The 144,179-nt window shown below is 48.9% G+C and overlaps 1 protein-coding gene across 4 annotated transcripts; it reads right to left on the reverse strand.

Annotated features, from left to right (window-relative positions):
• Positions 1-23,724: 23,724 nt before the first annotated feature.
• Positions 23,725-105,083, reverse strand: ephb3b (eph receptor B3b). Of its 4 annotated transcripts, none has more exons than XM_078410922.1 (15): positions 104,998-105,083; positions 97,781-98,453; positions 70,430-70,585; positions 59,887-60,222; positions 52,147-52,271; positions 50,143-50,305; positions 47,751-47,859; positions 47,016-47,080; positions 46,296-46,418; positions 45,933-46,180; positions 42,474-42,689; positions 41,382-41,531; positions 40,209-40,402; positions 29,378-29,533; positions 23,725-26,364 (listed from the first exon to the last, which is right to left on the reverse strand). In XM_078410922.1, exons 1-15 carry the CDS (start codon positions 105,052-105,054, stop codon positions 26,256-26,258), a joined length of 2,880 nt encoding a protein of 959 aa, XP_078267048.1. In that variant the 5' UTR covers positions 105,055-105,083; the 3' UTR covers positions 23,725-26,255. The 4 variants fall into 4 exon arrangements, with proteins under 4 accessions (XP_078267048.1, XP_078267047.1, XP_078267046.1 ...); XM_078410921.1 differs by having other exon boundaries at positions 46,284-46,418; XM_078410920.1 differs by lacking the exon at positions 29,378-29,533 and having other exon boundaries at positions 104,998-105,058.
• Positions 105,084-144,179: the final 39,096 nt, after the last annotated feature.

The raw sequence follows: 144,179 nt of genomic DNA on the forward strand, positions 1-144,179 counted from the left end.
GATCAAAGTTAGTCCGAGGGTCACCAATGAGGTAGATGGTAGTTCAGCACTGCTCTCTGGTTGTGGTAGGACGGTTCAGTTGCCTGTTAACAGCCGGGAAGAAACTGTCCCTGAATCTGGAGGTGTGCGTTTTCACACTTCTGTACCTCTTGCCCGATGGGAGAGGGGAGAAGAGGGAGTGGCCGGGGTGAGACTGGTCCTTGATTGTGCTGCTGGCCTGTGCATCATGTGCAGACTTTGAAATGTCGTTTTTGTTGCCAAGGTTCAGGATTAACCAGTGCAGATCATGAGATCTTGATCATGTTCTCGGTACATCATGAACCTAAACTTTCCTGGCCTTAGGCAAATGACCTTGAATGAATTCAGAAACCCCGGCCCAACCTAACGTCAACATCGATGATCAAAAAGTGCTGGAGAAACTCAGCAAGTAAGACAGTTTCTATGGATGGAATGGACGGACAATGCTTTGTGTCATAAGATCATAAGATCACAAGTGATAGGAGAAGAATTAGGCCACTCGGCCCATCAAGTCCACTCCGCCATTCAATCATGGCTGATCTATCTCTCCCTCCTAACCCCATTCTCCTGCCTTCTCCCCATAACCCTTGACACCCGCACTAATCAAGAATCTGTCTATCTCTGCCTTAAAAATATCCACTGAATTGGCCTCCACAGCCATCTGTGGCAAAGAATTCCACAGATTCACCACAGAATTCCACAGATTCACTGTTGGAATCACAAGGAGCCTGAAAACTGAAACCCCTTGTGTAGACTGATGAAATGTCATCTGTCCATTCTCGCCACAGATGCTGCCTGACCTGCTGAGTGCCTCCAGCACTTGATTTTATGCTCAAGTTTCTCGTGTCAACATCGTGACACCAGAATTACTGAGTTGTTGCAAAACAAAGAGAGCTAGTGATCCCTGTAAATAAAATTCAGCACATGAGTTCATAACAGCATAGAACACTATTCAGTGGAGCATTTCAATTCAACAGTGTTTACACTGGGATACACTACAGCATTGCTTGGATAGAGTGGATGTTTCCACTATAGACAATAGACAATAGACAATAGGTGCAGGAGTAGGCCATTCGGCCCTTCGAGCCAGCACCGCCAATCAATGTGATCATGGCTGATCATTCTCAATCAGTACCCCGTTCCTGCCTTCTCCCCATAACCCCTGACTCCGCTATCCGTAAGAGCTCTATCTAGCTCTCAGAGAATTGTCCTCCACTGCCTTCTGAGGCAGAGAATTCCACAGATTCACAACTCTCTGACTGAAAAAGTTTTTCCTCATCTCAGTTCTAAATGCCCTACCCCTTATTCTTAAACTGTGGCCCCTGGTTCTGGACTCCCCCAACATTGGGAACATGTTTCCTGTCTCTAATGTGAACAATCCCTTAATAATCTTATATGTTTCAATAAGATCCCCTCTCATCCTTCTAAATTCCAGCATATACAAGCCCAGTCACTAGTGGGAGAGTCTAGAACCAGAGGTCACAGCCTCAGAATTAAAGGACGTTCTTTTAGGAAGGAGATGAGGAGACATTTCTTGAGTCAGAGGGTGGTGCATCTGTGGAATTCTTTGCCACAAACGGCTGTGGAGGCTGTCGGTGAATATATTTAAGGCAGAGATGGATAGATTCTTGATTAATACGGGTGTCAGAGGTTTGGGGGGAGAAGGCAGCAGAATGAGGTTAGGAGGGAGAGATAGATCAGCCATGATTGAATGGCGGAGAAGACCCGATGGGCCGAATGGCTTAATTCTACTCCTTTCACATGTGAACTTGTGAAACGTCTCCCATCCTTTTTCTCCAGAGATGCTGTCTGACCCGTTGAGTTACTCCAGCACTTTGTGTCTATCTTTGAGTTATTCCGGCATTTTGTGTCTATCTTCGAATGGTTCCAGCATATTGCATAAGATACATCTCATAGAAACATAGAAACATAGAAAATAGGTGCAGGAGTAGGCCATTCGGCCCTTCGAGCCTGCACCGCCATTCAATATGATCATGGCTGATCATCCAGCTCAGTAACCTGTACCTGCCTTCTCTCCATACCCCCTGATCCCTTTAGCCACAAGGGCCACATCTAACTCCCTCTTAAATATAGCCAATGAACTGGCCTCAACTACCTTCTGTGGCAGAGAATTCCACAGACTCACCACTCTCTGTGTGAAGAAATGTTTTCTCATCTTGGTCCTAAAAGACTTCCCCCTTATCCTTAAGCGGTGACCCCTGGTTCAGGACTCCCCCAACATCGGGAACAATCTTCCCGCATCTAGCCTCTCCAACCCCTTAAGAATTTTATATGTTTCTATAAGATCCCCCCTCAGTCTTCTAAATTCCAGCGAGTACAAGCCTAGTCTATCCAGTCTTTCTTCATATATCTTTGAGATATTCCAAACCAGCATTTTATGTGTCCCTTCGGAATGAACCAGAATCTGCAGCTCCTTCCTATGCATTTATAAACTAAATGGCCATTAGCATCAGAATCCTAATGCATGTACTAAAGAGCACAAATCTCCCGAATAAATGTCAGAATTTAAGAAAATGAACACTGTTCCCGCCGGGCTTTATTCTTTGCCTTGGAGACTTGATATGATGTTGTTTGTAAACCTCTGTTTCCAGCTCTCAAATGCCAGAGCTTGTCATGATAATTGCACAGTAATCCACAATTATTAGTTCTGCGCCTGGAGTTCTTTGGAGAACACTTTACAGAAATGCTGAAAATGAAATAACATCCGCATAAAAAGATTGTAAAAGGCCCGAATGCAATCAGATTATTTATCTCCCTTTCTACATCCAAGAACTTCATGAAGTTCCAGTAATAGTAAAACAAAAAAAAAGTACATTTAATGGGAATTAAAACACAATGAGAAATTTAAGGTAGATACAAAATGCTAGAGTAACTCAGCGGGTCAGGCAGCATCTCTGGAGAACTTGGATAGGTGACGTTTCACAGAGTGCTGGAGTAACTCAGCGGGTCAGGCAGCATCTGTGGAGAACTTGGATAGGTGACGTTTCACAGAGTGCTGGAGTAACTCAGCGAGTCAGGCAGCATCTGTGGAGAACTTGGATAGGTGACGTTTCACAGAGTGCTGGAGTAACTCAGCGGGTCAGGCAGCATCTGTGGAGAACATGGATAGGTGACGTTTCACAGAGTGCTGGAATAACTCAGGGGGTCAGGCAGCATCTGTGGTGAACATGGATAGGTGACGTTTCACAGAGTGCTGGAGTAACTCAGCGGGTCAGGCAGCATCTTGGGAGAGAAGGAACGGATTATAGACAATAGACAATAGGTGCAGGAGTAGGCCATTCAACCCTTCGAGCCAGCACCGCCATTCAATGTGATCATGGCTGATCACTCTCAATCAGTACCCCGTTCCTGCCTTCTCCCCATACCCCCTCACTCCGCCATCCTTAAGAGCTCTATCCAGCTCTCTCTTGAAAGCATCCAACGAACTGGCCTCCACTGCCTTCTGAGGCAGAGAATTCCACACCTTCACCACTCTCTGACTGAAAAAGTTCTTCCTCATCTCCGTTCTAAATGGCGTTCTAAATAATTCTATTAGGAGGCAGAGATCAGCCATGATTGAATGGCGTAGAAGACTCGATGGGCCGAATGGCCTAATTCTACTCCTATAACACGTGAAGTTGTAAAGATGAGAAACGTCACCCATCCTTTATCTCCAGAGATGCTGCCTGAACCATTGAGTTACTCCAGCACATTGTGACTATCTTTGATTTATTCCAGCAATTTGCGTCTATCTTTGGAGATATTCCAGCCTTTTATGTCTCCCTTCGGAATGAACCCTCATCTGTGGTTCCTTCCTGTGCATTTGTAAACTCTGCTGCCTGACCCGCTGAGTTACTCCGGCATTTTGTGTCTACCTTCGATTTTATCCAGCATCTGCGGGTTTTTTTGTTACATGATGAGAAATTTTCTTTGTAAATACAACTACACCATTGCTTCCCCAATATTAAGTCTGTTAATAGTTTACGGTTAAAATCCCCAGTTGCTGTTCATGTAGGAACTAGGGTTGCCAACTGTTCTGTATTAGCCGGGACATCCCGTATTTTGGGCTTAGTTGGTTTGTCCCGTACGGGACCGCCTTTGTAGGCCCGGACACTGTAGGCCCCTGTAGGGGGCCCCTGTAGGCCCGGACACTGTAGGCCCGGGGGCCCCTGTAGGCCCGGACACTGTAGGCCCGGGGGCCCCTGTAGGCCTGGACACTGTAGGCCCGGAGCCCGCTGTAGGCCCGGACACTGTAGGCCTGGGGGCCGCTGTAGGCCCGGACAGTGTAGTCTAACAGAGTGTGTTTGGGGAGAGGGGCCGAGTGTGTTCTGCTGACGGAGGTTGTATAGCAACCCGCCTCCCGGCCCGGGCGGCTGCCATTGGTGGAGCGGGAGCACGTGGCCGCTGGCTGGGTGAGATCATGTGGGGCGTGAGGCGGTGACTTCACCTTGTCCTGTATTTGGGAGTGAGATAGTTTGCAACCCTAGTTGGAACCCTTCTTCAGACTGAAAGATAGAGGTGGGAAATTGGAGGCGATATGAGGGCCAGCGACAGACAACATCAGGAAGGTTGGAGTCCATCAGGGCCCCCATTGTTGGATGGGGAAGATGTGCTTGCAAAAGGGAATCATGGTTTCAGGATACAGCATGGAAACAGGCCCTTCGGCCCATCAAGTGCGCGTCAACTAGCGATCACCCATTCACACTAGTTCTTTCCAACACATGAGGGACAATTTACGAATGTCAATTAACCTACAAAACCTGCACGTCTTTGAGATGTGGGAGAAATCCTGAGCACCCGGAGAAAACCCACTCAGGTCACGGGGAGAACGTGCAAACTCCGTACAGGCAGCACCCGTGGTCAGGATCGAGCCCCATGCAATATGAGCCGCCTTTCCCAGATGCCCAGCGTGCCGTTCCGTGACTCGGAGAGGCGCGTTTTGTTCAGGCTGCTCCTGCACACTCTCCACTTCCTCGCTCTCGTCTTCCGTCCGGACACGCCCTGGCGGTCCGTGTTACCACCTGACGGCGGGAGCGGTCCCCAGTGGAGGTCTCTCTATAAGGGGGTCCTCCCGCTTTACATCGGGGACCTGGGGGGTTGAATGTATTGTTGACAGAGATGGCGGGATTTTAATGTGATAATTGTTTAATTTGTAAACTGCCGATACAGGTGGCTTTTGTTTGATCACATTTTGCTTAGTATGTTTGTATGGTTTTCTTTGGAATAAAACTTTTATATATTAAAAAAAAAAAAAAAGTGGTCAGGATCGAACCCGGATCTCTGGCCCTGTGAGGCAGCAACTCTACTGCTGGGCCACCCTATGTTCGAGTCGCAGTGATCATTTGCAAAACACAAAGTGCTGGAGGAACTCAGCGGGTCAGGCTGCATCTGTGGAGGGAATGTACAGATAACACACATGGTGTCAGGACCCTTCTTCAGACTGAAGAATTGCCCTCTGCCCATTCTGAAGGGTTCTGAAGAATTGGTCTGAAGAAGAGTCCCGACCCAAGTCATCCATCCATCCCCTCCACAGACTTTAGAAGGGCTAAACATCCAAGGACGTACACACCACTGGAGATAAATGGGTCTACTGTGGATAGGGTGAGCAGTTTTAAATACTTGGGAGTCCGCATCACAGAGGATCTGACATGGGCAACGCACATTGCCGCACTGGTGGGTAAGGCAAAGCAGCGCCTTTACCACCTTACAGCTGAGGAAATTCAGTGTCTCTGAGGATCCTTCATTGCTTCCACTCTGGGGCTGTAGAGAGCATCCTGTCCGGCAACATCACAGTCTGGTTTGGGAACAGCTCTGCCCAGGACAGGAAGGCTCTGCGGAGAGTATTGCGTTCGGCAGAACGCACCATGGGAACTACACTTGTCCCCCTGCAGGACCTATACATCAGGAGGTGCAGATCCAGAGCCAGCAACATTATGGGGGACCCCTGCCACCCCAGTAACGGACTGTTCCAGCTGCTACGGTCAGGCAAACGCCTCCGCTGTCACGCTGTGAAAACGGACAGGATGAGACGGATTTTCTTCCCACAGGCCATCAGGACTGTCAACTTTTATAACTCCAGAGACTACATTTTGTCTACACTATAGTAACTTTATTAACTTTATTTATATGCTGTAACTGTAATTCTTTTTTGTGCACAATCCGCAGGCGTTGCCACTTTCATTTCACTGCACATCGTGTATGTGTATGTGACTAATAAACTTGATTTGACCTGAGATGCTGCCCAGCCCGCTGAGTTCCTCCAGCACTTTGTGTTTTGATCGGTCATGTCACCAATTTGGCTTTTAAAGAACAAGACCAACTTTCTGTGCACCATTTCCTCAACACATTTCACAGAGTGTTTCTCATTAAAGATTTTTTTTGCATCAATTAAACATGGGTCCCATAAGATTTCTCCCCTCTGACTTTGTACCTTGGGACATAAAACAAATAGCTGGCTATTCTTCTAACTTTCACATAAAACTAGATTATTTCCAGGGCAGGCGTTAGGATCAAATTTTTTTTTTTAATGCAGCTCTTTTTAAAGGAAAAGCAGACTTTGTAAATCGTAATGAACAGCCTTGTTTTCACGCACTAAAGCCCCACGCAGATGGCATTAATAAACAATTTCCTTATGGGTTTACCTGTAAATGTCGGCACTGGACTTTATCCCAGGGCCCCCTTGGATACAGGCCCAGGATGGAGCGCAGTAAATCGCAAACAAGCTGGCGACGTAATTGGTGATTAAACTGGAACAACAACGTCTTTAAATCCGTGGCATGGTGGATGGGGGGGGGGGGGGGGGGGGGGGGGTCTACGATGGAGGTTCTCCGAGATGAATCGCAGCGAGAATGTGTCCCTATAACCACTCTGTTGGGGATCAAAAAGAAAGAGGCACCTGGAGACTGTTAGCATTTTTATTCCTCTTCCTTTACTGGCCCAAAATGTAATTTCAATGATACATTCGGTTTGTCAGTCAGTCAGTCGTGCACCAAGCTCGGAACTGACTGAGTACCGGGAACACGAGCAGAGACGTTTAATTAAAGTGCAAGAATTGATTATTGTTGAGCTACTCCAGACAGAGTAAAGTCAGCAGCACAGCACTGGGGGTTGGTAAACATCTTGGATTCTTCCCCAGTTCCCACCGCACGATCATCTTTCACTGCTTTGCACTTGGTAGGTTTAATTCTAAATAATCTATATACTAAAACTCTCGTTTGGTATCTTGTTTGTGACTGAATGTCAGCCAAATCGGTACACGATATCCCGACAACTTTAGGCCCACCTTACTCACCATTGTCACTTTAGTGATAATGCAAGTAGTTTTATTGAAATTGGTGTTATATTTTTAAAGTTATTCACATTTTAAAGTTTAAAAGGAGGGGAGGGGGAGGGGGCAGGGAGGAGGGAGGGAAGGGGGGAGTGGGGGAGAAGGGAGAGGGCAGGGGGGGGTTGAGGAGAGAGGGGGAGGACAGGGTGCTGCACCAATGCAGGAGAGGTTTGGGCCTGTGAACAAGGCTGTTCACTTGGTCTAGTTATTATTAAATTTTAAAAAATCACATTTCACTGTTTTTCAACTTGGAAAATTATACCTACTGATTCAAAAATCATACTTCACTGTTTTACACATTGTTTGTTTAATTTACAATTATATCTAAGTGAGAAACAGTGAAAAATGATTTTTGAATTAATAGATATGTATGTGGATGATCAGCCATGATCACAATGAATAGCGGTGCTGGCTCGAAGGGCCGAATGGCCTCCTCCTGCACCTATTTCCTATGTTTATATAATTTTAAATTGATTAAACTATTAAGTCCAAAATCGTGTTCCAATGCTTTTTTCACTCAGTTTATTTAATTTTAAATTAAATCTATTAATTCAGAAATCACATTTCACTGTTTGTCACGTAGATCTAATTTTAAATTAAATAAACAAGGTGTAAAGCAGTGAAATATGATTTTTGAATTAATAGATAGAATTTTAAATTAAATAAACTATTAATTTAGAATTCTTGTTCCACTGTTTTTCGCTGAGAAATAATGAAACATGAAAGCTAATACGAATTTTGAAGAAATAGAAATTATTTAGAATTAAATTAACTATTTATTCCAAATTCATATGTCACTATTTTTACTCTAATTTAATTCTAAAATGTTTCTATTAATGCAAAAATCATCATTCACTGTTTTTCACTTCAGTTTATATAATTCTAAATTATTTTTATTAATTTAAAATCATATTTCACTCTTTTTTCAGTTTATTTCATTCTACATTATTTCTCTTAATTCAAAATTGTATTTCACTGTTTTTAGAAACATAGAAACCTGGAAAATAGGTGCAGGAGTAGGCCATTCGGCCCTTCGAGCCAGCACCGCCATTCAATATGATCATGGCTGATCATCCAGAATCAGTACCCCGTTCCTGCTTTCTCCCCATACCCCTTGATTCCGTTAGCCCTAAGAGCTAAATCTAACCCTCTCTTGAAAACATCCAGTGAATTGGCCTCCACTGCCTTCTGTGGCAAAGAATTCCACAGATTCACAACTCTCTGGGTGAAAACATTTTTCCTCATCTCAGTCCTCAATGGCCTTACCCCTTATTCTTAAACTGTGACCCCCTGGTTCTGGACTCCCCCAACATGGGGAACATTTTTTCCTACATCTAGCCTGTCCAATCCCCTAAGAAATTTTATATGTTTCTTTAAGATCCCCTCTCATCCTTCTAAATTCCAGTGAATATCAGTCGAGTTGATCCATTCTTTCATCGTACGTCAGTCCTGCCAACCCAGGAATTAACCTGGTGAACCTACGCTGCACTGCCTCAATAGCAATTATGTCATTTCACCTGGTTTATTTAATTCTAAATTATTTCTATTAATTCAGTGAATTTTAAATTGATTTTTCATGTGAGCTTTGTTTTTATTTTCTCCATCTTCTGAGAATGAATACTGCTACTTTGCCAAGAATCAAGATTATTTCATTATCATATGTACCGGCAAAGGAATAATAAAGTTCTTACTTGCTGCAGTTATTGAGGCCCCTGTTAATGCAATAACACACAAATGTATAATAATCAGAAATACGATAAATTAATAACAGAAGGTAGACACAAAATGCAGGAGTAACTCAGCGGGACAGGCAGCATCTCTGGAGAGAAGGAACGGGTGACGATTCGGGTCGAGACCCTTCTTCCAGGTGACAACTTGTCTTCATCGGCGAGACCAAGCGCAGGCTCGGCGATCGTTTCGCTCAACACATCCGCTCAGTCCGCCTAAACCTACCTGATCTCCCGATGGCTCAGCACTTCAACTCCCACCTCCCATTCCCAATCCGACCTTTCTGTCCTGGGCCTCCTCCATTGTCAGAATGAGGCTCAGCACAAATTGGAGGAACAGCACCTCATATTTCGCTCGGGCAGCTTACACCCCAGCGGTATGAACATTGACTTCTCCAACTTCCAAATTGCCCTTGCTTTCCCTCTCTCTCCATCGCCTCCCCCTTCCCAGTTCGCTCACCAGTCTTACTGTCTCCGACTACATCCTATCTTTGTCCCGCCCACTCTCCTGACATCAGTCTGAAGAAGGGTCTCGACCCGAAACGTCACCCGTTCCTTCTCTCCAGAGATGCTGCCTGATCCGCTGAGTTACTCCAGCATTTTGTGTCTATCGTCGATTTAAACCAGCATCTGCAAATTAATAACAGTAATCTCGGTAACCATTATAGTGCGAAACTGAAGTCAGTATTGCAATCAAAGACGCAGTCCACAGAAGATCACAGTTGCTGAGGTTAGTGCTGTGCTATTGTCTATTGTCTATAAATCCCTCTAAACCTTTTACATAGAAACATAGAAAATTGGTGCAGGAGGAGGCCATTTGGCCCTTCGAGCCAGCACCGCCATTCATTGTGATCATGGCTGATCATCCACAATCAGTAACCCGTGCCTGCCTTCCCCCCATACCCCTTGATTCCGCTAGCCCCTAGAGCTCTATCTAACTCTCTTTTAAATTCATCCAGTGAATCGGCCTCCACTGCCCTCTGTGGCAGAGAATTCCACAAATTCACAACTCTCTGGGTGAAAACGTTTCCCCTTTATTCTCAGACTATGTGGCCCCTGGTTCTGGACTCCCCCAAAATTTTGAACATTTTCTATCCATGTACCTGTCCAAGTGCCTTCCCATTTTCTTTAGGGCGGCACGGTGGCGCAGCGGTAGAGTTGCTGCCTCACAGCGCCAGAGATCCGGATTCGATCCTGACTACGGGTGCTGTCTGTATCGAGTTTGTACATTCTCCCCGTGACCGTGTGGGTTTTCTCCGGGTGTTCTGGTTTCCTCCCACATTTCAAAGGAGCGGCACGGTGGCGCAGAGGTAGAGTTGCTGCTTTACAGCGAATGCTGCGTCAGAGACCCGGGTTCCATCCCGACTACGGGTGCTGTCTGCACGGAGTTTGTACGTTCTTCCCGTGACCTGCGTGGGTTTTCTCCGAGATCTTCGGTTTCCTCCCACACTCCAAACACGTGCAGGTTTGTAGGTTGATTGGCTTGGTAAATGCTGAGTTACTCCAGCACTCTGTGAAACGTCACCCATCCATGTTCTCCACAGATGCTGCCTGACCCGTTGAGTTACTCCAGCTCTCTGTGAAACGTCACCCATCCATGTTCTCCACAGATGCTGCCTGACCCGCTGAGTTACTCCAGCACTCCATGTCCCTTTGTGTAAAGCAGCATCTGTTGTTCCTTTTTCCTACATTCCAAGAATTTCTTGCTCTGTTTAGTTTAGTGATACAGCGCGGAAATAGGCCCTTCGGCCCACCGAGTCCAGCGATCCCCCACACATTAACACCATCCTACACACACTAGGGACAATTTACATTTACACCAAGCCAATTAACCGACAAACCTGCACGTCTTTGGAGTGTGGGAGGAAACCGAAGGTCTCGGAAGTCACGGGGAGAACGTACAAACTCCGTACAGACAGCACCCGCAGTCGGGATCGAACCCGGGTCTCTGGGGCTGTGAGGCAGCAGCTCTACCGCTGTACCACCGTGCCGTCCTCTGTTGCAGGTACACATGAAGATTTTAAACACCCTCGACTCACGTCTTGTGATCAAAGCCATTTCAAGCAGTTTGTACGTTCTTCTTGTGACAGCGTGGGTTTTCTCCGGGTGCTCCGGTTTCCTCCCACACTCCAAAGACCTACAGGTTTGTAGGTGAATTGGCTTCAGTAAAGCATTGTACATTGTCCCTAGTGTGTGTGAGATAGTGCTAGTGTACTGGTTGGTCGCTGGTCAGTGTGGACCCGGTGGGCCGAAGGGCCTGTTTCCACACTGCGTCCCTAAAGTCTCAAACATTGGAGGTATTTGAAGAAGAGAAAACCCTGCCAGGAGCAGTTTTGTTTTTAAAAATGCTCAGTAAATGTCTACAATAAACAATTCCCAAGATGTGAGCCATTTCATTCTGACTTAGCACTGAAATACCATTAACAAAGGCATTCCATTGAGAGCATACTGCCAAGTGTAAAAACAAAGCTGATCATAACATCTACACTGGAATGTCCAAACGCATACTGCTCGGGCTCTGTGTCTCATCAAAGAGCCTGTCAAGATTGCCTGGACCATCTCCAGGATCTGCTGAGATAACAATGTGCTGCAGGACGTTTCCAGGGAAACCGTGGTTAGTGGCGGTCGTGGGCGGTGGTGTTGGTGGAGGGGGGGGGGGATGGACGGTGGGTTCGTGGTGGTGATGGTGGAGGGGGGGGGGATGGACGGTGGGTTCGTGGTGGTGATGGTGGAGGGGATGGATGGACGGTGGGTTCGTGGTGGTGATGGTGGAGGGGATGGATGGACGGTGGGTTCGTGGTGGTGATGGTGGAGGGGATGGATGGACGGTGGGTTCGTGGTGGTGATGGTGGAGGGGATGGATGGACGGTGGGTTCGTGGTGGTGATGGTGGAGGGGATGGATGGACGGTGGGTTCGTGGTGGTGATGGTGGAGGGGGGGGATGGACGGTGGGTTCGTGGTGGTGATGGTGGAGGGGCGGATGGACGGAGGGTTTGCAGTGGTCCTGGGCGGTGGTGTTGGTGGAGGATGGGGATGGACGTTGGGTTTGCGGTGGTGTTACTGGAGGGGGCGGATGGACGGTGGGTTCGTGGTGGTGTTGGAGGAGGGTGCGGATGGACGGTGGGTTCGTGGTGGTGATGGTGGAGGTGCGGATGGATGGTGGGTTCGTGGTGGCCGTGGGCGATGGCGATGGTGGAGGGGGGGATGGATGGTGGGTTCGTGGTGGTGTTGGAGGAGGGGGGGATGGATGGTGGGTTCGTGGTGGTGATGGTGGAGGTGCGGATGGATGGTGGGTTCGTGGTGGCCGTGGGCGATGGCGATGGCGATGGTGGAGGGGGGGATGGATGGTGGGTTCGTGGTGGTGTTGGTGGAGGGTGGGGATGGACGGTGGGTTCGTGGTGGTGATGGTGGAGGGTGCGGATGGACGGTGGGTTCGTGGTGGTCCTGGGCGGTGGTGTTGGTGGAGGATGGGGATGGACGTTGGGTTTGCGGTGGTGTTACTGGAGGGGGCGGGTGGACGGTGGGTTCGTGGTGGTGATGGTGGAGGGTGCGGATGGACGGTGGGTTCGTGGTGGCCGTGGGCGGTGGCATTGGTGGAGGGGTGGATGGACCAAGGGTTTGCAGGATGGTGAACCTGTGGAATACTGAGCCACAGACAGCTGTGGAGGCCAAGTCAGTGGATATGTTTAAAGCGGGGATTGACAAGTTCCTAATTAGTACGGGTCATAAGGTCATAAGTGTCAGGAGTAGAATTAGGCCATTCTGCCCATCAAGTCTACTCCGCCATTCAATCATGGCTGATCTATCTCTCCCTCCTAACCCCATTCTCCTGCCTTCTCCCCATAACCCCTGACACCCGCACTAATCAAGAATCTATCTATCTCTGCCTTAAATATATCCACTGACTTGGCCTCCACAGCCTTCTGTGGCAATGAGTTCCACAGATTCACCACCATCTGACTAAAGAAATTTCTCCTCATCTCCTTCCTAATATAAATTCCTTTAATTCTGAGGCTGTGCCCTCTGGTCCTAGACTCTCCCACTAGTGGAAACATCCTCTCCACATCCACTCTATCCAGGCCGCTCACTATTCTGTACGTTTCAATGAGGTCCCCCCTCATCCTTCCAAACTCCAGCGAGTACAGGCCCAGTGCTGACAAACGCTCATCGTAGGTTAACCCACTCATTCCTGGGATCGTTCTTGTAAACCTCCTCTGGACCCTCTCCAGAGCCAGCACATCCTTCCTCAGATATGGGGCCCAAAGGTGTCAGGGGTTACGGGGAGAAGGCAGGAGAATGGGGTTAGGAGGGAGAGATAGATCGGCCATGATCGAATGGCAGAGCAGACTCCATGGCCTAATTCTGCTCCTATGACAAATTAACTCACAATTGGAAAAGTTTACGTGGAGAATTAAGCATCCAAATTTGGGAATAAAATTCTGTGAAAACAGCAGGAGATTGGGTTTTACAAAAGAAAACTAAAATGAAACATTAATTTGTCTTTCAAGATTCAGGCAGGTCTTTCCAACAATGGATGAACACGAAGCTGAAAGGAAAGCAAGAGCTCGGCCTCACCAACAATAGCGTTGAATAATTAGCTTGGAGGAATATATGTGGACAACCTGCCCATGATTTACGAGCAGAATCTGCACAAAGGCACATCAGTGCAAAGGAAATGTCCTTCTATGACTGTGGACGGGTAAACGTGTCCATTTATAGCGTGCACGCACCCTGCACACAGGCATTAGGTCGACGTTACAATTATTTGTCAAGGGTGATATTAATTAAACGCATCGACTCCATCTACACTTCACACTGTCTGCGAAATGCAGCCAACATAAGCAAAGCCTCCAAAGCCCAGCAGGTTTGTAGCTTAATTGGTTTGGTATAAAATGTAATGATGTCCCCAGTACTGAGAGTGTGTAGGGGTTGCCAACTATCTCACTCCCAAATAAGGGACAGAAGGTGACGTCACCAACCCCGCGCCCCACGTGACCTCACCCAGCCAGCCCAGCACGGTGGCACAGTGGTAGAGTTGCTGCCTTACAGCGAATGCAGCGCCGGAGGCTCAGGTTCGATCCCGACTACGGGCGCCGTCTGTACGGAATTTGTACCTTCTCCCCGTGACCTGCGTGGGTTTTCTCCGAGATCTTCGGTTTCCTCCCACAATCCAAAGACGCACAGGTATGTAGGCTAATTGACTGGGTAATATGTAAAAATTGTCCCTAGTGTGTGTAGGATAGTGTTAGTGTGCGGGGATCGCTGGGCGGTGCGGACCCGGTGGGCCGAAGGGCCTGTTTCCGCGCTGTGTCTCTAAATCTAAATCATGTGCTCCCGTTCCACCAATGCCGACCGCCCAGGCTAGGAGGAGGGTTGCCAAGCAATCTCCATTAGACAGCACCTGGGCCTCCAGACCTACAGTGTCCGGGCCTACAGCGTCCGGGCCTATAGGGTCCGGGCCTACAGCATCCGGGCCTACAGCATCCAGGCGTACAGCGTCCGGGCCTACACTGTCCGGGCCTACAGCATCCGGGCGTACAGCGTCTAGGCCTACAGTGTCCGGTCCTACAGCATCTGGGCCTACAACGGGACAAGGCCGGTCCCATATGGGACAAACCAATTTAGCCCAAAATACGGGATGTCCCGGCTAATACGGGACAGTTAGCAACCCTAAGTATGTGTAAGATAGTGTTAGTATGCGGGGATCGCTGGTCAGTTTGGACTCGGTGGGCCGAAGGGGCCTGTTTTTCCACGCTGCATCTCTAAACTAAATTAGTGTGAACGGGCGATCGTTGGCCTAAACTAAAACGGTGCATAAATGATCCCCAAACTCAAAACATTCACAAGCAATCAATTCCATCTACACTTCACGCTGCCTCGGAAAAGCAGCCGACATAATCAAAGACTTGTCCCTGTCCCACCCCGGTCATTCCTTCTTCTCCCCGCTCCCGTCCAGCAGAATGTACAGAAGCTTGAAAGCGCGCACCACCAGACTCAGGAACAGCTTCATCCCCTCTGTTATCAGGCTTCTGAACGGCCCTTCCATAAGCTAGGGCACTGTCCGATTCACCTCTACCCCCTTACGAACATTGGACTTTGTCTGTGGAACTGATGCGCTACGATGCTGAGAACTATATTCTGCACTCTGTATCTTCCCCTTTGCTCCACCTGTTGTTCTTGAGTTTGGCTGGATTGTGTTTATGTATGGTATTATCCGATTTGGCTGGACCGCATGCAAAACAGAGCTTACCACTGTTCCTCGGTACACGTGACAACAACAAACCTGATCCTAAACCATATAAAAACCTACCATTGAAGTTGGCAGCATCCAATACATTATGATTTGTGACATCTTTACAATAATTAGTAGCCATACAGTTGTCAGTATTTTATCTTACAACTGTGAAGGATGCTGGTATTTCAAAGGTGTTTTATTGTCAAATGTAGCTGAACGGAACAATCAAATTCTTACCTAAAGCTGCATCACGGGTTTGTATACACAATGCTCAATTGATAATATGACAAGCAAAGACTAAAACAAATGTTCAATTTTTAAAAAACGGATACACTTCAAAGCACGAAACAAAGCCGAGAATCCCTCGTCCAACTCAGGAACTTGGTAGTTTGGAGTTCAGTTGAAGTTTGTCGTGTTCAATAACTTAATGGCCTATCACTGTTTCATCTTGATTCACAGATGCTGCCTGACCCGCTGAGTTACTCCAGCACTCTGTGAAACGTCACCCATCCATGTTCTCCACAGATGCTGCCTGACCCGCTGAGTTACTCCAGCACTCTGTGAAACGTCACCTATCCATGTTCTCCACAGATGCTGCCTGACCCGCTGAGTTACTCCAGCACTCCGTGTTATTCTGTGTATTGACCAGCATCTGCAGTTCTTTATTTCTGCTTATCATATCTGATTCCTTTCTCCAGTTTAACCACGGGGTGTGGCTTCTACATACCCTTCTTCCAGCTCAGTGGGTTTCTACTGGCGGTCACGGTGGCGCAGCGGTAGAGTTGCTGCCTTACAGCGCTTGCAGCGCCGGAGACCAAGGTTCGATCCCCTCTACGGGCGCCGTCTGCACGGAGTTTGTACGTTCTCCCCGTGACCTGCGTGCGTTTTCTCCGAGATCTTCGGTTTCCTCCCACACTCCAAAGGCGTGCAGGTTTGTAGGTTAATTGGCTTGGTATGAATGTAAAAATTGTTCCTAGTGTGTGTAGGATAGTGTTAGTGTGCGGGGATCGCTGGTCGGCGCGGACCCGGTGGGCCGAAGGGCCTGTTTCCGCGCCCTATCTCTAAACGACTGCTGTTTTTAGCAAGTCCCACCAATGATATTGTTGTGAGCCAGGCCACTGATCCTAATTTGGCCTGAAAACCCTTCCTGGGAATATTTTGTACCGGCTCTCTCTGCAAGTCCACAGCAAGCCTGGCAATTTGGACCTTGTTTCAAAAACCATAACAATTCACTAAGACCCTTGATAATCATATACATCTTTGTTTGAAGGCCACATGTATAGAGTTACCAGTCTCTGTAGCCAAGATTCAACCACTCCTCTCGTAGAGAAGGTTGACACAGAAATATCTTTTCATGGGATGCCAGGAAAGCATCAGTTTGAGTTTGTGCTGTTTTCCCACAGCGTACACACACAGTTATAAAATGGGCGATCTTTCTTCGGATTCATGTTCAAATAACAATGCATACACAGTTCGTTGCATCTCGTAATGACCACAGTATAAATCACAGTATCTTTCCCAGTGTTAAATAACAATACGTGGAAGGCTCTGTGCATCTTGCATTGAGTCATAAAGAGTTCAGAACGGAAACAGACCCATCAGCCCTCCAAGTGCTCACTGCACCCATTTCTACACTAGTTTAGTTTAGTTTATAGATGCAGCGCGGAAACAGGCCCTTTCGGCCCACCGTGTCCGCGCCGACCAGCGATCCCCGCACGCTAACACTACCCTACACACACCAGGGACAATTTGTACATTTATACCAAAGCCAATTAACCTACAAACCTGCACGTCTTTGGAGTGTGGGAGGGAACCGAAGATCTCGGAGAAAACCCACGCGGGTCACGGGGAGAACGTACAAACTCCATAAAGACAGCACCCGTGGTCGGGATGGAACCCGGGTCTGTGGCGCTGTGAGGCAGCAACTCTACCGCTGCGCCATCGTGCCCAATCCTACCCGAACCCAACCCTAAGAATAAGGGGTAGGCCATTTAGATCGGAGATGAGGAAAATCTTTTTCAGTCAGAGAGTTGTGAATCTGTGGAATTCTCTGCCTCAGAAGGCAGTGGAGGCCAATTATCTGAATGCATTCAAGAGAGAGCTAGATAGAGCTCTTAAGGATAGCGGAGTCAGGGGTTATGGGGAGAAGGCAGGAACGGGGTATCATATCATATCTATACAGCCGGAAACAGGCCTATTCGGCCCTCCAAGTCCGTGCCGCCCAGCGATCCCCGTACATTAACACTATCCTACACCCACTAGGGCCAATTTTTTTTTTTTTACATTTACCCAGCCAATTAACCTACATACCTGTACGTCTTTGGAGTGTGGGAGGAAACCGAAGATCTCGGAGAAAACCCACGCAGGTCACGGGGAGAACGTACAAACTCCTTACAGTGCAGCACCCGTAGTCAGGATCGAACCTGAGTCTCCGGCGCTGCATTCGCTGTAAAGCAGCAACTCTACCGCTGCGCTACCGTGCCGCCCTGATTGTGAATGATCAGCCATGATCACATTGAATGGCGGTGCTGGCTCGAATGGCCGAATGGCCTCCTCCCATACCTATTGTCTATTGTCTATTGTCTATTAATAATAATAATAATGCATTACATTTATATAGCGCTTTTCAAACACTCAAAGACGCTTTACAGGGATTACTAGAACATAGAGAAGTAAATAAATAGGTAAATAAGTAAACGAACAGAGAAAGGAGACAGAAGGTGAGGTGACCTTCAGTGGTTGAAGGCAGTGCTGAACAGGTGAGACTTCAGTGATGTTTTGAATGTGGTGAGTGTGGAGGAGTCTCTGACGGTTTAGGGTAGTGAGTTCCATAGGGTGGGAGCAGCGATGGAGAAAGCCCTGTCCCCCCAGGATCTGAGTTTGGTCCGGATGGGGGGGGACAGGAGGTTGGCAGCAGCAGAGCGGAGGGTGGAGGTGGAAGTGTATCTGTGGAGGAGGTCAGTCAGGTAGGATGGGGCCAGGTTATGGAGGGCTTTGTAAGTCATGAGGAGGATTTTGTACTGGATTCTCTGGGGGATGGGGAGCCAGTGGAGCTTGTAAAGGACGGGGGTGATATGGTCACGGATTGGGGAGTGTGTGAGTAGACGGGCAGCGGAGTTTTGAATGTATTGAAGTTTATTGATGATTTTTGAGGGTGAGCCATAGAGGAGGCTGTTGCAGTAGTCCAGACGGGAGGTGATGAAGGCGTGGATGAGGGTTTCTGCAGCTGTGGAGGAGAGGGATGGACGGAGACGGGCAATGTTTTTGAGGTGGAAGAAGGCTGTCTTGGTGATGTGTTTGATGTGTTTGTCGAAGGAGAGGGTTTGATCAAAGATGATTCCAAGATTCCGGATCTATTGTCTATTGTCTCCACCCTCCCATTGAGTCTTCCTATTTTCTGCCACTTATCTGTGCACCAGGGGGCAAGTTACCTACTAGCCCCTTTAACCTACTGGCATTTTGAAGATCATTGAATCATTGAAAGATACTGCATGGAAACAGGCCCTTCGGCCCACCGTGTCCACGCCGATCATCCATCACCTGTTCACACACCAGTTCCACGTTGTCCCACTTTCTCAACACGCCCTACACACTAGGTGGCAATTTACAGAGGGGCCGATTAACCTACAAACCCGCACGTGGGAGGAAACCGGAGCACCCGGAGGAAACCCAGGCGGTCACGGGGAGAACGTGCAAACTCCACGCAGACAGCACCCGAGGTCAGGATGGAACTGGCGCCGTGAGTCAGTGACTCTACCCGCTTGCTCTGAGGTACATAGGTTGGAGGTGCTCTGCTCTCGTTGCATGGTTAGGCCAAGACTCAAAAGTGTTGTCATGTGTCGTGTGCAATGCCATGGCTTCTGAGTCCTATTGCCTGAATGGTGGCTGATTAGGAGAAGGGGAGATGCAACGAGACCTGGGTGTCGTGGTAGACCAGTCATTGAAAGTAGGCATGCAGGTGCAGCAGGCAGTGAAGAAAGCGAATGGTATGTTGGCATTCATAGTGAGGGGATTTGAGTATAGGAGCAGGGAGGTTCTGCTGCAGTTGTACAGGGCATTGGTGAGACCACACCTGGAGTATTGCGCACAGTTTTGGTCTCCTATTCTGAGGAAAGACATTCTTGCCATAGAGGGAGTACAGAGAAGGTTCACCAGATTGATCCCTGGGATGGCAGGACTTTCATATGAAGAAAGACTGGATAGACTCGGCTTGTACTCACTGGAATTTAGAAGATTGAGGGGGGATCTTATAGAAACTTACAAAATTCTTAAGGGGTTGAACAGGCTAGATGCAGGACGATTGTTCCCGATGTTGGGGAAGTCCAGAACAAGGGGTCACAGTTTAAGGATAAGGGGGAAGTCTTTTAGGACCGAGATGAGAACGTTTTTCTTCACACAGAGAGTGGTGAATCTGTGGAATTCTCTGCCACAGAAGGTAGTTGAGGCCAGTTCATTGGCTATATTTAAGAGGGAGTTAGATGTGGCCCTTGTGGCTAAAGGGATCAGGGGGTATGGAGAGAAGGCAGGTACGGGATACTGAGTTGGATGATCAGCCATGATCATATTGAATGGCGGTGCAGGCTCGAAGGGCCGAATGGCCTACTCCTGCAACTATTTTCTATGTTTCTATGTTTCTATCCCTCCGCTAGAAATTAAGACTTTGGAGATACAGCGTGGAAACAGGCCCTTCGGCCCACCGAGTCCGTGCCGACCAGCGATCACCTCGTACACTAACACTATCCTACACACACTAGGGACTATCTACAATTTTATATTACTGAAGCCAATTAACCCACAAACCTGCAAGTCTTCGGAATGTGGGAGGAAACCGGAGCACCCGGAGAAAACCCATGCGCTTAATGATAGCGGAGTCAGGTGGTATGGGGAGAAGGCAGGAACGGGGTACTGATCGTGGATGATCAGCAATGATCACGGTGAATGGCGGTGCTGGCTCGAAGGGCCGAATGGCCTACTCCTGCACCTATTGTCTACTGTCCATTGTTACGGGGGAGAACGTACAAACTCCACGCAGAGAGACGATCGGGCACGGGTCAGTGGCGTGGTGAGGCAGCAACTCAACCTCTGTGCCACCGTGGTACAGCCACCCTTGTCAGTGATAAACCCTGAACGTCAACTGACCATTTAATGAGCCGTTTAAAAATCCAACTCCGTAACAAGGATTTAATAATAAAGATCAATACCGAAGTGAAAAAGAAACCGGTTTCTATAGAAGTGCCCCTGAGCCATGAAACTGAAATATGTCCCAGAGTATTAAACCATAAAAACATTTATGGAGTACAGCTGCGTCGGAATTTCCATGAGCGTAAGAATATTAACTATCCACACTTCACTCAAGATCTTCACAGGGTCAGGACTCTAAATTCAACATGGAACATTCCAGAGTATTAAATTCAGTTTCTTGTCAACAAGAATGAAAAGGCCTTTTTCTTATTCGGACACAGAGCAGGGCTGATCTAAATGCTCAAATATTTTGGTGTGACTTCAGGCAATTCCAAGACAAGGCATGGCGGGACCGTCGCAGGTTGAAAGACTGGAGCGACTAGGCTTGTATACACTGGAATTTAGAAGGATGAGAGGGGATCTGATTGAAACATATAAGATTATTAAGGGGTTGGACACGTTAGAGGCAGGAAACATGTTCCCGATGTTGGGGGAGTCCAGAACAAGGGGCCACAGTTTAAGAATAAGGGGGAGGCCATTTAGAACGGAGATGAGGAAAAACCTTTTCACTCAGAGAGTTGTGAATCTGGAATTCTCTGCCTCACAAGGCAGTGGAGGCCAATTCTCTGGATGCTTTCAAGAGAGAGCTAGATGGAACTCTTAAGGATAGCGGAGTCAGGGGGTATGGGGAGAAGGCAGGAACGGGGTACTGATTGAGAATGATCAGCCATGATCACATTGAATGGCGGTGCTGGCTCGAAGGGCCGAATGGCGTACTCCTGCACCTATTGTTTATTGTCTACAAGGCTGTGTGCACACTTTAGCCAAGGTGCAGGACGATTAGTGACCTATCAGAACTCTGTTCCATCTAGTGGTTGCCAACTGTCCCGTATTAGCCGGGACATCCCATACTTTGGGCTAAATTGGCCTGTCCCGTACGGGACCGCCCTTGTCCCATATTAGGCCCGTGGGCCGGGGGGCTGGTTGCTACGCAACCTCCGTTAGGCGAACACACTCCGTTAGCCTAACTCTGTCATCCTCACCTCTCCACCTGGTTTTCTTCTCCTTTTGTTCGTTGCCCACTTTGCCCGCACGACTGGTTCTTTCTATCCATCTCATCGTACCTATCGCCAGCCTCTTGTCCTAACCCTTCCCCCACCTGATTCTTTCTCCCTGTCACCCCCTCCCCATCCTGTTCCAACCACAAACCCTTCAGACACGGTGGTGAATCTGTGGAATTCTTTGCCACAGACGGCTGTGGAGGCCAAGCCAGTGGGTATTTTTAAGGCAGAGATTGATAGATTCTTGATCAGTGCGGGTGTCAGGGGGTTACGGTGAGAAGGCAGGAGAATGGGGTGAGGAGGGAGAGATAGATCAGACGTGATAGAATGGCGGAGTAGACTTGATGGGCCGAATGGCCTAATTCTATTCCTTTCTCTTATGACGTTTTGACCTACAGGCCACTGGCTCGACAATTTCCCCGCTCCCTGGTTCCATCAGCCCACCACTCCCTCCCCCATCTCCATCCACCTGTCATCTGTCATCCTCTCACCCGCCAACCAGTGGTAGAGCCACTGTCTCACAGCACCAGAGTCCCGGGTTCAATCCTGACCACGGGTGCTGTCTGTGTGTGTGTGTCTGTGTGTGTGTGTGTGTGTGTGTGTGTGTGTGTGTGTGCGTGCGTGTGTGCGCGCGTCTGTGTGTGTGTGTGTGTGTGCGTGCCTGTGTGTGTGCGCGTGTCTGTGTGTGTGTGTGTCTATGTGTGTGTCTGTGTGTCTGTCTGTGTGTGTGTGTGTGTGTCTGTGTGTGTGTGTCTCTGTGTGTGTGTGTGTGTGTGTGTGGAGTTTGTGCCTTCTGCCCGTGACCACGTGGGTTCCCTCCGGGTGCTCCGGTTTCCTCCCACATCCCAAATTTGTGCGGGTTTGTAGGTTAATCGGCCCCTCTGTAAATTGCCCCCTAGTGTGTAGGGAGTGGATGAGAAAGTGGGATCACATAGAGCTGGTGTGTGAACGCATGATGGTCGGTGTGGACTCGCTGGGCTGAAGGGTGGCGTCTCAGGTCGAGACCCTTCTTCAGAAGAAGGTCTGAAGAAGGGTCTCGACCCCGAAACATCACCCATTCCTTCTCTCCAGAGATGCTGCCTGACCCGCTGAGTTACACCAGCACTTTGTGTCTATCTGAAGATTTGTTCTTAGTTTTCAGACTTGGATACATGTTTACTGCTACTCTGCTCCTTGTCATACGATTCTGACATTTTGAAAGATATTCCCCTTTCAGAAATATCCTTATTCAGCAGATTTGTCTATCAGCTGTCAGTATTAAAACACCAATGGTGGGTAGCTAGTTGCCCACTATCCAGTAGATGAATATGAAACACAAATTTTGTTGGGAGACTTTGTTTTTCATCAGGAAAGAAGTTTGCTTGTCATTTTACAGTATTACATTACTACCTTAGGTCAGAATGGCATGTTTTTATATGTGTATTTAAAATACTCCACATTGCCACACTCTACTGTAGGTTGAAACGTTTCCAACTAAATATTCACTCACACAAAACATAATATTAGATAGAAAATAGGTGCTGGAGGAGGCCATTCGGCCCCTCGAGCCAGCACCGCCATTCAATATGATCATGGCTGATCATCCAAAATCAGTACCCCGTTCAATAGACAATAGGTGCAGGAGGAGGCCATTCGGCCCTTCGAGCCAGCACCACCATTCAATGTGATCATGGCTGATCATTCTCAATCAGTACCCCGTTCCTGCCTTCTCCCCATACCCCCTGACTCCGCTATCCTTAAGAGCTCTATCTAGCTCTCTCTTGAATGCATTCAGAGAATTGGCCTCCACTGCCTTCTGAGGCAGAGAATTCCACAGATTCACAACTCTCTGACTGAAAAAGTTTTTCCTCATCTCAGTTCTAAATGGCCTACCCCTTATTCTTAAACTGTGCATTAGGCCCCTTGTGGCGGAGAATTCCACAGACTCACAACTCTCTAGGTGAAAAAGATTTTCCTCACCTCAGTCCTAGATGGCCTAACCCCTTATTCATAAACGGTGTGATCCCCCTGGTTCTGGACTCCCCCCAACATCGGGGAACATTTTCCCTGCATCTAGCCTGTCCAATCCCTTGTGAAATGTGTTCGATCGCCCGCCGTAAGTGCTGGCCGTGGCCACCGGAGATTGATGCAGAAAACAAAAGAACCAAGAACAAAATAAATACCATAAACCTCTTAAATAATTTAATTGCAAAAGTGTTTTTTTAAAAATATTTCTACAAATGCAGGATTGCATGATTTTTCACCATTAAATACATCTCAATATTTTAAAAAGTTTGCAAAATACTATACAAGTATGTTTCCAAATTGACCGGAAAACAGCCATGGATCTTTCTACAAAAAGATGAGCCACCCACCACAAGGCTGTTACTGAAGTACTAAGGGGGAAAGATTACTTGTGGGAAGGAATGGCGGCCAATGGTTATTAAATCTCACGCCAGATTCACAGCAATGATAACTGAATGTTTCACCTTGTTCACGAATGTCCCACCGACATCATGAATTACTATGAAGAACCTATCACGACATCATTATTTTTTACAACATAGTGTTATTATACAGTACAAGTTGGGAGGAGAGGGTGACGCAAGGAACTGCACAAAATAAACGCAAATGTGCTGGAGTGCCTCGACGGGTCAGGCGGCATCTTTAGTGTGGAGAGACACAGTGTGGAAACAGGCCCTTTGGATCACCGCGAGTCCGCGCCGACCAGCGATCCCCGTGCCCTAGTTCTCTCCCACGCACCAGGGGCAACTTTACAGAAGCCAATTAACCTACGAACCCGCACGACCTTCGGAGTGCGGGAGGAAACCGGAGCGCCCGGAGTAAAACTCGGCCGCAGGGAGAACGTACAAACTCCGTATGGACAGCACCCGTAGTCAGTATTGAACCTGGGTCTCTGGCGCTGTGAGGCAGCAACTCTACCGCTGCACCACACAGCCTCTCTGGCGGGCAGGGATAGACGACCTTTCGTGTCGGGGCACTTCCTCAAAAGACGTTCGCCGGTCATTTTCCAATTTTACTTCCCGGCCCAAAACGCCACCTCTCCCCATCCCCCACCTGAGATGCTGCCCGGCCCGCTGAGTTACACCAGCACTTTGTGCGTTTCTTCTTGTGATTTAGGGTCTACTTTTGTGATTTTCAGGATCTGAGAACATTCAAACGTAAGTGTTGCATTCCCCACATTTCTGCTTTATCTAAATGTACAATGCAGGCAGGTCCCGACAAGAGGGACACAATATACAGTCTGTATTTACTGTTCAAAGCCCACACGTTAACAAGGGAGAATATCTGATTGCATGTACAAATGTACAACCTCCTTCGACAGAGATGTCTTGCAGGTGAACGCAGGATGAGTTACTGCAATATGAACTAAATTAAAAAATGCTTATTGCCTTTCCATGTTTTTCTTGTTTTTGTTTCACCGTTTGGGCACTCTTGTCATTTACAAAGGTTTTCATCTGTCTTTAGAAAAAATAAAGTTTCCTGTCTTTTGGCAATGACAACAACATTTAACAGCACTTGATTAAACAGATGGCCACGAAGGTTTTTCATTTTTCCAGTCATGTGCAGTCTCTCGTCCTTTCCGTGGCAGCTCTCACGGATCTAAGTCCTCAATCATTTTGGTGTCTCCGTGTCCACTTTACACCGTTCAACAAAACCTCTGCTCCACTCTTCCCCCTCACAGGTTGTCCACTTTCACACACTTGGATGGAAGTGAAGTGAACCGCAACCATGGGAGTTCGGAAGAAAGGTTCCATCCTGTGCGCTACATTTCCGAATCGGTCAAACTCCCTTTCTTTGTTCGGCTGTCGTCTCGCCCCCATGTTGTTGTGGTGTTTGTCTTTTTGCCCAGGTGTTCTCGACCGGAGCTTGCAAGGGCTGTTTCTTGGCACGGTTTATCCTCCGCTTGCCTCTCTGCCCAGCACATCCAGTTAAGCTGCTTACTTAAGAGTAACCATTAATTAACGGAGCACCTGGGAGAACCAAGTGAAATGGTATCTGCATAATAGCCAGGCGTGTGCACTTTCGTTTCCTCGTAAGGTGTTATTATCTTGATGCCAGTATTCGATGTCCAAGTGCCACACAAGTTGTGAAGGTAGGTCGGTCATGTCCGACCTAAAGGTGCAAGCACACCTTGAAGGCATTCATAGTTCGTGATTCCAATCTGGCTTTATTGCAAAATCGAGAATTAGGGATAAACTCGGGATGTCGCTACAGCGTTGTCACACAGGTACACACAGCATTGTTCAATCTCGTTATTATTATCCTCTCACAAGTGGCGCTTCGAAGGAAAGCAAAACGCAAGCCGAATAGCAAATCGTCGATTCAATATTCCATGTGGTGTCTTCACACGCCAACTTAAATAATACATCTTCAATATGAAGACTTAACGGGCGATATACTTGCAACGCTAAAATCGCCCTTCATCAAAGTCACACGTTTGGTGCAACAGGAGCAAGATTCCACGGAACAAACCAACTGCCCCCAAAAATAAAACATGATAACTATTTTCAGACTGAGTTCCTCTTTGCAACCCTTGCAGACAGTTTTTTCGATTCATGCTAATATTAATCCTTACTCCGAGAGTCGACTGGAAGCAATAGTTTGTTTGAGGTGCTCCACGCGGGGACAATTGAGGAACCAGGCACTGCACACTATTATTCTATTTGACTTCAAACATAATCAGTTCCAGAGTTCTTCTGCTGTCAGACCTGCACTGGGAGGGTCTGGTTCATCTGTAGCCTCATGTCCTGAATGCTGCCCAATATCTTCTTCTGGTGGCCAGCCAAGGTCACTCCTATCCTCAGCAGGTCCCTGTAACAGAAAGGACATGTTAGCAACAGGGTTGACGTACAACGATATCTGGGTGTCCTAGTGCATCAGTCACTGAAAGGAAGCGTGCAGGTACAGCAGGCAGTGAAGAAAGCCAATGGAATGTTGGCCTTCATAACAAGAGGAGTTGAGTATAGGAGCAAAGAGGTCCTTCTGCAGTTGTACAGGGCCCTAGTGAGACCGCACATTTTCCCACCTCCTCCCCGTAAACCCTCGACACCCGTTCAAGCATTTACTTTGGCAAGACTTTCTGGATCCGTTCCAACACGAGACAAAAAAAACCCCCACCCACATACAAAGAAAGAATAATTCATTGCTGATGTCCTCAAAGATGTTCCTTTTGTGTCTCCAAAGCCATTTGTAAAGTACGCTGTTCAAAGCTTGCGAGGAATGTAAAAGCAACATTTTACCAGAGGCCCCTAGTGCATGAAATTGCTGACTTTGGTTTACTAAAACCACATTGGTTTGTTGTGCCAAGCAGCTCCATTATTCAAAATTACTCTCTCTCTCTCTGCACATAAAAGAAAGACGTTAAGTGTTATTGGTCTTAATGAAAAGAGTATGTCCGGGACTGCACTCCGAAGCCTTTAACGCATCACATCCAACTAAGGTCATAGGAGTAGAATTAGGCCGTTCGGCCCATCAAGTCTACTCCACCATTCAATCGTGGCTGAGACAGTTTAAGACTAAGGGGTAGGCCATTTGGAACGGAGATGAGGAAAAAAAGTTTTCAGTCAGAGAGTTGTGAACCTGTGGAATTCACTGCCTCAGAAGGCAGTGGAGGCCAATTCTCTGATTGCTTTCAAGAGAGAGTTAGATAGAGCTCTTAAGGATAGCGGAGTCAGGGGGTATGGGGAGAAGGCAGGAACGGGGTACTGATTGAGAATGATCAGCCATGATCACATTGAATGGCGGTGCTGGATCGAAGGGCCGAATGGCCTACTTCTGCACCTATTGTCTATTGACCTATCTCTTCCTCTTAACCCCATTCTCCTGCCTTCGCCCCCAAACCTCTGACACCTGTGTCATTATCAGTTGGTTTTAGCATAAAAAATCATCGCTATTAAACCTGTTATATATTTATAGTATAGCATAGTATTAGTTTATTATATTAATGTGTACCAGGACACAGTGAAAAACTTTAGTTTTATGTGCTATGCAGGCAAATTCGTACCATACCCGAGTACGTCAGTTAGCGCAAGAGAGAAAATAAACAAGATGTTGAATGTGGCGATCCAGCCATAGACAAAGTACAGATTTTTTTTTAAAGTGCAAGGGTCACAATGATGTGGATTGGAATATCAGAAATTCGCCCTGAGCAGATGAAGTCTGATAACAGTGATAACAACTGATTTAACATGTCACGAGTCTACTGGGACCTCTGGTTATCTGAGCAAATCACTGCGTAGTATAAGAAAATAACTGCAGATGCTGGTACAAATCGAAGGTATTTATTCACAAAACGCTGGAGTAACTCAGTAGGTCAGGCAGCATCTCGGGAGAGAAGGAATGGGCGACGTTTCGGGTCTTCAGACTGAAGAAGGGTCTCGACCCGAAACGTCGCCCATTCCTTCTCTCCCGAGATGCTGCCTGACCCGCTGAGTTACTCCAGCATTTTGTGAGCAAATCGCTGCAATCGTTCCCAATATCAATCGCCTACTAATTCATCCAAACCGATGACAGCCCCAGGATCGATTTCCCACTGACTGGCTAGCGCGCAACAAAAGTCTTTTCACTGTACCGAGGTACACGTGACAATAAACTAAACTCAACTAAAAACACAAGTTGGTGGAGTAGCTCGACGGGTCAGGCCGAGCGAGGACAGGCAACGTTTCTGGTCGGGGCCTTTCTTCAGACTCCTTGTTAACATTCTAGCTCCACGACGTTAACTGTGGGGTACAGGGGTGAAAGCAGTGATACTGATCAGATCACAAGTCTGGAGCCAGTGGCTTACACTTATAGACAATAGGTGCAGGAGGAGGCCATTCGGCCCTGCGAGCCAGCACCGCCATTCAATGTGATCATGGCTGATCATTCTCAATCAGTACCCCGTTCCTGCCTTCGCCCCATACCCCCTGACTCCGCTATCCTTAAGAGCTCTATCCAGCTCTCTCTTGAATACATTCAGAGAATTGGCCTCCACTGCCTTCTGAGGCAGAGAATTCCACAGAAAGTTTTTCCTCATCTCAGTTCTAAATGGCCTACCCCTTTTTCTTAAACTGTGGCCCCTTGTTCTGGACTCCACCAACATTGGGAACATGTTTTCTGCCTCTAACGTGTCCAACCCCTTAATAATTATTATACGTTTCGATAAGATCCCCTCTCATCCTTCTAAATTCCAGTGTATACAAGCCTAGTCGCTCCAGTCTTTCAACATATGACAGTCCCGCCATTCCGGGAATTAACCTAGTGAACCTACGCTGCACGCCCTCAATAGCAAGAATTTGGAATGGGGTCAGGGATGGGGGCTACAGTTCTGGATAAAGCAAGTCAGGGCGGACTCTAGTTGTACAGGTGCTGCCTCGGCATCAGCCCACAACTCGCTGGAATTTAAAGAAGATTGAGGGAGGATCTTATAGAAACTTACAAAATTCTTAAGGGGTTGGACAGGCTAGATGCAGGAAGATTGTTCCCGATGTTGGGGAAGTCCAGAACAAGGGGTCACAGTTTAAGGATAAGGGGGAAGTCTTTTAGGACCGAGATGAGAACGTTTTTCTTCACACAGAGAGTGGTGAATCTGTGGAATTCTCTGCCACAGAGGGTAGTTGAGGCCAGTTCATTGGCTATATTTAAGAGAGAGTTAGATGTGGCCCTTGTGGCTAAAGGGATCAGGGGGTATGGAGAGAAGGCAGGTACGGGATACTGAGTTGGATGATCAGCCATGATCATATTGAATGGCGGTGCAGGCTCGAAGGGCCGAATGGCCTACTCCTGCACCTTGTTTCTATGTTTCTATGTTTCTATGCCAGCCAGAGGGACGGGTGTTCATACTTACTCTGCCGTTATCTGAGTAACCAGATCGAAGGACGTGAACCCAGCATTAATAAAATTCTCCTTGTACCGACCCATTTTAATTGCATCTAGCCAGTCTCCCACTGTGGAGAACGTGGTGTAGTCAGGCATAATGCGGTCCAATAGTGGCTGGGAAGGGCTGTGGAGAAGATAAGACAAAATCAGTCCACATTTTTAAGCCCTGCTTACATCAGTATCCAGAGTGAGTCTGGGACAAGCCACTTCAGGTACTGGGGGAGGTGAACGATCAGAGATGGCCCCTTCATTCCACCTGACCCGAGCTCACCTGCACTGCTCTGAGAAGTGGTGCCGATGGAGGGAGGGACTGCCGACTGACGTTCCCTATCTGTCTCCTGCATTGCTATATAACCGTGAAGTGGGTGTGCCAGTGTGTGTGGTCTACCGGGTCTTCACAGTGATCACGGTGTGTTTACAACTCAACCAGGGACTTCACACTGACCACGATGTGGAACGTAGAACAGTACATAGAAACAATATGATGTGAACCATTCGTCAGAACATAGAACACAGAACAGTACAGCACAGGAACAGGCCCCTCGGCCCACCATGTTCGCAAGTCAGGGGAGCAGAATTGGGCCATTCGGCCCATCAAGTCCACTCCGCCATTCAATCATGGCTGATCGATCTCTTCCTCTCAACCCCATTCTCCTGCCTTCCTCCCGTAACCCCTCACACCCGTACCGATCAAGAATCCGTCAATCTCCTCTTTAAAAACGCCCATTAGACAGGCAATAGGTGCAGGAGTAGGCCATTCGGCCCTTTGAGCCAGCACCGCCATTGACTTCACAGCCGTCTGTGGCAATGAATTCCACAGATTCCACCATCCTCTGACTAAAGAAATTCCTCCTCACCTCCTTTCTAAAGGTACATCTGTGCCGAACCTGATGCCAAGACCAACTCTGCCTGCACACGATCCGTAGAGCGCCATTCCCTGCGTATCCATGTACTGATCCAAAAGTCTCTGAAACGCCAGTATGGTATCTGCCTCCACCCCCACCCCTGGCAGTACGTTCCAGGCCCCCACCGCCCTCTGTGTAAAAAACCCAGCACACAACTCCAGGTGCGGTCTCAGCCACGCCTCCAACAAAACATTTTTATTCTCCAAAGGTAGACACAAAATGCTGGAGTAACTCAGCGGGTCGGGCAGCGTCTCTGGAGAGAAGGAATGGGTGACGTTTCGTGTCGAGACCCTTCTTCAGACTCGGCCCTTCGGGGTCTCGACCCGAAACGCCGCCCATTCCTTCTCTCCCGAGGTGCTGCCTGACCCGCTGAGTTACTCCAGCTTTTTGTGCCCACCTTCGATTTGAACCAACATCTGCAGTTTTTTCCCCGACACATCTTTAATCTTCATCTCCAGTTCCAGTGTGAGGAAGTCCAATCTGCCATTTGGTTTACGAGGGGATGCTATGCCTACATGTTCAATCCTGTAGGAGCAGCACCTTCAGTGGCCAACCGCCCACCCGCACACATCTCCCACCTGTCGTTCCTGCTGCCTCTTGCCATGTGAGTAATCTCAGGTTTCCGCACATTTCTCTCTGCCATCCCGACCCGCCCGCTTCACCTTTCCATGTCCCCGTGCAGATGCCTGCCATCCACCTTCCCAGCCCACGTTCCCAAACGTATCCGTGACCGAACCGACGGAGGGAGAAGAAAACGAGTGTTGTGTTGTGTTGGGAGATTTCAGCCTCGACACCTTTGCGTTTATGTTCTAACATGCAAGCAGGGAGTAGAGTTTCTGCCTTTGGCTGGCTGTGTGTGCATTATGGCTCAGCTACTTACAGTGGTAGAGTTACACAGCACGGAAACAGGCCCTTAGACAATAGACAATAGATAATAGGTGCAGGAGGAGGCCATTCGGTCCTTCGAGCCAGCACCGCCATTCAATGTGATCATGGCTGATCATTCTCAATCAGTACCCCGTTCCTGCCTTCTCCCCGTACCCCCTGACTCCACTATCCTTAAGAGCTCTATCTAGCTCTCTCTTGAATGCATTCAGAGAATTGGCCTCCACTGCCTTCTGAGGCAGAGAATTCCACAGATTCACAACTCTCTGACTGAAAAAGTTTTTCCTCATCTCAGTTCTAAATGGCCTACCCCTTATTCTTAAACTGTGGCCCCTGGTTCTGGACTCCCCCAACATTGGGAACATGTTTCCTGCCTCTAACGTGTCCAACCCCTTAATAATCTTATACGTTTCGATAAGATCTCCTCTCATCCTTCTAAATTCCTGTGTATACAAGCCTAGTCGCTCCAGTCTTTCAACATATGACAGTCCCGCCATTCCGGGAATTAACCTAGTAAACCTACGCTGCACGCCCTCAATAGCAAGAATATCCTTCCTCAAATTTGGAGACCAAAACTGCACACAGTACTCCAGGTGCGGTCTCACTAGGGCCCTGTACAACTGCAGAAGGACCTCTTTGCTCCTATACTCAACTCCTCTTGTTATGAAGGCCAACATTCCATTGGCTTTCTTCACTGCCTGCTGTACCTGCATGCTTCCTTTCAGTGACTGCTGCACTAGGACACCCAGATCTTGTTGTATGTCCCCTGTTCCTAACTTGACACCATTCAGATAATAGAATGGCCCAGCTGGTCAATGCCGACCACGGTGCTCCATCAAAGCCCGCATGTGACCCACATCCCTCATCAACCTTTCCCATCCAACTACCTGCCCAAGTATCTTTTTGATGATGTTCTAGTGCCTGCCTCAACTACCTCCTCTGGGACTGAGTCTAGGCTAGAGACAACTTCATACGATTCGTAAAATAAATAAATTTTGGTCATTACCATGGTGAGTTACTCAAACTTCAGTTCAGGTTCTCGATTAGTATGGGTGTCAAGGGGAGAAGGCAGGAGAATGGGGTTGAGAGGGAATGATAGATCAGCCATGATTGAATGGTGGGGTAGAATCGATGGGCCGAACGGCCACATCTGGTCCTTTCACTTATGAACTCTTTTTAAAAATTGTTATTAATGCTTTGGTTGTTCAGTTTTACCGCAAGACAGTTCAGATTTCTTGACTCTTTGTGCAATTAAGTGTAGAAGGAACGAAGTGCAGGAAAAAAACCCTGCAGATGCTGGTATAAATCGAAGGTAGATAAAAAATGCCGGAGGAACTCAGCGGGTCAGGCAGCATCTCTGGAGAGAAGGAATGGGCGACGTTTCGGGTCGAGACCCTTCTTCAGACTGGTAGGAGCAATGTACTTAAAATCACATTCATAAGTGATGGGAGCAGAATTAGGCCACTCGGCCCATCAAGTCTACTCCGCCATTCAATCACGGCTGATCTGTCTCTCCCTCCTAGCCGCATTCTCCTGCCTTCTCCCCATAACCCCTGACACCCGTGCAAATCAAATATCTCGTAACAATATCCACTGACTTGGCCTCCACAGCCGTCTGTGGCAAAGAATTCCACAGATTCACCGCCCTCTGACTAAAGAAATTCCTCCTCATCTCCTTCCCAAAGGAACGTCTTTTAATTCTGTTAATTCTTAAGTTACGTTAAAACAAGAATTGGTTTTGCCTGCACGGGAAGAGTTAGGATACACAAATTCAGTGGCAAAGAAGAGAGTTCATTCATTAACGTAACTAGAGCAGTTATGCATGAAATTAAACTAGATCACGTTGCTGACATATGTGGCACACACTGACAAATGTGGAAGATTAAATTGAATAATTCAATCGAATACATTTTATTAGCCAAGTATGTATACATACAAGGAATTTGCCTTGGGTGCTTTGCTCACAAGTAACAACACGACATACAGTAAACAATTAACAATAGAACATAAAAAGAATGAGGAATAAAACATTGAACATAAAAGATTCCCAAAGCTAAGAGTTTCAGTTGAACCGAATGAGACAATTGGTGGAGAGGACATGAGGAGTGGATTGAATGCACAGCTTTGTCGAAGACTGTACAAAGGGTAGTTTGTCACGGGCTTGCAGTGTGCATTATGAGAGTGAAAGTTGCCAAAATGTTCCAACCCAAGGAATCTACAGGAGATATTCAAAGATAACGTTAGAAGGATGAGAGGAGATCTTATCTTTAGAAGGATGAGAGGAGATCTTATCGGAACGTATAAGATTATTAAGGGGTTGGACACGTTAGAGGCAGGAAACAATGTTGGGGGAGTCCAGAACCAGGGGCCGCAGTTTAAGAATAAGGGGTAGGCCATTTAGAACTGAGATGAGGAAAAACTCTTTCAGTCAGAGAGTTGTGAATCTGTGGAATTCTCTGCCTCAGAAGGCAGTGGAGGCCAATTCTCTGAATGCATTCAAGAGAGAGCTGGATAGAGCTCTTAAGGATAGCGGAGTCAGGGGGTATGGGGAGAAGGCAGGAACGGGGTACTGATTGAGAATGATCAGCCATGATCACGTTGAATGGCGGTGCTGGCTCGAAGGGCCGAATGGCCTCCTCCTGCACCTATTGTCTATTGAAACCGGAGCACCCGGAGAAAACCCACGCAGGTCACGGGGAGAACGTGCAGGATGGAACCCGGGTCTCTGGCGCTGTGAGACAGCAGCTCTACCCGCTGTGCCACCACCGTCTTCTGTTAAAAGGCTGAACTCACCAATAACCGAGCTACAAACATAATGAGACAATGTGTATTTATGCGGCTTTTAAAATGAAGGGAGGAGAGGTAACGCGACGGAATCTCTTGACCGACCACCCTTTGCTTCATGAAAACCGCCTGCCACAAAGACCAAGGTTAAAATTAGTCTGCGGAGGAAGGAACTGCAGACGCTGGTTTAAATCGACGATAGACACAAAATGTTGGAGTAACTCAGCGGGACAGGCAGCATCTCTGGAGAGAAGGAATGGGTGATGTTTCGGGTGGAGACCCTTCTTCAGCCTGATGTCAGGGGAGAGGGAGATACAGAGATAAGGAAGTGTAAGGTGTGAAAACAGGACAAAGGGGATGGAGATCGAGGAAAATGTGGAATAGATCATTGTTAGTTGGGAGAAGGTAGCAACAAAGCAAACAGAGACAAAATGTAGTCGGAGACAGTCAGACTGGTGGGAGAACTGGGAAGGGGGAGGGAGAGGGAAAGCAAAAGTTAGAGAGGTCAATGTTCATACCGCTGGGGTGCAAGCTGCCCGAGCGAAATATGAGGTGCTGTTCCTCCAATTTGCGCTGGGCCTCACTCTGACAATGGAGGAGGCCCAGGACAGAGAGGTCAGTGTGGGAGTGGGAGGGGGGAGTTAAAAGTGTTGAGCAACCGGGAGATCGGGGAGGTTTAGGCGGACTGAGCGGAGGCATTCAGCGAAACGATCGTCGAGTTAAAATGAGTCTCTTCTCTGACCATGCAACTCATGGTACAACGTGAGATTAAAAAGCGACAAAGCAAAAATGTGAGCATGCCCTATTGTACGTTTGGGAAAGCAGCCCAGGTCACGAGCAGCTGAACACTCAGAGCCAGGCCAGGGGTATGGAACAAATCAAGGATATAGCAGATGTGTCATTATGTAAAAAATCATGAGGATTTGTTTCTCAGCACCTCTCCGCAGAGTCGAGAGGCATTTTCTCATGGGCAACGACGTTTCTGCCTTGGTTAAAGGAACAAACAAAAAGGCCCCATCTCTCCAGAGAACTAATCCTCTTAAGTTGCCATTTCATTTTCTCCGCGTTAATCCCTTAAAGTGAGAGAGTATTCCCTGCCCGACATTTCACGACACAAGCTGTAGCTGACAATGGTCAAACACACCATGTGTTTCAGCTAATCCCACCTCCACTCGTCTTTGTATCAATGTTAGGGGTTGCCAACTATCTCACTCCCAAATGCAGGACAAGGTGATGTCACCGCCCCGCGCTCCACGTGACCTCACCCAGCCAGCGGCCACGTGCTCCCGCTCCACCAATGGCGGCCGCCCGGGCCGGGAGGCGGGTTACTATGCGACTGCGCCAGGCCTCCGGGCCTACACTGTCCGGGCCTAGTGTCTGGGCCTACACTGTCCGGGCCTACACTGTCCGGGCCTACAGTGTCCGGGCCTACAGTGTCCGGGCCTACTGTCCGGGCCTACAGTGCCCGGGCCTACAGTGTCCGGGCCTACAGTTCCGGGTCTACATTGTCCGGGCCTACCATATCCGGGCCTACAGTGTCTGGTCCTACTGTCCGGGCCTACACTGTCCGGGCCTACAGTGTCCGGTCCTACACTGTTCGGGCCTATAGTGGCCCCCAGGCCTACGGCGCCTCCCGGGCCTAGTACGGGACAAGGGCGGTCCCGTACGGGACAAACCAATTTAGCCCAATATACGGGATGTCCCAGCTCATACGAGACAGTTGGCAACCCTAATCCAACGTCTCCCTATAGCTAAACCCCTCTCATCTTGCACGCAATACTCCAAATGAGGCCGAACCAAAGACCTACAAAGCTGCATCATGGCTTCCTGACTCTTGTACCCAATGCCCCGACCGATGAAGGCAAGCAGACCGTATAAATCAAACTTGATATAACTATCCTGCTTGCCCATGAGCATGGAGGAGGGGGAGGGGGGAAAGCAAATGTTTCTGATCTTTCAAAGATGAAAGGAGAAAGGTTTAATAGGAACTGTGGGTTCACTTTTTCACAGAGAGTGATGGGTGTACGGAACGAGCTGCCGGAGGAGGTGGTTGAGGCTGGTACTATAACCACATTTAATAGACATTTAATAGACAGGTACATGGACAGGAAAGGTTTAGAGGGATATTGGCCAAACGTGGACTAATGTAGGTGGAACATTTTGGTCGGCAAGGGCAGGTTGGGTCGAGGGGCCTGTTTCGCTGCAGGATTACTCGTTGAGTTTATGCTATATAAGAAAATAACTGCAGATGCTGGTACAAATCAAAGGTATTTATTCACAAAATGCTGGAGTAACTCAGCAGGTCAGGCAGCATCTCAGGAGAGAAGGAATGGGTGACGTTTCGGGTCGAGACCCTTCTTCAGACTGATCTGGTCTGAAGAAGACTGGTCTGAAGAAGGGTCTGCCATTCCTTCTCTCCTGAGATGCTGCCTGACCCGCTGAGTTACTCCAGCATTTTGTGAATAAATACCTTGGTTGAGTTTATGTTGTTTGAGTTTAGTTTAGTTCAGAGATACACCGCGAGAACAGGTTTCCGTGCTGTGTTTATAAAACAAGCCAGACAGTGGAATTAATTCCCCCAAATTTAGTCGGATTTCATAGCTATTCCAGCGTGTAAGTTTAATTTAGGTTTTGACATGTGATTTGGTTCAAATTGGCAGACGCGTTCAGTTGGAAGTTGCATCCCTGTTAATATCACTTCAAGGAGGCAGAATCTAATCATGCCTTCAGAATGAGCTTTGTTACATTAATTTAAAACATGCCATCCAAACTTTCTGATAGTTGCGTAGGAAGGAACTGCAGACGCTGGTTCACACCAAGGATAGACACAAATGTTGAAAGACTGGAGCGACTAGGCTTGTATACACTGGAATTTAGGAGGATGAGAGGAGATCTTATCGAAACGTATAAGATTATTAAGGAGTTGGACACGTTAGAGGCAGGAAACATGTTCCCAATGTTGGGGGAGTCCAGAACAAGGGACCACAGTTTAAGAATAAGGGGTAGGCCATTTAGAACTGAGATGAGGAAAAACTTTTTCAGTCAGAGAGTTGTGAATCTGTGGAATTCTCTGCCTCAGAAGGCAGTGGAGGCCAATTCTCTGAATACATTCAAGAGAGAGCTAGATAGAGCTCTTAAGGATAGCGGAGTCAGGGGGTATGGGGAGAAGGCAGGAACGGGGTACTGATTGAGAATGATCAGCCATGATCACATTGAATGGCGGTGCTGGCTCGAAGGGCCGAATGGCCTCCTCCTGCACCTATTGTCTATTGTCTGTTGTCAATGTGATCATGGCTGATCATTCTCAATCAGTACCCCGTTCCTGCCTTCTCCCCATACCCCCCTGACTCTGCTATCCTTAAGAGCTCTATCTAGCTCTCTCTTGAATGCATTCAGAAAGGAACTGCAGATGCTAGTTTACACCGAAGATAATGGCACAAAATGCTGGAGTAACTCAGCGGGACAGGCAGTGTCTCGGGAGAGAGGGAATGGGTGACGTTTCGGGTCTGAAGAAAGGTCTCGACCCGAAGCGTCACCCATTCCTTCTCTCCAGCGATGCTGCCTGGCCCGCTGAGTTACTCCAGCATTCTGTGTCATTCGGACAGTTCATTGTTTAATTCCCCGAGGCAGTTTTTGAAAAGAAATTGTATCCTTGCCAATCTATCCAGCACACCTTGTTTGCGTTCCTCTCCCATCGGTCAGTAAGGCTTCTTATCTATCTTCATCAACTGGTGGCCTATTGATCTTTGCTTCAAGACAAAAAGATCAGGATATTATGGCTTCCTGCCTATTATTCCTCAGGGAAAGGGAGATGTATAGGCAGAATGAAAAGCATTCTGAACTAACATAAGTGTCTCTCCATATCCGCCAGAGATCGCATTGTCTCTGCTGGTCCCACAGGTTGTCCTCTGTGACTGACGTCTCCCCAGAGCTCAGGAGATAACCCAGGTCACGACCTGTGCAGCCTCACTGATCCAACAACAGGTCGCCCAAGATCAAGATAGCAAAGGCAGACACACAACGCTGGAGTAACTCAGCGGGACAGGCAGCGTCTCTGGAGAACATGGATGGGGTGCCGTTTTGGGTTTGGGATCCTTCTTCAGACTGTAAGGGGAAAGGAAGAAATCTGAAAGAGAGGAAGGGAAGGACAAAGCCTGGCAGGTAATAGGATGATAGACACATAAAGCTGGAGTGACTCAGTGGGACAGGCAGCGTCTCTGGAGAAGGAATGTTCAGTTTACAGATACAAGCCCTTTCGGCCCACCGGGTCCGCGCCGACCAGCGATCCCCGCACACTAACACTATCCTACACACACTCGGGATGATTTTTACATTTACCCAGCCAATTAACCTACAATTCTGCACCTCTTTGGAGTGTGGGAGGAAACCGAAGATCTCGGAGAAAACCCACGCAGGTCACGGGGAGAACGTACAAACTCCGTACAGACAGGCACCTGTAGTCGGGATGGAACCCGGGTCTCCGACGCTGTGAGGCAGCAGCTCGGAAACAGGCCTTTCAGCCCAACTTGCCCGTGCCGACCAACACGCCCCACCTGCCAGCTTTTGACCCATATCCCTCTACATCTATCCTATCCATGTACCTGTCACCTGTGGCGGCACGGTGGCGCAGTGGTAGAGTTGCTGCCTTACAGCGAATGCAGCGCCGGAGACTCGGGTTCGATCCCGACTACAGGTGCTGTGCTGTCTGTACGGAGTTTGTACGTTCTCCCCGTGACCTGCCTGGGTTTTCTCCGAGATCTTCGGTTTTCTCCCGCACTCCAAAGACGTACAGGTTTGTAAGTTAATTGACTGGGCAAATGTAAAAATTGTCCCTAGTGGGTGTAGGATAGTGTTAGTGTGCGGGGATCGCTGGGCGGCGCGGACCCGGTGGGCCGAAGGACCTGTTTCTGCGCTGTGTCTCTAAATCTAAAACAAAATCTAAATGTTTTTTAAATGTTGTGACAGTACCTCCTCAGGCAGCTCGTTCCATACACCCACCGGCCTTTTGTGTGAAAACGTTGCCACTCAAGTTCCTATTAAATCTTTAATCTGAAGAAGGGTCTCGACCCAAAACGTCATCCATTCCTTCTCTCCAGAGATGCTGCCTGTCCCTCTGAGTTACTCCGGCTTTTAGTGTCTATTTCCTTATCAATCTTTCCCCTCTCACCTTAAACATGTGTCCTCAGGCTCTTGATTCCCCTATCCTGGGTAAAAGACTCTGTGCATTAACCCTACCTATTCCTCTCATGAGCTTATAAACTTCTATAAGATCACCCCTCAGGCTCCTGCACTCCATGGAATAAAGTCCTAGTCTGCCCAACCTCTCCCTGTAGCTCTGGCCCTCGAGTCCTGGCAACATCCTCGTCATCCTTCTCTGCACTCTTTTCCAATTTTCGGTCTGAAGAAGGATTCCTGCCTGAAACGTCACCTATTCTTTCTCTCCAGAGATGCTGCCTGTCCCGCTGAGTTACTCCAGCACTCTATGAAACGTCACCTATCCATGTTCTCCACAGATGCTGCCTGACCCGCTGAGTTACTCCAGCACTCTGTGAAATGTCACCTATCCATGTTCTCCACAGATGCTGGCTGACCTGCTGAGTTACTCCAGCATTTTGTGCCTATCTTCGGTATAAACCAGCATCTGCAGTTCCTTCCAACACATTTGATCAAATTAAGTTCCTCCCAATGGCATATTTACCATGAATAAACAATGATTATGCTGTCATAGTCATAGAGTGATACAGTATGGAAGCAGGCCCTTCGGCCCAACCTGCCCACACCGGCCAACAATGTCCCAGCTACCCTAGTCCCACCTGCTTGCGCTTGGTCCATAAACCTCCAAACCTGTCCTATCCGTGTAACTGCCCAACTGTTTCTTAAACGATGGGATAGTCGAACAAGGGAATTGAAAGATGGAAAATTTGAATTTGCATGGTATGGTCTTGGAACATAGAACATAGAGCAGTACATGACAGGAACAGGCCCTTCGGCCCACAATGTCCATGCTGAACATGATGCCAAGTTAGACTGATCTCCTTCACTAGCAGGTGATCCATGTCCCTCCATATCCATGTGCCTGTGTTAAAGCCTCTGCTGTATCTGCCTCCACCTCCACCTCCACCTCCACCCCTGGCAGTGCGCTCCAGGCACACGCCTCTCTCTGTGTGAAGGAACTTGCCACTTACTGTCTTTGAAACAGTATTTCCACCTAGTGAGATGACGTACCCAGGGTTTGCCATGGAGACGATCTTCAGGCTGGCTGCATTGCGGATGAGTTTGTCCAGGGTGTTCACAATCAGGGCAAACTTGGGCCTGTTGTTGCGGTCTTTCACCCAGCAGTCCAACATCAACTGATGAAGGGCAGTCGGACAGTCCATGGGCGGGGGCAGACGGTAGTCTTGTTCCACAGCATTGATCACCTGCAAGGTAACGCACAGCGTTCACAGCCCATCACACCTTAGTTCGGTTTAGTTTAGAGATACAGCACGGAATCAGGCCCTTCGGCCCACCAAGTCCGCGCTGAACTGCGATCCCCGCACATTAACACTATCCCACACACACTAGGAACAATTTTACATTCATACCAAGCCAATTAACCTACAAATCTGCACGTCTTTGGAGTGTGGGAGGGTACCGAAGAACTCGGAGAAAACCCACGCAGGTCACGGGGAGAACGTGCAAACTCCGTACAGACAGCACAGGAATGATGTGCTGGCTCTGGAGAGGGTCCAGAGGACAGTTACGTGAAGGATCCCAGGACTGAGTAGGTTAACATACGACAGGCGTTTGACAGCACTGGGCCTGTACTCGGTGGAGTGCAGAAGAATGAGTGGGGGACACAGAGTGCTGGAGTAACTCAGCGGGTCAGGCAGCATCTGTGGAGAACATGGATAGGTGACGTTTCACAGAGTGCTGGAGTAACTCAGCAGGTCAGGCAGCATCGTGGGGAACATGGATAGGTGACGTTTCACAGAGTGTTGGACAGTGAACTTACTGAACAGTGAGCGGCCTGGATAGAATGAACGTGGGGAGGATGTTTTCACTAGTGGGAGAGTCTAGGACAAGAGGGCATAGCCTCAGAATGAGAGAACGTTCCTTTGGGATAGAGATGATGAGGAATTTCTTTAGTCAGAGGGTGGTGAATCTGTGGAAATATTTGCCACTGTGGAGGCCAAGACAGTGGATATTTTTACGGCAGAGATAGATAGATTCTTGATTAGTGCGGGTGTCAGGGGTTATGGGGAGAAGGCAGGAGAATGGGGTTGAGAGGGAGAGATAGATCAGCCATGATTGAATGGCGGTGTAGACTTGATGGGCTGAAGGGCCTAATTCTGCTCCTAACGCCGATGAGGGTATAAATGTACAGCACACAATGTTTCCGCGAGCTCGAGTACTCACATCTTGATTGGACATGTCCCAGTAGGGTCTCTCTCCGTACGACATCACCTCCCACATGACGATCCCATAGCTCCACACGTCGCTGGCTGAGGTGAACTTGCGGTAGGCGATGGCTTCCGGGGCTGTCCATCTGATTGGGATTTTGCCGCCCTGGTAGGAGTAGGAAGCCCAGTTTACACTCCTTGAGTTTTGAACACATTAATAACCAGCCTGACACTACGTTACGTAAATGGCCAAGCCAGCAGCTGGTCATTTGTCACAGAGCTACAAATCACTAGACCCTCCTACACCTTGAATCTAGGGTTGCCAACTGTCCCGTATTAGCCGGGACATCCTGTATTTTGGGCTAAATTGGTTTGTCCCGTACGGGACTGCCCGTGTTCCGTATTAGGCCCCGGGGGGGCACTGTAGGTCCTGACCGTGTAGGCCCGGACACTGTAGGCCCGGACACTGTAGGCCCCGCCTAACGGAGGTTGCATAGCAACCCAACTCCCGGCCCGGGCGGCCGCCGTTGGCGGAGCGGGAGCACGTGGCCGCTGGCTGGGTGAAATCACCTTGTTCCTTATTTGGCAGTGAGATAGTTGGCAGCCCCTACTTGCATCTCTCCTACAACCTAGCAATAGATGACAGGCATAGTGTGTAGGATGGAACTGCAGATGCTGGTTTACACAGAAGATACTGGAGTAACTCAGCGGGTCAGGCAGCATCTCTGGAGAACATGGATAGGTGACGTTTCACAGAGTGCTGGAGTAACTCAGCGGGTCAGGCAGTATCTCTGGAGAACACGGATAGGTGACGTTTCTGGTCGATGTGAAGAAGGGTCCCAATCCTAAACTTGGATGCTTTTCTCCGGAATGCCGGAGGTTGAGGGGAGAGTTAGTGTTAGAGTACCGCAGCGATAGAGCTTCTGCCTCACGTTTCGGGTCGAGTTAGAAGAAGGGTCTTGACCTGAAAGGTCACCCACTCCTTCTATCCAGAGATGCTGCCTGTCCCGCTGAGTTACTCCAGCGTTTGGTGACTATCCTGGCAAACGTTGATGTTTTCGTGGTCTGACAGCAACAGAGAGGCGGCGTGGCCCGGCGCGGTCCTCACCAGCGAGCTCGTGTAGGTGGGGTCGGCCGCATCGTCCTCCAGGAACCTGGACAGGCCGAAGTCCGACACCTTGCACACCAGGTTGCTGTTGACGAGGATGTTCCTGGCCGCCAGGTCCCGGTGCACGTAGTTCATTTCTGACAAGTACTTCATGCCCGCTGCGATGCCCCTCAGCATGCCCACCAGCTGGATGACCGTGAACTGCCCGTCGTTCATCTGCAGGGGGAACACACCAGCAACCAGTGTCAGAAATACAACCGATAGAGAGCATTAGAAGGGTTGCCAACTTCCCCGCTCCAAAATAAGGGACAAAAGGTGACGTCACCGCCCCGCGCCCCACGTGACCTCACCCAGCCAGCGGCCACAAGCTCCCGCTCCACCAATGGCGGCCGCCCGGGCCGGGATGCGGGTTGCTACGCAACCTCCCTTAGGCGGCACCCGGGACTACGGGTGCTGTCTGTACGGAGTTTGTACGTTCTCCCTGTGACCTGCGTGGGTTTTCTCCGAGATCTCCGGTTTCCTCCCGCACTCCAAAGACGTGCAGGTTTGTAGGATAATTGGCTTGGTGTAATAAGATCATAAGATCAAAAGTGATAGGACCATAATTTAGGCCATTCGGCCCATCGAGTCTACTCCGCCATTCAATCATGGCTGATCTATCTCTCCCTCCGAACCCCATTCTCCTGCTTTCTCCCCATAACCCCTGACACCCGTAAATTGTATAATTGGAGTGTGGGAGGAAACCGGAGCACCCGGAGAAAACCCACGTAGGTCACTCCAATTCTATACACCCGTATAACTGTAAATTGTCCCTAGTGTGTGTAGGAGAGTAATTAGTGTGCGGGGTGATCGCTGATCGGTGCGGACTCGGTGGGCTGAAGGGCCTGTTTCCACGATGCATAGAAACAGAGAAACATAGGTGCAGGAGGAGGCCATTTGGCCCTTCGATCCACAATCAGTAACCCGTGCCAGAGAGGACTCCTCAGGTAAGACAATGATCAAAAATTCCATCTCTAATTCAAGACATTGTTAATGCAACTTACAGACAATCGCATATACATTGAAAGGTCAGTTTAGAGATACAGCACGGAAACAGGCCCTTCGGCCCACCGAGTCCACGCCGAACAGCGATCGCCCGTTCATGCTAGTTCTATGTTGTCCTACATTCCCACTCCCTAACCCGTGCCTGCCTTCTCCCCATATCCCTTGATTCCACTAGCCCCTAGAGCTCTATCTAACTCTCTTTTAAATCCATCCAGAGAATTGGCCTCCACTGCCCTCTGTGGCAGAGAATTCCACAAATTCACAACTCTCTGGGTGAAATAGTATTTTCTCACCTCATTTTTAAATGGCCTCCCCTTTATTCTTAGACTGTGTGGCCCCTGGTTCTGGGCTCCCCCAACATTGGGAACATTTTTCCTGCATCTAGTTTGCCCAGTCCTTTTATAATTTTATACGAGTTTATTTTATCTCTAAACTAAACTCAATTAAACTATAAGATATTGTGTTTCCATGAAAGCAGTGGCAGAGGATCTCGGGTTTCCAGGAACGTTCCCTAGATGACCTCGAAGGGGAACAGACATGAAACATCTTGTAGCAGGTGACCACACAGTGCACACCTGCACAGAGCCACACAAAGAAACATCTCACGTTAGAGGCATTAAACTCCAACGGGACATTCCACATCGGTTTGGCACACATGTGCAATTCCACACACATTAGACGCTGCCACATCGTGCTTAGAAAGAAGCCGTTTGATAAAAACACAGAACTGCAGATGCTGGGTAACCGAGGAAGGTCACAGAGTGCTGGAGTAACTCAGTGGGTCAGGCAGCATCTCTGGAGAACATGGATAGGTGACGTTTCACAGAGTGCTGGAGTAACTCAGCGGGTCAGGCAGCATCTGTGGAGAACATGGATAGGTGACGTTTCAGAGTGCTGGAGTAACTCAGCGGGTCAGGCAGCATCTCTGGAGAACATGGATAGGTGATGAAGGATCTTAACTCAAAACTGAGGAAGGGGCCTGATCTGAAATGTCATCTATCCATGTTCTCCAGAGATGCAGAGTGAGATGCTGAGTTTCTCTAGCCCTTTGTGTCCTTCCTTGGCAAACCAGCATCTACAGTTCTGTGTTTCTACAGCAAGGCAGGTGACGTTTCGGGTTGGGAACCTTCCTCACTTGTCTCCTCTAGTTTTTGCTTTCCCTGAGGTCTCAACCTGAAACCTAATCATCTTCTAAAACCTGAAACTGAAAGGGTGTTAAAAGTGTAAAGCACCAGAGGGTGGTGGGTGTATGGAACGAGCTGCCAGAGGAGGTAGTTGAGGCTGGGACTATCCCAACGTTTAAGAAACGGTTAGACAGCTACATGGATTGGACAGGTTTGGAGGGATATGGACCAAACGCGGGCAGGTGGGACTAGTGTAGATGGGACATGTTGGCCGGTGTGGACAAGTTCGGCCAAAGGGCCTGTTTCCACACTGCACCACTCTCAGTCTCTTTGTAAGCTAAACCCATCATCTATGTGCAGGAAGGAACTGCATATGCATGTTTACACCGAAGACAGACACAAAACGCTGGAGTAACTCAGCGGGACAGGCAGCATCTCTGGAGAGAAGGAGTGGGTGACGTTTCGGCTCGACACCCTTCTTCGGACTTGGGAAGGGACTCGACCGGAAACGTCGCCCATTCCTTCTCTCCAGAGACCCAGGGTCAAACCTGACCTCGGGTGCTGTCTGTGTGGAGTTTGCACGTTCTCCCCGTGACCCGCGAGGGTTTCCGCCAGGGGCTCCTGTTTCCTCCCGCAATCCCAAAGACGCGCGGGTCTGTAGGTTAATCGGCCCCTCTGTAAATTGCCCCCTGGTGTGTAGGGAGTGGATGGGAAAGTTGGACAAGATAGAACTAGTGTGTGAACAGGTCCCGCTGAGTTGAACCTATCCACCTTCTCCATGGGCTCTGCCTGACCTGCTGAGTGACTCCATCGCCTTAGACAATAGACAATAGGTGCAGGGGGAGGCCATTCGGCCCTTCGAGCCAGCACCGCCATTCAATGTGATCATGGCTGATCATTCTCAATCAGTACCCCGTTCCTGCCTTCTCCCCATACCCCCTGACTCCGCTATCCTTAAGAGCTCTATCCAGCTCTCTCTTGAATGCATTCAGAGAATTGGCCTCCACTGCCTTCTGAGGCAGAGAATTCCACAGATTCACAACTCTCTGACTGAAAAGGTTTTTCCTCATCTCAGTTCTAAATGGCCTACCCCTTATTGTTAAACTGTGTGGCCCCTTGTTCTGGACTCCCCCAACATTGGGAACATTTATCCTGCCTCTAACGTGTCCAACCCCTTAATAATCTTATACGTTTCGATAAGATCCCCTCTCATCCTTCTAAATTCCAGTGTATACCCGACTCCCGGCGCTTTGCGTCGGTGTTTAATCGGCCCGTCTAATCTTCCGCTTACCCTGAGGAATGAATCCAGGGCGCCATTCTCCATGAACTCGGTTACGATCATGACCGGCCTGCTCTTGGTCACCACCCCTTCCAAGTGGATGATGTTAGGGTGGTCAAACTGGCCCATGATGCTGGCTTCGCTCAGGAAGTCCCGCCGTTGGCGCTCCGTGTAGCCAGCCTTGAGGGTCTTTATTGCCACGAATATCTCCCTCCGCCCGGGGAGTTTGAGCCTGCCCCGACACACCTCCCCAAATTCACCTGCAGGACAGCAACAGCAAACCGCACAGGTTACATTTCCAATTGAGCACTCAGCTGGGGTTGGTGGATGTTTGTATATTTCACTGTAAGGGAATGTCGATGCCTTTTGCTCTACCTGCTCCAATCACTTCTTCAATCTTAACGCACGACACTTCGATCTCCTTGGCGAACTCCCGGACGGCTTCGTTTGGGTCTTCGTAGGTGAACGGATCGATGTAGACCTTCATCCCTGGTGTGACTGTCAAACAAGGTGGCCAATGTCACTCATCAAAACCACAGGATTGAAGCTTAAGGTGAGGGGGGGGGATGCGGGGGGTTTGAGATTTAATAGGAACCCGAGGGGTAACTTTCTTTTTACACACAGCGTCACAGCAGTAGAGTTGCTGCCTCACAGCGCCGGAGACCCGGGTTCCATCCCGACTACGGGTGCCGTCTGTACGGAGTTTGCTCGTTCTCCCCGTGACCTGCGTGGGTTTTCTCCGGGTGCTCTGGTTTCCTCCCGCACTCCAAAGACGTGCAGGTTTGTAGGTTAATTGGCTTGGTAAATGTAAAAAATTGTCTCTAGTGGGTGTAGGATAGTGTTAGTGTGCGGGGTTCGCTGGTCGGCGCGGACTCGGTGGGCCGAAGGGCCTGTTTCCGTGCTGCATCCCTAAACTAAACGCCATTTTGTTTTTTTCATGCTATCCAAACAGATCAGATATGCCAATGTAGTTCTAATGGAGTGGGATGGCAATACCTTACTGAACACTCTGGGAAAAAAGGAATTTCACTGTGCGTTTGCACATGTTACGATTAAGCACCATTGTCCGTTGAAAGGTTCAGAGACAGCACTTACTGTGGCCAGTGCTATACTGCTGGAGCTTTTCCGTATACTCCGACTCCGAGCCACCTCCACGTTTCCTTTGTACAAAACAAGAACAAGACGTGTGAGACGTTGGTGAGACCGCATTTAGAATATTGTGTTCAGTTCTGGGCACCATGTTATAGGAAAGATATTGTCAAGCTTGAAAGGGTTCAGAAAAGATTTACGAGGATGTTGCCAGGACTAGAGGGTGTGAGCTACAGGGGGAGGTTGAGCAGGCTGGGTCTCTATTCCATGGAGCGCAGGAGGATAAGGGGAGATCTTATAGAGGTGTACAAAATCATGAGAGGAGTAGACTGGGTAGATGCACAGAGTCTTTTAGGGGAATCGAGGACCAGAGGACATAGGTTCAAGGTGAAGGGGGAAAGATTTAATAGGAATCCGTGGGGTAACTGTTTCACACAGAGGGTGGTGGGTGTATGGAACAAGCTGCCGGAGGAGGTAGTTGAGGCTGGGACTATCCCATCGTTTGAGAAACAGTTGGACAGGAACATGGATAGGACAGGTTTGGAGGGATATGGACCAAGCGCAGGCAAGTGGAACTAGGGTAGCTGGGACATTGTTGGCCGGTGTGGGCGAGTTGGGCCGAAGGGCCTGTTTCCACGCTGTATCACTCTATGGCTCTATGACTATGACTCTAAGAACAATATGAACCTTTACTACGGTCCTCAAAGCTTAGGTTAAATTTGAATTAAAGCATGACGTTACCTGATACAAACAAACGCAACGACCAGCACGGCGACAATGAAAACCAGCCCGGCTGTGGCTGAACCTACGATCAGGGGCAGTTGCTCTTGGATACTTTTCACATTCTCACCTAAACGGGAGGAAAAAGGACGTGGAGTTTCATTTAAGATTCGAGATTCAAGATTCAATTGAATTGTCACATGTACCAATTAAGGTGCAGTGAAAATAGAGTTACCATACAGCCATCTATACACTAAAACTCTCGTTTGTTCGTTTGTTTGTTTGTTTGTTCCTGAACTACGGCCAAAACGGTACACGATAGCGCGACAATTTTAGGCCCACCTTACTCACTGCCGTCCCTTTGGTGCTAATGGAAGACGTTTCATTGAAATTGGTGATATATTTTTTGTTATTCACATTTTAGAGGAGAGGGGAGAGGGGGGAAGGAAGAGGGTGAATGGTGGGGAGAGGGTTCTGCACCAGTGCAGGAGAGGTTTGGGCCCAGCGGGTCCACTTGGTCTAGTACTAAGTGAAAAGCAACAAGGCACACAGCCACATAAAGTAAAGTTTAACGTGAACATCCACCACAGCGGATTCCACATTCCTCACTGTGATGGAAGGTAAGTATGTTCCCAATAAAAGTAAGTTTCTGAGTTACTCCAGCATTTTGTGTCTTTCTTCAGTTCGAACCAGCATCTGCAGTTCCTTCTGACATATTATATCTGCAACCTCTTTCAATACCCCTTTCTAACCCATATCACCCCCCCCTTCCCCCCATTGTTCGGCACCATTTCAAAGGAGGACTTGGCGCGGGATTCTTTGCCGCCCTTTATGTGGCAACACCTGTCCCCTTACCTCCCCCCTCAACTCCATCCAAGGACCCAAACAGTCTTTCCAGGTGAGACAAAGGTTCACCTGCACCTCCTCCAACCTCATCTATTGCATCCGCTGCTCTAGATGTCAACTTATTTACATCGGCGAAACCAAACGCAGGCTCGGCGATCGCTTCGCTCAACACCTGCGCTTGGTCCGCATTAACAAAACTGATCTCCCGGTGGCAGAGCACTTCAACTCCCCCTCCCATTCCCAGTCTGACCTTTCTATCATGGGCCTCCTCCAGTGCCATAGTGAGGCCCACCGGAAATTGGAGGAACAGCACCTCATATTTCGCCTGGGCAGTTTGCAGCCCAGTGGTATGAACATCGACTTCTCCAACTTTAGATAGTCCCTCTGTCCCTCTCTTCCCCTCCCCCTTCCCAGATCTCCTTCTATCTTCCTGTCTCCACCTATATCCTTCCTTTGTCCCGCCCCCCTGACATCAGTCTGAAGAAGAGTCTCGACCCGAAACGTCACCCATTCCTTCTCTCTCGAGATGTTGCCTGACCTGCTGAGTTACTCCAGCATTTTGTGAATAAAACTATTTGCATACCTTGGGTAGGCAAGCAAAGAATTTCACTGTGGCTTGTCACCTGTGACAATACAGTGTTCATTCATTCATTCATTCATTCATTCATTCATTCATTCATTCACTCCCATTGTTAATAAAATATCACCAGTGAACAATAATAAATATCTAAAAATTAAAGAGAATTAAAGAGAATATTCTTAATTTTACAACTCTGCCAATATACTTTTACTAACATAGACAATTTGTAGCAGATACACAAGGAACTGCAGAGCCTGGTTTACAACAAAAAAAAAATACACAAACACACACACACAAAGTGCTGGAGGAACTCAGCGGGACAGGCAGCTTCCTTGGAGGGGATGGACAGGCAAAGTTTTGGGGTCGGCACCCTTCTTCAGACCGATTCAGTCTGAAGAAAGGTCCCGACCTGAAATATCACCTGTCCATTTCCCTCCACAGATGCTGCCTGACCTGCTGAGTTCCTCCAGCACTTTGTGATTTGATCAGTCTTTTACTGATGGAGTAGAGGTGGGGAAAGCCGGAAAAGAGAGGGTTGAGGCTGGACAAAGTTTGCCGAGTGATAGGTGGATACAGGATACAGGGTGTATAGAACAGGCTTCCACAGGAGGTAGTTGAGGCAGGGACTATCCCAACGTTTAAGAAACAGTTAGACAGGTACATGGATAGGGCAGGTTTGGAGGGATATGGACCAAACGCGGGCAGGTGGGACTAGTGTAGCTGGGACATGTTGGCCGGTGTGGGCGAGTTGGGCTGTTTCCACGCTGTATCACTCAATGACTAGGCGAGGGGGTGGGTTGATTCGGGGTGAAGTAAGTGTCAAAAGGCTGGAGGTGAATAGGAGAGAAAAGAGCGTCAGATAACGAGAGAGAGGAGGGGTGAAAAGTGGAACTATGCGAAATGCGTTATGGCCACTCATTTCAGGACACATCTGGAAATGCTATTGGCGAGCTCCGCTGGCCCGAGCTGTGAATAAAGTGTACGTACTTTCCATTAGGGTCTGGAAATCTGCAGTCTCGCTGTACTTCCCATACCCAGCCACAGTCCTGGCCCGCACCTGAACTCCATAAAAGGCAGTCGGCTTCAGGCCGTCTATGCGGATGGTGTTCTTCTGACTGGTTATTGTCGAGGCCGAGGACTCGTCCTGATCCTGGAAGCAAACAAATGAAGTGAATTGAATAGACAATAGACAATAGACAATAGGTGCAGGAGGAGGCCATTCGGCCCTTCGAGCCTGTACGCACCGCCATTCAATGTGATCATGGCTGATCATTCTCAATCAGTACCCCGTTCCTGCCTTCTCCCCATACCCCCTGACTCCGCTATCCTTAAGAGCTCTATCTAGCTCTCTCTCTTGAATGCATTCAGAGAATTGGCCTCCACTGCCTTCTGAGGCAGAGAATTCCACAGATTCACAACGCTCTGACTGAAAAAGTTTTTCCTCATCTCCGTTCTAAATGGCCGACCCCTTATTCTTAAACCGTGGCCCCTTGTAGGTAAGTAGGTAAGTTTCTGCCTACCTACTAAAATGGCGCCCTGACGCACTACTGTTTTTAGGGTCGAGTGGTCTATCTTGTTCCTCTAGTATCTTTGCCGAGCACGCACCGACCAGCGATCCCCTCACACTAACACTACCCCACACACACTAGGGACAATTTACAATTATGCCAAGCCAATCAACCAACAAACATGTACGTCTTTTTGGAGTGCGAGAGGAAACCGAAGAGGCAGAGAATTCCACAGATTCACAACTCTCTGACTGAAAAAGTTTTCCCTCATCTCAGTTCTAAATGGCCTAACCCTTATTCTTAAACTGTGGCCCCTTGTTCTGGACTCCCCCAACATTGGGAACATGTTTCCTGCCTCTGACGTGTCCAACCCCTTAATAATCTTATACGTTTCGATAAGATCTCCTCTCATCCTTCGAATTGAATAAGTTTATTGGCCAAGTATGTTCGTATACATAGGAATGTGCCCTGGTGCTCCGCTCGCGAGTAACGACACAAACACACGGTAAACAATTAAGAATAAAGCATAAAACATTATAGTTTAAACATGTGAATGAAATACAATACCAGCGCAAAAGGAGGCCACAGACATCTGGTTGTTGAGTAGAGCTACTACTCACGGAAAAAAAGCTGTTTTTACGTCCAGTACTGTCGAATGTAAATGTCATATGTCCATATGTGATAGGAGCAGAATTAGGCCATTCGGCCCATCAAGTCTGCTCCGCCATTCAATCATGGCTGATCTATCTCCCCCTCATAGCCCTATTCTCCTGCCTTCTCCCCGTAACCTCTGGCACCCGCACTAATCAAGAATCTATGTTGGGGGAGTCCAGAACCAGGGGCCACAGTTTAAGAATAAGGGGTAGGCCATTTAGAATGGAGATGAGGAAAAACTTTTTCAGCCAGAGAGTTGTAAATCTGTGGAATTCTCTGCCTCAGAAGGCAGTGGAGGCCAATGCTCTGAATGCATTCAAGAGAGAGCTAGATAGAGCTCTTAAGGATAGCGGAGTCAGGGGGTATGGGGAGAAGGCAGGAACAGGGTACTGATTGAGAATGATCAGCCATGATCACATTGAATGGCAGTGCTGGCTCGAAGGGCCGAATGGCCTCCTCCTGCACCTATTGTCTATTGTATATTGTCTATTGATGCCAAATGTCTTGGGCATTATTGAGCCTAGTCGCTCCAGTCTTTTAACAAAGAGAATGTAGAAAAACTCTGCACAGACAGCACCCGTAGTCAGGATCGAACCTGGGTTTCTGGCGCTGAGAGGCAGCAACTCTATTGCTGTGTTTAAATTGTCCTCTGTACAATTTGAACATTTCTACCATCTGTTTCTTTTATCCCCCTGGCCGTCAGCTAGACTGTGCTGCACGGGTTCAGGAGAATTCTCGGGAGGACAATGGTTCAGCAGTCTGCGATTAGCAAACCAAAATGACGTCGTTGCAGAGCAAGGCCGCGCGATTATCCACAGTGCAACTGTACCTTTTCACGGTATTTCAGCTCGTAGTCCAGGATTATGCCGTTGGGTTTTTCTGGAGCTAGCCAGGACAGAGTCATGCTGTCCGATGTGGCACTCAGCAGGTGCACCATCAGCACAGGTGAAGGAGCTGCCAGGAAAATAACAATGTTAAATGTCACCCACTTGTCCAAACACCAACAATGCTCGGGAAGATGGCGGACGTTTACTTTTAGAGACACAGGGCGGAAACGGGCAGAAACAAACCGGCACGTCTCTCTGGAGCGCGGGAAGAAACAGAAGATCTCGGTAGATGCAGCGGTAGAGTTGCCGCCTTACAGCGCTTGCAGCGCCGGAGACCCGGGTTCCATCACGACTATGGGTGCTGTCTGTACGGAGTTTGCACGTTTTTTTCCCCCTGACCTACGAGGGTTTTCTCCGAGATCTTCGTTTCCCTCCCACACACCAAAGACGTGCAGGTTTGTAGGTTAGTTGGCTTGGTATAAATGTGAAAATTGCCCCTAGTGTGTGTAGGATAGCGTTAGTGTGCGGGGATCGCAGGTCAGCGCGGACTCGGTGGGCCGAAGGACCTGTTTCGCGCTGTATCTCCAAAACTAAAACTGAAACCAAAACGCACGCAGGTCACGGGGAGAACGTACAAACTCCGTATAGACAGCACCCATAGTCGGGATGGAACCCGGGTCTCTGGCGCCATAGATTAAGGGCAGAATTTGTCAAATGTTCATGTAGGAGCAGAATTAGACCGTTCGGCCCATCACCACTGTGCTGCTTTCTGCTGTTTAAATCTTTAATGAAGTTAAGAACCTCGATGAAGTCTCGTCAAGTCTCTGTCTAATCTATACCTGGCACTTAAAAAGTGCGGCTCCCTTAGTTTAGTTTAGTTTAGTTTAGAGATACAGCACAGACAGGCCCTTCGGCCCACCGAGTCCATGCCGACCAGCGATCCGCCCACACTAACACTGTCCTACACACACAATTTGCATTTATACCAAGCCAATTATCCCAGAAACCTGCATGTCATTGGAGTGTGGGTGGAAACCGAAGATCTTGGAGAAAACCCACGCAGGTCACGAGGAGAACGTACAAACTCCGTACAGACAGCGCCCGTAGTCGGGATCGAACCCGGGTCTCTGGCGCTGTGAGGCAGCAACTCTACCGCCGCGCCACCGTGCCGCCTCGTTTAGTTTTCTGATGTTTAAATCTTTAATGAATTTAAGAAACTCGATGAAATCTCTGCCTAATCTATGCCCGGCACTGAAAAAGTGCGGGTAGACACCAAATGCCGGAGTAACTCAGCGGGTCAGGCAGCATCTAGAGAGAAGGAATGGGTGACGTTTCGGGTCGAGACCCTTCTTCGGACTGACATCAAGGGGGAGGGGGCGGCTTAACTCAGCGGGTCAGGCAGATTTTATCAGTCTGAAGAAGGGTCTCGACCCGAAACGTCACCCATTCCTTCTCTCCAGAGATGCTGCCTGACCCACGGAGTTACTCCGGCATTTTGCGTCCACCTTCAATTTTAACCCAGCATCTGCAATTTCCTTTCCCACAATAAAAAAGTGCGGCTCCTGTTCTTTGTTTGAAACCATGGTTCGACAACGCACCACATTTGTTCAATCACACGGAGAGCCATTGATTTGAAAGTATGTCCGGAACAGCTGCAATACTTGCATGGGAGAGCGGAGAAAATGATGTCGTCTGTCACGGGATATGTTCAATCTCCTGAGTGCAGTTACTCAACATTATCCCTCTCAAACTCAACACATAGTCTACTTATCACACACACCCAGAGTCATAAATTCACAGAGCCATACTCCATGGAAACAGACCCTTCAGCCAAACACATCCAGACTGAGCAACTTGCCCCCTCTTGCCCCAAGGGATAGAAACACAGAAACATCGATGCAGGAGGAGGCCATTTGGCCTTTTGAGCCAGCACCGCCATTCATTGTGATCATGGCTGATCGCCAACAATCAGTAACCCGTGCCTGCTTTCTCCCCATATCCCTCGATTCCACTAGCCCCCAGAGCTCTATCTAACTCTCTCTTAAATTCGTCCAATGAATCGGCCTCCACTGCCCTCTGTGGCAGAGAATTCCACAAATTCACAACTCTCTGGGTGAAAAAGTTCCTTCTCGCCTCAGTTTTAAATGGCCTCCCCTTTATACCTAGACTGTGGATGCAATGCTGAGGCTCTACAAGGCGCTGGTCAGGACACATTTGGACTATGGTGAGCAATTCTGGGCCCCAAACCTGAGGAAGGATGTGCTGGCTCTGGAGAGGGCCCAGAGGAGGTTTACAAGAACGATCCCAGGAATGAGTGGGTTAACACATGATGAGCGTTTGTCGGCACTGGCCCTGTACTCGCTGGAGTTTAGAAGGATGAGGGGGGACCTCATTGAAACGTACAGAATACTGAAAGGCCTGGATAGAGTGGATATGGAGAGGATGTTTCCACTAGTGGGAGGGTCCAGGACCAGAGGAGATGAGGGGAAATTTCTTTAGTCAGAGGGCGATGAATCTGTGGGATTCTTTGCCACAGACGGCAGTGGATATATTTAAGGCAGAGATAGATGGATTTTTAGTGCGGGTATCAGGGGTTATTGGGAGTAGGCAGGAGAATGGGGTTAGGAGGGAGAGATAGATCAGCCATGATTGAATGTCGGAGTAGACTCGATGGGCCGAATGGCCTAATTCTGCTACTATTCCTTATGATCATGTGTGAGAATAATGTATCATCGATTCGTTCATCTTTCAATCATTCACCGAGGCACATTCCTTGTATCTGCACATACTTGGCCAATAAACTTATTCATTCATTTTCAAGTTGTGGGAACACATTTGCTCTCTTTGATTTGGAGCAAGTACTCTGGAATCTACAGTTTGGACGTGACCAGGGTCGCCAACCGTCCCATATTAGCCGGGACGTCCCGTAATTTGGGCTGAATCGGTTTGCCCCGTACGGGACCGCCCTTGTCCCGTATTTGACTGCTGCTTCCCGGGTCGAGGGGACTGTCGGGTTGGAACGTGGCGTCCGTCCCGACGCGGTGCAGCGCCAGGCTGTGGCCTCGCCCGCGGTCACGGTTTAAGGATAAGGGGGAAGTCTATTAGGACCGAGATGAGAAAACATTTCTTCACACAGAGAGTGGTGAGTCTGTGGAATTCTCTGCCACAGAAGGTAGTTGAGGCCAGTTCATTGGCTATATTTAAGAGGGAGTTAGATGTGGCCCTTGTGGCTAAAGGGATCAGGGGGTATGGAGAGAAGGCAGGTACGGGATACTGAGTTGGATGATCAGCCATGATCATATTGAATGGCGGTGCAGGCTTGAAGGGCCGAATGGCCTACTCCTGCACCTATTTTTTATGTTTCTATGTTTCTATGAACTAATCTAGCCCAAAATACGGGATGTCTCGGCCAATACGGGACAGTTGGCAACCCTAGCCTGAGATGACTGAGAGAATACTTCCATTCACACAACCTGCTGCCCAGTTACTCTGATCCAGCCACACAAGAATGGAAGCCAATACCATCAATTAACAACAATCAAAGCACTAATTACACACGGACTGCCTGGAGCTGAGATTCCCGACACTGCGTTGCGGAGAACACGGGAATCTCTCAGGGAATAATTACAGCCTCACCACCCAGCACCTGGACTCTCCCCGTCTACACCTGAATGACAAAAAAAAACAGTGCCAAAAACCTTCACCAGCTGCTGCAAGCAGTGACTTAGCAAGTCCCCACAAACACCCTCTCATTGTGCGGGAAGGAACTGCAGACGCTGGTTTAAACCGAAGAAAAACACGAAATGCTGGAGTAACTCAGCGGAACAGGCAGCATCTCCGGAGAGAAGGGATGGGTGACATTTCGGGTTGAGACCCTCCTTCGGACTGAGGGGTCAGTGGAAAGGGAAACGAGAGGTATTGACGGTGATGTAGAGAAATATAAAACAAATGAATGAAAGATGTGCAAAATAGTAACGATTGTAAAGGAAACAGGTTAGCTGGGCGAGGTGAGAACGAGTTACAGCCAATGACTCTCAGTCTGAAGAAGGGTCTCGACCCGAAACGTCGCCAGTTCCTTCTCTCCTGAGATGCTACCTGACCCGCTGAGTTACTCCAGCACTCTGTGAAACGTCACCTATCCACGTTCTCCAGAGATGCTGGCTGACCCGCTGAGTTACTCCAGCACTCTGTGAAACATCACCTATCCACGTTCTCCACAGATGCTGCCTGACCCGCTGAGTTACTCCAGCACTCTGTGAAACGTCACCCTTTCATTGTGTCAGATTCGTCATGTTAAACAGCGCCTCGTGAATGAAGATTGAAGCCCTGATCACTGGTGGGTAAGCTCCAATACAAAAGGAGGGCTTAGCATGAAAGCCAGACAAGCCCTAATGCTAAAGATGACTGCGTTCAATTAAATGTGTAGGAAAATAACTCAGATAGCTCCTCTGTCCCTCTCCATCCCCTCTCCCTTCCCAGTTCTCCCACTAGTCTTCCTGTCTCTAACTACATCCTATCTCTGTCCCGCCCCCTCCCCTGACATCAGTCTGAAGAAGGGTCTCGACCCGAAACGTCACCCATCCCTTCTCTCCCGGGATCCTGCCTGACCCGCTGAGTTACTCCAGCATTTTGTGACCGCGTTCAATTAAACCCTCGCTCCTCAAGGGTGGTGAATCTGTGGAATTCTTTGCCACAGAAGGCGCTGGAGGCCAAGTCAGTGGATATGTCTAAGACGCAGATTGATGGATTCTTGATTAGTGCGGGTGCCAGGGGTTATGGGGAGAAGGCAGGAGAAGGGGGTTGAGAAGGGAGAGATAGATCAGCCATGATTAAATGTTGGAATAGACTTGACGGGCCGAATGGCCTAATTCTGCTCCGAGAACTTATTATGAACTGATGAACTTCCAATAACCTGAACCAGAGTTTAGAATCACAGGCAGTATTGTATTACAACACATACCATTTCTGTGGTGACCGACTCAACAAATAAATCACTCCCCATTATGTTTGTGCATTAAGGTTTTACTGATATGTACTTTGTCACTGAGACTTTACAGATATGTAATTTAGAGACACTGCCTGGAAACAGGCCCTTCGGCCCATGCCAACCAATGATCACACGCTCACACTAGTTCTACGTTATCCAGGGCGGCACGATGGCGCAGCGGTAGAGTTGCTCCCTTACAGCGAATCTAGCGCCGGAGACTCAGGTTCGATCCTGACTACGGGCGCCGTCTGTACGGAGTTTGTACGTTCTCCCCGTGACCTGCGTGGGTTTTCTCCGAGATCTTCGGTTTCCTCCCACACTCCAAAGACGTACAAGTATGTAGGTTAATTGGCTGGGCAAATGTAAAAATTGTCCCTATGGTGTAGGATAGTGTTAATGTGCGGGGATCGCTGGGCGGCACGGACCCGGTGGGCCGAAGGGCCTGTTTCCGCGCTGTATCTCTAAATCTAAATCTAAATCCCACTTTCTCATCCATTCTCATCCATTCTCACATTCTCATCCATTCCTACACACAACTAGGGGACAATTTACAGAGGCACAATTAACCTACAAAAGCCGCACGTCTTTGGGATGTGAGAGGAAACCAGAGCGCCCGGAGGAAACCCACGCAGAACTTGCAAACACCACAGAGACAGGATCCAAAGTCAGGATGGAACCCGGGTCTCTGGTGCTGTAAGGCAGCAACTCTACCTGCTGCTCCACTGAGTTGAGTTACTCCACCACTTTGTGTCTTGGGTTATATTACAACACACAGGCCAGCACCGCCATTCAATATGATCATGGCCGATCATCCACAATCAGTACCCCGTTCCTGCTTTCTCCCAATACCCCTTGATTCCATTAGCCCTAAGAGCTAAATCTAACTCTCTCTTGAAAACATCCAGTGAATTGGCCTCCACTGCCTTCTGTGGCAGAGAATTCCACAGATTCACAACTCTCTGGGTGAAAATGTTTTTCCTCATCTCAGTCCTAAATGGCCGACCCTTTATTTTTAAACTGTGACCCCTGGTTCTGGACTCCCCCTACATCACGAACCTTTTTTCCTGCATCTAACCTGTCCAATCCCTTAAGAATTTTATGTTTCTAATAGGATTCCATCTCACCCTTCTAAATTCCAGTGTGTGTTGGGTAGTGTTAATGTGTGGGGATCGCTGGTCGGTGCGGACGGACTCAGTGGGTTGAAGGGCCTGTTTCCATGCGGTATCTCCAAACTAAACTAAACTAATTCCCTTGGTGGTCTTGTTGTCAAATGAGGAGAGATGAGGTTAACCGGGATCATATTCACTCAAATTTGGAAGAATGAGAGAGGAACTAATTGAAACGTACAAAACTCTGACAAGCTTCAGTAAGGGTGAATGCAAGGTAGATATTTCTCCAGACTCGGGGAGTCAAAACAAGGTACCCAGGCATCAGGTTACTGGCAAAGCGATTTAGGTCTGCGAAGAATACAGATTTCTTCAGTTGGAGCATAATTAACCTTTGGAATTTGGTGCCACAGAAGGGTGTAGAAATCAAAGCACTGAATATGTTTAAGGAGATGAATTTCTATATGTAAAAAGATTCAGGGGGTGTGGGGAGATTGTGGGAACATGATATTGAGATGAACTATCAGCTACACTAGTATTCAATAGCACCTTTGAAAGGCAGACAGGGTCTAATCCGGCTCTCATTTCTGAAGAAGGGTCTCGACCCGAAACGTCACCCATTCCTTCTCTCCTGAGATGCTGCCTGACCCGCTGAGTTACTCCAGCATTTTGTGATACCGGCTCTTATTTTCTTTTCTTATGTTTCTTCTGCATGTAAAAGTAGGTCTTCGCTTGGCCTGTAACCTAATCCTTCAGTCTGAAGAAGGGTCTCAACCCGAAACGTCACCCATTCCTTCTCTCCAGAGATGCTGCCTGACCTGTTGAGTTACTCCAGCATTTTGTGTCTACCTTCGATTTAAACCAATTGGATAATTGTTTATAAACTGCATATATGTTTGTTTGCGTGTGTGCATATATATGTATATATGTATGTGTGTATGTGGCATATGTATGGATATATGTGTGTATGTATGTATATGTTTACAGCGAATGCAGCGCCGGAGACTCGGGTACGATCCTGACTACGGGCGCCATCTGTACGGTGTTTGTACGTTCTCCCCGTGACCTGCGTGGGTTTTCTCCGAGATCTTCGATTTCCTCCCACACTCCAAAGACGTGCAGGTTTGTAGGTTAATTGACTGGGTAAAATGTAAAAATTGTCCCTAGTGTGTGTAGGGTAGTGTTAGTGTGCAGGGATCGCTGGGCGTGTGCGGGGATCGCTGGGCGTGTGCGGACCCGGTGGGCCGAAGGGCCTGTTTCTGTGCTGTATCTCTAAACTAAACTGAACTAAAGGAACCGCACTTTATATGTTTCTGAGTTACTCCAGCATTTTGTGTCTTTTTTCGGTTGAACCAGCATCTGCAGTTCCTTCCGACATATTATATCTGCAACTCCTTTCAATAAAGGTCTAACCTATATCCCCCCCCCCCCATTGTTTGGCAGTGTTAGTGTGCGGGGATCGCTGGGCGGCACGGCCTCGGTGGGCTGAAGGGCCTGTTTCCGCAGAGGTCTTTACCCAGAGGATGGTGAATAAACATAGAAACATAGGCAACAGATGCAGGAGGAGGCCATTCGGCCCGAAGTTCCATCCTGCACCTATTCCTCGTGGCGTTTACGACAGACGTAAACGGGGCTATCGCGCTACTCACCGGCCTGGTTGGTGGTGATGTTGACCGCTGTGAAGTGCGGGAGGAGGGAGTTCTTGCTGGACACCCCATTGACCGCCTGGATCTCGAAGGTGTAGCGCGTGTGGGCCAAGAGGTTGCTGATGAACACCCGCCTCTCGGTCAGGCCCAGCTGCCGCGGGACGAACTCCACGTTGTCGTCGCACCGCGAGCACTGCTTGCCCTCCGCGCTGCACTTCTTGCAGATGATGTTGTACAGCAGGTCGTCCCGGCCCCCTGTGTCCTGCGGCTCGCTCCACTCCAGGCTCAGCGACGTCTCGTTCACGCTGGAGATGACACTGCGCACTGCCGACGGCACTCCTGCACGGGAAACAAGACGCGCGGGCAACGTTAGACTAGACGCTCCTCCCAACTCAGTCCGGGAGTCCCGGACGTGGACAGGACGTTCCCACTAGTGGGAGAGTCCAGGACCAGAGGGCGCAGCCTCAGAATTAAAGGACGTTCCCTTACGAAGGAGATGAGGGGGAACGTCAGTACCCAGAGGATGGTGAATAAACATAGAAACATAGACAACAGGTGCAGGAGGAGGCCATTCGGCCCTTCGAGCCTGTACGCACCGCCTTTCAATATGATCATGGCTGATCATCCAGCTCAGTATCCTGTACCTGCCTTCTCTCCATACCCCCTGATCCCTTTAGCCGCAAGGGCCACATCTAACTCCCTCTTAAATGTAGCCAATGAACTGGCCTCAACTACCTTCTGTGGCAGAGAATTCCACAGACTCACCACTCTCTGTGTGAAGAAATGTTTTCTCATCTCGGTCCTAAAAGACTTCCCCCTTATCCTTAAGCTGTGACCCCTGGTTCTGGAACATAGAAACATAGACAACAGGTGCAGGAGGAGGCCATTTGGCCCTTCGAGCCAGCACCGCCATTCATTGTGATCATGGCTGATCATCTACAATCAGTAACCCGTGCCTGCCTTCTCCCCATACCCCTTGATTCCGCTAGCCCCTAGAGCTCTATCTAACTGTGGAACTCATTGCCACAGAAGGCTGTCGAGGCCAAGTCAGTGGATATTTTTAAGGCGGATATAGACAAGTTATTGATTAGAATGGGTGAAAATTGGGGCATGTCCTCCAGAGAAGTTGCCTGACCCCCTGAGTTAGAGTCATACAGTCATACTGTGTGGAAGCAGGCCCTTCGGCCCAACTTGTCCATGCCGGCCAACATGTCCCATCTAAACTAGACCCACCTGCCTGTTTTTGGCCCATATCCCTCTAAACCTGTCTTGTCCATGTACCTGCTGTCTAAATGTTTCTTTAACGTTGTGATACTATCTGCTTGAACCAGTACTCCTGTGTAAAAGAGTTACTCCAGCACTTTGTGTCCTCTGCAGTTCTCTGCAGTTCCTTGTATCTCTGTGTGTACAAATGGATGGATTGTACAAAGCGTACTCTACCATTGCAATGTGTTGCCCCTTAAAATGTTCATTATTGCAGATACTTGAGAGCAAAGAAGGGAGGAATAGACCAAGATGAGAGGAAAGCAAAATAGGAATGAAAAAAAATCCTGTTTTTTTTTTTAGATTTAGATATACAGCGCGGAAACAGGCCCTTCAGCCCACCGAGTCCGCGCCGCCCAGCGATCCCCACAGACTAACATGATCCTGCACCCACTAGGGACAATTTTTACATTTACCCAGTCAATTAACCTACAAACCTGCACGCCTTTGGAGTGTGGGAGGAAACCGAAGATCTCGGAGAAAACCCACGCAGGTCACGGGGAGAACGTACAAACTCCGTACAGACGGCGCCCGTGGTCGGGATCGAACCCGAGTCTCCGGCGCTGCATTCGCTGTAAGGCAGCAACTCTACCGCCGCGCCACCGTTTGAATTACAAATTTTCAGTTTCTGGTCTGTAAAAACCTCACTCGCGTAGTGACCTCAGAGTTGCATAAAAGGAAGGACAATTTGTTTTATTAATCTTCAGTTTCAGACGGCCTCTTATCTTTTTCCTGAAAAAGGATTTTCTACAAAATTTCCCACCAATGCGTCAATTAGAAGAAAAAAAACCCGGGGCTTTACAACATCTTCCTGGCTTTGGCTAGATTGTCACTATCTCCACTGCCTTCTATATATTCTTTTATCACTGCGGGGCAGGCACCAGTGTGGGGATGTTAAAACTACGTCTGAGGTTGTTTTTACGTTCTACCAAACACAAAAAAAATCACGGTCTCAGATGTTCTGGGGCGATTTATAGACAATAGACAATAGGTGCAGGAGGAGGCCATTCGGCCCTTCGAGCCAGCACCGCCATTTAATGTGATCATGGCTGATCATTTTCAATCAGTACCCCGTTCCTGCCTTCTCCCCATACCCCCTGACTCCGCTATCCTTTAGAGCTCTGTCTAACTCTCTCTTGAATGCATTCAGAGAATTGGCCTCCACTGCCTTCTGAGGCAGAGTGTTCCACAGATTCACAACTCTCTGACTGAAAAAGTTTTTCCTCATCTCAGTTCTAAATGGCCTCATCTCAGTTCCAAATGGATTTATCACTAAAAAACAGAACCTGACCCAGATGCCATCTCTGGCAACAAACTAACTTTCATTTTATTTTATAACTTTTCCTTTGAAAACAAAATGGTGATTTGCTTGTCCAGTGACCTTCCTTCATGCACTGTGTTGAAGATGATAAATGCTGTATCTTTTCCCCCTGCCGTGCAGAATAACTAAGGTGTCTCACACTGATGATGATAGAGATGAGTTTGGTTTAGTGTCACTTGTACCGGAGAAACATAGAAACAAAGAAAATAGGTGCAGGAGGAGGCCGTCTGGCCCTTCGAGCCAGCACCGCCATTCATTGTGATCGTGACGGATCGTCCACAATCAGTAACCCGTGCCTTCTCCCCATACCCCACGATTCCGCTAGCCCCTACAGCTCTATCTAACTCTGTACGGAGGTAAAGTGAAAAGCTTTTGTTGCGTGCTATCCAAGTCAGCGGTGAGATACAGCATGGAAGCAGGCCCTTCGGCCCACCTAGGCCAGGCTGACCATCACCCACCAATTTGTACCCATCCGACACTCATCCCATTTAGAAGGATGAGAGGAGATCTTATCAAAACGTATAAGATTATTCTGGGGTTGGACACGTTAGAGGCAGGAAACATGTTCCCAATGTTGGGGGAGTCCAGAACAAGGGGCCACAGTTTAAGAATATGGGGTAGGCCATTTAGAACTGAGATGAGGAAAAACCTTTTCAGCCAGAGAGTTGTGAATCTGTGGAATTCTCTGCCTCAGAAGGCAGTGGAGGCCAATTCTCTGAATGCATTCAAGAGAGAGCTAGATAGAGCTCTTAAGGGGGTATGGGGAGAAGGCAGGAACGGGGTACCGATTGACCATGATCACATTGAATGGCGGTGCGTACAGGCTCGGAGGGCCGAATGGCCTCCTCCTGCACCTATTGTCTATTGTCTATTGTCCTCCCATGCTCCAAAGACGTGCAGGTTTGTGGGTTAATTGGCTTCTGCAAATTATCCCTCGTGCGTGGGATAGAACTAGTGTTGGGGTGATCACCGGTTAGCATACGGGGTTAGGAGGGAGAGATAGAGCAGCCATGATTGAATGGTGGAGTGGTGACTTGATGGGCCGAATGGCCTAATTCTGCTCCTATCACTTGTGACCTTATGAGCATGGACTGAGTGGACCAAAGAGCCTGTTTCTGCGCTGTATCTCTAAACTAAACTAAGCTTATCTGTATTGCTGGGCATTTGTTAACATTTCATTTCAAACACTAATCTTTCATCAGAAGGCAAAAGCATTGATGTAAGCACTCAATCTCAGGGCCATTATCTGCACTATTACCATGTTCAAATCTTTTTCCTTCCTCACTTGTTGACAGAAATGGCTGCAATATTTAAGCAATGACACACAAGGACAATGCACAGGTTAGTTTGATTTTACTTTCCAGAAATTTTACATTGTCGATGTTAGGGACCTTTCAGATTCAACTTTAGTTATCTCAATACCATTTAACAACTGTACACGTCAACGGCTCGTCAATTCTCTATTTATATATTATATTATTATTCTCTATATTTGGGCGTCACGGTGGCGCAGCGGTAGAGTTGCTGCCTCACAGCGCCGGAGACCCGGGTTCGATCCCGACCACGGGTGCCGTCTGTACGGAGTTTGTACGTTCTCCCCGTGACCTGCGTGGGTTTTCTCCGAGATCTTCGGTTTCCTCCCACACTCCAAAGACGTGCAGGTTTGTAGGTTAATTGGCTTGGCGTAAATGTAAATTGTCCCTAGCGTGTGTGGGATAGTGTTAGCGTGCGGGGATCGCTGGTCGGTGCGGACACGGTGGGCCGAAGGGCCTGTTTCCGCACTGTATCTCTAAACTAAACTACACTACACTAAATTATACATGAGAACGTCTTTCATGCCCAATCCCTTTTGTGATCCTTTGTGTTAGACTTTAGAGTTTAGAGAAACACTGCGCGGAAACACTGCCCTTGGGCTCAGATTCCGCGCCGACCAGCGATCACCCTGTACACAAGCACTGTCCTACACAGTAAGGACAATTTACGTACAAACTCCGTACAGACAGCACCCGTAGTCGGGATCAAACCCGGGTCTCCGGCGCTGTGAGGCAGCAGCTCTACCCGCTGCGCCACCGTGACCATCCTTTACCTAGGTGCGAGGATTCTAAAATTGGAGGGCACGTACATACGTTCAGAAGGGAGAGATTTAAGAGGGAGCTGAGGGGCAACCTTTTCACTCAGAGGGTAGCCCGTATCTGGAGCGAGCTGCTAGACTTTTACGACCAGTTACGACTTTTAGAACATTTAAAACTGAGGTGAGAAGGAACTTTTCCACCCAGAGTTGTGAATTTGTGGGATTCTCTGCCACCGAGGGCAGTGGAGGCCGATTTACTGGATGAATTTAAGAGAGAGTTAGATAGAGCTCATGGGGCTAGCGGAATCAAGGGATATGGGGAGAAGGCAGGCACGGGTTACTGATTGTGGATGATCAGCCATGATCACAATGAATGGCGGTGCTTGCTCGAAGGGCCGAATGGCCTCCTCCTGCACCTATTTTCCATGTTTCTGTGTTAAGACATTTAGACAGATGTACGGATAGGATGGGTTTAGCAGGCAATGGGCCAACTGCAGGCAAATGGGACTAGAAGTTTAGAAGAATGAGAGGGGGGACCTCATTGAAACACACAGAATAGTGAAAGGCCTGGATAGAGTGGATGTGGAGAGGATGTTTCCACTAGTGGGAGAGTCTAGGACCAGAGGGCACAGCCTCAGAATTAAAGGATGTTCCTTTAGGAAGGAAATGGGGAAGAATTTCTTTACTCAGAGGGTGGTGAATCTGTGGAACTCATTGCCACAGAAGGCTGTGGAGGCCAAGTCAGTGGATATTTTTAAGGCAGAGATAGATTCTTGATCAGTACGGGTGTCAGGGGTTATGGGGAGAAGGCAGGAGAATGGGGTTAGGAGGGAGTGATTAGGGGTTGCCAACTATCTCACTCCCAAATACGGGACAAGGTGACGTCACCGCCCCGCGCCCCACGTGACCTCACCCAGCCAGCGGCCACGTGTTCCCACTCCGCCAATGGCGGCCATCCAGGCCGGGAGGTGGGTTGCTAGGCAACCTCCGTTAGGCGGCGCCCGGGCCTCCGGGCCTAGACTGTCCGGAGCTAAAATGTCGCAAACCTAGAGTGTCGGGACCTAAACTGTCGGGGCCTACAGTGTCGTGGCCTAGAGCGTCCGGGCCTACTGCGCCCCCTAACCCCCCCCGGGCCTACAGCGTCCGGGCCTACAGCGCCCCCCGGGCCTAATACGGGACATGGGCGGTCCAAGGACAAACTAATTTAGCCCAAATACGGGATGTCCCGGCTAATAAGGGCAACCCTAGGAGAGGTAGATCAGCCGTGATTGAGTGGTGGAGTAGACTTGATGGGCCGAATGGCCAAATTCTACTCCTATTCCATATGACCTTCCGACTAGCCCAGTATACCAACTTGGGGGGTATGGAGCAGGAGGGCTGAAGGGCCTGTTTCCATGCTGTGCAGTACCATGCCTCTGCCAAGCAGTGTAACCGTTTTTATGTTTTCATCAGTGTGTTTAATGTTTTCATCAGTGTGTTTAATTTCTCCTTCACGGCCAAAACCCCTCCCATGGATCAGACGAGTGAACTTTCATTGCCCTCCTTATAGGCATCCTCCAGGTAGGGAACCAACGCACCTACGTAACACTGCCTTTGTTGCCACAGTGGAGCTCAACAGAATTTCAGTAAGACTTCTGTAATCAAATCCACTTGTAATAAAGGGCCCAGGCATTGTCTGCCTTCTGAATTACTGGCTGCGCCCATTGTTGTCGTGGGTAATGCTGGGGTTGAGATTTCTCTCTTCAAGCCACTGATATTCAGCTCACTGCACAGCATCGGCTCTGAACTCAACAGAAGCACCCCCTTAAGATATGAGGCAGGCAGACACAAAATGCTGGAGAAACTCAGCGGGTCAGGCAGCATCTCGGGAGAGAAGGAACGGGTGACGTTTCGGGTCGAGACCCTTCTTCAGACTGACGTTCCGTCTCCCCCGAGATGCTGCCTGACCCGCTGAGTTAATCCAGCATTTTGTGTCGACCTTCGATTTAAACTAGCATCTGCAGTTTTTCTTCCTACATACTTAGATACGAGACACTCTGCACTGCAGTGCTATCTGTGTGTACAACGCCAGACGAAAAACCAGAATTTCCAGTTTAGAGATTGGAGACACGGCATGGAAACAGGTGCCTTGGCCCACCGAGTCCACGCCAACAATCAATCACCCATTCATAACACTGGTTCATAAGGTCATAAGTGACAGGAGCAGAATTAGGCCATTCGGCCCATCGAGTCTTCTCCGCCATTCAATCGTGGCTGATCTATCTCTCCCTCCTAACCCCATTCTCCTGCCTTCTCCCCATAACCCCTGACACCCGTACCGATCAAGAATCTGTTCATCTCCACCTTAAAAATACCAATGTGTCGACTTCCACAGCCGTCTGTGGAGATGAATTCAACAGATTCACCACTCTCTGAGTAAAGACATTCCTCCTCGTCTCCTTCCGAAAGGTACATGGCCAAATAAAGCCATGTTCTCCACAGATGCTGTCTGACCCGCTGAGTTACTCCAGCACTCTGTGAAACGTCACCTATCCATGTTCTCCACAGATGCTGCCTGACCCGCTGAGTTACTCCAGCACTCTGTGAAACGCCACCTATCCATATTCTCCATAGATGCTGGCTGACCCGCTGAGTTACTCCAGCACTCTGTGTAACGTCACCTATCCATGTTCTCCACAGATGCTGCCTGACCCGCTGAGTTACTCCAGCACTCTGTGAAACGTCACCTATCCATGTTCTCCACAGATGCTGCCTGACCCGCTGAGTTACTCCAGCACTCTGTGAAACGTCACCTATCCATGTTCTCCACAGATGCTGCCTGACCCGCTGAGTTACTCTAGCACTCTGTGAAACGTCACCTATCCATGTTCTCCACAGATGCTGCCTGACCCGCTGAGTTACTCCACGGTGGCGTGCATATCTTCCATTCATTGTTATTTATCTCTCTACATTATCATCTATATCTCTTGTTTCTCTTTCCCCTGACTCTCAGAACATCACCCATTCCTTCTCTTCAGAGATGCTGCCTGTCCCGCTGAGTTACTCCAGCTTTTTTTGCGTCTATATAGTGGTAGAGTTGCTGCCTCACATCGCCAGAGACCCGGGTTCGATCCTGACTACAGGTGCTTATCTGTATGGAGTTTGCACGTTCTCCCTGTGACTTTTCTCCGAGATCTTCAGTTTCCTCCCACACTCCAAAGACGTACAGACTTGTAGGGCTAATTGGCTTGGTATATATGTAAAAAAACATCCCAAGTGTGTGTAGGGTAACATGGAACATAGAAACATGGAAAATAGGTGCAGGAGGAGGCCATCTGGCCCTTCGAGCCAGCACCGCCATTCATTGTGATCATGGCTGATCATCCACAATCAGTAACCTGTGCCCAACTTCTCCCCATATCCATTGATTCCACTAGTCCCCAGAGCTCTATCTAACTCTCTCTTAAATTCATCCAGTGATTTGGCCTCCATTGCCCTCTGTGGCAGAGAATTCCACAAATTCACAACTCACTGGGTAAAAAAGTTCATTCTCACAGTTTTAAATGGCCTCCCCTTTATTCTTAGACTGTGTGGCCCCTGGTTCTGGACTCCCCCAACATTGGGAACATTTTTCCTGCATCTAGCTTGTCCAGTCCTTTTATAATTTTATACGTCTCTATATCCCCTCTCATCCTTCTAAACTCCACTGAATACAAGCCTAGTCTTTCCAATCTTTCCTCATATGATAGTCCCGCCATCCCAGGGATCAATCTCGTGAACCTAAGCCGCACTGCCTCAATTACAAGGATGTCCTTCTTGAAATTAGGTAGTGTTAGTGTGCGGGGATCGCTGGTCGGCGCGGACCCGGTGGGCCAAAGGGCCTGTTTCCGCGCTGTGTCTCTAAACTGAACTAAACAAAGAACAAGAAAAAGAATAGTTTGCAGAAAGACGCACTTCAGCAAAGGTGATTAAAAGCCCATTCGGAAATCGCGTGTTAAAAAGGATCCTCGTTTTTCAGCTGTCAGGCTGGACTCTTGCACGAAGCCTCTACCATGGCCAGAGTAAACATCCAGTTTGAAAGGTGCACAGCTTTACAATTACAGTTGAGTAACTGCGCACAGACACAGACGTGCTTGCTGAAGATTTACAGACTGGCACATCGGCCATTAATGTACTGGAGGTGCTTTTACTATTCCACATAATTAAACGGCAAACATCCCAATGGCACTATAAAAATATCTGGCCCTGACATATCCCCTTTGCTGCCATAAAAACTCAGCAACTAATGGGTTTGGGATCACAGAGAAAACAGAAAGAAGATTATAAAAGCCTTGGAAGTGATTTTCAAACGTCGGTCTTTGTTCTCTAAGTCATTGTCTGCCTTAATGCCCTTCTCAAGACAAGCTGTTACTTAGGACTACAAACTGTTCAAAGTAAGAGATTTTATACCGTGTTTAGGCAGCTAACCTTCCACAATTACTGCTCTAATGCAAACAAAACTGGACTAGAACAGTGCTCAATGGAATGTTTAGTTCAGCTTAGAGAGACAGCGCGGAAACAGGCCCTTCGGCCCACCGGGTCCGCGCCGACCAGCGATCCCCGCACACTAACACTACCCGACACACACTCGGGACAATTTTTTACATTTATACCAAGCCAAATAACCTATAAAACTACACATCTGCACGGAGTGTGGGAGGAAACCGGAGCACCCGGAGAAAACCCACACAGGTCACGGGGAGAACGTACAAACTCCGTACAGACAGCACCTTCTCTGGCACGTAGTTTTTCTGCTGCCGCCTTGCTTGGACCTTGGTTAAAGGCGACAAGATTTTAATCAGGAATCTGAAGTTAGCAGTCCTGCCCAATTGGTTGGGTTTCTGGCTTGAAGGTTATTGTTAATAAAGTGAAAATCTGTTGTTGAAGATCTTTCAATTCACAAAAGGAATGAATAACAAATCCTTTTTCTCCACAGATGCTGCCTGACCCACTGAGTTACTCCAGCACTCTGTGAAACGTCACCTATCCGTGTTCTCCACAGATGCTGCCTAACCCGCTGAGTTACTCCAGCACTCTGTGAAACGTCACCTATCCATGTTCTCCACAGATGCTGCCTGACCCGCTGAGTTACTCCAGCACTCTGTGTCAATCTTTAGTCTAAACCAGCATCTGCGGTTCCTTAGTGCACAGACAGTGAAAGGCAGCTTTTCAATATTGTCAAGACCAGTATTTGGAACAACTTTGGCGAACAAAGTTAATTTTTGTGTGTTTGCAAGAGAAGGTCCTTTAATTCTGAGGCTGTGCCCTCTGGTCCTAGACTCTCCCACTAGTGGAAACATCCTCTCCACATCCACTCTATCCAGGCCTTTCACTATTCTGTACGTTTCAATGAGGTCCCCCCTCATCCTTCTAAACTCCAGCGAGTACAGGCCCAGTGCTGACAAACGCTCATCACACGTCACCCCACTCGTTCCCCTTGTAGTTGGAGCGAGTCTGTGACTCACCTGTACATAGTGGTTGCCAACTTCCCCACTCCCAAATACGGGACACGGTGACGTCACCGCCCCGCGCCCCACGTGACCTCACCCATTCAGCGGCCACGTGCTCCCGCTCCACCAATGGCGGCTGCCCGGGCCGGGCGGTGTCGGTCCGGGTGCCGCCCAACGGAGTTTGCGTGGCAACCCGCCTCCTAGCCCGTGCGGCCGCCATTGGAGGAGCGGGAGCACGTGGCCGCTGGCTGGGCGAGGCCACGTGGGGCGCGGGGCGGTGACGTCAACCTTTGTCCCGTATTTGGCAGTGAGGAAGTCGGCGACCCTTCTAAAACGGGACAAGGGCGGTCCCGTACGAAACAAATCTAATTTAGCCCAGAGTAGGGGATGTCCCAGCTAATGTGGTTCAGGTGGCTTCCCTACCTGTGCAGCCCATCTCCGGCTGGTCACTGTCTGCCCGGTAGAAGCCCGTCTTGCAAGGACAGAAGGTCGCTCCCTCAGAACTGATGCGGCTGTTGGACGGGCACAGCGAGCAAGGGTCCTCGCCCTGCCGCGACTTGAAGGTTCCCCCGTGGCACGCTGTAAGAAAAACAACAACAACCATTATACAGTCGTATTGCTTAGCTTACTGTCACGTGTGCTGAGGTACAGTGAAAAGCTTTTGTTGCGTGCTGTTCAGTCAGCAGGAAGACCATACATGATTACAATGGAAGATAGACAACATAAATGCTGGACTAACTCAGCGGCTCCATCTCTGGAGAGAAGGAATGGGTGACGTTTCAGGTCGAGACCCGAAACATCACCCATTCCTTCTCTCCAGAGATGGATGCTGCCTGTCCCGCAGAGTTACTCCAGCTTTTTGTGCCTGTCATCAGTTGTACAGTTCAGTTTATTGTCACGTGTACCGAGGTACAGAGAAAAGCTTTTGTTGCGTGCTAACCAGTCAGCGGAAAGACAATACGTGATTACAATCGAGCCGTCCACAGCGTACAGATACAGAATAAGGGAATAACGTTTAGTGCGAGGTAAAGCCAGTAAAGTCCAATCATGGACAGTCCGAGGGTCGAGGTTAAAGTAAGAAACGTTGCTGTAGGAGTAGAGATTGTGGAGTGTGGAGCGATTGTAATGTGTAACTGTAGATCCGCTTCAGTGGCTGGCACGTAACTAGTCGCCTGGGTTGGGCGCCATTATGGATGCCACATTAAACAGTGATCAGGAGCGTAATACTTATTAAAATACGACAAGCAAATTGATCAGAACAAATTAGAGAAATCAAACTCATAATTCCCATCAGGGCCACTCAGACAGTAACTGTTGGAGACACAATGAACTGCAGTTGCTGGAATCCTGAGTAAAACACAAAGTGCTGGAGGAACTCAGCAGGTCAGGAGGCGGCTGTGAAGGGAATAGACAGACGACGTTTCATTAGAGCTGAGATGAGGAAAAACGTTTTCAGTCAGAGAGTTGTGAATCTGTGGAATTCTCTGCCTCAGAAGGCAGTGGAGGGCGATTCTCTGAATGCATTCAAGAGAGAGCTAGATAGAGCTCTTAAGGATAGCGGAGTCAGGGGGTATGGGGAGAAGGCAGGAACGGGGTACTGATTGAGAATGATCAGCCATGATCACATTGAATGGCGGTGCTGGCTCGAAGGACCGAATGGCCTCCTCCTGCACCTATTGTCTATTGTCTATTGTTTCGGGTCGAGGCTGTTCTTCAGACTCACTAGTGGCTCCGGCTTCCTCAGGTGCTTTGTTAGAGACTGCTTTGCATACCTTTCATTAATGTGTACGCTGTAACTTCCCATATCTCTCGTTTCCCTCCACCCGGAGACTCTCAGTCTGAAGAAGGGTCTCGACCCAAATCATCACCCATTCCTTCTCTCCAGAGATGCTGCCTGTCCCGCTGAGTTACTCCAGCTTTTCATGTCTATCTTTTGCATTTTGATCGTTGTGACTTTCAGTACATGCACCGACTTTGAGTTTATTGCAAGTTCCTCAGCTGTCATAGGGATAGGAGCAAAATTAGGCCATTCGGCCCATCATGTCTACTCCGCCATTCAATCATGGCTGATCTATCTCTCCCCCCTAACCCCATTCTCCTGCCTTCTCCCCATAACGCTGACACCCGCACTAATCAAGAATCTATCTCTGACGTAAAAATATCCACTGACCTGACCTCCACAGCCTTCTGTGGCAAAGAATTCCACAGATTCACTACCCTCTGACTAAAGAATTCCTCCTCATCTCCTTCCTAAAAGAACGTCCTTTAATTCTGAGGCTGTGACCTCTGGTCCTAGACTCTCCCACTGGTGGAAACACACTCTCCACATCCACGCTATCCAGGCCGCTCACTATTCTGTATCGTCAGTTCTGACAAAGAACTAGAAGTGTCGGAGGCACATCGGCTGTTGTGTTACGGACAGGCTCTACAACTGTTCGGCACGGTGGCGCAGCGGTAGAGTTGCTGCCTTACGCGCTTGCAGCGCCGGAGACCCGGGTTCCATCCCGACTACGGGTGCTGTCTGTACGTTCTCCCCGTGACCTGCGTGGGTTTTCTCTGAGATCTTCGGTTTCCTCCCACACTCCAAAGACGGGCAGATTTGTAGGTTAATTGGCTTGCTATAAATGTAAAATTGTCCATAGTGGGTGTAGGATAGTGTTAGTGCGCGGGGATCGCTGGTCGGCACGGACCGGGTGGGCCGAAGGGCCTGTTTCCGCGCTGTATCTCTAAACTAAACTAACTCCTATCCCCATTCTCTTTCGTCAGAGGGTGGCGAACCTGTGGTATCTCTAAAACAACAACTCTGCAAGAGCCAGTAAGAGCATGTACTGATACAAGGAAGGGAAAGCCTTGTTCTGTCAAAGTTCCCCTGCATGCAACGCCCTGGCTGCCAATTTGGACAAATTCTCTGGCCATGGACTGGTGACAAAGCACTTCACCGGTCGTTGGCACAACCGACCGGTAAATCACAGTGAAGCCATTACAATCCCTCAATGCTTTCTGGCAACACATGCCAGCCACTTCCCCCTTGCCAGGGTTTCCAGAGAATTAATGTGTTTGAAATTCCACAGAGGTTAGTCTTAAGGCACAGGCTGAATCAATCAGTGTAGAGATACAGCAAGGAAACAGGCCCTTCGGCCCATCGAGTCCGCGCCGACCGGCGATCCCCTGCTCAAACACTACTTCTATATCGAAACGTATAAGATCTTATCGAAACGTATAAGATTATTAAGGGGTTGGACACGTTAGAGGCAGGAAACATGTTCCCAATGTTGGGGGAGTCCAGAACCAGGGGCCACAGTTTAAGAATAAGGGGTAGGCCATTTAGAACCGAGATGAGGGAAAACTTTTTCAGTCAGACAGTTGTGAATCTGTGGAATTCTCTGCCTCAGAAGGTGGAAGTGGCGGCGCTGCCCTGGAGCTGCGGCTCGCTCGCCGGCAGTCTGTTTGTCTTTCTTCTTTCTTTGTCTATTTGTTAGTGTTAGATGTATGAAATAGCCTATCTTTAGCTGTGTACATGTGGGGGGTGGTGGGGGGTTGGGGAAACCTTTCAAAAAATCTCTTCCTCAACGGAGATGCGACCCTTTCCGAGTCGTATCTCCGTTTGCGCTAAAAAATTTAAAAAACGCGGGGCCTTCCATCGCCCGCGGGGCGTTCCATCGCCCGGTGCGGCTCGGCCGCTGGACTTAACAGTGCCCGGTGCGGCTCGGCCGCGGGTCCTTCCATCGCCCGGTGCGGCTCGGCCGCTGGGCTTAACAGTGCCCGGTGCGGCTCGGCCGCGGGTCCTTCCATCGCCCGGTACGGCCGCGGGACGGTTCAGCGCCAGGTGCGGCTCGGCCGCGGGGCCTTCCATCGCCCGGAGCGGCTCGGCCGCGGGACTTTACATCGCTGGTGCGGCTCGGCCGCGGGGCCTTCCATCGCCCGGAGCGGCTCGGTCGCGGGACTTTACATCGCTGGTGCGGCTCGGCCGCGGGACCTAACATCGCCCGGCGTGGCTCGGCCGCAGGACTTTACATCACTGGTGTGGTTCGGCCGCGGGGCCTTCCATCGCCCGGCGCGGCTCGGCCGCGGAACCTAACATCGCCCGGCGCGGCTCGGCCGCGGGACTTTACATCGCTGGTGCGGCTCGGCCGCGGGGCCTTCCATCGCCCGGCGCGGCTCGGCCGCGGGACTTAGCTGCGCACGGTACGGCCGCGGGGCCTTCCATCGCCCGGCTCGGCCGCGGAATGTTTCAGCGCCCGGTGCGGCTCGTCCGCGGGGACTTGGGCGTGGGGAAGAGAGTGGAAGTTTTGTTGCCTCCATCACAGTGAGGGGGTGTTTGGAGTCACTGTGATGGGTGTTTGTGTTGGGGTCATGTGTCTTGTGTTTCTTTTTTTGTGTGACTGCTGGTAACGTAATTTCGTTCGGTACCTCGGTACCGAATGACAAATAAAGCTCTGTATTCTGTATTCTCTGTATTCAGTGGAGGCCAATTCTCTGAATGCATTCAAGAGAGAGCTAGATAGAGCTCTTAAGGATAGCGGAGTCAGGGGGTATGGGGAGAAGGCAGGAACGGGGTACTGATTGAGAATGATCAGCCATGATCACATTGAATGGCGGTGCTGGCTCGAAGGGCCGAATGGCCTCCTCCTGCACCTATTGTCTATATTATCCCGCCTTCTCATCCACTCCCTACACACCACAGAGGCCCATTAACCAACAGTCCCGCACGTCTTTGGGATGTGGGAGGAACCTGGAGCACCCATGTGGTTACGGGGAGAACGTGCAAACTCTGTCAGGATGGAACCCGGGTCTCTGGTGCTGTGAGGCGGCAGCTCTACCCGCTGCGACACCGTGCCGGCCTAGTTGACCAGGGAGATGAAGTGCCTTTTCGGAAGGAGCGTTTTCTCTTGCTGGACCTGTGATATTTCGGCCACCCTATAAAAGCTGCCCGGATTCCAGTTAGTTCCTCCTCCTCTATGACCACAACACAACCCTTGGCCCTGACCCCAACTAATAACATTCTTTGTGTGGGAAGGAACTGCAGATGCTGGTTTAAATCGAAGATAAGACACAAAATGCTGGAGTAACTCAGCGGGTCAGACAGAACAATCTCTGGAGAGAAGGAATGGGTGACGTTTGGGTCGAGACCCTTCTCCAGAAATAAGGATGTCAACCTGAAAGGTCACCCATTCCTTCTCTCCAGAGATGCTGCCTCTCAGTTACTCCAGCATTTTGTGCCTATCTTCTTATATACACATGTGTGTGTGTGTGTGTGTGTGTGTATATATATCAGCCAAAACATTATGACCACCTGCCTAATATGCTGTTGGTCCTCCGTGTACAGCCCCATACACAGCAGGGTGCGATGCACTGTGTATTGTGACACATTCCTCCCGTGACCACCATTAACATTTTCTGTGACTTGTGCCACAGTCGACCCTCTGTCGGTTCGGACCAGACGGGATCGCCTTCGTTGCCCTCGCGCATCGATGAGCCTTGGGCGCCCAACACCCTGCCTGTCGCCGGTTTGTGGTTTGTCCCTCCTCGGACCACTGTCGTTGGTCGGTACTCACCACTGCTGACCGGGAGCACCCCACAAGCCTTGCCGTTTCAGAGATGCTCTGACCCAGTCGTCTGGCCAGAACAATTTGGCCCTTGTCAAAGTCGCTCAGGTCTTTACTCCTGCCCATTTCTCCTGCATCCAACACATCAACTTCAAGAACTGACTGTTCACTTGCTGCCTAATATATCCCACCCCTTGACAGGTGCCATTGTAACAAGATCATCAATGTTATTCACTTCGCCTGTCAGTGGTCATAATGTTTTGGTTGATCGGTGTATATACTGTATATATTTATGTGTTTGTGTGTGCGTGTGCGTGTGTGTGCGTGTGTGTGTGTGTGCATGTGTGTGTGTGTGTGTGTGCGTGTGTGCGTGTGTGTGTGCGTGTGTGTGTGTGTGCGTGTGTGTGCGTGTGTGTGCGTGTGTGTGTGTGCGTGTGTGTGCGTGTGTGGGTGAGCGTGTGTATACCCATTTGAAGGTTTTTATCTGGTTTATTATATTATTTACAGTGCACTATGTTCACATATTGTGTTGTGCTGCTGCAAGTGAGAACGTCATTGTTCCATCTGGGACACACGACAGTAAAACACTCGAGACCCTTGACTCTTGACTCAATCACAATGTAAGTCGATTCTTCCATTTGGAGGAGGTGAATGCTTGTCAATACTGGAGCCAGCTCTCCATGGTTTCACTGTTAACTCAGAACCTTGCAAAAATTTAAAAAGAAACCAAGGGGAAATTGTAAATGGCTGTCCACGTGGCCGAGCTACAACATCTACATGAGAGGCGATGAAATCTGGGAGCGATCCAGTCACGGCAAAGCTGCCAAGAACATGTGATGTTACAGGCTGTGAACATTACTTACATACACTCACAGTCACGTACATAGACTGCTTGGCCTTTCCTGCATCCTGCATCCAGTACACATTGTAAAATGCCTGCATAACTAACCACTCGCTTCAGCTTTCTGAAGTCGGATTAGAGTATAACGGAAATGAACGGCTTATGTAAAGCCTGGAGGATATTTCCCCCCCTGGTTTTTGATGCTGCAGTGTGGAGCTCTCTTATAGATCGAGCGAGGTGTGTAAAATCAGGAGAGGAATAGGTTGGGTAGCTGGCAGTAGTTCAGGACTGCTCTTGGGAGTTTCTGTGTTGTATGACTCTATGACTATTAAGGACGGCACGGTGGCTCAGCGGTAGAGTTGCTGCCTCACGGCGCCAGAGACCCGTGTTCGATCCCGACTACGGGTGCTGCCTGTGTGGAGTTTGCACGTTCTCCCCGTGACCGCATGGGTTTTCTCCGGGTGCCCCGGTTTCCCCCCACATCCCAAAGACGTGCGGGTTTGTAGGTTAATCGGCCCCTCTCTGTAAATTGCCCCCTAGCGTGCAGGGAGTGGATGAGAAAGTGGGATAACGCAGAACTGGTGATCGATGGTCGGCACGGACACGATGGGCCGAAGGGCCTGTTTCCGCGCTGTATCTCTAAACTCTATATTAAACTGAAGGTAGACACAAAATGCTGGTGTAACTCAGCAGGTCAGGCAGCATCTCCGGAGAGAAGGAATGGGTGACGCTTCGGGTCGAGAAGACGTCAGCATCTACAGTTCCTTCCTACACATTTCATCTGCTCAGTCTGAAGAAGGATCTTGCCCCGAAATGTCACCCATTCCCTCTCTCCGCAGATGCTGCCTGTCTCCGCTGAGTTACGCCAGCATTTTGTATCTATCTTCGGTGTAAACCAGCGCCTGCAGTTCCTTCCCACACATTAAACTCAATGACTTTATGATTCATTCCTTGGCTTCACAGCAGGCCACAATAGCTGAGGCCAACTTGCAGACAACTTCTGCAATCCTCTCCCTGCATGAGTGAGATATTTATGGCACTGATCAGGGTGCATGTTGAATTGGTTAGCTCACTGGCCACAGATTCCACAAGTGAGTTACAAGGCCTTGCAGGAAAGGGTGGTGGTGCCTACATGGTCTCCCATGTCGAGACGAATGAGGAACGAGCCAAGACATTTCCAGAATCTCCGTTTCACAAGATAGGGTTGCCAACTATCTCACTCCCAAACAAGGGACATGGTGACGTCACCGCCCCTTGCCCCACGTGACCTCACCCAGCTCACCCTGTCCTATCCATGTACCTATCCAAATAAGGTTGCCAACTGTCCCGTATTAGCCGGGACATCCCGTGTACTGGGCTAAATTGGTTTGTCCCGTATGGGACCGCCCTTGACTCGTATTAGGCATGGGGGGGAGGGGGCTCTATAGGCCCGGACACTGTAGGTCTTCACACTGTAGGCCTGGGGACCGCAGTAGGTCCGCACACTGTAGGCCAGGGGACCGCATTAGGCCCGGACAGTGTAGGCCCGGAGGCCCTGGCACCACCTAACGAAGGTTTCATAGCAACCCGCCTCCCGGCCCGGGCGGCCACCATTGGTGGAGCGGGAGCAGGTGGCCGCTGGCTGGGCGAGGGGCAGTGACGTCACCCACCCAGGTCTCATTCCCATATTGTCCCTTATTTGGGAGTGAGAAAGTTGGCAACCCTAACGATATCCCACTTTCTCATCCACTCCCTGCACACTGTAGCCAATGTACAGAGGGCCCAATCAACCCACAAACCCGCACTGTCGCGTCTTGAGGATGTGGGAGGAAACCGGAGCACCCGGAGGAAACCCACGCGGTCACAGGGAGAACGTGCAAACTCCACACACACACAGACAGACAGACAGACACCACCCGAGGTCAGGATCGAACCGGGGTCTCTGGCGCCGTGAGGCAGCAGCTCTGCCTGTGCTGCAGTGATAATATCGTTATTATCTGTGTTTTCCTCAGGCAGTGAAAGCTTAATGCGAGCTTCGCTCTGATACCAGACTGACTATCAACACAGCGATGGAAATAGAAAACATGGGCAGAGGGTATCTCAGCAAGCACGTCCACACAGGAAACATTCCTCTCTAATCTGACCAGTGTCAACACCATCTCCGACAGCAAGCGCCTTCCAGAATCCTGCCACGCACCAAACGGATTCCATGTCCCAGTAATGCCTCAGAAGGCAGCGGAGGCCAATTCACTGGACGTTTTCAAGAGAGAGTTAGATTTAGCTCTTGGGGCCAACGGAATCAAGGGATACGGGGAGAAAGCAGGAACGGGGTACTGATTGTGGATGATCAGCCATGATCACATTGAATGGTGGTGCTGGCTCGAAGGGCCGAATGGCCTCCTCCTGCACCTGTTTTCTATGCTTCTATGGAACCAACATCTTCAGTTATACAGCCAAACGAACTTATGTTACTTTACTTTTGAGGTACTTTACTTTTGAGGTACTTTACTTCGGCCCACCGAGTCCGTGCCGACCAGCGGTCTCCCCGTACACTGGTACTATCCTACATACTGATACCGAGGGCAATTTACATTTTTTACCAAACCCGGTTAACCTACAAACCCACGCGACTAGGCTTGTATACACTGGAATTTAGAAGGATGAGAGGGGATCTGATCGAAATGTATAAGATTATTAAGGGGTTGGACACGTTAGAGGCAGGAAACATGTTCCCAATGTTAGGGGAGTCCAGAACCAGGGGCCACAGTTTAAGAATAAGGGGTCGGCCATTTAGAACTGAGATGAGGAAAAACTTTTTCAGTCAGAGAGTTGTGAATCTGTGGAATTCTGTACCTCAGAAGGCAGTGGAGGCCAATTCTCTAAATGCATTCAAGAGAGAGCTAGATAGAGCTCTTAAGGATAGTGGAGTCAGGGGGTATGGGGAGAAGGCAGGAACGGGGTACTGATTGAGAATGATCAGCCATGATCACATTGAATGGCGGTGCTGGCTCGTAGGGCCGAATGGCCTCCTCCTGCACCTATTGTCTATTGTCTATTGTCTAAAGCCGTGTGGGAGGAAACCGGAGCGCCCGGTGAAAACCAACAAAGGCCACGGGGCGAACGTACAAACTCCGCACAGACAGCACCCGTGGTCAGGATGGAACCCGGGACTCTGGCGCTGTGAGGCAGTAACTCTACCACTGCGCCGTTGTCAGTGAAAATGCTGAATGTTACCTGACCGTTTAATGAGCCGTTATCACAGGTACCACTGTGTTACCTCTCTCTGCCTTCTGTTACCCGGTGAACTCACAATATGTGAGCAACAAACACAGGGACAATGAGTATTTATGTGGTCTTTAAAATAAAGGGAGGAAATGGAAAGGGTGAACAGAACCTGGGAGTCTTTATTCGAGAGAAGGAGAGTCAACAACCAGAGGACGTAGGTTGAAGATGAGAGGGAAAAGATTTAGTAGAAACCCGAGGGGCAACTTTTTCACACAGAGGGTGGTGGATGTATGGAACGAGCTGGAGAGGTCGGTACTATAACGACATTCAAAAGACATTTGGACAGAGGGTTGCCAACTATCTCACTCCCAAATAAGCGACAAAGGGTGGCGTCACCGGCCGGACCTACAGTGTCCGGGCCTACGGTGTCCGGGCCTACGGTGTCCGGGCCTACGGTGTCCGGGCCTACGGTGTCCGGGCCTACGGTGTCCGGGCTTACGGTGTCCGGGCCTACGGTGTCCGGGCCTACAGTGTCCGGGCCTACAGCGCCCCCCGGGTCTAATCCGGGACAAGGGCGGTCCCGTACGGGACAAACCAATTTAGCCCAATATACGGGATGGCCCGGCTGAAACGGCTAGTATTTTATCCAGAGTAGTGGAATCAAGAACCAGAGGAAAGAGGTTTAAAGAGAGAGGAGCAAGAAGTAACAAGAACCTGAGGGGCAACTTTTTCCACATTGAGGGTGGTGGGTGTATGGACCGAGCTGCCAGAGGAGGTAGTTGAGGCTGGGACTATAACAGCATTTAAATGACATTTTGACAGGAACATGCATAGGAAAGGTTTAGGGAGATATGGGTCAAACACAGGCAGGTAGGACTAGCATGGACTGGGCATGTTGGTCGGCGTGGGCATGTTGGGCTGAAGGGCCCGTTTCCGTGCTGTATCACTCAATAACTAATTCTTGAACGGTTACACCAAGTCTTTCTGCACTTTACAATGCATTTACAAATCTTTAATTATTTACACACGCCTTCAGACGTTCGAAGCAATATCTATTTTTTCCCCTCTGCATAAAGGATATTTCTTTTAGTTTAGTTTAGAGATATAGTGCAGAAGCAGGCCCTTCAGCCCATCGAGTCTGTGCCGACTAACAATCCCTGTATACTAGCACTATCCTACACACACTAGGGACAATTTACAATTTACAATTTCACCGAAGCCAATTAACCTACAAACCTGCACGTCTTTGGAGTGTGGGAGGAAACCGGAGCACCCGGAGAAAACCCACGGAGGTCACGGGGAGAACGTACAAACTCCGCACAGACAGCACCCGAGGTCAGGATCGAACACGTGTCTCTGGCGCTGCGTGGCAGCAACTCTACCGCTGAGCCCGCCAATAATACGTCCCCCGCCATTGTGTTTCATGGAAAGATGTTCCTGGACATAACCTGTCCAGCCCCCAGGTTAATGAGGACATTAAGTTGCATTAATGATTTGCAGACGTTTCTGAAACATGTCCAACAGCAGAGCTTCCGAATCCTACAGTGCAATAAAAATATTTCTGCAGTTCCTCTGGTCGTTCTCATACCAATAAAGGTAATAAAATGATTTAATTAATATATGTACGGCGCGCTGAGAATACCTCGCCTGAGGCAGTGCATCTTGTTGTAACGAACGAGCTGCTGACGCCAAAAGGTTGAATTAACAAAAACCAGAGGGACTCTAGACATTCATTGTCAAAGCCTTTAAAATCAGCAGGAAATTAATTCATCAGCAAAAGTCAAATTAAAGAAAAAGCTGAAATCAATTGCAAACTTTTGAATTAAACCATGGGTTTATTGAGATTGGTTTTAAGGAAGGTTTTCACCAAATATGCAGAGTTTGTCTGAAGAAGGGTCTCGACCCGAAACGTCACCCATTCCTTCTCTCCGGAGATGCTGCCTGACCTGCTGAGTTACTCCAGCATTTTGTGAATAAATCGATTTGTATCATACCACTTTGGCCGCAAAAACAAGGAGGCAGATTATTATCTCAATGATGTCAGATTAGACAATAGACAATAGGTGCAGGAGGCCATTCGGCCCTTCGAGCCAGCACCGCCATTCAATGTGATCATGGCTGATCATGCTCAATCAGTACCCCGTTCCTGCCTTCTCCCCATACCCCCTGACTCCGCTATCTTTAAGAGCTCTATCTAGCTCTCTCTTGAATGCATTCAGAGAATTGGCCTCCACTGCCTTCTGAGGCAGAGAATTCCACAGATTCACAACTCTCTGACTGAAAAAGTTTTTCCTCATCTCAGTTCTAAATGGCCGACCCCTTATTCTTAAACTGTGGCGCCTTGTTCTGGACTCCCCCAACATTGGGAACATGTTTCCTGCCTCTAACGTGTCCAACCCCTTAATAATCTGATACGTTTTGATAAGATGTCCTCTCATCCTTCTAAATTCCAGCGTATACAAGCCTAGTCGCTCCAACGTCTTATACAACTGCAACATGACCTCCCAACTTCTATACTCAATACTCTGACTGATGAAGGCCAAAGTGCCAAAAGCCTATTTTGACCTATTTATATTTATATAAATGTATTTATTTACAGTGTTAAACTAGCTCAGACAATAGACAATAGACAATAGGTGCAGGAGGAAGCCAATCGGCTCTTCGAGCCAGCACCGCCATTCAATGTGATCATGGTTGATCATTCTCAATCAGTACCCCGTTCCTGCCTTCTCCCCATACCCCCTGACTCCGCTATCCTTAAGAGCTCTATCATACATGTTGATCCTCAGAGTAAATGGTACAGCCCTTCGCATTTGGTAAGCACAAACTGGCATTTCTTTTGCATATTCCTACCAGTTTTCCATGAAATTATCGTCTGAAAATGGCGACCAGTTTAAATGGGCCCTTCGGTGGATGTTTGCCCTGCTAAGCATTATTGCTGCAACAAACAAGTCCTGCCGCAATGACGATTAGCTAATTGCTGTACTCTATCTACATTAGGTTAGTACATTGTAAGCAGTGGAGCAGCTTTGTACTGATGTCAGAATGCATCGTAAAGGCCCTCTTATATTTAGTTCTTAAATGCAATTAAACACTAAATGAATGCTTAAACTAAAACTGTTAGTGGAAGTGATTGCCACATAGGAGATTCATTGAGGTCGGCACGGTGGCGCAACGGGTAGAGCCGCTACCTCACAGCGCCAGAGACCCGGGTTCAAACCAGACCACGGGTGCTGTCTGTATGGAGTTTGCACGTTCTCTCTGCGACCACACGGGTTTCCTCCGAGTGTTTAGTTTAGTTGAGTTTGGAGATACAGCGCGGAAACAGGCCCTTTCGGCCCACCGGGTCCGCGCCGACCAGCGATCCCCGCACACTAACACTATCCTACACCCACTAGGGACAATTTTTACATTTATACCAAGCCAATTAACCTACAAACCTGCACGTCTTTGGAGTGGGGGGAGGAAACCGAAGATCTCGGAGAAAACCCACGCAGGTCACGGGGAGAACGTACAAACTCCGTACAGACGGCGCCCGTAGTCGGGATCGAAACCGGGTCTCTTGCGCTGCATTCGATGTAAGGCGGCAACTCTACCGCTGCGCCACCGTGACCGCCCGGTTTCCTCCCACATCCCAAAGACGTGCGGGTTTGTAGGTTAATTGGCCCTCTGTAAATTGCCCCCTAGCGTGCAGGGAGTGGGAATGTAGGACAACATAGAACTAGCGTGAACGGGCGATCGCTGTTCGGCGTGGACTCGGTGGGCCGAAGGGCCTGTTTCCGTGCTGTATCTCTAAACTGACCTTTCAATGGATATGCGATTGTCTGTAAGTTACATTAACAATGTCTTGAATTAGAGATGACATTTTTGATCGTTGTCTTACCTGAGGAGTCCTCTGTGGTTACTGATTGTGGATGATCAGCCATGATCACAATGAATGGCAGTGTTAGCTCGAAGGGCCAAATGGCCTCCTCCTGCACCTATTGTCTATGTTTCTACGTTTCTCAACGCCTTATTGAGTATCGGTTTATTATCTAACTCTCTCTTAAAAGCATCCAGAGAATTGGCCTCCACTGCCTTCTAATGAGGCAGAGAATTCCACGGATTCACAACTCTGAGTGAAAAAGTTTTTCCTCATCTCCGTTCTAAAAGGCATACCCGTTATTCTTAAACTGTGGCCCCTGGTTCTGTACTCCCCCAACATCTGTTGAGCAAGATCCAAGTTGGCTTTCAATTACTGATCAAATATTAGGGGTAAAAATGAAGGCAAATTCAATGTGTGTTGAGTAATATGTGGACAACAGGAATTTCATTGGTGAGAGGAAATAACTGAAGGTATTTATTCACAAAATGCTGGAGTAACTCAGCGGGACGGGCAGCATCTCTGGAGAGGAGGAATGGGTGGCGTTTCGGGTCGAGACCCTTCTTCAGACTCGTATGGCGGGCATAAATTCACTTTAAATCTATTTTTGGACACTTAAACCAATCAGGTTTGGGAATGAGGAATAGCCCTGGGGACTGCTTGCAATTTAACAAGATGAATGTTGGGCCATTTGTCTCGTTGGCGTGTCTCGTTGTTCCCAGGCAGAACCCAAGGACATTTGTAAACCCAATGACCAAAAGACGTACAGGTATGTAGGTTAATTGGCTGGGTAAATGTAAAAATTGTCCCTAGTGGGTGTAGGATAGTGTTAATGTACGGGGATCACTGGGCGGCACGGACTTGGAGGGCCGAAAAGGCCTGTTTCCGGCTGTAGATATATGATATGATATGATACATCAGGCTGGACGTTTCTTTAAGCATCCCTGGCCTGTGAGGATGACTCTCAACACATTCATTTTAAATGTATGAAGCCAGTGTTACTTGTAGGGCTGCCAACTGTCCCGTATTAGCCGGGACATCCCGTATTTTGGGCTAAATTTGTTTGTCCCGTATGGGAGTGCCCTTGTCCCGCATTAGGCCTGAAGGGGCGCTGTAGGCCCGGACACTGTAGGCCCGGACGCTGTAGGCCCGGACGCTGTAGGCCCCGACACTGTAGGCCCGGACGCTGTAGTCCCGGACACTTTAGGCTAGCGGAGTGTGTTCGGGCAGCAGGGCCGAGTGTGTTCGCCTTAACAGAGGTTGCGTAGCAACCCGCCTCCCGGCCCGGGCAGGCGCCATTGGTAGAGCGGGAGCACGTGGCCGCTGGCTGGGCGAAGTCATGAGGCGCGGGGCCTACTAGGGACAATTTACACTTATACCAAGCCAATTAACCTACAAACCTGCACGTCTTTGGAGTGTGGGAGGAAACTGAAGATCTCGGAAGAAAGACCCACGCAGGTCACGGGGAGAACGTACAAACTCCGTACAGACAGCACCCATAGTCGGGATGGAACCCGGGTCTCTGGCGCTGCAAGTGCTGTAAGGCGGCAACTCTACTGTTGCACCACCGCGCCTCCCTTGCTTTCCCTCCCCTCCCCCTCCATCCCTCCCCCATCCTAGTCTGACTGTCCTCCCGATTAAATGTTATATTTGTATACCTCGTTGTCTGCTTCCCTGAACTAACAATGACCTTCATCCCCTTTGTCTGAAGAAAGGTCTCGACCCAGAACGTCACCCATTCCTTCTCTCCGGAGATGCTGCCTGTCCCGCCCGCTGAGTTACTCCAGCGTTTTGCGTCTACCTTCCAAAAATTCATCACCAATTGCCTCCATCTCCTCTTCACGCTGCCTGTGGGCGACAGCCAACATAATCAAGGACCCGTAACGTCCTGAGCATTCCTTCTTTCTCCAACTCCCCTCGGGCTGAAGGTGCAGAAGCTTGAAAGCTCGCACCACCAGACTCATGGACAGCTTCTTCCCCTCTGTTATCAGCCTTCTGAATGGCCCTTCCATAAGCTAGGGTGTAGAGCCGATCTTCCAACCCACCTCATTCCAGATCTTGGGCTTTTTCCATTTAACTGTTGCACTAGAGTGCTGAGAAACTATATTTAGTACGCTGATATTTTTTCTTTGCTCTACCTGTTGTACTTGTGTTTGGTTTGATTGTAGTCAGACATAGAACTATCTGACTTAATTTGATAGCATGCATTTGATAGCGGGTGTCAGGGGTTACGGGGAGAAGGCAGGAGAATGGGGTTCGGAGGGAGAGATAGATCAATGTAGGGGAATCGAGGACCAGAGGACACAGGTTCAAGGTGGAGGGGAAATGATTTAATAGGAAACCGAGGGGCAACCTTTTCACGCAGAGGGTGGTGGGTGTATGGAACGAGGAGGTAGTTGAGGCTGGGACTATCCCATCGTTTAAGAAACAGTTAGACAGGCACATGGATAGGATAAGTTTGAAGGGATATGGACAAAATCCGGGCAGGTGGGACTAGTGTAGGTGGGACATTGTGGGCCAGTGTAGTCAAGATGGGCTGAAGGGCCTGTTTCCACGCTGTATCACTCTATGACTCTATAAATTGGACAAAGAGCACACATGGGGCGCGCGACTTTGGGATGTGTAGTCTGCCCAGTTTCCATTTCCAGAGAGGGCTGGTCTCATTCATTTAATGCACAATATGCCACAGTGATTTCACAAATGCTTTCGGCACTCTGGGGTCAGTGGTTGCTATGCCATCCAGCGGATAATTGACCACGGCACCACAGAGGAGTCCGATGGGATTCCCAGCTCCCGCCCTCTTCCAAGGGGAATCTTTTCATCCGTAATCAACAACAGATGCTGATGGAAAATTGATTGGAAACCTTCGGGATCAAGGGAACCTATTTTTACCTCGTGTTTCACAGAACAGCACAGCGCAGGAACAGGCCCTTCGGCCCACAACGTCCGTGCCGAACCTGATGCTAGGCTAAACTAACCTCCGAAGCTAGACACAAAATGCTGCAGTAACTCAGTGGGAACTCTTAAACTAATCTCCTCTGCCTCCACAGTCACAGAGTCATTCAGTTAGGGTTGCCAACTGTCCCGTATTAGCCAGGATATCCCGTATTTTGGGCTAAATTGGTTTGTAGGGACCGCCCTTGTCCTGTATAAGGCCCGGGGGGGCGCTGTATGCCCGGAGGCTGTGGGCCCGGACACTGTAGGCCCGGACAGCGTAGGCCCGAACACTGTAGGCCCAGACGCTGTAGGTCCTGACGCTGTAGGCTCCAATGCTATAGGTCCCGATGCTGTAGGCCCGGACGCTGTAGGCCCGGACAGTGTAGTAGGAAAAAAAACTGCAGATGCCGGTTAAAATCTGTGTCTACCTTCCGGACAGTGTAGGCCCGAGAGGTGCTGTAGGTCCAGAAGCCGGGGGAACCAGCTAACGTAGGTTGCGTAGCAACCCGCCTTCGAACCAAGGCGGCCGCCATTGGTGGAGTGGGAGCACGTGGCCGCTGGCTGGGTGAGGTGACGTGGGGCGTGGGGCGGTGACGTCACCTTGTCCCGTATTTGGGAGTGAGATAGTTGGCATCCCTATATACAGTGGGTCAGACAGTATCTCTGGAGAAAAAGGATGGTGAAGTTTCGGGTCTGGACCCTTCTTCAGCCTGAAAGTAAGGGTTGAGGGAGGCTGCTGAAGGTCTGGAGGCAAGAAAAGACCTATCCATGTTTACCAGAGATGATGCCTGACCAACTAAATCACTCCAGTACTTTGTGTCTTGTTTTATAAACCAGCATCTCCAGTTCATAGACACAAAATGCTGGAGTAACTCAGCGGGACTGGCAGCATCTCTGGAGAGAAGAAATGGGTGACATTTCTGGTCGAGACCCTTCTTCGGACTAAAGTAGTGTCTCGACCCGAAACGTCACCCATTCCTTCTCTCCAGAGATGCTGCCTGTCCCGCTGAGTTACTCCAGCATTTTGTGTTTATCTTCGGTTTAGAGCCAGCATCTGCAGTTCCTACTTACACACAACATCTATAGTTTATTGTTTCTACAAGACACTTGAGGGTAAGGTTGCCAACTATCTCACTCCCAAATAAGGGATAAAAGGTGACGTCACCGCCCCGCGCCCCATGTGACCTCACCCAGCCAGCGGCCACGTGCTCCCGCTCCACCAACGGCGGCCGCCCAGGCCGGGAGGCGGGTTGCTGTGCAACCTCCGTTAGGCGAACGCACCCGGCCCCACTCCCCGAACACACTCCGTTAACTTACACAGTCCGGGCCAACAGCGAACCCCCCGGGCCTACAGCAGCCCCCGGGCCTACATTGTCCGAGCATAAGGTGTCCGAGCCTACGGTGTCCGGGCCTACGGTGTCCAAGCCTACAGTGTCCGGGCCTACGGTGTCCATGTCTACAGTGTCCGGGCCTACAGTGTCCGGGCCTACACTGTCCGGGCCTACAGTGTCCGGGCCTACAGTGTCCGGGCCTACACTGTCCGGGCCTACAATGTCCGGGCCTACAGTGTCCGGGCCTACAGTGTCCGGGCCTACAGCGGCCCCCGGGCCTAATGCAGGGACAAGGGCAGTCCCATACGGGACAAACCAATTTAGCCCAAAATACTGGACGTCCCGGCTAATACGGGACAGTTGGCAACCCTACTGGAGGGCCCCATTAGACAATCAGAAGTCAATGCCCTGTTCCACATGACCTTCTAAACACTTCATCTTTGGAAAGGACAAGATCTTGAAACTAAAATGATTAAAACATGACATGGAAAATGTTCTGAATAACCACTTGTGGGCATGAAAGGGGCAGTCTATAATCGACACTGCGCTATCATTTGTGCAGGTCACACTCCTGAATTCCGCACCGGAATTTTAAAATATCCTTTCAATAAGACCCTGGAAGAATTTAATTTCGATTGAACAATATATCTCTGCCACCTGAATAAAAAAAAATCCGAGATGATTCATCTGACCAGTTGATGAATCATAGCAGGGCAATAACACAAGACTGTGAATGGAGTTAGCTAAAGGACAATGCTGAAATCAAAGGCCTTGCATAATCACAGGACAATAAACCCAACTACAAAGGGCCTCCAAACAACCTTGCCGACAACTCTTCCTCAGTGCGTCCACTTCCATCCTTCTGTCGTTAGAATCTCACTTACATAAAGAGCCCTTTATAAAAGCGCTTCACAAATGTAAAATGGCGGGGTCAGATTTTGAATACTGATATACCAAACATTAAAGCTGAACAAAACCATTTACGACTTTCTCTCTCCAATTAAAATGAAAATGAGAATGGGAATGTCAAAACTCCGTACAATTAACAGAAGGATACTTCTTTGTTCCTTTCACGTCTCACACTTTGCTATTCGAGCTTCCTTCTGCGTTATGGTGCCATTTGTTAGCTTGCTTCCTAATTTGTCGTTAACAATTTGTCTATTATCCCTTACAATGATGGCACCTGCAAGGGTTCCTTCGTAACAAATGGCTGCAATTAGTGACAAGTTAATGTCCATGTGGAAATGAGTTAGCGTAGGAAGGAACTTTAAACCGAAGGTAGACACACAAAGCTGGAGTAACTCAGCGGGACAGGCAGCATCTTTGGAGAGAAGGAATGGGTGACGTTTCGGGTTGAGAAGAAGGGTCTCGCTGAGTTACTCCAGCTTTTTGTGTCTATCTTCGGCGGGAAGGAATGAGTTCATTTTAGTTTGGAGATACAGCATGGAAACAGGCCCCCTCGGACCACCAAGTCCACGCCGACCAGCGGTCACCTGTTCACACTAGAAGATCGACACAAAATGGCCCTGTCCTGTATTAGGCCCGGACGGCTCTGTAGGCCCGGACATTGTAGGCCCGGGGGCCGCTGCAGGCCCGGACACTGTAGGCCCGGGGGCCGCTGCAGGCCCGGACACTGTAGGCCTGGGGACCGCTGTAGGCCCGGAGGCCCAGGCGCCGCCTAATGGAGGTTGCATAGCAACCCACCTCCCGGCCCGGGTGGCCGTCATTGGTGGAGCAGGAGCACATGGCCGCTGGCTGGGTGAACTCACGTGGGGCGCGGGGCGGTGACGTCACCTTTTGACCCTTATTTGGGAGTGAGGAAGCTGGCAACCCTAAGTCTGATGTACTTGTGTGTTGTATGATTTGCAAAACAAAGCTTTTCATTGTGCATTGATATACCTGCCAATGATAAACCAACACCAATAAATGTATTGAACAAAGTGCAAAGGCATTCAGCTGGGTCATAGATTTATATAACACAGAAACAGGCCAACACACATCCATGCCGAAGGTAGTGCCCCAACTACACTGGTCCCATTTGCCCAATTCCAGGCCCATATCGCTCCAAACCTGTCCTATCTATGTCCTGTGCTGTGTAGAGACGGCATGGTGGCGCAGCGGTAGAGTTGCTGCCTCACAGCGCCAGAGCCCCAGATCTGATCCCGACTACGGGTGCTGTCTGTACAGAGTTTGTACGTTCTACCCGTGACCGCGTGGGTTTTCTCCGGGTGCTCCAGTTTCCTCCCGCACTCCAAAGACGTGCAGGTTTGTTGGTTAGTTATCTTCTGTAAATTACCCCTAAATCGTGTAGGATAGTGCTAGTGTATGGGGTGATCGCTGGTCGGTGCGGACTCAGTGGGCCAAAGGGCCTGTTCTCCCCGCTGTATCTCTGAGTAAACTCAACGGAACTTTTAGGCACTTGCTGGTGTGAAGTCTCAAAGCCAACAGACCACTGGAGACATCGAGAAGCCGGTTCCCGTACCCAAATGATGAGAGCGTCACTAATTATTTCTGGGCGGTGATGGGGGTCCTAGCAAGATTCTGGCCAGAGCACATCGCACAGGCAGCTAGCGGTTGCCAACTTTCCTCACTCCCAAATAAGGGACAAAATGTGACATCACCGCCCCGCGCTCCACGTGACCTCACCCAGCCAGCGGCCACGTGCTCCCGCTCCACCAATGGCGGACGCCCGGGCCGGGAGACGGGTTGCTATGCAACCTCCGTTAGGTGTTGCCCGGGCCTCCGGGCCCAGTGTCGGGGCCTACAGTGTCCGGGCCTACAGCAATGTCTGGGCCTACAGTGTCCGGGCCTACAGCGGCCCCCGGGTCAATAGTGTCCAGGCCTACCGCGCCCCCTCCCCCCCCCCCCCCCCCCCCCCGGGCCTAATACGGGACAAGGGCGGTCCCGTACGGGACAAACCAATTTAGCCCAATATACGTGATGTTCCGGTTAATACGGGACAGTTGGCAACCCTACACGCAGTTAGCACAGTCAGCAACCCAAACACACTTCCAAAACACCCTTGCTAAATTTCTCAGGGAGTGGAGGTGCACAGAGGGCCACGGAGTTTGTGAGGATTGAGGGGATGGGATGCACAGAGAACATTTCAGATTAGTTTCGTTTAGAGACAGCGCGGAAATAGGCCATTCGGCCCACTGCGTCCGTGCTGACCAGCAATCACCCTGCACACTAGTTCCATCCGACACACCAGGGACAATCAACCCACACACCCGCACGTCTTTGGAGTGTGGGAGGAAACCGGAGCACCCGGTGAAAACCCATGCAGGTCACGGGGAGAACGTGCAAACTCCGTACAGACAGCACCTGGTGTCAGGATGGAACCCGGGTCTCTGGCGCTGTGAGGCAGCAACTCTACCGCTGCGCCACCGTGCCGCTTAGCTCATTATACATAGATCCGGGCTGTAGACTGTGAAGAATATCAAGAGAGTTTTATTATTATCTGCACCGAAACAGGACAATGAAATTCCTACTTGGAGAAGGGCTGCACACACGGGAATTATAGATCACAAAATGAAAAAAGAGAAGATCAATCAACTAATAAATAAACCCAATATTAGTGTATGAAACAGCCATTAGTCCAGAGTGCAGGGCAAAACAGTTTGTGGTTTAGTTGATTTTGTGCCATGTTCATGTCTGAGATCTTCGCTTTCCTCCCACACTCCAAAGACGTGCAGGTTTGTCGGTTAATCGGCTTGGTACATGTAAAAATTGTCCCTAGTGTGTGTGTGTTGGATAGTGTTAGTGTGCGGGGATCGCTGGTCGGCGCGGACCCGGTGGGCCGAAAGGGCCTGTTTCCGCGCTGCTGTCTCTAAACTAAATCCCACTTCGGTTGGATGCAGCCTGACCTCCGCTGTGAGTTTAGAGACAGCAGGCTTCAAATGTGCCGGGCCACGCTGTACCATCAGAGAAGGTCACGTCTGCACCTCCCCCAGTTCACCCATCGTCACTGCTGTGGTAAGGCAATAGCTTCCATCTGCAGCACGGTTACATAATACCTCGATCAATAATTCCCTGCCTGCAACACTTTATCGCCAATGCACCCATTTTGAGCAGAGTGCAGGCGGTGGTAATTGATTTCTTTTGCAGCCAATAAATGCAGCACGGTTACATAATTCCTCGATCAATAATTCCCTGCCTGCAACACTTTATCGCCAATGCACCCATTTTGAGCAGAGTGCAGGCGGTGGTAATTGATTTCTTTTGCAGCCAATAAATGATCCATAAGTCTCTGCGGGCGATTAAAGATATGTGCAACTGAACAAGTTGAACAGGGGCAGGCACAGTGGCGCAGCGGTAGAGTTGCTGCCTCACGGCGCCAGGATCGATACCGACTACGGGCGCTGCCAGTACGTTCTCCCCGTGACCTGCGTGGGTTTTCTCCGAGATCTTCGGTTTCCTCCCGCACTCCAAAAAGACGTGCAGGTTTGTAGGTTAATTGGCTTGGCATAAGTGTAAATTGTCCCTAGTGTGTGTAGGGTAGTGTTAGTGTGAGGGGATCACTGGTCGGTGCGTGCTCGGCAAAGATACTAGAGGAACAAGATAGACCACTCGACCCTAAAGACCGTAGTGCGTCACGGCGCTATTTTAGTAGGTAGGCAGAAACTTACCTACTTACCTACAAGGGGCCTAATGCACAGTTTAAGAATAAGGGGTAGGCCATTTAGAACGGAGATGAGGAAAAACGTTTTCAATCGGAGAGTTGTGAATCTGTGGAATTCTCTGCCTCAGAAGACAGTGGAGGCCAATTCTCTGAATGCTTTCAAAAGAGAGTTAGATAGAGCTCTTAACGATAGCGGAGTCAGGGGGTATGGGGAGAAGGCAGGAACGGGGTACTGATTGAGAATGATCAGCCATGATCACATTGAATGGCGGTGCGTACAGGCTCGAAGGGCCGAATGGCCTCCTCCTGCACCTATTGTCTATTGTCTATCCTTCTTCCCTGTGGCTATCAAACTGTACAACCCTTCCCCCTTATGTTGTGATCAGGGCATTATGGCCAGTTTACGACTAAAATGTTTCTGCACCTTTACTTTATTATCTTTGTGAGAAACAGGAGGATATATATTTTTTTTAACTAATTGTTAATTAACTGTAAACTCTTATTTCTATTTAGTTGCCCCCCTCCGGAGAAAGAATGACCTCCTCCCCCCCCATCAAAGGCGTCTACCGCGAGAGGTGGGCACTGCCCGGTCCATCACGGCTACTCACCCCCCCCCCCCACCATCACAGGGATCTACAGGAGACGCTGCCTCAAAAAGGCAGCCAGCATCATCAGAAACCCACACCACCCTGGCCACACTCTCACTGATCCACACCACCCTGGCCACACTCTCACTGACCCACACCACCCTGGCCACACTCTCACTGACCCACACCACCCTGGCCACACTCTCACTGACCCACACCACCCTGGCCACACTCTCACTGACCCACACCACCCTGGCCACACTCTCACTGACCCACACCACCCTGACCACACTCTCACTGACCCACACCACCCTGGCCACACTCTCACTGACCCACACCACCCTGGCCACACTCTCACTGACCCACACCACCCTGGCCACACTCTCATCTCGCTGCTACCATGGGGGAGAAGGTACAGGAGCCTGAAAACCGTGACCTCCAGGTTCAAGAACAGCTTCTTCCCAGCAACCATCAGGCTCTTGAACATCGCACGACACTGACCTCAGCAACTGTGATCTCCTACGGACTGTGTCCTTGGTTGCACTACCGACTCTGGTTTTACATTATTATGGTCTGGTTGGCTTGTCTTACTAATTGTTAATCTATTGTATTATTGATTATTGTATATTTATCTGTGTGCTATTGCGTTAAAAGCCGCAGCAAGGAAACAATTCATGCAACCGTTGCTAGGGCAAATGAAAGTTAAACGCTGCTAATGTATCTGCCTCCATCTCCACCCCTGGCAGTACATTTCAAAACATCATGTCATACACTTCACAGGTGTTAAGGATAAAGAATGAGTTGGTTGTGTTTCCATTATTCAATGAAAGAGGCATTATGCAAAGACTGGGCATTGTCTGAAACCGGGCGATGTAATTATGGGATTTATCTGAAGGATCTACAACGTAAATAATCGACGTAAGATGCTGGAGTAACTCAGCGGGACAGGCAGCATCTCCGGAGAGAAGGAATGGGCGACGTTTCAGACCCAGTCTGAAGAAGGGTCTCGACCCCATGCGTCACCCTTTCCTTGTCTCCAGAGATGTTGCCTGTCCCGCTGAGTTACTCCAGCATTTATGTGTCTAGACAATAGACAATCGGTGCAGGAGTAGGTCATTCGGCCCTTCGAGCCAGAGCCGCCATTCAATGTGATCATGGCTGATCATCCAACTCAGTATCCCGTACCTGCCTTCTCTCCATACCCCCTGATCCCTTTAGCCACAAGGGCCACATCTAACTCCCTCTTAAATATAGCCAATGAACTGGCCTCAACGACCTTCTGTGGCAGAGAATTCCACAGATTCACCACTCTCTGTGTGAAAAAAAACTTTCTCATCTTGGTCCTAAAAGACTTCCCCCTTATCCTTAAACTGTGACCACTTGTTCTGGAACGGGGTACTGATTGAGAATGATCAGCCATGATCACATTGAATGGCGGTGCTGGCTCGAAGGGCCGAATGGCCTCCTCCTGCACCTATTGTCTATTGTCTATATGTTGTCTAGCTCTCTCTTGAAAGCATCCAGAGAATTGGCCTCCACTGCCTTCTGCGGCAGAGAATTCCACAGATTCACAACTCTCTGAGTGAAAAAGTTTCACTGAGTTACTCCAGCACTTTTGTGCCTATCTTCGATGTCAACCAGCAACCACGCAATCTAAATGAAACCAGATTTGGAGGGCATCGTGGCAGGGTGGCGCGGTGGTAGAGTGGCCGCCCGAGATTGCCGGAGACCCGGGTTCCATCCTGGCTACGGGTGCTGTGGGTACGGACGGAGGGGAGAACGACCTTCTGGTGAAAGCAACGTGCTTATTGGCCTGGAAAGCTTTTCTCACCCACGTTATGTCAACTGGCAGGAAAAAGAATGCTCGCAACCAGCGGCAATGGCACGTCTTTAATACTGAGTAATGCATCATTTGCTGCCGAGTTAGATGATCTGAATACAAAGCTTGACACAACCTTTTGTAGGTTATAGAGTACCTATATATCAGATACACACACCGAGCCAGACTCATTCATCATCTGCAGATCCATATCCAAACTAGGCCACGCTCAATTCCCAATATCATCTTGGTTCAAAGACAAATTATATTCTTTCCCCGTACTGTCTAAATCTGTGTCAGGCCAGAGTGCCCTGCATTGGTAGGCCCTTAGGAGTTTCATTTGAAACCATTTGCAGTCAAGTTGTAGTAGGGTTGCCAACTTCCTCACTCCCAAATACGGGACAGGGTGATGTCACCGCCCCGCGCCCCACGTGACCTCACCCAGCCAGTGGCCACGTGCTCCCGCTCTACCAATGGCGGCCGCCCAGGCTAGGAGGCGGGTTGCTATGCAACCTCCGTTATGCGGCGCCCGGCCTACAGTGTCCGGGCCTACAGCGGTCCCCAGGCCTACAGTGTCCGGGCCTGCAGCGGCCCCCGGGCCTAAAGTGTCCGGGCGTACAGCGGCCTCCGGGCCTAGTGTCCGGGCCTACAGCGCCCCCCAGGCCTAATACTGGACAAGGGCGGTCCCGTACGGGACAAACCAAGTTAGCCCAATAGACGGGACGTCCCGGCTAATATGGGACAGTTGGCAACCCTAAGTTGCAGTCAAGTTTATTAATGGAAACAACAGGATGGCAAATACAGGAAAAATGAGGATTGTCATGACCAATATTCATCCATGTAGACTACCAGAGAAATGTTTAACTATTGCAAACAAAACTACATTCATAAGTTAGATGAGCAGAAGTAGGTCCATCAAGTCTACTCTGCCATTCAATCATGGCTGATCTATCTCTCCCTCCTAACCCCATTCTCCTGCCTTCTCCCCATAACCCCTGATACCCGCACTAATCAAGAGCCTGTCAATCTCCGCCTTAAAAATATCCACTGACTTGGCCTCCACAGCCTTCTGTGGCAACGAATCCCACAGATTCACCACCCTCTGACTAAAGAAATTCCGCCTCATCTCCTTTCTAAAGGTACATACTTTAATTCTGAGGCTGTGACCTCTAGTCCTAGACTCTCCCACTAGTGGAAACATCCTCTCCACATCCACCCTCATCCACAATAATTAAAAATGTTAAATAATGACATAATCACACACACTTTACCATTCAATGTTAGGTTCCACTAGACCAAGTGGACCCGTTAGGCCCAAACCTCTCCTGCATTGGTGCAGCACCCTGTCCTCCCCCCCCTCCCCTCTCTCCTCAACCCCCCCCTCCCCTCTCTCCTCAACCCCCCCCCTCCCTTCTCCCCCACTCCCCCCTTACCCCCTCCCTCCCTCCTCCCCTCCCCTCCTTTTAAACTTAAAAATGTGAATAACTTAAAAATTATAACACCGATTTCAATAAAATTACTTGCATTATCACTAAAGTGACAATGGTGAGTAAGGTGGGCCTAAAATTGTCGCGCTATCGTGTACCGATTTGGCTGAAGTTCAGTCACAAACAAGATAACAAACGAAAGTTTTCGTATATAGATGATCTCAATCATTCAGGGATCACCATGTATCACGGAGAAATCATCCACTATGCATCAGGATAGAGCCTCACAAATAACCTAGCCCCAAACATCATCACTTCAGTCACTAATATTGAGCCCTGCAGTTCAATCAATCAATTAATTGAGCAAGCTGAGAAATGAATGATGATCGGTCAATGCAGTGGTGCAGCTGGTAGTGCTGCTACCCAACAACGCCAGAGACCCAGGTTCAATCCTCACCCAGTCTGTGCAAAATATGATGTCAGGTTAAACTAATCTCCCCTGCCTGCACATGATCCATTCCCTGCATATCCAAAAGCCTTTTAAACACCACTATGGTATCTGCCTCCACCATCACCCCTGGCAGTGCTTTCCAGGCCCCCACCACCCTCTGCATAAAAAAACTTGTCCCACACATTTCCCTGTAATCTTTGCCTCAGTGTCTCTGAGGATCCTTCATTGCTTCTACCCTGGGGCTGTAGAGAGCATCCTGTCCGGCAACATTACAGTCTGGTTTGGGAACAGCTCTGCCCAGGACAGGAAGGCCCTGCAGAGAGTAGGGAACTACCATGGGAACTACACTCGTCCCCCTGCAGGACCTATACATCAGGAGGTGCAGATCCAGAGCCAGCAACATTATGGGGGACCCCTGCCACCCCAGTAACGGACTGTTCCAGATGCTACGGTCAGGCAAACGCCTCCGCTGTCACGCTGTGAAAACGGAGAGGATGAGACGGAGTTTCTTCCCACAGGCCATCAGGACTGTTACCTCTTATAACTCCAGGGACTAAAAAAAAATTCTGTATTGATTTTAATTTTAATGCTGTAATTGTAATTTTTTTTGCACAATCCGCAGGCGTTGCCACTTTCATTTCACCTTACATCGTATATGTGTATGTGACAGATAAACTTGACTAGACTTGACTCTCACCTAAAAGCTGCACCCTCTACTCTTTTAAATTTTCACATTGCGAAAAAGATTTGACTGTCTACCTTGTTATGCCATGAGGCCAAGGCATGACCTGAAACGTCACCTATCCATGTTCTCCACAGATGCTGCCTGACCCGCTGAGTTACTCCAGCACTCTGTGAAACGTCACCTATCCAGCACGGTCAGGCAGCATCCCTGGAGAACATGGATAGGTGATGTTTCACAGAGTGCTGGAGTAACTCAGCGGGTCAGGCAGCATCTGTGGAGAGAAGGAATGGGTGACGTTTCAGGTCGACACCCTTCTTCAGATTGGGATAAGGGAAACGAGAGACTTAGACGATGATGTAGAGAGATAAAGAACAGTGAATGAAAGATATGCAAACAGGTACGGATGGTAAAGGCCGCAGGCCGTTGAGAGGTGTTTGTAGGGTGAAGTAATTAGCGTTCCTACCTTGGCAAGCGGTGTTCTTCTCCACGGGCTGGAACCCAGCAGAACAGGTGCAAGCTCCGACCGGCACCATCCACTCACCGTCCCCATTGCAGTAGAGCTTGAGGGGCACGGACACCTCGTTGGCGTTGCTGAGGCAGGTGCCCGGGGCGATGACCAAGGACGTGGGCTCCGCTCCCGTCACCGTCTCGGGGAAGACGGCAAAGTTGGCGATGACGGACGGGCACTTCTTGTAGTAGATGCGCAGGGAGATGATGGACATGCAGGAGCCCAGGTCCTGGAAGGCCAGGTAGAACCCGCTCTTGGACAGAGGCCCAAAGCTCTTGATCTTGGCGTTCACTCGGCCAGACTCCAGCTTGGAGAAGCTCTCGTCCGGGGCGATGGTGTCCACCTTAACGTACGGGTTCTCCATCCAAAACGGGGCCGTCGCCGATGCCGAATCCGTGTCAGACTCATAGTAAAATAAATTAAAGGTCTCCTTGCAGGAGCCCGGGATGTTTGGTATGCTGTTGCAATCTCGCACTGTGAACTTCATCTCCACGTAAACCCTGTGAACATCATTGCGCTCTATGTAAGTAGTTCGAAGCCAGTTATTCTGGTTTGCCTCCATAACGTTGCAGACCTGGTAGGTGCGGATCGGGTTCATTCCATCATCGTATCCACTCACCTCTTCCCACTGAACAAAACAAAACACACACAAACAACATTTGTTGTGGCAGTTATCTCAGTATTGTCTTCCCGCCGGCCGCTTAGCACGCGGCAAAAGGCTTTCCACTGCCCCTCGGCGGAACATCGCACAATAAACTAGACCCAGTTAAAGAAGTTACACAAAATCATCAGAGGAATAGACCGGGGGGGATGCACAGAGTCTTTTGCCCAGAGTAGGGGAATCGAGGACCAGAGGACATAGGTTCAAAGTGAAGGGGGAAACTGGAATCCGAGGGGTAACTTTTTCACACAAAGGGTGGTGGATGTATGGAACGAGGTGCCTGAGGAGGTCGTTGAAGCTGGGACTATCCCATCATTTAAGAAACAGCTGGACAGGTACATGGATAGGACAGGTTTGGAGGGATATGGACCAAGCGCAGGCAAGTGGGACTAGGGTAGCTGGGCCAATGTTGGCCAGCGTGGGCAAGTTGGGCCGAAGGGCCTGTTTCCACACTGTATCCCCTCTATGACTCGAAGACTAAGTTGCTGACGTTTTGTTCGTAGAGTTAATACGATTTAGAATATAACAAAATCTAGGCAGTCATAAGTTCACAAGTTATAGGTGTAGAATTAGGCCATTCGGCCCATCGAGTCCACTCCGCTATTCAATCATGGCTGATGTCTGCCTCCTAATCCCATTTTCCTGCCTTCTCCCCATAACCCTTGCCACCCTTCTAATCAAGAACTTGTCTATCTCTGTCTTCTGCCATTGTGTCAACAGGCCCTTCACCCCAACTCGCCCATGCTGACTAAGATGGCCCAAATAATCTGGTCCCATTTGCCTGTTTAGTTTAGTTTAGAGATACAGCATGGAAACAGGCCCTTCGGCCCACCGAGTCCGTGCCAACCACCAATCACCCTGTACTAACACCATCCTATATGCTAGGGGCAATTTACAATTTTTACCGAAGACAATTAACCTACAAACCTGCACTTCCTTGGGATTTCGATGGAAACTAGTGCGCCCGGAGAAAACCCACGCAGTCACAGGCAGAACGTGCAAAACGTCATACAGACAGCACCCATAGTCAGGATGGAACTTGGGTTTCTGGCGCTGTGAGGCAGCAACTCTACCACTGCCGGTACGATTCCTCAAACATTTTGACAATTAAATAATTCGGCAGTGATTTATGTTTCTATTGATTCACTCAGTGGGTGGTTGATGAATGGAACGAGATGCCAGAGGACGCTGTCAAGGCATGTATTGTAACAGCATTTTAAAGACAGGGTGTAGAAACAAACAACTGTAGATGCTGGATAACAGAGAAAAGTGCAGAGTGCTGGAGGAACTCAGCGGGTCAGGCAGCATCTCTGGAGAACACGGATAGGTGACGTTTCACAGAGTGCTGGAGTAACTCAGCGGGTCAGGCAGCGACTGTAGAGAAGGCGGAGAGATGACATTATAAGTCGAGACACCCTTTTTCAGACTGGAAGTGATAGGTGGGTACAGGTGACGGGGTGGTTGGCTGATGGGTGGAGTGAGTGACAAAGGCTGAAAAGGAGGCAAAATGGTGTCAGATACAGAGAGAAGCGGAGGAATTAAATGTAACGCTGGGGGGAGCGATACGTGACACAGTGGTTAATGCCACCCTGCTTTAATAATGCATGAGCAAACATCCACATAATAATTAATTGACTTTTTCAAATCAGCTACTGAAAAACAACGTTACTCTAGCTAAACTGGCCTTGAACAGTGGAAAATCAATACTCAAACTTGTATAATCTTTGTGGACTGACCTCCTTGAGCAAACATTGGAGTCTACCGCTTGAGACGACGAAGATTTATTTTCCAACAAGTGTCTGTCAATGATCAGCTGAAGGTGGACACAAAATGCTGGAGTAACTCAGCGGGACAGGCAGCATCTCTGGAGAAAAGGAATGGGTGACGTTTCGGGTCGACACCCTTCTTCATTCTTCTTGAGTCTGAAGAAGGGTCTCGACCCGAAACGTCACCCATTCCATCTCTCCAGAGATGCTGCCTGACCCAATAGACAATAGGTGCAGGAGGAGGCCATTCGGCCCTTCGAGCCAGCACCGCCATTCAATGTGATCGTGGCTGATCATTCTCAATCAGTACCCCGTTCCTGCCTTCTCCCCATACCCCCTGACTCCGCTATCCTTAAGAGCTCTATCTAGCTCTCTCTTGAATGCTTTCAGAGAATTGGCCTCTACTGCCTTCTGAGGCAGAGAATTCAACAGATTCACAACTCTCTGACTGAAAAAGTTTTTCCTCATCTCAGTTCTAAATGGCCTACCCCTTATTCTTAAACTGTGGCCCCTTGTTCTGGACTCCCCCAACATTGGGAACATGTTTCCTGCCTCTAACATGTCTAACCCCTTAATAATCCTATACGTTTCGATAAGATCCCCTCTCATCCTTCTAAATTCCAGTGTATACAAGCCTAGTCGCTCCAGTCTTTCAACATATGACAGTCCCGCCATTCCGGGAAATAACCTAGTAAACCTTCGCTACATGCCCTCAATAGCAAGAATATCCTTCCTTAAATTTGGAGACCAAAACTGCACACAGTCCTCCAGATGCGGTCTCACTAGGGCCTTGTACAACTGCAGAAGGGCCTCTATAAGATCACCCTTCATCCTCCTGCGCTCCATGGAATAGAGACCCAGCCTACTCAACCTCTCCCTATAGCTCACACCCTCTAGTCCTAGCAACATCCTCGTAAATCTTTTCTGAACCCTTTCAAGCTTGGCAATATCTTTCCTATAACTTGGTGCCCAGAACTGGACACAATATTCTAAATTGGCATGGACTTGGTGGGCTGAAGGGCCTGTTTCCATGCTGTATCTTTCATTCCAATTCAATCCAATTCTGGAGTAACTCAGCTGGACAGGCAGCATCTCTGGAGAAAAGGAATAGGTGACGTTTCAGGTCGAGACCCTTCTCCAGACTACGAGACGAAGCAGTCTGAAGAAGGGTCTCGTTCGGAAACGTCAGCTGCCCCTTCTCCCCAGAGATGCTGCCTGTCCCGCTGAGTTACTCCAGCTCTTTGTGTCTGTCTTCAGTGATAACATAGTCATTGGCCAAATTCATCTGAGCCACGGAAGGGGAAACGTCATGGTATGTAACACTATTAAAAACATTTAAAACTGAACTAAGCTGGCCTTTTTTCCACCAATCACACTATTTTATATTTAGGAATTACACATGGTAAGATTTAACGAGTGGATTTTGTGCGTCTAGTACCTGTATAAATACTTGGCAACCACAAGCCAGTTTGAAACAGAAAATTATCTAGATCAGAAGGGTAGCCTGCCGAATTTCCGAATAAAATGTACAGGAAGATAAACCATATCATGGGCGATCCTACACACAGTTACAGAAGTCCAGAACAAGGGGTCACAGTTTAAGGATAAGGGGGAAGTCTTTTAGGACCGAGATGAGAAAGTTTTTTTTCACACAGAGTGGTGAATCTGTGGAATTCTCTGCCACAGAAGGTAGTTGAGGCCAGTTCATTGGCTATATTTAAGAGGGAGTTAGATGTGGCCCTTGTGGCTAAAGGGATCAGGGGGTATGGAGAGAAGGCAGGTACGGGATACTGAGTTGGATGATCAGCCATGATCATATTGAATGGCGGTGCAAGCTCGAAGGGCCGAATGGCCTACTCCTGCACCTATTTTCATGTCTATGTTTCTATGTTATCTCAGCCATCAATTCCCACGTGTGACTCTTCTATAAGCAGGGCCCTTTTTACAACAGTAACTATTTATTGAAGACACAAGATATCGTTGATGCTGGAATGCTGATGAGACCAAAGTCGGTCCTGACCTGGCATACCGTCTACCCATTCCCTCCACAGATGCTGCCCGACCCGCTGAGTTTAGTTTAGTTTAGTTTGGAGATACATCACGGAAACAGGCCCCTCGGCCCACCGAGTCCGCGTCTATCACACTAGCACTTTCCTACTCACACCAGGGACAATTTTTACAATTTTACCGAAGCCAATTAGCCTACAAATCTGCACGTCTTTGGAGTGTGGGAGGTCCTTCTGCAGTTGTACAGGGCCCTAGTGAGACCGCACCTGGAGTACTGTGTGCAGTTTTGGTCTCCAAATTTGAGGTAGGACATTCTTGCTATTGAGGGAGTGCAGCGTAGGTTCACTAGGTTAATTCCCGGAATGGCGGGTCTATCGTATGTTGAAACATAGAAACATCGAAACATAGAAAATAGGTGCAGGAGTAGGCCATTCGGCCCTTCGAGCCTGCACCGCCATTCAATATGATCATGGCTGATCATCCAACTCAGTATCCCGTACCTGCCTTCTCTCCATACCCAATCCCTTTAGCCACAAGGGCCACATCTAACTCCCTCTTAAATATAGCCAATGAACTGGCCTCAACTACCTTCTGTGGCAGAGAATTCCACAGATTCACCACTCTGTTAAGACTGTAGCGACTAGGCTTGTATACACTGGAATTTAGAAGGATGAGAGGGGATCTTATCGAAACGTATAAGATTATTAAGGGGTTGGACACGTTAGAGGCAGGAAACATGTTCCCAATGTTGGGGGAGTCCAGAACCAGGGGCCACAGTTTAAGAATAAGGGGTCGGCCATTTAGAACGGAGATGAGGAAAAACGTTTGCACTCAGAGAGTTGTAAACCTGTGGAACTCTCTGCCTCAGAAGGCAGTGGAGGCCAATTCTCTGGATGCTTTCAAGAGAGAGCTAGATAGAGCTCTTAAGGATAGCGGAGTCAGGGGGTATGGGGAGAAGGCAGGAACGGGGTACTGATTGTGAATGATCAGCCATGATCACCATTGAATGGCGGTGCTGGCTCGAAGGGCCGAATGGCCTACTCCTGCACCTATTGTCTATTGTCTATTGAAACCGTAGCACCCGGAGAAAACCCACGCAGGTTACGGGGTGAACGTACAAACTCCGTACAGACAGCACCCGTAGTCAGGATGGAACCCGGGTCTCTGGCGCTGTGAGGCAGCAACTCTACCGCTGCGCCACCGTGCCGCACTAGTTACTCCAGCAATTTGTGTTTTGATAAATATAAATTTTATATTGAACGCAAAATTTAAACCTGCTTCAAATGAGAACTAAGGGGGGGGGGGAATATACTTGATACACAGCGGTGAAATCTGTCCACAATTTTAAAAATATGTATGTATAATAATGAAATTTCCATTCAATGGCTGAATATTTTCTTTGAAACTGAAGCTTCACATCGGCACAAAGATTATTCTGGCAAAGATAAAATGTTATGTAACGTATCCCATGAAGCAGGCAGAAATATGTAGCGCTTTTTGCAATGTTTTGCTTAAATCTTTTCATAATGGGCATGGCTTTGCAACAACTCACAAAATAAAATCCATACGTTCATAAAGTCAGAAGTTCTAGGAGCAGAATAAAGCCATTCGGCCCATCAAGTCTACTCCGCCATTCAATCATGGCTGATCTATCTCTCCCTCCTAACCCCATTCTCCTGCCTTCTCCCCGTAACCCCTGATACCCGCACTGATCAAGAATCTATCTATCTCCGCCTTAAAAATACCATTGACTTGTGGCCTCCACAGCCTCCTGTGGTAAAGAATCCCACAGATTCACCACCCTCTGACTAAAGAAATTCCTGATCTCCTTACTAAAGGAACGTCCTTTTATTTTTGAGGCTGTGGCCTCTGGTCCTAGACTCTCCCACTTGTCTGTACAGATTAAGGGCACAACATTTTAATGCAAGATAGAGTCTGATAAAGTCCAATTAAAGATAGTTCAGGGGTCTCCAAATGAGGTATTTGGGAGGTCAGGACCGCACTTTACCCCTGACGGTTAAAATTAGAGTTGCCAACTTTCTCACTCCCAAATAAGGGACAAGGTGACGTCACCGCCCCGCGCCCCACGTGACCTCACCCAGCCAGCGGCCACGTGCTCCCGCTCCACCAATGTCGACCGCCCGGGCCGGGAGGCGGGTTGACACGCAGCCTCCGTTAGGCGAACACACTCGGCCCTGCTCCTCGAACACACTCCGTTAGCCTACACTGTCCGGGCCTACAGCGGCCCGCGGGCCTACAGTGTCCGGGCCTACAGCGGCCCCCGGGCCTACAGTGTCCGGGCCTACAGCGGACCCCAGGCCTACAGTGTCCGGGCCTACAGTGTTCGGGCCTACAGCGGCCCCCGGGCCTACAGTATCCGGGCCTAGAACGGACCCCGGGCCTACAGTGTCCGGGCCTACAGCGGCCCCCGGGCCTAATATGGGACAAGGGCGGTGAATCAGGATCGAGGGAAACGATAGATATAGACGATGATGTAGAGAGATAAAGAACAATGAATGAAAGATATGCACAAAGTGCTGGAGTAACTCAGCGGGACAGGCAGCACCTTTGGAGAGAAGGATTGGCCGACGTTTTGGGTCGAGACCCTTCTTCAGTCTGAAGAAGGGTCTCGACCGGATACGTCACCCATTCTCTTTTCTCCAGAGATGCTGCCTGTCCCGTTGAGTTAGTCCACCATTCTGTGTCTATCTTCAGTACATTGAACAAGTTGTCCTCACCCCTGTCTCTGGGAATGCGGTCCACCCCAGCTCTGCGGTCGCCCATCTTGAATCCATCAGGGTCTCTGCGGATCAGAAGAGAAAGAAGATCAATGACAGGTACAAAACAGAAGGTGCAAAGATGCAACACAGAATGCAAACCTACACAGATGGAACACAGAATGCAAACCTGCACAGATGCAACGCAGAATGCAAACCTGCACAGATGCAACGCAGAATGCAAACCTGCACAGATGCAACGCAGAATGCAAACCTGCACAGATGGAACACAGAATGCAAACCTGCAAAGATGCAACACAAAATGCAAATCTGCACAGATGCAACGCAGAATGCAAACCTGCACAGATGCAACGCAGAATGCAAACCTGCACAGATGCGACGCAGAATGCAAACCTGCACAGATGCAACGCAGAATGCAAATCTGCACAGATGCAACGCAAAATGCAAATTGGTGATCACAGCAGCTTAGCTGTAGCCTTATTATTGTCAGGGGTACCGAGGTACAGCGAAAAGCTTTGTTTTGTATGTTTAGTTTAGATTAGAGATGCAGGGGTGGGCACGGTGGCGCAACGGTAGAGTTGCTGCCTCACAGCGCCAGAGACCCGGGTTCCATCCCGACTTCGGGCGCTGTCTGTACAGAGTTTGCACGTTCTCCCCGTGACCTGTGTGGGGTTTTCTCCGAGATCTTCGGTTTCCTCCCACACTCCAAAGACGTGCGGGTTTGTAGGTTAATTGGCTTCGGTAAACATTGTAAGTTGTCCCTGGTGTGTGTAGGATAGTGTAGGTGTGTGGGGATCGCTGGTCGGAGGGGACTCGGGGGGCCGAAGGGCCTGTTTCCGCGCTGTATCTCTAAAACTAAACTAAACTCAGGGGGAAGGAAGTGTGCAAATGTCTCCCCCCCACTTCTCTGGAAACAAAGGTTTTGCGTTTTCAGCCACAGAATGTTTTGATTTACGTCGAATACAACCTGAAGTTCTCGGCTCATAAATCAGCACTCCAGTGGGCAAAGGTTAAGGAAACCAGAGGCACAGATTGTGCGGGAGGGTGGACAGGGTCAAAGGCACAGAAAGGGGTTTAAAATGGATGTGGGTAATTCACATTAAACATGCCCCAGGGGGCAGAGAAGGACTGTTACAAATCACTGAAACGGGATCACGTGAGCAAGAATAGCTACTTAGTTCACTTCAGTTTAGAGATACAGCGTGGAAACAGGCCCTTCGGCCCACCGGGTCCGCGCCGGCCAGCGATCCCCGCACATTAACACTATCCCACACACACACGAGGGACAATTTACAATCTTTACCGAAGACTGAACTACAATCTACATTCAAGAGAGAGCTAGATAGAGCTCTTAAGGATAGCGGAGTCAGGGGGTATGGGGAGAAGGCAGCAACGGGGTACTGATTGAGAATGATCAGCCGTGATCACATTGAATGGTGGTGCTGGCTCCAAACCGAAGATCTCGGAGAAAACCCACGCAGGTCTCGGGGAGAACATACATACTCCGTACAGACGGCGCCCGTAGTCGGGATCGAACCTGAGTCTCAGGCGCTGCATTCGCTGTAAGGCAGCAACTCTACCGCCGCGCCACCACTAATGTGCGGGGATCACTGGTCGGCGCGGACCCGGTGGGCCGAAGGGCTTGTTTCCGCTCTCACTGTATCTCTAAACTGTGCTCTTGCAAGCTGCGATCAGGTGAGGGTGGTAATCGTGTCGGTATTGTCGAGCCGAATACCAAGGATGCAGGAGAGGCGAAGTTCAAATATTAACGCGCGGCCGCCCCTAGCTAATCATGGATGGTGACCTGTGGAAAATCTCCTGCCAAAAGTGTTTGTTGCCTAAACAAATCAATTAGCCCCATAATGAGATATAAATCAGCAGGTGTTTCTGGTCAGTTGGATCAGCTTATCCGCTGGAGCAAGCAAATTGAAATGTTCGGGATCCTGCGCTGTGTTTGTTCAGCATTTTCTGAAACAATACAGATGGTACAAAGCACACACGATGCTAGATAAGTGACAGCTTTGCACCAGTGAATCTAAAGTGGGAATGGAATATTCAGGAAAAATAATATTGTTGTCAAAGTTTGCAGCGGCATCTGCATTTTTCAAAGCGGTCGACGTTGGGCTGTGTTTGTGTGGGAGTGTGTCGTGTATTATGTGCTACAATGGACCGGCTTCCTAACAAAGGAATCACAAAATGCTGGAGTGGCTCAGCGGGTCAGGCAGCATCTCTGCCCCCAAAGGGTCTCGACCCGAAACGTCACCCGTTCCTTCTCTCCAGAGATGCTGCCTGACCCGCTGAGTTAATCCAGCATTTTGTGATGCCTGCCTCATATCTTAAGGGGGTGCTTCTGTTGAGTTCAGAGCTAGATTTGTACCGGCATCTGCAGTTATTTCTCCCCACAGCTTCCTAACAAAGGAATCTCCTGCAAGCCTATTTTTTTTTTTGATGTTCCCGAATTTTGCTTTAGATTTATTTCCACCCACCTTCGCGAAAAGGAGTGAAAGTGAATGAATGAGCCCAATTAGCAACTCTGCTCCAAAAAACATACGCTGAGAGACTTCGAGAGATCACGGGGGTCGGTCGGCCTGTATCCTTTCAGACAATTCAAGCAATCATTGAAATAAAACGCCGACATTCATCACGCTCAGATATTCAGATGTAAGAATGCATCCGGCACACGGACTGGCCGAGAAACATAAGATAACATAATAATAAGTCTTCACGGGAGAGTTCGATCTAGCTCTTAGAGCTAAGGAAATCAAGGGATATGAGGGGGAAAAGCAGGGTACTGATTCTGGATGATCAGTAGTGTTGCCAACTGTCCCGTGTTAGCCGGAACATCCCGTATATTGGGCTAAATTGGTTTGGTCCGTATGGGACCACCCTTGTCCCATATTAGGCCCAGACACTGTAGGCCCGGACACTTTAGGCCCGGGGGCCGCTGTAGGCCCGGACAGTGTAGGCCCATGGGCCCGGGCGCCACCTAACTGAGGTTACGTAGCAACCCGTCTCCCAGCCCGGGCGGCCACCATTGGTGGAGCGGGAGCACGTGGCCACTGGCTGGGTGAGGTCACGTGGGGCGCGGGACGGTGACGTCACCTTTTGTCCCTTATTTGCCAGTGAGAAAGTTGGCAACCCTAATGGTCAGCTATGATCATATTGAACAGCAGTGCTGGCTCGAAGGGCCGAATGGCCTACTCCTGCATCTATTTTCTACGTTTCTATCACAGCCTGGCTCCTGCAACTCAAATGCCGAGGAATGAAGGAGATGACACAAAATGGTGGACACTGCCCGGTCCCTCACGGGTAATGACATCTCCACCATCGAAGGGATCTACAGGGGGCGCTGCCTCAAAAAGGCAGCCGGCATCATAAACTTATAAGTAATAGGAGCAGAATTAACCCGACACCCGTACTGATCAAGAATCTATCTATCTATGCCATAAAAATATCCACTGACTTGGCCTCCACAGCCTTCTGTGGAAATGAATTCCATAGATTCACCACCATCTGACTAAAGAAATTCCTCCTCATCTCCTTCCTAATGAGCGTCCTTTAATTCTGAGGCTGTGCCCTCTGGTCCTAGACTCTCCCACAAGTGGAAACAGACTCTCTACATCCACTCTATCCAGGCTGCTCACTATTCTGTATTCACTATTCACGTTTCAATGAGGGTCCCCCTCTCATTCTTCTAAATGAGCATCGTCAGAAACCCACACCACCCTGATTGGATATCAAACCATGTACAAGGCTTTTCACGGTACCTCGTTACACGTAATTAACAACAATCAACCTAAGCCTAGTTTTTAATGACATCAGGAACTGCAGATGCTGGAATCTTGAGCTAAATACAAAATGCTGGAGAAACTCGGCGGGTCAGGCAGTGTCTGGGGTGGTAGACACCGAATGCTGGAGTATTCAGTGGGTCAGGCAGCATCTCGGGAGAGAAGGATTGGGTGACGTTTTGGGTCGAGACCCTTCTCCAGTCTGAAGAAGGGTCCCGACCCGAAACATCACCTATCACCTGGTCCATGTTTCTCCCAAGATGTTGCCTGACCCACTGAGTTACTTCAGCATTTTGCGTCTACCTTCGATTTAAACCAGCATCTGCCGGGTTTTTTTCACACTAGTGGTCAGGATTCTTCTAGAATTAATTCAGATTAATTTTTAATTGATACGCACATTGACACTTTTTTGTTAATCATAAAAAGCACAGACAATAATCAACACGTTGTTGCTGCAGTATATTCCCCAATTTAAAATGTATTCCAACGCACACCACCCCATTACCTCAGACCATCACTCCACCCACATATCACATTGCATACATTAGGGGTGGCGCAGCGGTAGAGTTGCTACCTCACAGCGCCTGAGTTTCTGCCTCACAGTGCCAGAGACCCGGGTTCAATCCTGACCACGGGCGCCGTCTGTACGGAGTTTGTACGTTCTCCCCGTGACCTGCGTGGGTTTTCTCCGGGTGCTCCGGTTTCCTCCCACACTACAGGACGTTCAGGTTTGTAGGTTAATTGGCTTCAGTAAAAATTGGAAATTGGCCCTAGTGTGTGCAGGATAGGGTTAGTGTGCGGGGTGATCGCTGGTCGGCACGGACCTGGTGGGCCGAAGGGCCTGTTTCCGCGCTGTATCTCTAAACGAAACTGAACTAAACATTCAAACAATGATCAAATTTAACACTAATAATCCATGCAGAATCTTCCAGCCACCATCTTCTTCAGATAACTACATCAGGTATCAGATTCAAACCTCCCTCCCATTGACTCCATCTACACCTCACGTTGCCTCGGCAAGGCCAGTAGCATAATCAAGGACCAGTCTCACCCCGGCCACTCCCTCTTCTCCCCTCTCCCATCAGGCAAGAGGTACAGAAGTGTGAAAACGCACACCTCCAGATCCAGGGACAGTTTCTTCCCGGCTGTTATCAGGCAACTGAACCATCCTACCACAACCAGAGAGCAGTGCTGAACTACTATCTACCTCATTGGTGACCCTCGGACTATCCTTGATCAGAATTTACTGGCTTTACCTTGCACTAAACGTTATTCCTTTATCATGTATCTGTACACTGTGAACGGCTCGATTGTAATCACGTTGACTGGTGACTTTCCGCTGACTGGTTAGCATGCAACAAAAGCTTTTCACTTGTACCTCAGTACATGTGGCAATAAACTAAAGCCAAACGAAACAGATTGGTCTCAAGAGTTTAAAGATGCATGCCTGGCCATTTGTTCAGCGTGAATCAATATGCCTTACTCCCAGAGGAGTTTAGTTACTGCACAGTTCACAATTCAACGCCATTTACTCCTCGAGATATTGAATGAGAAGGTTAGCGGAATTCAATTTAAAGTGATGTATTTTTGATTTTTATTCTGCAAAAGTCCAACCTGTCAAATCATGAAGTCAGCTAACTGGAGGATCAGAAAGAATATCAATTATTGTAAAAATGAATAAAAGCCGGAGCATTAAGAATTGCTTTGTCCCCCCCTCTGCACACGAGGAGCCTAAGGCGACCACTGACTTTTTTTTCCCACATCTCCTCAGACTGGAGAAGTGTCCCAACCTGAAACGTCACCTATCCATGTTCTCCACAGATGCTGCCTGACCCGCTGAGTTACTCCAGCACTCTGTGAAACATCGCCTATCCATGTTCTCCACAGATGCTGCCTGACCCGCTGAGTTACTCCAGCACTCTGTGAAACGTCACCTATCCATGTTCTCCACAGATGCTGCCTGACCCGCTGAGTTACTCCAGCACTCTGTGAAACATCGCCTATCCATGTTCTCCACAGATGCTGCCTGACCCGCTGAGTTACTCCAGCACTCTGTGAAACATCGCCTATCCATGTTCTCCACAGATGCTGCCTGACCTGCTGAGTTACTCCAGCACTCTGTGAAACATCACCTATCCATCCTCTCCAGAGATGCTGCCTGACCCACTGAGTTACTCCAGCACTCTGTGAAACGTCACCTATGCATGTTCTCCACAGATGCTGCCTGACCCGCTAACTTACTCCAGCACTCTGTGAAACGTCACCTATCCATGTTCTCCACATATGCTGCCTGACCCGCTGAGTTACTCCAGCACTCTGTGTCTTTTTATACTTTCTCCCCGTGACCTGAGTGGGTTTTCTCCGGGTGCTCCGGTTTCCACCAACACTCCAAAATCGTACAGGTTTGTAGGTTAATTGGCTTCGGTAAAAATTGTAAATTGTCCCTAGTGTGTGTAGGATAGTGTTAGTGTGCGGGGATCGCTGGTCGGCGCGGACCCGGTGGGCCGAAGGGCCTGTTCACATGCTGTATCGTGTAATTGTAGGCTTGGTTCTCCATTAGATTACTACGTCGGAAAGTGGCACATCAGACACACCTAACACTCGTGTGAAATCTTTTGATATTTTCTCTTTGCCTCTTACTCTTTATCTCACTTTTGGAAGATCAAGATTTTCTATTGCTCTCTTTTGTGTTTACCTTCTTCTATTGATACAAGTTCATTTAATCCATCCAGGGTTTTGTAAACAGCTTGCCACAGCTCTCCAAACCTCCTCCTGCAATGTCTTTTCTCTGAATCGTAGAAACATAGAAAATAGGTGCAGGAGGAGGCCATTCGGCCCTTCCAGCCAGCACCGCCATTCAATATGATCATGGCTGATCATCCAAAATCAGTGCCCCGTTCCTGCTTTTCCCCCATATCCCTTGATTCCTTTACCTCCAAGAGCTAAATCTAACTCTCTCTTGAATCAGCTCTACTTAATTTTCAAATGTATCTGTGACTTTATCTTACTAGGCACGGCACACATTATAAAGTGTACAGCTACCTATTCAAGAGGCAGACCAGAGTGCATTTATTTTACAATAAATTAGAGTTATAACTTAGATGTGGAGAAGATGTTTCCACTAGTGGGAGAGTCTAGGACCAGAGGTCATAGTCTCAGAATTAAAGGACGTTCCTGTAGAAAGGAGAAGAGGAGGAATTTCTTTAGTCAGAGGGTGGTGAATCTGTGGGATTCTTTGCCACAGTCGGCTGTGGAAGCCAAGTCAGTGGATATTTTTAAGGCGGAAATAAATAGATTCTTGATTAGTTTGGGTGTCAGGGGTTACGGGGAGAAGGCAGGAGAATGGGGTTAGGAGGGAGAGATAGATCAGCCACGATTGAATGGCGGAGTAGACTCGATGGGCCGAATGGCCTAATTCCGCTCCTCTCAAATGAATTTATAGACCCTACTTTGTTGGTTGACGTAGGTCAAACTATGCAGACAATTTTAACGCAACTAAGCTGATATCACCATATTAAGATCAGTGAAAGATGAAGAGTTTCATTTAGCTCACCAATTAGCTTTGAATTGCGCAAAATATTTTTGTGAGAATCGTGAGGTACTGATAAGGATCATCACTGAGTCAATGATTCAACACTGAAGCATTTGGTTAAATTAGCAAATGCACCAAATGTCGTTCAGAGTCAGACACAAACAGCATCAATTTGTCGTGGTCAGTCCTCACCATGGGGTGCGTTTTATTACAGTTTATATTGTGCTCTGCATTACACGCTCGCCACAGGAAGGTGAAGACTGTTTCGATGCAATATCCTTCTACTTGAGTTCAGTTCAGTTCAGTCTAGTTTATTGTCAAGTGTACCGAGGTACAGTGAAAGGCTTTTGTTGCGTGCTAACCAGTCAGTGGAAAGTCTATGCACAATTACAATCGAGCCGTCCACAGTGTACAGATACATAATAGGGGAATAATAGACAATAGACAATAGGTGCAGGAGGAGGCCATTCAGCCCCTTCGAGCCATCACCGCCATTCAATGTGATTATGGCTGAACATTCTCAATTAGTACCCCGTTCCTGCCTTCTCCCCATACCCCCTGACTCCACTATCCTTAAGAGCTCTATCTAGCTCTCTCTTGAATGCATTCAGAGAATTGGCCTCCACTGCCTTCTGAGGCAGAGAATAACGTTTAGTGGGAAAGATAGAACAGCCATGATTGAGCAGTGGAGTAGACTTGATGGGCCGAATGGCTTAAACCTGGTTCCCAAACCTGTGAACTTAAACATGATTACAATTAAGCCATCTACAGTGTACAGAGAGAGGATTTAGTGCAAGATAAAGTCTGACTACAGATAGTTCAAAGTTCTCCAATGAGATAGATGGGAGGTAAACGCAAAATGCTGGAGTAACTCAGCGGGACAGGCAGCATCTCTGGAGAGAAGGAATGGGTGACGTTTTGGGCCGAGACTAGGGTTGCCAACTGTCCCGTATTACCCGTGTTTTGGGCTAAATTGGCTTGTCGCGTACGGGACCGCCCTTGTCCCGTATTAGGCCAGGGGGGCGCTGTAGGCCGGGACGCTGTAATCCTGGACCGTGTAGGCCAGGACAGTGTAGGTCTGGACAGTGTAGGCCCGGACACTGCAGGTCCGGACGCTGTAGTCTCGGACAGTGTAGGCCCGGACGCTGTATTCCCGGGCAGTGTAGGCCTGGAGGCCCGGGCGCCGCCTAACTGAGGTTACGTAGCAACCCGCCTCCCGGTCCGGGCGGCCGCCATTGGTGGAGCACGTGGCCGCGGGCTGGGAGAGGTCACGTGGTGCGCGGCGGGGCGGTGACGTCACCTTGTGTCCCGTATTTGGGAGTGAGATAGTTGGCAACCCTAGCCGAGACCCGTCTCGAGATCAGTGGCAGTGGTTCCACAGAGCAAGCTCGGAATGTCCTGCAGCAAGTGGGTTGAGATTTCCATCTTACTGCCCACAGATGGAGCAAAGCCCATGTGTGCTGTTCAGTGCAAATGGGTTGTGACAAGGTTCAGTTCGTGCACTGGAAGTCATTTGTCTTCATCAGAGGTGATGAAATGAGCCTTGACTCTGGATTATACTTCCCATGTGTCTGCACAGGCGTCTGGAAGTGGGAAATACAAGGGGAAATATCATGAGACTTGTGTGAAAGACATTCAACGGCTTGTGTAAAAGATATCCAACAGCTCTGCATTCTAATTGAGAAAGGGCATGACAAATATTCTCTTCAAAACGGTCGCTGGTGGAATTAAAGCAGATCTCCACTGGTTTCCTCCAGACTTGGGTGAAATTTTACACCTTGTATCCAAGTGGTTATAAGTTGAAGCCCTTTAGCGATGTCTCATTATTTATAATATGGATAAATTGCTTCAATTCCAGTGTCTGGTGCCCACTTAGTGTGTGTTGCTGGGGTCATATTGACCAGGTAGACTAGATGTTTTGTCTGAAGAAGGGTCTCGACCCAAAATGTCACACATTCCTTCTCTCCAGAGATGCTGCCTGACCCGCTCAGTTACTCCAGCACTCTGTGAAACATCACCTATCCACGTTCTCCAGAGATGCTGCCTGACCCGCTGAGTTACTCCAGCACTCTGTAAAACGTCACCTATCCATGTTCTCCACAGATGCTGCCTGACCCGCTGAGTTACTCCAGCACTCTGTGAAACGTCACCTATCCACGTTCTCCAGAGACGCTGCCTGACCCGCTGAGTTACTCCAGCATTTTGTGTCTATCTCCAGATTTTCTGTAAACCCCGGTAGAATCTTGCATGTATTAAGAGTAGATTAGCATGGTCACTTGAGGGAATAATGAGATCTACAGCAAACTAGTGTCAATTCAAGCAACAGAAGGGAATTGGGAAGTGTTTCTTAATTAATTCTTGCAACACCAGTAAAAATAATTACCCAGATTACTGACACACAACAACATTCGAGGATTGTAATGAAACAACTGGACCATGTAATTAGATGCATCGTCAGTGACAGGCTTACCAAGCCCATTATCTGATTTTTTCAATCATTTTTTTTAGTTTGGAGATACAGCAGGGAAACAGGCCCTTCGGCCCACCGAGTCCATGCCGACCAGCGATCTCCCGTTCACACTAGTTCCGTGTTATCCCACTTTCTCATCCACTCCTGCACACTAGGGTCCAATTTACACAGGGGCCGATTAACCCACAAACCCGCACGCCTTTGGGATTGTGGTAGGAAACCGGAGCGCCTGGAGGAAACCCACGCGGTCACGGGGAGAACGTGCAAACTCCACACACGCAGACAGCACCGGTAGTCAGGATGGAACCCGGGCCTTTAGCGCTGTGAGGCAGCAACTCTAACGCTGCGTCACACTGAAAAGATATTAAAAACTGAATGGGCAAAATTGAATAAGATATAGACCAGGAATAATGATTTTAAAAATATCTTTGCGGCACGGCGGTGCAGCGGGTAGAGCCGCTGCCTCACAGCGTCAGAGACCCGGGTTCAATCCTGACCTCGGCTGCTGTCTGTGTGTGTGGAGTTTGCACGTTCTCCCCGTGACCTGCGTGGGTTTCCTCCGGGCGCTCCGGTTTCCTCCCACATCCCAAAGACGTGCGGGTTTGTGGGCTAATCGGCCCCTCTGTAGAATTGCCCCCTAGTTTGTAGGGAGCGGATGAGAATGGGGATAACACAGAACTAGTGTGATCGCTGGTCGGCGTGGACTCGGCGAGCCGATGGACCAGCTTCCATGCTCTGTCCTGCAACCAATCGACCAATCAACGTGAACACTGTTATTGTAGCAGAGTGACTGGGCAAAGATGTCAATGCCGCCTGGCTGAGGAATAGCTGACAAGGTTAAACAGCAGCTGTGGGATGAACAGTCATCGTTTTATGGACGTATGCATGATCGAACTATGCATCAGACAGGTTGTGTGGGAAAGAACTGCAGGTGCTGGTTTAAAATCGAAGGTAGACACAAAATGCTGGAGTAACTCAGCGGGACAGGCAGCATCTCTGGAGAGAAGGAATGGGTGACGTTTCGGGTCGAGACCCTTCTTCAGACTTTCAGTCAGAAAGGTTAATGGCTTACCGACTGCCCTGTTGTGTTACCAGTACTTTACTTTGTTTAAACTCAAAGCGTTAGATCTAGGTATTCACGGGGTACTGAGTATTCACAGAGTACTAAGTATTCACAGAGTACTAAGTATTCACTGAGTACTAAGCATTCACTGAGTACTAACTATTCATGGGGTACTAAGTATTTACAGAGTACTAAGTATTTACTGAGTACTAAATATTCACTGAGTACTAACTATTCACGGAGTACTGTATTCACAGAGTACTAAGTATTTACTGAATACTAAATATTCACTGAGTACTAACTATTCACGGAGTACTAAGTATTCACAGAGTACTAAGTATTCACAGAGTACTAAGTATTCACTGAGTACTAAGTATTAACTATTCACGCAGTACTGTATTCATAGAGTATTAAGTATTCACTGAGTACTAACTATTCACGGAGTAGTAAGTATTCACAGAGTAGTAATTTTTCATGGAGTGCCCCCATTTCTCCTCTAAATGGTGAGATGGGAAAGGGGGAGAGGGACGGGGTGAATCTGTGGAATTCTTTCCCACAGACGGCTGTGGAGGCCACAAGTCAGTGGATATTTTTAAGGCAGAGATAGATAGAATCTTGATTAGTGCGGGTGTCAGAGGTTATGGGGAGAAGGCAGGAGAATGGGGTTAGGAGGGAGAGATAGATCAGCCATGATTGAATGGCGGAGTAGACTTGATAGACAATAGACAATAGGTGCAGGATTAGGCCATTCGGCCCCCTCGAGCCAGCATCGCCATTCAATGTGATCATGGCTGATCATTCTCAATCAGTACCCCGTTCCTGCCTTCTCCCCATACCCCCTGACTCCGCTATCTTTAAGAGCTCTATCTAGCTCTCTCTTGATTGCATTCAGAGAATTGGCCTCCACTGCCTTCTGAGGCAGAGAATTCCACAGATTCACAACTCTCTGACTGAAAACGTTTTTCCTCGTCTCCGTTCTAAATGGCCGACCCCTTATTCTTAAACTGTGGCCCATCGATGGGTCAAATGGCCTCATTCTGCTCCCATCACTTATGAAATTGAACCGCGTCATGCCTGGATTTTATTGGGAAAGCATTTTGTCAGGATGGTTTGGGAACAGCTCCATCCAAGACCTCAAGAAATTGTGGAGAATTGTGGACGCAGCCCAGACCATCACACAAACCAACCTCCCTTCCGTTGACTCCATCTACACCTCACGCTGCCTCGGCAAGGCTAGCAGCACAATCAAGGACCAGTCGCACCCCGGCCACTCCCTCTTCTCCCCTCTCCCATCAGGCAAGAGGTACAGAAGTGTGGAAACGCACACCTCCAGATTCAGGGGCAGTTTCTTCCCAGCTGTTATCAGGCAACTGAACCGTCCTACCACAACCTCGGCTCAGTTGTAATCGTGCGTTGTCTTTCCGCTGACTGGATGGCACGCAACAAAAGCTTTTCACTGTACCTCGGTACACGTGACAATAAACCAAAGAAAAGCAAACCAAACTAAACTAAACCAGGTTGTCCCAAGACATTGGAAGTACACATGCCAGTGTCTCAGTTTGGACTTCTGCCCAGATTCTGTCTCCTTCCTTCCAGCCAGCTATGGTTCCAAATCAATTTCCCTCCTGGGATAAATAAAGTGCTATCATATCGTATTGTGTCGTAAACTTGCTTTAGATCCACAGGGGTAAATCCTCATCTGCAGCGCGCCCAGCTCACAGTCATCTCCTGCTGTTATAGTTTGGGAAGATAGGCACAGAGTGCTGGAGTAACTCAGCGGGTCAGGCAGCACCTCTGGAGAACATGGATAGGTGACGTTTCACAGAGTGCTGGAGTAACTCAGCGGGTCAGGCAGCATCTGTGGAGAACATGGATAGGTGACGTTTCACAGAGTGCTGGAGTAACTCAGCGGGTCAGGCAGCATCTGTGGAGAACATGGATAGGTGACGTTTCACAGAGTGCTGGAGTAACTCAGCAGGTCAGGCAGCATCTCTGGAGAACATGGATAGGTGACGTTTCACAGAGTGCTGGAGTAACTCAGCTGGTCAGGCAGCATCACTGGATAGAAGGAATGGGTGACGTTTCGGGTCGAGACCCTTCTTCAGACTAGTTTAATAGTTCCCGCATCCATTTATCCATCCTCATGTTTCAAACTCTTTAGCTCTGGCAGCAACTCTACCCCCTGTGCCACCGTGGCTGTTGACAATATTATAGAACATAGAATGGCTTAGCACTCAGGGTAGCACGGTGGCACAGGGGGTAGAGTTGCTGCCTCACAGCGTCAGGGACCCGGGGTTTGATCCCGACTATGGGTGCTGTCTGTACGGAGTTTGTGGGTTCTCCCCGTGACCTGCGTGGGCTTTCTCCGGGCGCTCCGGATTCCACCCACACCCCAAATACGTACAGGTTTGTAGGTTAATTGGCTTCTGTAAATTGTCCCTAGTGTGTGCATGATAGAACTAGTGTGAAGGCGTGATCGCTGGTCGGCGTGGACTCGGTGGGCCGAAGGGCCTGTTGCCATGCTGTACCTTGAAGCTAAACTAAACTAAACTTTTCTTAACTCAGCTTGAATGAAACGGAACACGATGCTGCTGAGCTCACGTTTCGAGCACCAGGGCTCGGATCCAATGTACTGTTAACGTACATGTTTGGAAAACTTGGTAGTCCGACTATTTTGCCGATTTGCTTTTCAACCTGATTCTGAAAACACACTGCGGCCTTTATATCTGAAGGACTGTGCACAATACTTCCATTTTGTTTTGTTTCGGGGGCAGGGAGTCGGTTACGTTTGCACACTTTTAAGTGTCACCTCCAACTGCGGACTTGTAAAAATAACCGAAAGCAGGGGCCGATTTTGAATCCAGTTGAAGTATTGGCTTTTCACACTTCAGCAAGTTTCCATGGTATTTTGAAATATTTCAAACGAGAGCGTAGATGTGTTCAGTCGCTCGTGAGGCGAGGGTGGGTGGGCGGGTGGGCGGGGAGCGGGGAGTGGGCCGTGTTGTGTGTGTGGCCTCCACACCATCGCTGGGCTTTTCTCTTGTACCGATCGGAACACAATAAGGCGCGAGCTTCTGTGAACGCCAAAGAGAACTGTCGGCCTGGGAGAATAATTGTGCGTTGACTCCTGAGAATGGACACAGGCGTGCGGTGGCCCGGAACGAAACAATGTGAGGAGAGGTTAACAATGATGGAACCGCCCGCCCTCTGTAGAGACCCCGATAGTTAATTGCACGCAGGGCAGAATGTATTCCAGCAGTGCCCACCCTTCCTTGCTCCAGTTGCTGCCTGCAATGCTCAGCCAGTTGGACAGGACGGTCGGCAAATGGTGGATAACTATCCACGCCGGTCACGGGGAGAACGTACAAACACCATACAGACAGCACCCGTAGTCAGGATGGAACCCGGGTCTCCGGCGCTGTGAGGCAGCAGCTCTACCGCTGCGCCACCCTTAAAGAGTGAGTCTTTCACATAGCGGCAAACGAGAGATCACCACATCCTGAGTTTTCCAACACAGCTACTGGTTTATCATATATCATATCTATACAGCCGGAAACAGGCCTTTTCGGCCCTCCAAGTCCGTGCCGCCCAGCGATCCCCGTACATTAACACTATCCTACACCCACTAGGGAATTTTTTTACATTTACCCAGCCAATTAACCTACATACCTGTACGTCTTTGGAGTGTGGGAGGAAACCGAAGATCTCGGAGAAAACCCACGCAGGTCACGGGGAGAACGTACAAACTCCTTACAGTGCAGCACCCGTAGTCAGGATCGAACCTGAGTCTCCGGCGCTGCATTCGCTGTAAAGCAGCAACTCTACCACTCAGTTTATTATCGTCACTTGTACCGAGGTACCGTGAAAAGCTTTCTTGTTTGCGTGCTGTCCAATCAACGAAAATACTCCAGGGTATTATGTAAAGACAGACACAGAATCCTGGAGTAACTCAGCAGGTCAGGCAGCATCTCCGGAGAGAAGGAATGGGAAAAGGAAAAAGGAACACTTCTAGTGTGTAAACTAACCAACTTCCTGCCAGCGAACCAAAACAAAATGAAAGCATTATGCGCAGTCTATCAGATATAAAGGCCACAGTGTATGTTCAGAATCATGTTTAAAGGTAAATCAGCAAAATGGTGGCACTACCAAGTTTTCCAAACATGCAAGTTAACAGCGCATTGTATCTGAGTCCTGGTGTTTGAAATGTGAGCTTAACATTTTAACAGACTATATATGACTACAATCAAGCCATCCACAGTGTACAGATAACGGATAAAGTGTTCACTTAGTGTAAGTCCAATTGAAGAGAGTTCAAAAGTTTTGGGAGGCATGGTGGCGCAGTGGTAGAGTTGATGCGTCACAGCGCCAGAGACCCGGGTTCCATCCCGACCACGGGCGCTGTCTGTACGGAGTTTGTACGTTCTCCCCGTGACATGCGTGGGTTTTCTCCCACACTCCAAAAACTTGTAGGTTTGTAGGTTAATAATTAGCTTCAGTAAGAATTGTAAATTGTCCCCAGTGTGTGTAGGATAGTGCTAGTGTACGGGGTGCCAACTATCTCACTCCCAAATAAGGGACAAGGTGACGTCACCGCCCCGCGCCCCACGCGACCTCACCCAGCCGGCGGCCACGCACACCCGCTCCAATAATGGTGGCCGCCCGGGCCGGGAGGCGGGTTGCTACGCAACCTCCGTCAGGTGGCGCCTGGTGCCTAATACTGGACAAGGGCGGACCCGTACGGGGGAAAACATTTAACCCAAAATACGGGATGTCCCGGCTAATAAGGGACAGTTGGCAACCCTAGTGCTAGTGTACGGGGCGATCGCTGGTCAGCGTGTACTTGGTGGCCCTAGGGCGGTCACGGTGGCGCAGCGGTAGAGTTGCTGCCTTACAGCGAATGCAGCGCCGGAGACTCAGGTTCGATCATGACTACGGGCGCCGTCTGTACGGAGTTTGTACGTTCTCCCCGTGACCTGCGTGGGTTTTCTCCGAGATCTTCGGTTTCCTCCCACACTCCAAAGACGTGCAGGTATGTAGGTTAATTGACTGGGTAAAATGTTTTTAAAAAATTGTCCCTAGTGTGTGTAGGATAGTGTTAGTGTGCGGGGATCGCTGGGCGGCGCGGACTCGGTGGGCCGAAGGGCCTGTTTCCGCGCTGTATCTCTAAATCTAAATCTAAATCTAAATGCCTGTATTTCTAAAGTCTAGTCTAAAAGTCTCCAATGAGGTTGATGGGTGGCCAGGGTTGCACTCTAGCTGGGGAGAGGACAGTTTAATTCAGTTTCGGAGATATATATTGACATTTCCTATACAAGGATACGCATTTTTCTGAATTAATATTTGCCCCGTAATGTATGAAGTCATCGTGTTGGGAGGTAGTTTTGTTGAACTGCAGTCCATGTGAATCTGAAAACAAGTCGGTTTTGTCTGCGCACACAAAAAGTTAAATTATCCGGCACTAATTCTTGCAAACTAGTTTCTCCCTTGGTTTAAAATGTTAATGTCGTCGGCACCATAAATTTAAAAATGATACGGTCATCTTTCAGGACTGGGTGGTCCGGAACAGAGGAACGCAAGACTTCTCTCCGAAACACAGAACAGTACCCAGCTCCTGTATAGGGTTGCCAACTTTCTCACTCCCAAATAAGGGACAATGGGTGACGTCACCGCCCCGCGCCCCACGTGACCTCGCCCAGCCAGCGGCCACGTGCTCCCGCTCCTCCCATGGTGGCCGCCCGGGCCGGGAGGCGGGTTGCTACACAATCTCCGTTAGGCGAACACACTCGGCCCCACTCCCTGAACACACTCCGTTAGCCTACAGTGTCCAGGCCTACAGCAGCCACTGGGCCTACAGTGTCCGGGCCTACAGTGGCACCCGGGCCTACAGTGTCTGGGCCCTACGGTGTCCGGGCCTACAGTGTCCGGGCCTACAGTGTCCGGGCCTACAGTGGCCCCCGGGCCTACAGTGTCCGGGCCTACAGTGGCCCCCGGGCCTACAGTGTCCGGGCCTACAGCACCCTCCGGGCCCAATACGGGACAAGGGCGGTCCTGTAGGGGACAAACAAATTTAGCCCAATATACGGGATGTCCCGGCTAATACGGGACAGTTGGCAACCCAATCTCCCATATCGACCACTGTCTCTGATTATCATCAAGATCTAAAATGAAAGAAATCTGGTCAACCTTCAGCATGATCACAATCTGTTCTCTGTCACTCTCACAAAAGCCTCAAGATAACTTGGCAATAAAACTCGAAAAATCCAAACTGGTGCAAAAAGGAAATGATTGTTTGAAAGTATCGTCAACATACTTTGCCCGCACGCACAAAATGTTTGCTACCGATGTATTTATTATGTGTAACACGTAACATAGGAATGCAGATGCTAAGATTAACTGCATGGAGTGTAGAAAATAAATTCTGGTTAATTTTTCAAACCTTCATCAACATAATAGATCTTGAACTCGAAAGATTTGGGAAACTTTTACTAATGCATTGATTTCCAGTAACGTTAAAATGTCATATTAATTCAATTGAATTGAATTGAAAGATACAGCATGGATATAGGTCCTTCGTCCCACCATGCCCACACCAACCTTCGACCATTCACAAGTTATAGGAGTAGAATTGGGCCATTCGGCCCATCGAGTCCACTCCGCCATTCAATCATGGCTGATCTCTGCCTCCTAATCCCATTTTCGTGCCTTCTCCCCAGTATCCTTGACAACCATTCTAATCAAGAAATTGTCTATCTCTGCCTTAAAAATATCCACTGACTTGGCCTCCACAGCCCTCTGTGGCAAAGAATTCGACAGATTAACCACCCTCCGTCCGACTAAAGAAGTTCCTCCTCACCTCCTTTCTAAAAGAGCGTCCTTTAATTCTGAGGCTGTGACCTCTGGTCCTAGACTCTCCCACCAGTGGAAACATTCACGCTATCTGTGCATCGTTCGCACTAGTTCTGTGTTATCCCACTTTCTCATCCACTCCCTACACACTAGGGGTCAATTTTACAGAGGGTCCATTAACCTACAAACCCGCACATCTTTGGGATGTGGGAGTAGGGTTGCCAACTGTCCGTATTAGCCGGGACAACCTGTATTTTGGGCTAAATTTGTTTGTCCCGTACGGGACCACCCTTGTCTCATATTAGGCCCGGGGGGGTGCTGTAGGCCCGGACACTGTAGGCCCGGGGGGTGCTGTAGGCCCGGACACTGTTGGCCCGGGGGCCGCTGTAAGCCCGGACACTCTAGGCCCAGACACTGTAGGCTAATGGAGTGTGTTCGGGGAACGGGTTCGAGTGCGTTCGCCTGACGGAGGTTGCGTAGCAAGCCGCCTCCCGGCCCGAGCAGCTGCCATTGGTGGAGCGGGAGCACGTGGCCGCTGGCTGGGTGAGGTCACGTGGGGCGCGGGGCGGTGACGTCACATTTTGTCCCTTATTTGGTTGTGAGGAAGTTGGCAACCCTATGTGGGAGGAAACCGAAGCACCCGGATGAAACCCACGCGGTCACGGGGAGAACGTGCAAACCCCACACACACATAAATACACGGACAGACAGCACCTGAGGTCAGGATGGAACGCGGGTACCTGGCGCAGGGAGGCAGCTGAGATGCAGGTAAGTTAAACAGGCACGTTATCTCTATCTATGATTGACCAATAAACTGAATGGTATCTTTGCCTTTTCTGAAGGAGGTGCTATTTTCTGGGCCAGTTCCTGTCATAGTCACACACCATGAATGACATTCATTCATTCATCCACAAAGCTGGATTCAGTCCAAATCACTGAACAATGAACAATTCACAAACTCAGGGCTTCGTCCATGTCGCAATGAAACAAATCGATGAGATTTATTTCACTCGTTTCTTTGCCTCTAAATTTCTTTCGCACATGCCCACGTTTGCCCGAAACGTCACTTATTCTTTCTCTCCACAGATGCTGCCTGTCCCGCTGAGTTACTCCAGCACTTTGTGTCTATCTTCGGTGTAAACCGGCATCTGCAGTTCTTTCATACATATTTAGCCTGCAGTTACCGATGGTGCAAAGGGAATATTTCCTTAATGGGACAACAGTGATTTTATCTCCCCCCCCTCCAGGTTTACATTCACTCCTTATCTTCTCTCCGTATCTGACACCTTTTGTCTCCTTTTCACCTCCAGCCTTAGTCACTTACTCCACCCATCTGCCGCCCATCCCCCTCACCTGTATCCACCTATTGCTCGCCAGGCTTTGTCCCGCCCCCCCCCCCCCCCCCCTTTTCCTTTCCAGCTTTCTCACCCTGACCTAGGGGTTGCCAACTTTCTAACTCCCAAATAAGGGACAAGGTGACATCACCGCCCCGCGCCCCACGTGACCTCAACATCCGTTCAGCGAACACACTCCCCGAACACACTCCGTTAGCCTACAGTGGCCCACGGGCCTACACTGTCCGGGCCTACAGCGGCCCCCGGGCCTACACTGTCCAGGTTTACAGTGGCCCCCGGGCCTAATACGGGACAAGGGTGGTCCCGTACGGGACAAACAAAGTTAGCCCAATATATGGGATGTCCCGGCTAATATGGGACAGTTGGCAACCCTACCCTAACCCCACCAGTCTGAAGAAGGGTCCCAACCCGAAATGTCGTCTGGCCATTCCCTCCACAGATGCTGCCTGACCTGCTGAGTTTCGCCAGCACTTTGTCTTTGGCTTAGGATTGCAGCCTCTGCATTTCCTTGTGTCTCCGTTAGCCTTTTCCAACATGTTCACTCACCATTTTTGTCACATCAGGTGAGCTGGAATGTTGTTAAAATCCTACAGTATTTTATCATCACCTTTTTAGCTCATGTTGATACAAAATGACAATAAGACCATGTCAAGGGGGTAGAATGAGGCCGTTTGGCCCATCAAATCACTCCACCATTCAGTCATGGCTGATCTATCTCTCCCTCTCAACCACATTCTCCTGCCTTCTCCCCATAAACTTTGATGCCCTTCCTAATCAAGAACCGATCTCTGCTTTAAAATACCCACTGACTTGGCCTCCACTGCCTTCTGTGGCAATGAATTCCACAGATTCACCGCCCTCTGGCTAAAGAAATTCCTCCTCATCTCCTTTCTAAAGGTACACCCTTTAATTCTGAGGCTGTGCCCTCTGGTCCTAGACTCTCCCACTAGTGGAAACATCCTCTCCACATCCAGGCCTTTCACTATTCTGTACGTTTCAATGAGGTCCCCCCTCATCCTTCTAAACTCCAGCGAGTACAGGGCCAGTGCCGACACACGCTCAGTTTAGTTTAGTTTACTTTAGTTTAGTTTAGCTCAGCTTATTACTGTCACTTGTACCGTCCGAGGTACAGTGAAAAGCTTTTTTGTTGCATGCTACAAGCCATCCACAGTATATAGATGCAGGATAAAGGGAATAACATTTAGCTTAAGATAAAGACCAGTAAAGTCCGAATAAAGATAGTCCGAGGGTCTCCAATGAGTATGGTTGCCAACTTTCTCAATCCCAACTAAGGGACAAAAGGTGACGTTACCGCCCCGCGCCCCACGTGACCTCACCCATCCAGGGGCCACGTGCTCCCGCTCCAACAACGGCGGCCGCCCGGGCCGGGAGGCGGGTTGCTAAGCAACCTCCGTTAGGCGGTGCCCGGTCCTCCGGGCCTACACTGTCTGGACCTACACTGTCTGAACCTACAGCGTCCGGGCCTACAGTGTCCGGGCCTTCAGCGCTCTCCGGGCCTAATACGGCGAGATTGTCGTACGTTGAAAGACTGGAGCAACTGGGCTTGTACACTCTGGAATTTAGACGGATGAGAGGGGATCTTATTGAAAGATTATTAAGGGGTTGTACACGTTAGAGGCAGGAAACATGTTCCCGATGTTGGGGGAGCCCAGAACCAGGGGCCACAGTTTAAGAATAAGGGGTAGGGCATTTAGAACGGAGACGAGGAAAAACTTTTTCACTCAGAGAGTTGTGAATCTGTGGAATTCTCTGCCTCAGAAGGCAGTGGAGGCCAATTCTCTGGATGCTTTCAAGAGAGAGTTGGATAGAGCTCTTAATGATAGCGGAGTCAGGGGGTATGGGGAGAGGGCAGGAAGGGGTACTGATTGTGCATGATCAGCCATGATCGCGGTGCTGGCTTGAAGGGCCGAATGGCCTACTCCTGCACCTATCGTGTGTTGGTTAGGTGAAAGTTTGCATCCAGAATAAATAGACTGGTAAACAGAATAAACAGGACAAGTAAAGGTGCAGGCGTCTGGTGCATCTGTTGCAAACCAGTACAACAACCGTATAATTATCCCGTGGGGAAGTAAAATGACTGCACTGCTTGAGAATGCAGCCGAGAAATGAGTCGGAGAATGTGGAGAGATGCGCTCATCTGGTGAGGTTGGGTGATGGTGAGGAGGGTGTAACAAAGGGGCCACTGTGTGAGGTTCTCAAACGCTCAATTTACCAACCAGTCCCTAGCCTTGAAAAAGCCCCGGAGCAAAAACAACAAATTAAATTGTGCTGTGAAAAAAAAAACTGCAGATGCTGGTTTAAAATCGAAGGTAGACACAAAATGCTGGAGTAACTCAGCGGGTCAGGCAGCATCTCTGGAGAACATGGATAGGTGACGTTTCACAGAGTGCTGGAGTAACTCAGCGGGTCAGGCAGCATCTCTGGAGAACATGGATAGGTGACGTTTCACAGAGTGCTGGAGTAACTCAGCGGGTCAGGCAGCATCTCTGGCGGGAAGGAATGGGTGACGTTTTGTGTCGAGACCCTTCTTCAGTTTGGTTAGGGATAAGGGAAAACGAGAGATATAGATGGTGATGAAGGATGCTTTGTGTCGAGCAGCACCAGTTAAATTTCCATTGCCTGCTGCATGTATTATTGCCTTTTGTCGGCAACTTTTGTGGAGGCCATTTGTACGTTTTATTCCACGAAGAAGAGAGGCCAGCTGTGTCTACTGTAAGCCAGACATTTTACAAGAGTTTGGTCATTTTATTTTACTATCATTATTCACTGCTCTTATCTTCTGTCACTTCCATAAAAATTTTTATAGTCCTCCAGTGCAACAAGAGAATAGGACCATTGTTGTTATCACATTTACCTCGGGAGTTGTTCGACGTTATCGACAAAGGACAAGGTCACTAGACACTTTGATCTTCAGCTTCCCAGTGAACCCGAGATGGCATCAGTTTAGTTTAGAGATACAGCGTGGAAACAGGCCCTTCAGCCCGCCGAGTCCGTGCCGACCAGCGATCGCCCGTTCACACACTAGTTCTACGTTAGCCCACTTTCACATCCGCTCCCTACCCCACACTAGGGGGCAATTTACAGAGGGGCCGATTAACCTACAAGCCCGCACGTGTTTAGTGTGGGAGGAACCCGGGGCACCCGTAGGAAACCCACGCGGTCACTGGGAGAATGTTTTCCAAGGAAATAGCTTTTAACTGTACCCCAGTACACGTGTGACAGTAAACTAAACTAAGGGGTCTCGACACGAAACGCCACCCTATTCCTTTGCATCCAGAGATGCTGTCTGACCCACTGTGTTACTCCAACTTTTTTGCGTCGGTCTTCAAACTTTTGATGTGTTTATCCTTTCATTGTTAACTGTATGTTTGTGTTGTCATTTGTGAGCGGAACACCAAGGCACATTCCTTGTATATGCACATACTTGGCCAATAAACTTATTCATTCATTCTTTCATTCACTAAACTAGATTGTGTGAACTCCACACAGACAGCATCCGAGCACAGGATCGAACTCTGGTCTCTGGTGCAGGTGAGGCAGCTCCACTTTGCTGCCTAGTTTTAAACAATGGCATTCTCTTTAGCAAATTACTTTGCAAGTCAACGTAACCAACTTACCATCACTAATACTGGTGAAAGTATATCATTGAATCCACAAAATAAAATTGTCAAGCAACATTGAAATGGCATTTATTCACAAAATGCTGGAGTAACTCAGCAGGTCAGGCAGGTCTGAAGAAGGGTCTCGACCCGAAACGTCACCCATTCCTTCTCTCCCGAGATGCTGCCTGACCTGCTGAGTTACTCCAGCATTTTGTGAATAAATCGATTTGTACCAGCATCTGCAGTTATTTTCTTAAACATTGAAATGGCATTTTAATGAACATTAAAAATCCTTCAGCTGAAATAAGCGGGCACATGTCAGCGCAGCGGGTAGAGCTGCTGCCTCACAGCGCCAGAGCTCCAGGTTCAATCCTGACCTCGGGTGCTGTCTGTGCGAAGTTTGCACCCCCTCCCTTGGGTTTCCTCCGGGCGCTCCGGTTTCCTCCCACATCCCAAAGACGTACAGTACGCGTTTGCAGGTGAATTGGCTTGTGGTCTAGTGTATCTATACACTGTAAACTCAAGAGAGAGCTGGATAGAGCTCTTAAGGATGGCGGAGTCAGGGGGTATGGGGAGAGGGCAGGAACGGGGTACTGATTGAGAATGATCAGCCATGATCACATTGAATGGTGGTGCTGGCTCGAAGGGCCGAATGGCCTCCTCCTGCACCTATTGTCTATTGTCTAAATGGGTTGATTGTAGTCATGTAATCATGTGTTGTCTTTCCGCTGACTAGTTACCAGGCAATAAAAGCCTTTCACATGTGACAATAAACCAAACTGAAATATTAGCGTCAATGATATCAATCTCTTTAAATTTTAAACTGCGTTTGCTACACACTGGTCTCAATTTTTATTTATTTGGTACATAATTTGAAATTTAAGTGACACTCAACAAGTCAAATTAGTTCGAGAAAAGACTGCAGATGCTGGTTAAAATCGAAGGTAGTCACCAGATTGATCCCTGGGATGGCAGGACTTTCATATGAAGAAAGACTGGATAGACTCGGCTTGTACTCGCTGGAATTTAGAAGACTGAGGGGGGATCTTATTGAAACATATAAAATTCTTAAGGGGTTGGAGAGGCTAGATGCGGGAAGATTGTTCCCGATGTTGGGGAAGTCCAGAACCAGGGGTCACAGCTTAAGGATAAGGGGGAAGTCTTTTAGGACCGAGATGAGAAAACATTTCTTCACACAGAGAGTGGTGAGTCTGTGGAATTCTCTGCCACAGAAGGTAGTTGAGGCCAGTTCATTGGCTATATTTAAGAGGGAGTTAGATGTGGCCCTTGTGGCTAAAGGGATCAGGGGGTATGGAGAGAAGGCAGGTACAGGTTACTGAGCTGGATGATCAGCCATGATCATATTGAATAGCGGTGCAGGCTCGAAGGGCCGAATGGCCTACTCCTGCACCTATTTTCTATGTTTCTATGTTTCTATGTAATGCTGGAGTAACTCAGCGGGTCATGCAGCATCTCAGGAGAGAAGGAATGGGTGACGTTTCGGATCCCCGAAACGTCACCCATTCCTTCTCTCCCGAGATGCTGCCTGACCCGCTGAGTTACTCCAGCATTGTGTGTCGACCTTTGAGTCAAATTAATTGTTTCCTTAAAATGACTGCAGGACACATAATGTAACCAGTCGTGCCTTATAATTAATAATGAACAAATGCCGTGTAAATATTTCTTTATGTTTCCATAACACTTAAACTCACATTCTCTTTACAATATATCTGACATGGTCTTTCTCAACTCCAGGCACTGACTATATTAGTAAATATTATTTTTCCCTCTGAACACAGAGAGAAAATAAATAAATACATGTTGGATTCCTATTCTAATCTCAACCAATGTCTTAGTTATTATTAAATTAACTCATTATTGCTATATTATATTAACCTCATATTCATACAATTAAATTTATTTTCTTAGTTATCAATTTTCTTTCTCCCCACCCCCCTAAAATAATCTGACTTTGATAAAAACGGAAACGAAGACCCCAGTCAGTTACACAGTCAACACTGAAATGTGTAGGAAGACAATAGACAATAGACAATAGGTGCAAGAGGAGGCCATTCGGCCCTTCGAGCCAGCACCGCCATTCAATGTGGTCATGGCTGATCATTCTCAATCAGTACCCCTTTCCTGCCTTCTCCCCATACCCCCTGACTCCGCTATCCTTAAGGAACTGCAGATGCTGGTTTAAACCAAAGATAAACACAAAAAGCTGAAGTAACTCAGTGGGGCAGGCAGCATCTGTGATGGATTCAGATAGGGCACGTTCTTTATCAATACAAACTCAATGGGTAACATACTGAACACAGTTGCAGGGAAACATAGAAAATAGGTGCAGGAGTAGGCTATTCAGCCCTTCGAGACAGAACCGCCATTCAATATGATCATGGCTGATCATCCACAATCAGTATCCCGTTCCTGCTTTTTCTCCACATCACTTGATTCCGTTAGCCCTAAGAGCTAAATCCAAATCTCTCTTGAAAACATCCAGTGATTCCACAGATTCACAACTCTCTGGGTGAAAATGATTTTCCTCGTCTCAGTCCTAAATGGCCGACTCCTGAGGAAGAACGTGCAAACTCCACACACTCAGCAGCTGAGGTCGGGATAGAACCTGGGTCCAAGGTCGCCAACTATCTCACTCCCAAATAAGGGATAAGGTGACGTCACCGCCCCGCGCCCCACGTGACCTCACACAGCCAGCGGCCACGTGCTCCCGCTCCACCAATGGCAGCCGCCCGGGCCGGGAAGCGCAACTTCCGTTAGGCAGCGCCTGGGCTTCTGGGCCTACACTGGCCGGACCTACACTGTCCAGACCGGCAGCGTCCAGGCCTACACTGTCCAGACCTACAGCGTCCGGGCCTACAGCGCCCCCCCCAGGCCTAATACGGGACAAGGGCGGTCCCGTAAGGGACAAACCAATTTAGCCCAAAATACAATAGACAATAGGTGCAGGAGTAGGCCATTCGGCCCTTCGAGCCATTCAATGCGATCATGGCTGATCATTCTCAATCAGTACCCCGTTCCTGCCTTCCTATACCCCCTGAGTCTACTATCCTTAAGACAGTTGGCAACCCTACCTGGGTCTCTGGCGCTGTGAGGCAGCATCTCAACCACTGTGCTGCTCATTGAGTAGAAGCTTTCCAATCACTGTGAATCCTTCTGAGTTCACCGCATTGAAATTTATATATTACTTTTTGCAGGAGAATAATTTTGCAGTGTGTAATGTGAAGCTACCATGACCGTGATTGATTGTTACTCTTTAGGGGACTCAAGGGATGAAAAGGTGAACGTTGTGACTCTGGAAACAAAAACTCTTTTGTGCTGCAAAACCCTTAGTGGACTGGATTTAAACGACAACTAGAGATTATGTCATGGCTTCAACTTTTTTTTAAAAATAAATTAAAACCTATACCATCTATCTACTAAAACTCCAGTTTGTTTGTCTGTTTGTTCCTGAACTGCAGCCAAAACGGTACACGATAGCGCGACAATTCTAGGCCCACCTTACTCACCGTTGTCCCTTTGGTGCTAATGGAAAAGATTTCATTGAAACCGGTGTTATATTTTTAAAGTTATTCACATTTTTAAAAGTTTAAATCTATCTCCTAGGGAGGGAGCGCAGTGGAGGAAGGGGGGGGGGAGGAGGGAGGGGGGATAAGGGGGGTTGAGTGGGAGGGAAGGGATTGTGGGAGGGGTGGGAGGGATGGAGGGGAGGAAGGGAGGGGAGGGGGGAGAGGGGGGGAGGGGGGAGAGGAGAGGGTGCTGCACCAATGCAGGAGAGGTTTGGACCCAACATCCAAGTGTGTTCCTTGCCCAGATGGACAATTGCTTTTCTTAATGAAAAAATTAAAATGTATTAAAAGTTAAAACATTTTGATGCAGTTGCATTTTTGATGCAGAAATAAAGAACTGCAGATGCTGGTTAATACACAAAAGTGCTGGAGTAACTCAGCGGGTAAGGCAGCAGGAACAGAGCACCAGAGATGCTGCCTGACCCGCTGAGTTACTCCAGCACTCCAGCCCAAAATACGGGATGTCCCGGCTAATACGGGACAGTTGGCATCTTATTGATACACATGAGATTATTAAGGGATTGGACACGCTAGAGGCAGGAAACATGTTCCCAGTGTTGGGGGAGTCCAGAACCAGGGGCCACAGTCTAAGAATAAGGGGTAGGCCATTTAGAACGGAGATGAGGACTCAGAGAGCTGTAAATCTGTGGAATTCTCTGCCTCAGAAGGCAGTGGAGACCAATTCTCTGAATGCATTCAAGAGAGAGTTAGATAGAGCTCTTAATGATAGCGGAGTCAAGGGGGTATGGAGAGGGGGCAGGAACGGGGTACTGATTGAGAATGATCAGCCATGATCACATTGAATGGCGGTGCGTACAGGCTCGAAGGGCCGAATGGCCTCCTCCTGCACCTATTGTCTATTGTCATAATCCTAGTTTCCACTGACTGGATAGCACATGGCAACAAAACGTTTCATTGTACTCTGGTACACGTGACAATTAACCAAATTAAACTAATCTAAAGACCACACAAGGAGGAAGCATTTCACTATAATAAGGCACTCTCAGTTGCAGGTAAATAACAGAACTGAGGTAATGATTCAAGGCTAAAACATTTGGTGATGCAAGAGTGTGATTTACTGCATTTTCCCAAGTAGTCATTTGTACTGGCAGTTGAGAGTCACATTGCTGAATCTTTAATTGACTGCATTTATTGCCATAATCAGTTTAGAGATACAACATAGAAACAGGTCCTTCGGCCCACCGAGTCCGCGCCGACCAGCCATCCCCGCACACGAACACTATCCTACACACGCCAGGGACAATTTACAATTTTTACAGAAGCCAATTAACCTACAAACCTGCACGTCTAATGGAGCATGGGAGGAAACCGGAGCACCCGGAGAAAACCCACGCAGGTCACGGGGAGAACGTACAAACTCCGTACAGACATCACCCGTAGTCAGGATGGAACCCGGGTCTCTGGCGCTGTGAGGCAGCAACTCTACCGCTGCGCCACCGTGCCGGCCCCATGTTCTAATGTCAAATAGCTCATTGACATGGGATAGACATTTGTATAAATCCATATAACGGGCAGGGAATATTCCCCTGCAGTTAACCTCATTGATAAATCTTTGAGGTTTTCAAGGAGGCAGTGTGTTGATTCTACATGGACTCTGTTATCCACAATATAATCGCTCCACTCTTTATTTATCTGTATACTGTTGTATTGTAACCATGTACTCAAACCGCAGCTTGATTGCAACCATGTATAGTCTGTTCATAAGGGAAAAAAACTGCAGATGCTGGTTTAAATCGAAGGTAGACGCAAAATGCTGGAGTAACTCAGCGGGTCAGGCAGCATCTCGGGAGAGAAGGAATGGGCGACGTTTCAGGTGAAGACCCTTCTTCGGACTGATCCGTTACGGGTCGAGACCCTTCTTCAGACTGATCAAAAGGGTCTCAGCCTGAAACGTCACCCATTCCTTTTGTCCCGCTGAGTTACTCCAGCATTTTGTGTCTGCCATAGACCTTTCATTGTCTGGTTAGCACGCCACAACGAAGCTTTTCACCGCACGCCCGTACACGTGATAATAATAAGAACTAAACTGGACTACTGGGTCCACTATCGATTTTCCGGCACCCTTGGTTCCAGAGAGGAGTCCCAACGATACCGGAACGTTCCGCCTCGGCCGCCGAGGGGAGGGGCCCGGCCGGCCTGGGGAGTCGGCGGTGGGAACGGATCTGCCGGCTCGGGCCGGGCCGGAGTTCCAGCGCCCCGGCAGCAGGGGGCAGAGTCCACCCGCCAACCGGCCGCGGAAGTCCCGATGAGGTGGAGATCGGCCGCCTCACCCGGCCTGGGGGACACATCGTCGGGGGGACTTCCAGGAGGGGTTTCAAGTGCGCCCTCGTAATTCTGTCCGGATTAAAGACGGTGCCAGATGACCGGTTAGGTAGATAGAGTGATAGTGTGGAAACAGGCCCTTCGGCCCAACTGGCCCACACCGGCCAACAATGTCCCAACTACCCTAGTCCCACCTGCCCGCGTTTGGTCCATATCCCTCCAAACCTGCCCTATCCATGTACCTGTCCAACTGTTTCTTAAACGTTGGGATAGTCCCAGCCTCAACTACCTCCTCTGGCAGCTCGTTCCTTACACCCACCACCCTCTGTGTGAAAAGATTACCCCTCAGATTCCTATTAAATCTTTCCCCCTTCACCTTGAACCCATGTCCTCTGGTCCTCGATTCCACTACTCTGGGTAAAAGACTCTGCGCATCTACCCGGCCTATTCCTCTCGGCTGCCGAAAAATCGGTGGTGGAGCTGTATAAGATGGTGAACGTTAGCAAGACAACCAATCTTACGTGGGAGAAGGACAATGGAAGAAGGACATTGCATCTAAACAGCCTTCACCTCATGTGGCCAGCGTGGAATGCAGAGCACAATATAAACTGTAATAAAACACACCCCATGGTGGGGACTGACCACAATAAAATTGATGCTGTTTGTGTCTGACTCACAAACGACATTTGGTGCGTTTGCTAATTTACCCAAGTGTTTCAACGGTGAATCACTCACTCAGTGCTGTTCTTGATCTCATGACTCTCACAAAAATATTTTGTGCAATTATGGGGGAAGCAAAATTGGGCGTCGCAGTGGTAGAGTTATAGCCTTACAGCGCTTGCAGCGCCGGAGACCCGGGTTCCATCCCGACTACGGGCGCCGTCTGTACGGAGTTTGTACGTTCTCCCCATGACCCGCGTGGGTTTTCTCCGAGATCTTCGGTTTCCTCCCACACTCCAAAGGCGTACACGTGTGCAGGTTAATTGGCTTGGTACAAATGTAAATTGTCCCCAGTGTGTGTAGGATAGTGTTCGTGTGTGGTATCGCTGGTCGGTGCGAACTCAATGGGCCGAAGGGCCTGTTTTCGCGCTTTATCTCCAAACTAAACTAAACTATTTGTTTTCACTGATATTAATGTTTACAACAATTAAGATATCCCTCTTATTTTCCTTCCTAGCTGATTCCTATCAATTCCTGTTTGACTGTTACTATCAGTAGTGTGTTTGTATTTCCATTACATTTCCACCCAGTGCTGTTTTTTAACAGTAAGCACCTCTAAAAAGATTAAGGTATCACCAAATGCTGGAATAACTCAGCGGATCAGGCAGCATCTTGGAGAGGAGGAATGGCTGACGTTTCGGGTCGAGACCCTCCTTCAAAAAAGATTAAAGCTTTGGGTCGAGACCCTTCTTCAAAAAAGACCCTTCTAAAAAGATTTAAAGTTTAATAAAGAGGTTAACTTTATACATTTTAGTTATTAAGTTTATTAAATTAGAAACTTATTCGTCAACACAAATTTGTCAAAACGAGAGGAGGGTGGGGTATATTGACAGCAAAACTGTCGAGAAATGTAGCTTCATCTTTCATTGATGTGCTTACTGGTATTACTGGCTTACTGGTGAAGGTGTGGAATTCTCTGCCTCAGAAGGCAGTGGAGGCCAGTTCGTTGGATGCTTTCAAGAGAGAGCTAGATAGAGCTCTTAAGGATAGCGGAGTGAGGGGGTATGGGGAGAAGGCAGGAACGGGGTACTGATTGAGAGTGATCAGCCATGATCACATTGAATGGCGGCGCTGGCTCGAAGGGCTGAATGGCCTACCCCTGCACCTATTGTCTATTGTCTAAAGTCCACAAAAAAAACATACTGTCCTCATCAAAAAAAAGTCATTGCTAAATGTAGCTCGATTTTTAATTGATACTACTAGACAAAGTGGACCCGTTGGGCCCAAATCTCTCCTGCATTGGTGCAGTACTCTGTCCTCCCCCTTCTCTCTCTCCTCAACCCCACCCTCCCCTCTCCCCCACTCTCTCCCCCACTCCCTCCTCCCCTCCCCCTCCCCTCCTTTTAAACTTTAAAATGTGAATAACTTTAAAACTATAACACCGATTTCAATAAAACTACTTGCATTATCACTAAAGTGACAATGGTGAGTAAGGAGGGCCTAAAGTTGTCATGCTATTGTGTACCATTTTGGCTGAAGTTCAGTCACAAACAAGATAACAAACGAGAGTTTTAGTATATAGATGTGTGTGTGTGTGGGCACAGACATCGATATGTATACTGGCACTGTGTATCTACAAAAAAAAACATCCTTGCTTCTATCAAAATATTGTTGTTAAATTATCAGCTTATATCAGCTGATATTATAGCAATTGTAAGCTTAGTTTTAATGGGCACTAGACCAAGTGGATACGTTGGGCCCAAACCTCTCCTGCATTGATTGCAACACCCTCTCTTCCTCCCCTCCCCCTCCCCTCTCCTTCCCTCCTCCCCCCTCCTCCCCTTCCTCCCCCTCCCCCCTTTCTCCTCCCTTCCCCTCCCCCCCACTGCATCCTCCTCAACCCCCCTCCTTCCTCCCCCCTCCCTCCCGAGACTAAGTGGACCCCTTGGGCCCAAACCTCTCTTGCATTGGTGCAGCACCCTCTCCTCCCCCCATCCTCTCCCCCCTCCCCACTCCCTCCCTCCCCCCCTCCGTCTCTCCCTCCCCTTCCCCTCAACCCCCCCTTATCCTCCCTCCCTAGGAGATAGATTAAACTTTAAAATGTGAATAACTTTTAAAATATAACACCGATTTCAATGAAACTTCTTCCATTGGCACCAAAGGGACGACGGTGAGTAAAGTGGGGCTAAAATTGTCTCGCTATCGTGCACCGTTTTGGTTGTAGTTCAGGAACAAACAAACAGACGAGAGTTTTAGTATATAGATGTGTATCGGGAACTTTATATCTGCAAAAAAAAAGCCCATTGTTTCAATCAGATGCTGTGATTCAGATCACAGGCACTGTTGTATCCGTCCCTCATTTCCAACCTCTTTCATTAAACCTCTTCCTGATCGTTCAGTGTTTTAAAGCTCGCCACCACAATGCTTCGTTCATGCCAACTCCAAACTCCTGCTGTTTGGAAGTGTTTTGCAAAGAGCAACACAGACTGTGCAACATCTGGTGAGGCAGCACACACCATCGATCACTAATTACTGGCCCTGGCTGGGAGGAATCAAAAGGCCCATTAGTGCTATGGAGTGTCTCCCCTTCCCACCTCAAGCACACTCAAGCGTATTGTTGTCTACAAGGGCCCTTGACACAGGCAGTCATTGACTTTCTCCACAGACTTCACTGCGGAGCGGGCTGTGTGAAGTGCTGTCAAGGCATTGGTTATGTGTGAGTGTGTGTGTGTCTATCTGTGCGTGTCAGTGTGTAGGATAGTGTTAATGTGAGGGGATCGCTGTATCTCTAAACTAAACTAAATCTGTGCATGTGAGTGTGTATGTATGTGTGTGTCTATCTGCCTGTGTATCTGAGTGTGTGTGTGTGTGTGTGTGTATTTGTCTGTATCTGAGTGTGTATGTGTGTCAATCTGACTGTGTCTGTGTGTGTGTACTCCAGCACTCTGTGAAACGTCACCTATCCATGTTCTCCACAGATGCTGCCTGACCCGCTGAGTTACTCCAGCACTCTGTGAAACGTCACCTATCCATGTTCTCCACAGATGCTGCCTGACCCGCTGAGTTACTCCAGCACTCTGTGAAACGTCACCTATCCACGTTCTCCACAGATGCTGCCTGACCCGCTGAGTTACTCCAGCACTCTGTGAAACGTCACCTATCCATGTTCTCCACAGATGCTGCCTGACCCGCTGAGTTACTCCAGCACTCTGTGAAACGTCACCTATCCATGTTCTCCACAGATGCTGCCTGACCCGCTGAGTTACTCCAGCACTCTGTGAAACGTCACCTATCCATGTTCTCCACAGATGCTGCCTGACCCGCTGAGTTACTCCAGCACTCTGTGAAACGTCACCATTTCACAGAGTTATTCCAGCACTTTGTGTCTTTTTAAAATGATACTTTAAAAATATATTTAAAAAACAACTAAGCTGGGAACAGGACAGTGAACAAGAGTATTTTTACTCACTGCTATTCCAAGGCAGTAATTAGAATCCCTTCCTTTATCATTGAACTTTCCTGCTAATTGAATTGAAAATTGATTGTCTAGAAATTCGTTGTTGGTGCGTACATACATAAAACTTGCTCCTATATTCGTGCTGTTGATGTGAAGAATATCTGATCTATAATTCATAGTGTGCAAACATTTCTTTGATAGACCCAGTTTTAGACGGGAATCCAGTTCAGTTTTAGACGGGGATGTTCCTGACCTATTGGTGGCAAAATGCCAAGCTGCGTTGTACTTTAGTTTACAGATACAGCGCGGAAACAGGCCCTTTCGGCCCACCGGGTCCGCGCCGAACAGCGATCCCCGCACACTAACACTATCCTACACACCATCCTACACTATCCCATTTACACCAAGCCAATTAACCTACAAACCTGCACGTCTTTGGAGTGTGGGAGGAAACTGAAGATCGCGGAGAAAACCCACGCAGGTCACAGGGAGAACGTACAAACTCCGTATAGACGGCGCCTGTAGTCGGGATCGAACCCGGGTCTCCGGCGCTGCAAGCGCTGTAAGGCGGCAATTCTACCACTGCGCCACCGTGCCATCCCAAATTATCCCCAGTGCGTAGGATAGTGGTAGTGTACGGGATGATCACTGGTCGACGCAGACTCGGTGGGCCTAAAGGCCTGTTTCCATGCTGTATCTCTAAAGGCCAAAGATCTAGTATGAATGGGCGATCGATGGTCAGCATGGACTCAGTGGGCCAAAGGGCCCGTTTCCGCTCCATTTGTGAACTAAATTATACCAAATTTTAACGCGGCTCTTTGCATTTTAGGGTCATGGTCTATATTACGATTTTCTTTTAAAAATGCTATTACTCAAAAGCAGGCAGGGACTATCCCAACGTTTAAGAAACAGACAGGTACATGGATAGGACAGGTTTGGAGGGATATGGACCAAATGCGGGCAGGTGGGACTAGTGTAGCTGGGACATGTTGGCTGGTGTGGGCGAGTTGGGCCGAAGGGCCACACTCAACCACTCTATGAATCCATGCCCGCAGAGTTACTCCAGCATTTAGTGTCTATCAACCTCAAGATTCAAGGATATTTATTCACAAAATGCTGGAGTAACTCAGCGGGTCGGGCAGCATCTCAGGAGAGAAGGAATGGGTGACGTTTCGAGTCGAGACCCTTCTTCAGACGGATGTCAGGGGGGCGGGACAAAGGAAGGATATAGGTGGAGACAGGAAGATAGAGGGAGATCTGGGAAGGGGGAGGGGAAGAGAGGGACAGAGGGACTATCTAAAGTTGGAGAAGTCAATGTTCATACCACTGGGCTGCAAGCTGCCCAGGCAAAATATGAGGTGCTGTTCCTCCAATTTCCGGTGGGCCTCACTATGGCACTGGAGGAGGCCCATGACAGAAAGGTCAGACTGGGAGTGGGAGGGGGAGTTGAAGTGCTCAGCCACCGGGAGATCAGTTTGGCCAACGCGGACCGAGCGCAGGTGTTGAGCGAAGCGATCGCCAAGGAAGTCACATATACCAATAACTGGACAGTAAAACTCTGGCTTGCTACAGCGTAGCCTCCTTGAAAACTCAATCCTCACAGGCTGATCACAGAGCAAACAAAAGCATCCCATAAATTCTATTGAATTATAAACTCGCATAACTATGCAAAAACTGTCAAGATTCACTTCATATTTGAAAGGAACACAAATATGAAATATTTCCTTGATCAATAGACAATAGGTGCAGGAGGAGGCCATTCGGCCCTTCGAGCCAGCACCGCCATTCATGGCTGATCATTCTCAATCAGTACCCCGTTCCTGCCTTCTCCCCATACCCCCTGACTCCGCTTCCGATCGGACTTTGCTGGCTTTGCCTAGCACTAAACGTTATTCTCTTATCATGTATCATCTACACGCTGTAAACGGGTCGATTGCCATCATGTCTTGTCTTTCCGCTGACTGTAAACTTACAATAAACTGAACTGAATGACTGAACTGGGGGTGGGGGGGGGGGGGGGGGGAGGGGGGAGAAACTCATTGGCATTAAAGACTAGAAAACTATGAAAGAAAACCGGTGCCAGTGATGATCAAGACTGTAAAACAAACACTGAAGAAAACGATTGCTATCTTTGGCAGCACAGTTCCTGGACCGAGCTCATCAAACCTATTCCAATTTACCTACTATCACTTTGCCAATCAGTCGTTAGGTATTGGGGCCGCGGCTACTTCTGATTTTCCATTAGCCAGTTCACGACCTCTCCCTGCCCTGACGGTGACAAATCAGGCCCACGGATTTTTTTTTTAAACTACAGGTTCTTAATGGATTAATTCTGCAATCCATCATTCCACTCCCGACAGAACGGTGTCTTGTGCCAAAAGTCTAAAAAACTGTTTCTCCCGAATCAGCGAATCATCAAACGTTAACGCTGTCGGGATGCACACAATTATCAAGCAGTGTAAGAAAATAACTGCAGATGCTGGTGCAAATCGAAAGTATTTATTTCACAAAATGCTGGAGTAACTCAGCAGGTCAGGCAGCATCTCAGGGGAGAAAGAACGGGTGACGTTTCTTCAGTCTGAAGAAGGGTCTCGGACCCGAAACGTCACCTATCCATGTTCTCTACAGATGCTGCCTGACCCGCTGAGTTACTCCAGCACTCTGTGAAACGTCACCTATCCATGTTCTCCAGAGATGCTGCCTGTCCCGCTGAGTTACTCCAGCACTCTGTGAAACGTCACCTATCCATGTTCTCCAGAGATGCTGCCTGTCCCGCTGAGTTACTCCAGCACTCTGTGAAACGTCACCTATCCATGTTATCCAGAGATGCTGCCTGACCTGCTGAGTTACTCCAGCATTTTGTCAAATAAACACAATTACCAATGTGACCAACTTCAGGTTAAAAGCAAGCGACCTCGCAGATAGACGCAGAGTGCTGGAGTATCTCAGTGGGACAGGCAGCATCTCTGGAGGGAAGGAATGGGCGTCCAAAAAAATTGCACATGGTCCTCCAAGGTTAAATTATCTCATTCATTACGACCCACTCCCTGCCCTTGACACGACACACAACACAAGAATCGCCAGCGTTGATTTTTGTGGGTTTCATTGAACAGCTGGGAAGTACAGTGCCCGGATTTCCCTTCCGAGCGCTGTTCCTTCAGGCTGGCCTGGGTTTCTCATCATTGTAACCGAGCCAGCCCGGTCCTACACCAGCCCCCGCAAGACTTCAGCGGCTGTGTGAGGCAGTCTGCACAAGAAGCAAACGTGCAGGCAACACTACACGGCTCGGGAAGGAAACGCGTGCGACGGGAGAGTGAGAGAGGCTGACAACTATTCAAGATGTACTCAAGAGTGAGTTAGATTTAGCTCTTTAGGCGCTAAGAATAAGGGGGGCAGGCAGGCCATTTAGGACTGAGATGAGGAAAAACCCTTTTTCACCCAGAGAGTTGTGAATCGGTGGAATTCTCTGCCACAGAGGGCAGTGGAGGCCGATTCACTGGATGTTTTCAAGAAAGAGTTAGATAGAGCTCTGAGAGCTAAAGGAATCAATAAACAATAGGTGCAGGAGGAGGCCATTCGGCCCTTCGAGCCAGCACCGCCATTCAATGTGATCATGGCTGATCATTTTCAATCAGTACCCCGTTCCTGCCTTCTCCCCCATACCCCTTGACTCCGCTATCTTTAAGAGCTCTATCCAGCTCTCTCTTGAATGCATTCAGAGAATTGGCCTCCACTGCCTTCTGAGGCAGAGAATTCCACAGATTCACAACTCTGTGACTGAAAAAGTTTTTCCTCATCTCTGTTCTAAATGGCCTACCCCTTATTCTTAAACTGTGGCCCCTTGTTCTGGACTCCCCCAACATCAAGGGATATGGGGAGAAAGGCAGGAACGGGGTACTGATTGTGGATGACCAGCCGTGATCGTATTGAATGGCGGTGCTGGCTCGATGGGCCGAATGGCCTCCTCCTGCACCTTTTCTTTCTGTGTTTCTGTGCTAAACCAGCATCTGCAGTTCCTTCCTACACATGGTGTTAACTAATACTCGGTTTTTCCCCCCCAATACATTTTGTTTTGCCATGTAAAATGTATCGGGTTGCAACCATTTACTCCATCGGCTCCCCATAATAAAAATATTATCAAAGGGTCTGGATTAAGGATGAGCTGTTTATAAATAACTGGAGACTTGTTCACTGGGCTCACAAGAGCTGCAAAGCCCGGCACAGCCGGCTGCTTGGAATGAGACAGAAAACACAAAGCTCCAAAGAGAAAGTAGTGAAAAGGGCAGGATTTAGTTATAAATGCAATGTGCTGCTGCAGTATCAGGGATGGATGGGTGTGACTTGTTTTGTTTTAGCTGTAAGAGACTTCTCGACCCAAAATGTCACCCATTCCTTCTCTCCAGAGATGCTGCCTGTCCCGCTGAGTTACTCCAGCTTTTTGTGTCTATCTTTGCTGTAAACCAGCGTCTGCAGTTCCTCACGACACGGGCTTGTTTCTACATTATTCTTGGGCCGCAAGGATGGGAGGCAGTTACTGACATCTCACTGTGTGTGTGTGTGTGTGTGTGTGTGTGTGTGTGTGTGTGTGTGTGTGTGTGTGTGTGTGTGTGTGTGTGTGTGTGTGTGTGTGTGTGTGTGTGTGTGTGTGTGTGTGTGTGTGTGTGTGTGTGTGTGTGTGTGTGTGTGTGTGTGTGTGTGTGTGTGTGTGTGTGTGTGTGTGTGTGTGTGTGTCTGTATGTGTCTGTGTGTGAGTGTGTGTGTGTGTGTGTGTGTGTGTCTGTGTCTCTGTGTGCGTGTGTGTGTGTGCGCGTCTGTATGTGTCTGTGTGTGAGTGTGTGTGTGCGTGTGTCTGTGTGTGTGTGCGTGCATGGTTCTCTGTGCTGGTGTGTGTGTGTCTGTGTGTGTGTGTGCGTGTGTCTGTGTGTGTGTGTGTGTGTCTGTGTCTGTGTGCGTGTGTGTGTGTCTGCCTCTGTGTGTGAGTGTGCGTGTGCGTTCCCTGAGCGGCGGGCGCGGTGAATGAACGGGAAGCGACGGGCACGGTGGTGGCGATCGCTGCATGCTTCAGCGTTCCTGCGTTTGGTGCAGGGCTGTGGGTAGTGTCAGCTCACTGAGTCCCTGGAGCAGATGCGCCTCTCTCCCACACCGCTCACACTCACACCACAAACACACACACACATGCACGCACAGATGCACGGAGATAAACACACGCGCACACACACACACAGACAGAGACACATACACACGCACACAGACACACACACGCACACAGGCACAGACACACACACCACAAACACATGCACAGAGACAAACACACGCACACACACAGACACACACACACAGAGACACAAAAGCACACAGACACACACGCGCGCACACACACAGACACACACGCACCAGCACAGAGACACATGCACGAAACACAAATACAGACACACACACTCATAAGCACAGTCACGCACAGACACATGCAAGCACACAAACCGACACACACAGACCGACAGACAGACACACACGCACGCACACACAAGCACACACACGAACACACATACAGACACGCACACAGACACACACGCGCACACAGACACACACACACACAGAGACACAAAAGCACACAGACACACACGCGCGCACACACACAGACACACACGCACCAGCACAGAGACACATGCACGAAACACAAATACAGACACACACACTCATAAGCACAGTCACGCACAGACACATGCAAGCACACAAACCGACACACACAGACCGACAGACACACACGCACGCACACACAAGCACACAGACACACGAACACACATACAGACACGCACACACAGACACACACGCGCACACAGACACACAAGCACACACAGACAAGCACACACAGACACACAAGCACACACACAGACAGGCACACACAGACAGCTCACTTAGCAATTTCACCACGGCATTTCACACTGACCTTATGGGGCTAGAATTAATAAGTATTCCTTATATTAACGATATAAAATTTTAATATTCTTCTTTATAGAATATAAGTGTTAGAAACAAAATGCTGGAGTAACTCAGCGGGACAGACAGCATCTCTGGATATATATATATACACATACACATTGTGTACGTACAGTGTGCACAATATGACACACATTATATATACAATGTGTGTGCGTAATAATAATTAATAATAGTGCACAGTCAAAAATTACCTTATACTCATACACGGTTTTTATATATAAAATAATACATGTATTACATATAATACATATAGGTAAGTATATATATAAATAAATAATACATTTATGTGTGTGTGTGTGTGTTATATAGGCAATAGGTGCAGGAGGAGGCCATTCAGCCCTTCGAGCCAGCACCGCCATTCAATGTGATCATGGCTGATCATTCTCAATCAGTACCCCGTTGAGTTCCTCCACACAACCTGGCCAACACTGACTCTGCCATTTTAGACCGCCAAACTTCTCGTATTTGGGGGAAGCAGACAGACTGACTCGGTGAAAGTCTGTCAAAAAACCCAAAAC

Source organism: Rhinoraja longicauda, chromosome 13 (genome assembly GCF_053455715.1).
Source record: "Rhinoraja longicauda isolate Sanriku21f chromosome 13, sRhiLon1.1, whole genome shotgun sequence".
NCBI classification, from domain to species: domain Eukaryota; kingdom Metazoa; phylum Chordata; class Chondrichthyes; order Rajiformes; family Arhynchobatidae; genus Rhinoraja; species Rhinoraja longicauda.

Coding starts and splice junctions, on each gene's coding strand:
- ephb3b (XM_078410921.1), bottom strand. CDS start 105,054: ATGGATTCAAGATGGGCGACCGCAGAGCTGGGGTGGACCGCATTCCCA. Junction 70,586..97,780: donor GAAGAACACCGCTTGCCAAG/GTAGGAACGCTA, acceptor TTTTTCTTACAG/CGTGCCACGGGGGAACCTTC. Junction 46,419..47,015: donor GCAGTATAGCACTGGCCACA/GTAAGTGCTGTC, acceptor CTTGTTTGACAG/TCACACCAGGGATGAAGGTC.